The sequence below is a fragment of the Patagioenas fasciata genome, chromosome 2 (genome assembly GCF_037038585.1).
Source record: "Patagioenas fasciata isolate bPatFas1 chromosome 2, bPatFas1.hap1, whole genome shotgun sequence".
In the NCBI taxonomy this organism is placed as follows: domain Eukaryota; kingdom Metazoa; phylum Chordata; class Aves; order Columbiformes; family Columbidae; genus Patagioenas; species Patagioenas fasciata.
This window is the reverse complement of record NC_092521.1, coordinates 153,664,605-153,777,479: the sequence shown is the minus strand read 5'-3', so window position 1 is coordinate 153,777,479 and position 112,875 is coordinate 153,664,605. Positions and strand designations below refer to the sequence as shown.

General features: G+C 40.5%; 1 protein-coding gene across 12 annotated transcripts; it reads left to right on the top strand.

Annotated features, from left to right (window-relative positions):
• The first annotated feature begins 27,909 nt into the window (after nucleotides 1-27,909).
• ARHGAP12 (Rho GTPase activating protein 12) lies at nucleotides 27,910-106,633 on the top strand. 12 transcript variants are annotated; one of them, XM_071805295.1, is made up of 19 exons: nucleotides 27,910-28,057; nucleotides 34,720-35,473; nucleotides 63,558-63,836; nucleotides 69,732-69,872; nucleotides 71,492-71,572; nucleotides 79,599-79,724; nucleotides 83,267-83,338; nucleotides 86,050-86,111; nucleotides 87,729-87,810; nucleotides 89,645-89,767; nucleotides 94,509-94,613; nucleotides 94,961-95,047; nucleotides 96,474-96,591; nucleotides 97,609-97,725; nucleotides 100,575-100,673; nucleotides 102,297-102,374; nucleotides 103,221-103,355; nucleotides 103,618-103,720; nucleotides 104,150-106,633. In XM_071805295.1, exons 2-19 carry the CDS (start codon nucleotides 34,805-34,807, stop codon nucleotides 104,322-104,324), a joined length of 2,652 nt encoding a protein of 883 aa, XP_071661396.1. In that variant the 5' UTR covers nucleotides 27,910-28,057; nucleotides 34,720-34,804; the 3' UTR covers nucleotides 104,325-106,633. The 12 variants fall into 12 exon arrangements, with proteins under 12 accessions (XP_071661396.1, XP_071661395.1, XP_065686568.1 ...); XM_071805294.1 differs by having other exon boundaries at nucleotides 27,912-28,057; nucleotides 94,512-94,613; nucleotides 97,606-97,725; XM_065830488.2 differs by having other exon boundaries at nucleotides 27,913-28,057; nucleotides 97,606-97,725.
• Nucleotides 106,634-112,875: the final 6,242 nt, after the last annotated feature.

Genomic DNA, 112,875 nt, shown 5'->3' with positions numbered 1-112,875 from the left:
ATAATGAGCTAATCTGATACTATAAAATATTTCATCATACATCTTATTAACAGAAAATGGTTCTGTCACACTGGTGAAGTGCTCTCTTGAGTAGATCTGTGTCTCTGCTAGGGGATGACCAACTCAAAACAAATTGCAGAGAAGAACTAAGGGTTGCTCAAAAAGGAAAGTAAGTCTTTCATTCTGTAGTTTCTTATGAGCAATGGCATGACCTGAAATTAAGAAAAAAATATTAGTACATCTCTGACAAGGGAAAATCTGCAGTTACCCGCACTGATAACTCAGAAACTCCTAAAAGAATTCATTGACAGAACAAGTTTGTCCTGTTGGCTGCCTTGGTGTGGCTTCCCTCTTGAAAGGATGGAGAAGCTGTAACGCCAATTTACGAAGTGTCAAAATGCATCACTATATTTAACGTGTGCTATGTGCAAAACCGTCTCGAGTCACTTAAGTACATAACAACATGTCTGGAAGATGATTAGTGGAGACTGCTGGGTCCATCAGAATTTCTGCCTGTGGAGTTTTGAGCTGATGAATCTTTCTGAACTACCTACAGTTCATCATTTTACACTTAACCAGTCCTTGCTACGGGGAGTGACAAGTGAAGCAGGACTGGGCAGAGAGAGTAATTTGAGCTGCTAACTCCCTTTAGTGTTTCATTATGAAGGCTGAAGGTGCAGAGGGTATCACCTGGGCTATCCAGTGTATTGGGGAGAGGAAGAGTTACCTGAAGAAGAAAAATAAAATGCAAAAGAAAAGCAGAAGAAAAATACATGCAAATGAGACCATTGTAATAGAGCATATATAGTCTATTTAACTTTGAAAAGGAAGATAAGAGGCTAATGACTATAAAGGGGAAAGAGAGGGGTGTTGCATAGCATGGTGTGGCATACCTGCCCCCCGATGCCTTGCAGGTGTACGTTTCAGGAGAATAGTCCCTGCAGGGTCCATGGTGCTCCGCACAGTGTAGGCGCGACAGTATTGTGGGATGGAGCTAAATCCACCAGTTGTCTTCACCTAGGGTACCAAGGAAACTGTTCATACGTAACTCCAGCAAGTAAGGAGAGCAGCGTTACCCACATTCTCCACATTCCTAAATCTACAAAACTAGGTATGGAAAAGACTCAGAGGTGCCCCCAGGTGTGTGTTGCAAAGAGCTATTTCCACAGCCTCTGTTGTAACAAATACCTGGGAGCCCGTGTCCTGTTCTGAAAGTCAGCTCACATTGTCTCCTGCAGTTGGAGACAAACACACTTCACACCTGATAACACCATATTGAAGACACCTGCAAAGCTGCTTGCTATTCCAGTGGATGCTTGATCTGGCTTTTGTCAGCAGCATTAAGAAGTGTGTTAAAAAGCAAATTAGCTCAGCAAAGCCTAAATGTCCATGTTCTGCTGTTTGCTTATTGTCTCCATCAACAGGTCCAGTTCTGATCAGCCTGGGGGGGTGTTGTACTGCCATGACAGTTGTTTTACATGATCACTCAGCATCCTATTAACAAGCAGGTATTTGCAGAGTATTTTGTGCTGGTCTTTCCCTGAGAGGGTGTAAATGATTCTTTAAAACACTGCAAGAAATACCCTTCAGCAGAAACCATGACAGATCTTAGTCTGCTGCCCAGGAAAACTCCTTTCAACCGGTTTAACTGTGAGGCCTTTCTGTTTCTGGTACCGGTGGCGTGTAGCAGCCTGGTGACAGTCTGTGGTTTCCAAGGCCTGGTTCACAGTGAGGACTGCAACGGGGTGATGATGGGAGAGGGAAGCTCTTTTGGCAAAGGTTTTCCTCTCACATGCGTTCACAGAGCTGTGCCTTGACAGGTTCCCTGTCCTCGTGAGTGGTTCTGCAGAGATAGCTTGCTTTGCTCCTGAGTGGTCAGACATGAGTTCTGGTGCTGCTGCTGCCAACCTCAGCCCCCGCTGCCGCCATCCTCAGCCCCTGCTGCCTTTCTCCTTGGGACCGGAGGGAGGGCTTCCCCCTGCCCACCTTTGGACCCTGGCATGAGGGATTTGTAACTGTGCCGGTGGACAGGAGGAGCTGACTGCTTGTCCTGGAAGAAATCTGTATTCCTTCTCCTGTGGGTCTGTTTTCCGCACTGTGAAGCCACAGGGCCACATAACAGGAGAGAAGCTGGAACACAGGTCCTGGAGCAGAACAAATACAGTCCAGCCTGTGGAGTAACAAAAGTTCCAAGTTTGGTGTGGGGGACTTGCTAGGTCTAGTCATCTTTCAATAAAAAAATGGAGAGTTCTTCCTCTGTCACCGCTGGGGTCTTCCCAGCTGCCCAGGCCAGGACCAGTGTGTTGATGAGCCTACGAGGTCATGATGAAGCGTGAGCCATGCTTGTCATGCCACTACTTGGGGCAGTAAAACCAGAACTGCCCGGCTGGGGCTAAAATTTCAGCTATGCAGAGCTAGTGATTAATAACCAGAAACTAACATGCAAGCCCCTTCTGTGGACATATGTGTGAGAGAGGAGAGGGTTGCTCCGGGGGAGAGGAAGCTTGTACACCGGGAACCGCCGGTCCAGGGATCCATTTGTTAAAATCGACAGATTATCAAATCCCCGCTCTCTCCCTCGCCTTAGGTTTCCTTTCTGCCTTTAGTTTGAACCCGCATTGGGCACCTCGGCCCGAAGCCCGTGTAGAGGCTGCACCCGGCGCCAAGGGCACCAGAGGGCGCCAAGGGCACCAGAGGGCGCCAAGGGCACCAGAGGGCGCCAAGGGCACTAGAGGGCGCCAAGGGCACTAGAGGGCGCCAAGGGCCGGCGGGCCCGGGCGCGGCCCGAGGGGAGCTCGTTGTTCATAAAGGGCTGTTCGTTTGGGCTTCCAGGCGTTAATAACCGCAAATGGCTGCTCAGATGGTTGGTGTTTAGCAGCCCGGGGCTCCTGTGCGTTACTGCTCGCCCGCCTGTGTTTCTGTGTCCCTCTCACCCCCTCAGTTCGCCGGGCAGCTGTTCCTCAGGGTGCTGAAGCTTTACTAGCGCTCTGCAACCTGCTGGGTGTTTTTCTTCCTTTAAACGTGTTTATATTTTGTACAAGTCCTTCCCAACCCACAAACCTCTTCCCCATCCCTGATTCCAGAGGGGACGCTTCCTCAGGTGGCAGAAAAACTGTCTCTGGCCTCCTGGGTGCCGCGTACACAGAACATGGGCTCCGGCAGGCCTGGCAGCCCCGTCCTGAGGGAGCTGAGCAGCTCAGTGCTTCGCCTTCTCCACACGTTGTTGGCTCACACAGAGTTCACACTTCATGTCCCCCAGAACTCCGATCTCTTCCACTCAGCACCTTGGTTCCCAGCCCGTCCTGGGACACCCGCCTGTGGGGAGAAATCCTGTGGGCTTCCCGCAGGTGTAGGAACCACTGCGGGCTGCCCTCATGCGTGACCCTTATAAAGTCATCTAAATAAAACCTGAAAAATTCGTACTTATGCTAAATGCCCAAGTAGCTTTACTGCCGTCATGCAGAGCAAGTGCAATTTGTCACAAAGAAATGTCCTGTGCGTCTTTGTATGTTGTGATATATAAAGCTCTTCTGTCCTACAGAGCTGCATGCGATTGAATCTCAACATTAAAATATTGTGAAAAGCTACATATTTCCAAATAAGTATGAGAATTTTCTTCTAGACATTTTCCACTGTTTATTTAATTTTTTTTTTTTTCAGGAAGATACTTGGAAATATCACAAAATTTGGTATCTGTATTTGAACTGCAAAACAGTGATGTAAGATGGAGAAAGTCAGACCTGTGCAGTGGATATATCATTATCAAATCCAGACATAGGTGAAGCTTTGAATAATTTTTATACTTTCCTCTCATTTCCAGCTGACTTGTCTCTGTTGATCTACAGATACATGAGCAGCAGCACAAGATGCAGGAAGAGTCATTCCTGATGAGAAATGGATTTTTCCCCCACGCTCATTATTGTAGAGGACTGTCAGTTTCCCTTGGCAGCCCATACAGTGGGCTTGCTCTCTAATAAATGCAGATAGCATTAAATTAATATTTCATTCCCATGGTGACAAACAGTGGCATCTAGTTCCAGCGCAGGATAATTCAATGGCAATATGGCAGCAAACAAGTACCTCACGAGTTATGGGCTAATCAGAGATATGGAGTGTTCAAATTGGACTCAAAGCACCTACATAGCTTGGAGTAAGTTTATTAACCTGGAGGCACACTAGTGAAAATGAGCCAGGAACCCGGAAATGAGAGAATACGCATTAAAAAAAAAAAAAAAAGCCAAGGTGCGTAAAAATAAGCATTAAAGCATGGTCAATTTTAATAAACATTCCTTGTACTCTTCCTCAAGCTCTAACTGGAACCTCTGCAGGAGCTGTCAGGGAAGGAGAACTGTATCCACACCCGAGTGCAGGAGTATAAGTATGCGTGGAGATGAAGAAGAGGATCGTTGGTTCATATGCTTGGTTGATGAAGCTGGTAGAAATCGGGCTGCCAGCCTGACAAATGGTGGAGTTTGTCATGTTCTTTGGTCAGGGTTTGGCAACCTAGGGTAAGGCAGAGCTATAGAGAACCAGAGCCAGAGGTGTTTGGAAACTCTTGCATGAAGGAGCTCCAGCAGCCAAGAGCAGATATCCACAGCGGAGACACTCCAAGAGCAGTAGAAGCCTGATGGGTGACAGGAGCCCTTCAGCACCCTGCTGTACTGCTGGGAAGGGAGCTGCTGGCCCTCTGCCAGCCCTGGATCTGAGGCTTCTCTCTCTGCTTCTCCTCTGCTGCTTTTGTCTGCTCCCGCTGGATGCGTATCTGGTGGCCGTTTATTAGGCCCAACGGTGAGTGCATCTTTCTTTTCAATTTATAATATGCATGGGTAAACACTCTAGAGGGAACAAGATACTGAGATCTTGAGACAACTTGCAAAGAAGGAGAGATTTTGCAAGGACAGGGAATTCAGCCTTCATTATTAGACTTGCCCCAGGGTTTTGTTCTGCACATCAGCAGTTCTGCAGGAGGAGGAGGACCAGCTGCAGGCTCTTACAACAGAGGGTTCCCCTTTCACTTGTGCTCAGCTGTATGTGCTGCATGTTTCTGAGAGGCTATTTCCTGCATATATTCTCAGTGAGACCAAAGCTTCAGTTAGTGCTTGGGATAACATCTTATGGGTAGTAGTTGCTTTTTTCTTTTCATCATATTAGTTATTTAAAAGCATCTCATTCATGTCCCGTAAAATTATCCTAAATATTCTCATCACACTTGTTTTTTTTATTAATGAAAGCTCTGGGAGCCACATCTGGCATGTTTTATTGATCATAATCTCATGGCTGGAAGCTCATCTTGGTAGCTATAGCAACAGAACTTTTTTTTTTTTCCAAATGTCAACATAATGCCGCAAAGAGTGGAGTAAGAGGGAGCAGATAATTTAAATTACTGAGCAGCTAATAACTCTTTTTTTTCCTATAACCAATTCTGAGTTTTCTAATTTGACACAGTAAATAATGGATAGGAACAAAATCTTTTGACAGCTACATCTGGTGTGGAAGCTCATTAAAGAGAATAACATGGATGCACGTGGTGTCTTGAGAGTCCTTTTTGCTGGCCATCCTTGCTCCTGTCCTCTGCTGGGCTGCAGACATCACAGACAAGGCTGAGAGCACAGACCCTAGAGCAGCAGCACCACGGAGCACGTATTCGCAGCCCTCTCTCCCTAACCCAACCAGGCAGAGGTCTCAAACACTGCCCATGTCAGTAGGGCTTGCTCCAGCTCCCAGAGGCAAGAGGTGCTCCCAAAATGTGCCAAAGAAATGGTACAGACTGAAATTATTGCTTTCTGTAAGTGCACTCTGATGCCTAAAGATCCCTGTGAGGACGGCACCATCAATTTGTTTTTATCAGAGATTTTCTCAGGTTTGTCTAAACACCTCTAAACACATTGTGTCCACACACAAGTCACCTCTGAACCAGGGAGCCTACAGGTAATCTGGTCCGCGGTGCAGGATAGCTCTTCCCTCTGCTTCCAGCTCTCATGTTTGGCTCTGAGAGCATTTGGAGCAGTGTTTCTTCATCCTGCCTAACAACGGCATCCTGCTAGCACTTGAAAATCATGATGCTGGGACAGTCAAATGAAGTGGTGGGTGGATGCTGTTGCCTCCCCTGTTTCCCTCAGGGCTTTCCAGCAAGGCAAGTGGAGAACCGCCCTCAGCCTCCAGCCAGAGCAGAAAGTCATATCCAGCTGTGGCTGCCTGCTTTTTTCAGGTCTGCAAGAAACTACATATGGGTATAAAAAAATTCTAGAGATTCAACCCTTGAAATAATCTTTTCAGCAGCTGAATAAAATGGCCCTTTGGAAGTGCTGGGGAGCACAGCTCTGAGAAAATTGCCCAGGGCAAAGGGCAGGTTCCTCTGCTGTGGCCCCCCACCACTCCCCAGATAGGGCCTGGAAACTGTTCCCATCAACTCCCCAGCTGGTGATCAGTGCAAAATGCTTTGGTGGCCTTGACATGTTCCCCCAGTTGGCACTTGTGTTCCCCAAGTCCCACTCCTGGTGTGGGAGGTCTACCTGGGGCGTGCAGCCTCAGGCAGGGCTGAGGTTCTTGGCAGCACTCCACAAAGGGCGTCTACTATTGTTACCAAAATCCAGCTAGCAGCTGGAGGGCAAGTCATCTGAGGGGTTCTGCTGCTCTAAATATCATCTATTTGAGCCCCACTTCTGTGCAGTCCTCTTCCCCGCAGACCTGCTGGCAAGGTGGCACAAGGCCTTCCCTGCAGATGCCCTTTCTATCCAAGAAATACATAGATCAACTTCTTCTCATCCTGCTCAAAAACCAGGCTGGGCTGAGGGTGTTTTCTGACACGCCTTTCCTGCATTACGTTGAATCTCCATCCATCCCAGCAGATGGCTGTGGCCAGGGCAAAGGCGGCTGCCACTTCCGCCCGACCACAGCCCCAGCGTTTTTTCCCTGTGCAGATGATGCAGCCGCTCATGCGTGTTAATCCCAGCACCAGGTCATTGAGCGGGAACAAGGCAGGGATTGTTCCTCTGGAGCCCAGGGAAAGCAGGAACACAAGGCATGGGGAAGAGAGAGAAAAGACACACCGCCTTATCCCAGAAAGTGGCAGAGGGTGAATTGTGTCTCCATTTCGCTTTGGGTAATACCAAGGGCTGGTTGCTGGAAGAGATGCTGGAAGAGATGCTAAGACCTTGTTGCTGCTGAATAAAAGAGTTGGCACGCGTTGGCGCTGACGTGGTGAAACACGTTTCCCCTGCACTGCACCCACAGAGCACCCCGGGGAAGGAGATAACCATCAGGAAAATATGTAGCGACGGCGCTGCCAGGGATTTGACACAGCAAAATACTTCTGCTGTTATCGGTTTCTGCTGGTTGAAGCGCTCCTCCCTGCTGGGGCAGGTTCCTCGCTGCATTAACACTTAGAAATTTGGGGAGGTGAGGTGGTGGGTACAACATCAGCGAAAAGGACCAGTCTGCCCCGTGGTTATGGTTGAGCTCTGTGATACTTTGCTTCCAGTTCAGCTGGTCAAGTGCATCGCTGTGAAGAGTTTGCAATTTTATATGGTGAGAGCAGAAATGGAATAATAAAGTATGTCCCTAAGATCAGACAGAACCAGTGTGCCTGGAGAGAATTTCAAAGACAAAACAGCTCATGTGGTTGAGGGATTGTCAGGGGGGCTTCTTCAGAGAAGTAGGTGTTGTGTTGGGCTAGAAAGGACTAAAGGTATATAGAACTTTTCTTTCCTCAATTTCCTTTCTTCCCCTGCCCCTGTATTTCCTGAAAAAGGAAAAGCCTTTCACCTTAAGCAAGTATTTTATTGCATTAGCATAGCTTAAAGCCGCTAACAGAGCAGCACTGGAAGAGTTTGCCTGGTGCTGCTACTTGCAAGGGGCAGCGTCATTGGCAGGATCATGAACAGAAAATTCAGTGTCCACTGGGAACTTTTGGACTTACATAGATCTCGTATTTTAGAAAAGTTTAATGAGACCACCATTTTGATTCCCATTGTATCTTCACAGCAGTGCAGATTACATTCCACCACACACATCTAAGAGGAGCCTCAGACAACACCACAACCCGACATTTGGTTGTACTCACAGCAGCCTGCCCTGACCTTGTAAGGATCCAGTTCTGTTACCTCCTGCTTTTCCACACCTGCAGTCATCAAAGTCCCTACATGTCTGTCACCTCCCAGGCGACCACAGCCAGGAAGAGGGGAGGTGCTGACACCCTCTTATATCCAGATTAGGAAGTCTTGGTGGCAGGGGATGTGCTGCAGGGAACTTTTCAGTATTTTATATTCAATAATTATAGGAACGAGTATGGGAAAGGGCTTTTCTACCTCTGCTGATGAGTGGTGTGACCTCTAGGCCAGAGACTCACACTGAATTGACCCAATGAATATTTATGGACTTTGTACAAAAAAGGCAAAGCTTCCACAGGTAGAGCTGAGAGCAGAGAGGCTGCAACTGCCCTTGGGCAAAAGAAAGGGCTGGACTGGGGTTTCTCACATCTCGGTTGACTGTTTTAACCACTAAACCAGTGGGTGAGAGTCACAGCAATGAAAACCAAGCCCAGCACCTAAATGAACCAAAACAGAAAGTCATGATTCATGCATGGGTCTACAGAGAGGATTCCCTGCTCTCACTTTCTATGTACCTTCAAAGAGCTGAAAAACACCCCGGTTTTATTTTATTTTATTTTATTTTATTTTATTTTATTTTATTTTATTTTATTTTATTTTATTTTATTTTATTTTATTTTATTTTATGTTTTAAATATAAGATTAGAAAGACAATTTGCAAGAAGTGTATAATCCCTCGTGGGGAGCACGGCTGGGCTCTGCCCTCCCTGGCAGCTATTCCAGTGGCTGCCTGGGGCTCGCTGTGCTCCCTGCACTGGCTTTTCATCTTGCGAGATGTATCTATCTCTTCTGTGTCCTCTGTGTGATTGGGGTGTCAGAAATGCTAGCTGAAAAGTTAAATGTCACAAGGTGCTTTTGCAGCCTGAATCATCCCTGTGGCTCTAGTCCATATTTGTAGCTAATCATGTGTGATGATTGTAGCAGGATTGTTTTCTAGGCTTAGAGCCTGAAAATGCCAGATAGAGGAGGACGGCAGGGCAATGCATTTAGCTGAGGAGTTAGCTTTACCCTCTGTATGTATTACTGATAAGATCATTTGTATTTGACTCAGTCAGTATTCATTTATTACACATGCATTAACAAATACTCATTAAAGTCAGCTAGAAGCTGCCTAATGTCTAATACATCAAAACCCTCAGGCTACTCACAGCACTACATGATGTATGCAATATTTATTCAGGTATATATATACAAAAATGTGTATGTATGTACACGTACATGTGTGTGAATGCATGCATGTATATGTATGTTTGGATTTCTTATTCCTCAAGCGAGTCTTGTTCTGCTGATCCTTTGATACAGAGACAGCGTGTGGATTCTCTCTGGTTGAAATGACCTAATTCAGTTTGCGGTCTGAGTGTGGGGTTGGGCAGAGCTGTTCTCCACTGTGCATGGAGCTGCAACCCAAACAGCCCAAAGTCAGTGGCAGCCACACGGGTGCCCTGGGGGGCTGCGGCTGGAGATCCCCCTGCTCTAGGGAGCAGAGCGGCTGCGGGCAAGCGTCCCTCTGGCCTGCAGAAGGGGAGCAGCCACCCTGCCCCAGCACAGCATTAGCTGCATAAGCTACCTCAACGCACACTGGGCCTGGCGCCAAGTGTGAGAAAAACTTGCATTTTATTTAATACAGCTGCTTCCAAGGCAGAGCCTGTGTTGGCAGCATTCCTGTGTGGTGGGCTCCCTGCTGTGAACTTGCTGCCCACTCCACGGAGTGCACTGAGTGTTTGCTAGGGAGCACAGAGCAAATGCAGTATGTCATCCTAACGCCGTGGTTCCTTGTGCCGGTCAGGCCAAGGGGCAGCCGACAATTTGGGCACCTCACCGTCAGGGAGCATCGGTGACTGCTGCTACTTCTGCAACAGAGAGGATGGTGGAAGGAAGCTGCTTGCTGCCACCTCAATGTCTGCACAAGCATCCCCAGAGCATCAGTAAAAGGGAAGATCTTGTCCTGTATTCTGATTTAACCGGAAAAAGATATGTCACTAAATATTAACTCACTCCACAGTGAGACTAATACTTTCCAAACAGCTGCAGGTCTCTCCTACTCTCTGAAATATTCTTGTGGGGGAGTGACGTGGAATATGTTCCCATTTAAAATGTTGTTTTCATTTGATGTGTGTGCTAATGCGTGTGCAACATTGTCACTGAGATTACCCCAGAGTGTCACATGTTGGAGACTCTGTACAGTTTGTTTCTATAATGGCACTTCTTATTGCTAAACATTTAAAACTATTTTTAAAAAATGAAAAGTAGACAAACTAATATTGGGAAAGTCTTGCTTGAGACAGGGAAAACATCTCCTGGGGGAAAACCATTTTTATTGCACTTAGTTTATGAAACACTTCACAGAGGTCAGCCTTTTCTGTGTAAAGATCACACATGGAGATATAGAATGATCTTCTGAAAGTCTTGTAGTATGTTAGTAGTAGAGGTAGAATATCTGTTATTCATTAGGCATTAAATAATTAATGTTAATAACCAAGCTGCTGACAGAGGGCATGGGGTGGTAGGGCTGTGTTCTGACTAAAGCACCTTGCTCTTGGTCTGCCTCTTAGACAAGTTTACACAGAATCTTGCCTCTGCCTAAACTGGGTCCTGGCCCTCCCAACCTCCCCTTGCAAAGGAGAGCAGGCCTTTGCCCACAGGAAAGGGAATATTAAATAAAAAAAAAACAACTCCCCAACCCCAGGAAAGGGCACTGTGCTTTGAAAGCAGCCAGCCTGCTCGCTTGCTCGTGGTGACTCACGTCCTTTGTGGCTGTGAGCAGCAGCCACGGCACGAACCCGAATCAGGGTGTTGATGGATGCCACAGGCAGCCTGGGCACGTTGGGATGGAATGGGAGGTTTGGATAGCAGGGCTCTGGCACACATCACCATTCCTGTCGCAGAACAGGCATGTACCAGGCTCGACACAGGCACTTAGGGACGCTGCATTTGCTTTGCAGGCACTTTTTGAGCACTCCTGGCTGTGTGTGACAGTGTCCATAGTGTCAGCTGTGTGAGAGCCATAACCTTAACTCTTGGTGGTTCAGTGGCTCTGGAGGTGCATGAGGAGGTGTGTGTGGGGGCAAGTGTGTGAGGGAAGGTGTGCAGGAGGAGGAGCTGGAGCACTGGGTGCTAGCGGAGCAGTGAGTCAGCAAAGGGAGCGGTGAGTCAGCAAAGGGAGCGGTGACTCAGCGAAGGGAGCGTGGCCTAGGCTCCCGCCACCACCCAGCTGCCCCGTGGCTGGCGTGGGCACCCGCCACACTCCTTCCTGGAAAAAGTCCCCGCCACCGTTCCTCTTTAAAAATGATGAAAACACGTTGTTCGGGGGAGTATTATCCGTAGTCATATTTTACCAGATAAGCTTCCAGGTTGGGTGTGATGCCAGGCAAGTCACAAGGTTAACAAGTCAGGGTGTTGAAATCTGCTCTTCCTACTTGATTAACGTGTGTATGAATTTCACTCTCACACCATGAAATGGGCATGTACCTCCATCTGGCCCTTGGCTTTTTGCTGGCACTACTTGTCTAATATGCATTATAATTTTATACTTCTTGAATGCCTGGCTTGGATAGATCAAATCTTTGATGTAGTCCTACCAGCCCTGTGTGTGTGAACAGGAGGAAGTGTAGAAGCACTCATCAGGACAACACTAATTAGCTGCATCTTCCAAACGGAAATGCACAATTAATGCTGTCTGACGTGCTGAGTTTCAGTCATACAATAAGAGGGTTTTGATGGCAATTAGGAATTCCAGAATTTTAGGGCAATTTCTGCGCTCAAAGTCCCTCTCAGCTTACACGGATTGTCCTGGGCAGTATTAATCTATTGCGCAGCATCAGCCAAAGGGGCTATTTGCATCTCGCAATAACTCTCTTGCAACCTGATCTCCAGAGAGATGGCAGTTCTTCTGTGCTGCGGCACATCTCTGGGTAATAAAGTAACCCTGAGCCCAGATGAGAGCCAGATCTCTTCCTGCAAAAAATTCAGTGAATAAGGAAGGTCCTCCTGCTCAGCTTTCCATGCTTGAAATCTCCTGTGTAACCTCCAAGAGTCCCCTCCCTCTCTCTCAATCTTCTCCCCTTCCATGGAAAGCAGAGAATGGACATGCAACAGGAGGCCCAGGGGTCTAACCCACCAACCTTTCAAAGAACAGGGGGACAGCGATGGCAGCACCTGAGCAGCGCTTCCCTCCATCGCAGTCACCACGAGGCCATGTGAGTACCGCACACAGTGATGGTGAGTCTCTCTCCCTGACTGCACCTGGGAAGAGATCTCCTCACCTGTCCTACAAACATGGAGCATGTGGAGTCCTGCAGGTCCTGTGTGCTGCTGTGCTGGAGGGACTCAAAGCCTGAGAGCTTCACAAAATCATGTTTTCTTGCTCTAGGAGTCAAACACGCCACGTTTACAAACACCAGCAGCCCTTACCTGCCATCTACCAGTCCGAGGCCCAGATCTCAGACTGTCCATGCCGTCAGAGATGTGTGAACAAAACTGACCTGTGCCTGCCTCAGTGTCTATGGCTCAGCACTAGTGTTCACTGAAACCACCGAATTCCACCATCTGTCCACGGGTATCATACCTTCATTATTGCATATGCAAAATACCTGTCCCGGATCTGGGGCACCTTTGCAATGACTAAGTTCGTGAGTCACCTACCAATAATATTTGCCACTGCAAATGACATCCCAAAGGACAGCACTGCCTGGTTGATGCCACCACATTCATACTCTGGTCCTGTCAAAGGTTTCTGGCATGATTGGGCACTGCCAGAAATGTTTGGTTTGGGAACCCAATCTGGGATTTCCTGGTGTTTGGGTTTTCTCAGTAATGGTGACTGTTGGGGCATTATCATTGTCACCCCAAATGCACGGAAAGGCCAGACTAGCTGCCTACTGACCAAGGGGGGGCAAACAAGTAGTGACCCCTTTGAAGCTGAAGTCTAAAATCCTGTCTCTTTTAATATGCTGAAGCACTGAATAGAAGAGGGAGCTTGGTGCTGGTGCAGACAGTGCAGTGCTGCATGCCTGTCAGAGCAAGGACAGCAAGACAGATGAAGAACTCCTCTGATTCCCCATTAGCACTACTCTTTCTTTTTGATTTTCAAGAAAGCAAACTTGTTTTTTTCCCAAATGCCTCCCACCTCTGTGCCCCAAACTCCTCCTGGCCCGTTACAGTTTTTCCAAAGCATTTTGAACAAAATGCTGCTGTCAAACTTGTGCCCAAGCGCTGCTGGTACTGCTGGATCAGCTTATTTAACCTTCCACCACTTAATGGTCCTTGTACAATACTTACTGTTCTCACTTTGAATAATGGGAGATTAATTTAATTATGCATCTTTTTCACATAGCAATTATTATTAAATCTCTGAATCCTGATGCAGTATTATCAAGCAGCTTCTACCAGCTACTACAGCAGTAGGGTCTGATCCACAGACCACTGATTGGTTTTGTGGAAGTCATACAGGACTCAAGAAGAACCAAATACTACAAATATTATTTTCACTGCAGACTTTCCACTAAACCAACACCAGCAAGTGCCATTATTATTTTGGACAGGGAGGCAACCTCAGTGAACCAAAATGTTAGTAAAAGAAACAAAGACCAGAGTGAACAGTATGTAAAATTTGCAGGTGTTTCTTTTAGGACAAAAAAAGCTTTGTCCACATAAACCAACCCACCTAACCCAAAGCAAAACATTTTTGTTCCTTGCATTTGTAAAAACAAAAATAAGGAGAGGCTCCATGCACTGACCTGTTCCTCCACACCGAAATTTGTCCCCTACCAATAGTACCTCACACAGCAGGAAGAAAAAATGGGAAAAGAAGAAAAATTTTAAAGCCATATCTGACCTTTAATGTCAGTGGAGACTTCCCTGGCATGGGCTGGCCCAGGCGGGTTGGGGACAGCCAGATATATTTGGAGGCCAAATGCCTTGGGAGATACAGTTGTTTCTCCAGCTCTCCTTCTCCCTCCCAGAAGGTGTCCAGGAAATAATGTGAATCAAAGCCTTTGTAAAGAGAAAGGAGAGGGGGTCATGGAGACAAGCTGGAGACGACGATGCCAGCCAGCGCCATGCTGACAAGTCCTCCCTCAGAAAGCAGCTGTGTCCCCATTGTGCTGGGTGAGTGACAAGGCTCTGCCAGGATGTCACGCTGACCCAAAACATTGTCGCTGTGTCTGGTTGACCAATAAATCATGTCTTGTTCAGGGATGCTCTCCTGAATAGCTGGGTAATCGCTGCTCATTGGCTAAATGCTCCATAATGGGTGAGGTTTCATTTGGAGTAGAAGTGAGTCTCTGATGCCACTGGTGAGTGGTTTTCAGTGCTGCAAACTGGAAGTGCCTCTGAGGGAGCAGGGCCAAGAGCATCCTGCAGCATCCCCCCTCTGTGCTGGGGACAATTGTCACCAACAAATAATCATGATTTTATCTGGTTTTGGTGGTGGTTTTGGTTTTGTGTGATGGTGTGGGTTTATTGTTTTGTTCCCCCCTTTTTTTTTCCTTCTCCTAGAAATAACTATTTGGGTCAAATTTATGAACAATTTTGGCATGAATGAGTTACTTTTGGGGGAGAATTTGCAATTTCCTTCTAAGAAACTGCTGAAATATACCTGTCAATTACTATCAGCTCTGAGGATCTGTGGAGCAGGTGGACACCATGTAGAAGAGACAGAAGTGAGACAGAACATTTTCCAAGCAAAGATATAATTAGGGATTAGAGAGACTGATCCTACTGCATAGTATAATTAGGAGATTATGGCGTGGTATTGGCCTGGATTAGGCTTGACAGAAAAATCCCTATCCGGCTATAAAAAACCTTCCACGTTTTGAAATGGAAACCTGTAAACAAAAGGTCTTCACTGTCTTAAACCCATGTCCTACAGCAGCCTCCAGCTGCTAAGACTGGTGTGTTGAGGAGTGAATAGTAATTTGTGTGGTCTCGTGGGTCAGAGGCAGAGAAACCCCTGACGGGAGGTGACTACCGCTTCCCCTCCCCTGCAGGGACACTGGTTCCCGCTGAGCCTCCTCGGGAGCACTGTGCTCAGAGTTTCTTTGTCAGGCACTGTGGTTCCAGCAGCAAGGTTCCTCACTTCCCACAGCAGCTTCCTTTCTCCCGGCACCACTTTTGTCTTTTATCTAGTATTAACTCTTCAGCAGAGAAGCCACCTTTTTACTGTGTTATATTTACACTTGTTCACAGCAGAATAGATTGCAAATGTACTTCTCTTCCCTTATTATATGGTCTCCAGCACACAGGTGGATAATAAAATAATAATCTGCATTTTATGGTCAATTAACAGGAATAAATCCATGGGTAAAATACATGTGACAAAAGCCCAGCGTGAGAAGGCCCTGCAGCCTCTGCAGGTCCATTTTCTGTTTCTCCTGCTGATGCTTGAAAATCAACGTATAGTAAAGTTTGAGCAGCCTTCACATGTAGGTGCCAGATAATAAGCCAAATCTTGGCCAAATCAAAGGCTTCTTTTACTTTGGGGAGCTTTGATTTTTACAGGGTCATTTGTCTTTCTCTTGCTGTGCAATCACAGAATGGAAAATTGCAGAATTTACAGAAAATAGACAGTCATCAGCACATCATTTTGTCAGACTATGATTTGTCTGGAGACAAATTACTGTCAAATTTCTTCAGCCTGGAAAACTAATGTGAACACTGTCTAGTAATTTTGCTAAACTTCCTAGCATGTACACCAAGCCAAATATTCAGGACACTAAAATGAAGATATTTAAACATGTGATTTTAATTAAAAATTATTCCACAGCAATTACTTGGATGCTCAGATTCATCCTCTTTTATGGTATTTTTTGGAATTGTTTTGTGTAATGGTTAATTTTAATTTTATCTATAATATGAACTCAATCTTTTTGACACACCATAGGCTTGTCTAGTAAATGTAACTGTCTCCCCTCTACATTGTATTTTCCTTGGTCAAGATTATTACCCCCCTGAGTACTTCACTTAGCCTTTTGCTATCTGACAAGCCAATTAAAAGTTATTTGAAATGGTAAGTAAAGAAGTAAAAGAAGATTTAGAACTATAAAAAATAAGCTGTGTACTTCTACAAAAGCACCTGTCTGGGGGATATTAAATGACTGCAATGTACAGTCAAGAATAAAAGGTAACACAGCAAATTGGAGCTGTCATTTCATCTCCCATGAAGAGATTAATTAATTTTCCCTTGACAGTGATAGCAGTTGAGCTTCAACAGAATGGCACATGATACGACAGCATAAAAGCTTCTTTTGAAAGTGCATATTGATAGTCATCTGCCTGGGACCCTATAAAGTACAGCAGATTTTCTTTTTCCCAGATTTGGCCCAGCAGGACCATTAGGTGGTTTGTCAGAGGCCGCAGAAAGGCTTGGGAGTTCCTGGAATGGGAGCACATCCCTATTCCAGAGCAGGTTTGCGGTTTTATTTTGGTTTTTTGGTTGTTGCTTGCCTTTTTTTTTTCTTTTTTTTTTCCCCTTTTCTCTTTTTTATAAAATATTGGAAATCTTACTGTTTCTAAAGTATCTGGTTGTTTAGGGAAATTTTATATGTGCATCTTCTCCCTTGTGTTTGGGATTAATTAACCCTTGGGAGAAAAGGTCTTCCTTTATATCTAACAAAATGGCCTGAAAAGATCTGTATTTAAGGGAAAGCCCACCAGCTGCGTGACAGCCTAGTTCTGCGTAATGACCCAGTCGTCACTGCACGGCGGTTGCTTTGGGGTTCACCCGGAGCCCCGGGGGGAACTTGTTCCCACAAGACCCCCCAAGATGCCAGTTGTGCTGCAGCGAGCCCCAGCTCATGGCTCAGCCACCCAAGATAAGGAGCTTGACTTGACTTCCAGGAACGGGGATGAGTGTCCCCGGCAGCCCAGCCTGGTTTTCCAGCAGATGGCAACAACCCATAATGGGTGAGCGGGAGGAGCGTGGAGGGGTTTGCGCAGTGGTGGGGCAGGACCCTCCCCAGCAACCCCACGAAATCCCAGTCCTGGTGATGAGGAGAAGGGGGAAAAGCAGGGAAGAGAGAGCAAGGCAATGAATAATAGATTACTAAAATCTAGCCAGCTAGAAAGTGCATACACAGGAGAGGGGAAGAGTGCATAATTCATCTATAATTGCTTGAGGGGGGATTTTAAATAAAGAAGAGAGATGGGTTGCACATTCCCTTTGCTTCTTTTTTAAGTCTTCCAGTGGTGAAAATGTGTTTTTGTTCACCCATCAGGGCCTTAGGACCCAAAGGTGATCCAGCTGCTGTCCTGGCATCTGTGAGGTGATGTGGCTGGTCACACATGAAATGCTGTGGTGTGACTGAAGTGTGACCTAAAAACGACCGTTGCCTGCAATAGTGCAGGCAAAAAGTGGTGAGTGTAGAGGATGCATCTTTAAAAAAACATGGACAAAATCCTGGAACTATCTTGATGATGGTTATTTTACAGGTCCTGAAAATACTCTGGAGGAATCTCTACCTTGTGATTCACTGCTAATCATTCTGCTCACTTTGCAAACCATTGAATTTATGTGAGGTTGGCTTTTGTCACAGTAAATAAAAACCTGTTTAACTTTCTTGTGTTTCTCCAGAATAAACAAAGGAACAGGAGAGAACAACACAGGTTGGCTAACCTGGAGTCTATAAGGATGTTTCCTTGGGAATCAAGCATGTTCATGTCCAGAAGTGATGATTTTATGTGATAAACTTACACTCTGCATTTGTTGAGATTAAACACCTCAGAAAGCAACATAAATACAGATCCATGCTGTCAGCTCAGAAGTCTGTTTGTGCCAAAATCCTGTCTCTGAAAGTGTAAAAAATCAAGCTCTTCTGGAGAAACAGCGGATGAGACAACATGCCCTGGTTTCCCATTCATTGGGGCAGGTACAACAGGCTGGTCTGTGCTGTAGAACCGGAGCGCTCATAACGCTGCTGTTCAGGGCTGCCTACATCTTGTCTTCTCATCTTGCTGCGCTCTTGGCCTCAGTGAAAGACTTTGGCAGCAAGTTCCATGTTCTAGTTTGTGTGAAAACCTTTCTCAGTTTCTACTTCGTAACATTTCAGTATCACTGAATGTTCCTTTTTTGTTGTTTTTGTTTTCCCCTTTTCTTTTTACAAAAGAGTGCGCTTAGAAACTTTTGATCTGGTTTCTCCTCACCAGGATGTTTTTTCTTATCCTGTTTCCTTGTACTGATCTCTTCCAAAGGTAAAATATTTCAGTTTCCTAAAGAAAGGCATAAAAAGAATGGAGAATGGGTAATGCCCACTCATAAAGCATGCAGAAAAATACTGAGCTACTTTTATAAGAAAAAGCAGTTCTTCCATGTTTATGTCTGTCTTGCCCTCTTCCAAGCAGTAAATTTAGAGGGCTCAGGAAAACAATTGTTTTGATTGGGTATGTGATTGAGATCTTAACAATAATGTAGTTGCAAGTACAATAGTTGAAGACCTACATATGTCTGTTAAAACTTAGTAACCATTTATTATTTACCCACCACTCTATCAGTGGACTTGTTTTAACTCCTGCTGGCATGACAGCTTCTCAGCCTCCACAGCAACAACCTGTTTTGTGCTTATTTTTGAATTATTGTGTGGTCAGCACCTAATGAGACATGGTTTGTGACATGCATGGAGTATGTGGTCCAGATTACCAGCTCTGCATTTATTTTACTATCCTGTTATGATGAAGCTGATGCCGGGAGGTGAGCACTAGCATATCATTCAGTGCTAGATGGACTGGCACAGAAAACTGCAGTTGGAGAGACCTGTTCAGAAGTTACCATCTTGCTCTTTGTTTTCTGACCACGAGACAAGATCCAGTGTTTCTTTTAGTGATAAATTGTGGTAATTAATGTACTAAACAATTTCCATTAAACAAGAGTAGGAATGGATGATGTATTTCCTGGCAAAGAGTAAAATCACAACAAATGTGGTCTCATTCATTCAGAAACTTCATAGATTTGATCTGAAGTAATGTGAAGGGTGCTGCCTAGGGAGAGCAAAGTAAAAGTAATGCCACCGTATTCCCATCACGAAGCGGGGGGAGGGGATGCTTCTCTTTGAACATTCACTTTCAGCATGGAAGACGCAGGTTCAGTGTCTCGGTGGATGGATTTAAGCCCCCTCCACCACCTCTTTTTTAGTCCTTCACCACTAACCGCCATGCTATTAAATATTCTGGGGTGCTTGCAATCCTGTTGCTGCTGTTCCACTTAGCATTAATAATTAAATCTTCACCAGCAGAGGGACTGAGCTTCAGATATCTTCCACCCTCGAGGAGCGCTCCAGGCTGAGAAGCGTTCACGTCCTTTGTTGAAATGACTGCTCATGTATTTTCCACACCCCGAACTGTGCCAGCCAGAGGGACTGAATGTGCCCCACTTTAGAGTGACTGTCTCATCGTCAGGATGCTAATCTGGAAGAGATCGTAAACATGACTTTAAATCCAGTTTCTGCTTCATTTGAGCTAAATGACAAGGTCTTTGTTTTGCTATAAAACCTCTCACATTTAAATTTATTTTGACTCAAGTCAGGGCCTGTTTTTTATTTTGTTCCCCCCCCCTTGCTTTTTTTGTCTCTGCAAGATGCCTGAGAACTCTCCCTCCCTTTTCATTAATTGCAAGCATAATGGTAACAAAACTCCCAGCCAGTGAACACCTCTCACTTGGCTTTGGAGTTTATTCATCCCTAAGGTATAGCTATTATTTCGTAATTGGTAGCACCTTCTAGGTACTCTTTTATCAGTAGTATAATAAGTATAATAGATACTTACAGCTGTGCTACTACTTCTGTGTAAACCTGCCTTGGTGTTAACAGCTTTAATCCTGGCTCAGCTGTTTACAACAGCTCTGGGGCTCCTCCCTTCCAGGACATAGTTTCATCCTGACTGAAACCAGCATCCCACACAGCATCACTCATCACGAGGGCAGACAGGTGCTGCACCAGGTTCTTCCCACTCTGCAGGAAGAGATCATGGCCTCAGTGATGTAAAACAATGGACAGAGCACGCGTATCATGTACTGCCAAAGCTATGACCAAGTATGCACCAGGCGTCTAGATGTCCTAATTAGGGACTGAGCTAATTAGAACTGGCCAAAATATCCATATATTGGACATGTTTCTATTTCACAGGCCTCAAAAGAGATTTAAGCCTCTTTCCCTTCCAAAAATCTTTATATTTGCCATCAATAGTTGCACTGAAAGGTTTAGAATTTATTAAATTGAAACCTGACTTTTCAAATGAAAGCTATAATTACACGGATCAATGGTTTTGATGAAAATAAGAGAGTTTGGGGTTTCGCTTCATGACAGCGGTACGGGTAAGAAGTTTCCATGAACGCTTTAGGAAGCATCAGCACAGTGAAAGGCTGAGCCTAGGGGAAAAGGCATTAGACAACAGCTGTGGTGAAGAGGTGCAATGCAGTGTCACAGATAACACGGTCTTTCTTTCCCCTCTTCCTTTATCACAGAGCATTGTGAAGTCACGCTATGATCTACCCAAAATGTTCCAGGGGATCTTTCACGTCAGCTTGGAGTGTAAACCTGTGCTGGTCTGGCCAAAATACAACAAATTTCCTTTCTTTCTAATGACACATCAATTTTTACTATTTAAAAACCACATACAAATAATAAATACCCAGCCAATCCCTTTAGATGAGTTTCTCCCATGGTTTGCTCTCTAATGAAAAACTTGCATGACTCATTTCTGGCCAGAAGCAGCTGAGACAACAGAACTACTGGCAGCATTGACTCTGTCACCTGCAGCATTATTGCTACCCCAGCCTCAGGGCAATGAAATACTTCGTAAGGGTTTCTTTTCCCTTTTCAATGGAAAACAACTGATCAAACAGAAAGAGCAAGGAAATCCAGCAGAGAAACTTCCAGTAAAGAAAACATAAGACAAAATGAGGACTTGCTTTCCTGAAGATATCTCTATTTGAAGAAGGAGCGACAGGGTTGGAAAGGGTTTGTTTGGTCCCTGAACTCCAGTGACTTCTTGGGAATGGGTATGATATGCTGAAACTACTAAGAACTCTGAGCCAGCACATAGTTTCCTTCATACCAGCCCACTCAGGGCCTTGAAATAACTTTTTTGTCAGAGGCAAAACACAGAACTGAAAGAAAGAAACACAGCATGTGAAGGAAATGTCATAACCTTCTACCTGACTCCTTCTGCAGTAGCTATCACTACAAAAAGTTTGTTTTCTCTTTTATGAAGCAGAATTAAATAGAGAAGAGTTGGTGCAGGGGCTATAAATGAACAGAGCAACTGGAGAAAGAAGAATTAAAGGTGGCACCTGCACTAGTAAATTAAACATAGTCACAGGCACTGGAACTTGATCATCTGTACTGTGAAATTGTTAGAACAGTCCTTCCCACGGTTTTGGTCAGAGGCTAGCTTGCTGTCTCCCACACATGTCCTGCAATGAGACCTTTCCCAATAGGTAGTTCACATGTGAACAGCAGATTTCAAAAAGTAAGAGCTCTGTGGCTGTGGGCCCTTTTGGGCCAGCTGGCCGCGCTGGGAGATGCTCAGGCCTGGCTGACTCACCAGTACAGGCACAGCCATGGGGACCTTCACATTCCTTCTTCCTTTTACATAAGCAACCAAGTCATGACTTTTCTCTAAATGTATCTAACAGCATTTTGAAATGAGTTTAGATTTTTCCCGATTCTAGTGCTCTCTCTGAAGCCATTCAAAAACTCCACCCTCCTGATGGCAAGGAGCTTAAAAAAAAAAAAAAGAAAAAAAGCAGCCAATTTCCATCCTTTCTGTTTAGACAAAAAAGCTTCTGATGATGTTTTCCCCTGACGTATTTACAGAGAGGAATCAAAATCCCTCTTCACCTTTGTTGTGTACAACTAACTACAAGAGTATGGAAATGGTTAGGGACCTCGCAGGTGATGGAGTACACTACTCACATATTTCAAATAGTCTCTTCCATGCTGAATGATTAAAAAAAAAAGTATTTTTTACCCTTGCTACTACTGGTTATTCCAGTTCTTATTTCTATCCTGGGTAGAAAGCACTTCCTAATTTCCAGCTTGCATCTATTCACAGCTCGAACAGGATTGCTGCCCTGCACATGCAGTGTTTCAGCAGCCTGCCCAGACCCAGCCAGCCCTGGGCACTAAGGCTGGGCCTGTACTAGAACATCACACAGGCCCAGGCTGTCCTCTGGCCCCGGTGAACCGGCAACATCCATCAGCTGAACTCTTCCACCCTCAAAACCAGAGTGCATGTACCCAAAGTGCCTAATAGGAACAGCCTCTAGTCCGTGCTAGTTCTCCAACTGCCTGAACATGGAGAGGTCAAGTTTAGCCAAAACCACACGCCAAAACCACGCCAGGGAACACGCTAACAATTCAACAGGATGGGTGGCCCCGTTTGTTTACCAGCACAGCCACAGCCTTAGACTGCGATTTGCAAGAACGTTTACTGAGTTGAATATCACAGTTACCAGATGATGTATTTTTCTGAATGACTGGGATCCACACAGTGAAACCTCTTCCTTCAGGATTACTCTCTAGCTCTGTTCTCTTCAAGACCAACCCCATGGTGACCAAGTAAAATCTTTTAAGTGAAAATATCATGCTTATGGAACAAAATATTTCAGAGAAAAACTGAAATATAGCACAGGGATGTCTATTTTTCTGAGGATATATAGGATCTAATTCACTTTAGGCAGCTGAAAATTGAAATTTTAAGTCATCCAATTTTTATAATGAATTTGACTAATTCTTTTCTGAACATGAAAATTTTTGGCATTCACCAATTCCAGCAGCAATGATTTCCACTCTTTAACTACGTCAACAGACTCTATAGTGCAACTGATCTGATCACAGGTGCCTACTTTAAGATGAGATAAATTATACTCCAGGCTCCTTTGTAACTCCACTGAGTATCAAGGGAGCTTAGACATCTCCCTTAGATGAAGATACATACTAATAGACATCCAAAAAACTTGGGCAGGATGAATTTTTTCCCTGACTTTTAGCTATGCCTGTTAAGCAGAGATTAATCCCAACTGGTCTATCAATTTCTGCTGTTCTTCAGAAATAGGATTCAATATAACTGGACAGCATCATATATCTTGACTCTGACCATCTGCTGGGAACTTTATTGGATGTTGAGAAGCCCCTGTGGCTGCACGGGGCAGGATGAGTTTGACCTTGCAGCATCAGAGTGCCCAGAGGGGAGCACGTCACTCACTGAGCCACCTTGGGGCCATGTACTGGAGCAATCTGTGTGATTTGGGGAACCAGAAACTCCCTCGTGTATCCTCTTTAAGTCTGAATTTTGTACAGTATAACAAAATGAACTTCAACACAAATAAAAGACTTAACATACAAGGTTTTATTTAATTATTTTTGCACAGCTATGTAATATCTTTATATATCAGTTCTGCATATCAGTGTTTCATAAACACAATTCTTTCCTTTTCATTAGACAAAAAATAAGCTACTTAAAATTTGAAGATACTGGTGCAGGACCCTCCTTGATTCTCCAAGGCATAAATGGACATTTACATTGTTCTTTTGAATATCAGTAGATTTCATTATAAGTTTATGGATTTTCTTATTTAAAGGATTAATCGTGCCTTTTAAATGTTTTGTCTGTTAGCTCAAACCATGGCTAGATGAGGGTACAACTAGTTGTGAAGAGCTGACTAAGATTTAGTCAAAGGTTTTAAGTCAAGGTAGCACAGAGAAAGGTCCTTCACCCACTGTCTGCTTTAGCGGTTCTGTCGGAAAATTATGCTGTACCTTCCTCTGCTGTTAATTCGTGCTGTGACTCAGAGGCATCTCCTTGTGCTCAACACAGAAGTGAGACCATCCGGAATACTACAGTCACGGGAAAAGCAATAAACAGTTTAACTTTGCAGGTAACTAGTGAGCCCGGTCTTGGGAAGAGAAGAATTAAAGGATCTGTTTGACCAAAACAAAGTGTTACTTTGTTCTTCAGTAATGCTGACAATCAGATAGTTGTGAAAAATCGTTCTTTACTTGCAAACTGAGACTGCTAATACAAACAATAGGCACATTTGAATTTTTGTGGCAGCTTCCATTGGATGATCGCAGAGATACAAATACCGAGCACCACAATGACCATGTGGCCAATTAACAGAACAAAACAAAAAAGCAGGCTTTGACCACAGTCCCTTCTGGCTAATACAATTTACAAAAATAATATGCTGGCAAGACAGAAAAATCTTACAAATTCCTCCCCGATTTTGCACAGTAAAACAAATTCTCTTCTCTGAACAGTGGATAAAAGTTCCTCCTTAAGGCAGAGAACATTCCTTTGTAGTGCCATGGTGAAAGAAGCTCTTCGCTGAACTTCTGGGAAATCTGGGTTCCTTTTTCTATACTCTTTACTTTCTTTGTTCCCTTTTCAATTGATTTTCCTTATAATGCGCAGTTATATAAATAAAATGGCTCATCTGTTAGCTGAGACAGGAGATAGGGAGTAAATTGACAAATCTATGCAAAAAGCCCACAAGATCTGCACTTTGTTAAAAAGTGCTTTTGTAGAAGTGAGAAAAAACAGAAAGGATGAATTGATTGTATATCTGTAGGAGGTAAAAGTATTTTTAGATAGAGGTGAGAGGCTAGAAGCTGCCAAAAAAATGAGAGTAGGAGCAGAGTAGATAGGAGGTGCCCAAGGCGATATGCTTCATATCAGGCAAGTTGAACCATTTTATAAAATACACTTGCAAGTGGTATTTGAAGTAAAATAAAAATATTTTCTATTTCTATCAGAACTGTTTGCTTAATTAAGTGTATTTCTTTGCCTAAATTCAGAATGGTTTATCTGGTGCATATCACTACTGAGGTTATAATATCAACCACAGACAAAATGTCTGTGAAAAAAAGAGTGAAAACCAAGGGGACAGCAAGAGGAGCAAGGTGGATATTTGCAGTATCTGCCTGTTAGATGTGAGAAAGCTTTTTGTGTTTGCTTTCTCAGTCATTTCCGAAAGAAAGAATCAACACAGTTTATAATATGATTAGTCTGTTTGGCAAAGGGGGGGTGGCAAACAATGAATGAACAACGCAGATTTAATACCGACCATGTTTTAAGCAGCACATTTCTGCTCGTTACCTAACATCAGTCCTGGCATTATGAGTAACAGGGCAGCAATGTTCAATCTCAGATATGCATTTCAAATTAATTAAAACATGACATGCATCTAGAATTACTGCAACTGGGGCATAAAATAATGGACAGCTGAACTTGTAGAGATTTGAAATAGAGGACTCTGGAGAAAAAAAAAAAAGAGTAAAAAAGTAAAATAGGATTTTGCCCTCCAAATTTAATAGGATCAGATCCCGGTATTTCAAAACTTTGAATCTAAGGAGAGAAAGCATTCTTTCTTTGTCTAATCAAACACCAAAAATGGATTTTTCCAAGACCGGATTTCCACAACAACTAAACTTTTTCTCTGTGGATTTGTGTTTTATGATAGGTTGTAAGTCCTGAGTCAACTTACTCACAATTGTGGCATTTGTAAGGTCATTTTCTTACGCAGTTTCTCCTGCCCCTTATGCAGCTGCCTGCTTCTCCACAACTTCTGGGAGCTTAATTTACCTTTGAGACCACTCCCTTTTGGCAAACATGGTTAAATGTGGACAAAGGTTTTGAAGGACATCATAGCATTAACAGGACAGACAGACACAGTTCTAACACTGGCTTTTCATAAGGAATCAGTTTACAGAGATTGAGGTCTTTGTGTGTGAGTTACGATAGAAAACATTCAGAACGCAATAGGTAAATGAATTAAGAGTCCTGTAGTTTCTACTACAGCTCACATATACTCCATTAAACAATTGTAGTTGGCAATTCTTTCAATCTGAGATTCACGAGGTCACTATGTGTACCTTTCCACCCAACATATCCATATAGTCCCATTGGAGGTATCAGTGTGACAGCGATCCTTCATCTTCAGAAAAACAACTCACAGTGACAAAGGTCGTGAACTCGGGTTCTTTGCACTCCGGTGAAATGGCAGAGAAATCCTTCACAGGCCAAACAAGGAAGAGATGCTAAAATTGGAACTTTGGCTGGACGGTTTATTTGTAATGTGGAATCTTTCACGACAGTACTTGGGCAGGGACTCAAAATTACATATCTTCTGGCACCTGCATCTCTATTATGCATGCTGATATTATGTGGGACCATTGGTTCAACACTGACTCAGAGGGAAGAGTGCCTCAGACTGAATCACTAATGCTGTATCCTGCAGCACGCAAGTGAAGCCTTGGCAGCAAGGAAGGATAATTACAATGTGGTTACTATGACTGATTTTTTAGATGCTTTTATGTACACCTCAGGCTTGTCAGCACATAAAATGCAGTCAGCTCACTCAGGAATATAAAAAAGTATGAATACAAAGCCACTTTCCTTTTACATGTTTATTTTGCCTTTCAATGACAAATAATGGACATATATATAATATGTTTTTCCCTTACAATGGAAATACTAGTCTCTAGTTGGCTTCTTCCAGACTGGGAATAACTATTGAAGGAGTAGGTATGGCAGTGGTATCAGCCTTACAACACCAACGGAATTTTAATAATGATGTTCTGTGGACAGACAGCGCGAAGTCAAATGATCTTTGGTGTCAAGGGGACATTTTCACAAGTATTCAGGCTAAGATACCCAGAGGCAAAGCTTTAAGGCATTTGCACGGTTTACCACTTGTCACATACCACCTGAAAGAAACATGAAAGAAATATTCAATATGAAAATGTGTCCGCATGTTTAGTTACAACTATTCATGCCATCTTTATATTTTCCTCAAATAGAGTTTCTGTTTCTCTCTTTCAGTTGCTTGCACTGCTCAGGTCTCTTCCCATTGCCTTTCCCTTCAGCAAACATGTTCTTTCCACCTTTTGAGGATTTTACTGTTCCTTTTCTTCTTCCGTGTGTTAAAATAATCAAATAAAAAGTCAGGACAAACATTAGTCTTGATTAGATTAACAGATCGCAGACAGTTCACAGATCTCTGTGCCATTGTTTCAGGATGTTTGCAGATTCATTCGGATACCACTGTATCAATTACAGTCAGTTCATGCTTTCAAGGTTATCCTTGCAACCAGGGGGACTAGATACTATTTTTATTTAAAGAGAAAGATAGGATTACTTACAATTTGAAATTGCCGTGAAGACCACATAAATGTGCCCAAACTGGACGCTTGACAAGTGTTACTAATACAGTAAGACATACCAAGCACTGAATGGGACTGTTTCTTCTTTCTTTTTGATCAGACAAAATAAAATTTGTGGTTTCATCAGCTACCAACTATTGAACACTCAGACCCCTGGTTGCAGCAAGGAAGGGGTGTAGTTTTTGTTTTCCATCTGTTCTGTTAGGGACAGAAAGGCCTAGATATTTCACATTACCATATGAATTAGAACACGATGTTATCGCTCTGGCAGTTGCACCGGGTGGCTTCAGACTAGTGAGGGTGGACTGCGGGACGGACGGACTAACCGGGACCTTCACCGATTTCCAGTTACGAGCAACAGCCCCGTCCGGGAGCCGGGCCGCGGGGCAAACCCGCCCGTGCGGACCCAGCCCGCAGCGGCACCGCCCACCGCGGGTCCCCGGGCGGGCAGGGCTCTGCCCACCCCGTCAGGCTCGGCTTCGAGCCTGGGCGCGTCGCCCACCGAAACCCGGCCCGCACCGCACGGCCACCGCAGCGCCCCCCGAGTGAAGAGCTGCGGCTGCCCGGACTGGCGGGACAGAACCGGACCCGACCGGACCGGAGCGGCGGGAACCGGGTCCGCCACACCCCCACCTCTATGGCCCCGCCCCTGCGCCCCGCCCCCGGCACGTGACGGGAGCGGTGACGCCGCCGTGCCCCGGAGCTGACACTCGGCTGGCGGGAGGGGGAGCGGTGAGCGGGAGCGGCTGCAACTGCAACCGCCAGCGGAGTGGGACCAGCGCTCGGCCGCGCCGGCAGGTAGGTGAGGGCCCGCGCCGCTCGGCCTGGCGGGGTAGAGGGAGACAAGGAAGAACAGGAGGGCGGGGAGGAGCGCGGCGCCGCCGCCGCCCCCGGGACAATCGGGCAGGGCAGGGTCCTCTGTGGCGGCTGGAGGGCACGGCCGCGCCCGGGCCGGCTCACGGCGACGGCCCCGGCCCCCCGGCGCCGCCCTCTCTCTCTCTCCTGGGGCGCCACCGGGAAACGCCTCCCGTGCCAGGCGGCCGGCGGGGGGTCTGGGCGGCGCCACCCCGCGGTGCCCGTGGTGGCGGCGGCGGCGGCGGCTTCGTTCCCTGAGCGCCGCCGGGAGTGCCGAGTTGGCGGCGGCGCCGGGAGGCAGGTCCGCACCTGGTGCTGCCGGTGGGCCCGCGGTGCCGGGGGTGGCGCGGAGGCCGGGCAGCGCCGCCCGACCTGCCTGGTGCAGCCGCGGCTCACCTGCCGGGGCCGGCGGGAAACAAAGGGAGGCGGCGGGCAGCGGCGGCCTTGCCCGGGCCGCCCCGGACCGGGGGGTGTTTGACGCCCTTGTATTTACTCGAGCGCCGCAACTTGGGGTGGCTCGGCCGGGGCGAGGCGGTGCGGGTGTGCTGCACTATTTATAGCCGGTCGTTGGAGTCAACAACTTAACAAAAGCCCGAACGAGGAGCGAGTGGGCTGGTGATGCGCTGGAAGCTCGTCCAGGTGCGGGGTGCTGCAGCACGGCTTGAAAAGTTGTCCTGACAGTTGTTTAAAATGCATCGCTTATTCAGTACTATGAGTCACGGGCAATTATTAAATGGTTACTTATTATGCCTTTAATTTTTAAGGAAGTGTACGCTCTGGGAAGCTAGTTCACTTGGGAGGAGTGCTCCATTTCTAACCTGTGTTAGTAATCTGTGAGGAAACTGTAAAGGATTAAGTTTGTGTTCATGAAGTTTATAAGTTGTCTTTGTCTATATTTGTTGTTTACATTTGCATCTTTGCATCTATTTTTATACATCTTTTGCATGCTCTAGGTGCACACTTTGCAGATGCTGTTTTTTACAGGTACTGGTGAGGGCTGGTTGTCTGTGTGAAAGTATCAGCTGAGGAGGTAGTTGTGTTGGATAAAGAGTGCTGCCCATTGGGGAGAAAGGTATGAACGGGGTTAAGTTCTGGTAAGGTTATTGTGGGACTGCTCTCCCAAGCAGTGGCTGTGCAGTACAGCTTGAACCCCTGTGAAAACTGCCCAAGGAGGAGCAGAATCATAGAATCGAGTGAGCTGTAGCCAGGGTATCTCATCTGGCCTGAACTGATAGGAATTTATCCTAATTTAGTTTCAGTAATTGAGTTTATTTCTGTATCAGCACAGTGAAAGGGTTCATTTCAGTAGTGGGTGAAGTTTGATGCTGAAAATGGAAAAAGATTACACAAGTCAACTGCTACTGCTTTGTAGGACACTGTGAACAAGGTCACACGAAGAATTTTAAGGCGATTGGTTAATATCCTTGGTGGCATTTTTCGTAACTTATCATCTGTTTGTATTATAAAGTAAGTAATGATTCTGTAGCCATGGTAAGGTTTCTTCCAAGAGGAAAAGTAATAGCAAAAAGTCTTTTTGGTATATCTCAAGTCCCACTGAATTACCTGGTTCTTGAAGATGAGAGGAAAGTACTCTGTGCCTAGTAATTTCAAAAGGAGAGTATGAAACACCTATTGTGTACCTCCTGAATTGGATTTTTTTGGTCTTTAGTTCTAGGATAATGCTGAAGTTAGTGATAATCATATCTAATATGATATATGATTGTATTATGTCCACATTGTATGTAGATACCTATCTGTGTGTGTTAGGACCATGTTTCTTTCAAGACCACTTGTGTGTGCTTCAAGATCAATCTAGTGAGTATTGCTGTGCAGATAAGGTTGAGTGCTGTCAGGAGATGACTGTCGCTGTAGGGTTTAAGTTACACTAGGAAAGGCCAACTGAGCAAACCTAAAGCTCTCCAAACCCAGCCTGCCTAAGGGGGGCTGAAGCTGTCACTGCAGTTACTCGGCTCTGGTTAAAAAAGGTCCCAATTTGTGTAGATGTACATGAAATCTACCAAGAGGCAAATGTTTGTGTGATGCACACCCCTGGTGCTCTGTTTGTGTCCCCCAGTGGACAGAAGCTGCAGCAGGGAAGGAAGCAGCCGACCTCCACAAACGTGGAGGGTGGTAGGAGATGGAATGGTTCCCATGGGAAATTCGAGCATGAGAAGATCCACGGAAGGGTACAGAGTGATGGAGTGAAAGGTCCCCTCACCACAGGTTGCTGGGCTGCCCAAGGTCTCGCACCCAGAGCTGTGTGTGTGATTATGAGTGTCCTCTCTCTTTAGGCTAGTATGAAAGTGCTGTGAAAGGATGGACTGTATTACCACATGGGGATGTGGCCCACCATGAATTGGTTACCTGTAGCATTTGGGTTTTATTTGGTTGGAAGAAAAGTACAACCTGAGTCTGTTTTTTGGTGTTCATGAATAAGTTTTTTTAGGTCTTTGTTGTCAGTGAGGCAAGTCATTGTTACTAATCTCTTAATCAGGTATTGAAACTTTATTTAATGAAGTATTAAAGCTTACAGATGTTGTTTCTGGAAGTAAATAATTTTTCATGCTTTTTATCCTCTAATTATGTTCCTTCATTGAAGTGGGTGCCATCCAGCATTAGAGGTAATGGTACAGAAAAAAAATATACAGTGAGGTTACAAGGTCTGACCTGCTGTATTGCGTCAGTTCGCTGTGAATTGTTGACTGACAATGAAGTCAGTACTCCAAATGTCAACATTGTGCATTCACATCTGAATTATTCTAAGCCCCTTAGAGTAGAGGTTTGGCCAAGATTTCCATGCCTCTTTAACCCAAGATCCTTTGGGGAGATACATGGACCATTGAAAGGACTTCACAATCTGTGCATAGGGCTGTGCATAGGGTGCAGGCAGTCAGCCTTCTCTGGCACAAAGAGCTGCTTTAACAAAATTCAAACAAGATCAAGCTTAATGCATTTGGATCTGTGAAATCAAGGCCATGGTAGTTGTTTGCAGACCTGCAGGGTTGGTGTTGATATTTGTTAAATTTACTGAGAAAGGTTTCCCACCTATAGCATAGGTATGCTATATATCTCGAGGGCAGAGAGGCCCTACAGAGGGATTTGAACAAATTGGAGAACTGGACAATCACCAACCGCATGAATTTCAACAGGGGCAAGTGCTGGATTTTGCACCTGGGACACGGCAACCCTGGCTGTATGTACAGACTGGAAAGCAGCTATTCAGAGAGGGCTCTGGGGGTTCTGGTCAGTGGCAAGTTGAACATGAACCAACAGTGACCCTGGCAACCAAGGGGGCAACCGTGTCCTGGGTGCATCCAGCACAGCATGGACAGCTGGGCAGGGAGGGGATTGTCCCGCTCTGCTCCGCACTGGTGCGGCCTCACCTGGAGCACTGTGTGCAGGTCTGGGTGACACAGGAGAAAAAGCTACTAGAGAGTGTCCAAAAGAGACTACAAAGTTGGTGAAGGGTTTGGAGAGGAAGCCGTATGAGGAGAAGCTGAAGTCACTTGGTTTGTTCAGCCTGGAGAAGAGGAGACTGAGTGGAGATCTCATCATGGCTACAGCTTCCTCACAAGGGGAGGAGGAGGAGCAGGCAATGAACTCTTCTTTTTAGTGAACAGTTACAGAACCCGAGGGAATGGCAGGGAAATGTGCCAGGGGAGGTTTAGGTTGGACATTAGGAAAAGGTTCTTCACCCAGAGGGTGCTGGAGCACTGGAACAGGCTCCCCAGGGAGGTGTCACAGCCCCAAGCCTGACAGTGTTTGAGAAGAGACTGGACAACACCCTCAGACACACAGTGTGAACTGTGGGGTTGTCATATGCAGGGACAGGAGTTGAACTCGATGATCCTTGTGAGTCCCTTCCAACTCAGGACATTCTATGTTTCGAGGTATCTCTTACTTCTTTCTGTTGAGGTAAAGAACTGGAGCCTTGCTTCATCCTGATGATGTGATCTGTTTATAATACTGTTGTAGGGCTCTGGCCAAGCACAGAACACAGCCTGTCTCTTTTTGATCATATGCTCAAATTACCAAATGTTTGCTATTGACTTGGTAATTTTGCAGCTTGGATGAAAGAAAAAAATATTGTACCGCTTTTTTTTTTTTTTTTTTTGAAAAGGGGTTAGACTACAAAACTGACTGCAAAAATGGATAGAGCTATTTTTGTAGCCGCTCGATTTTATTTATCTTGTATTTCTCAGAATTGTCTTACTTATTTTAGGCATAAAATGCAACTTATTGAACCTGTCTTGAACAAATGTTAAGCATGCGTTCTCAATAAATAGTTATATGGAATTGGCAAAAGAGAAATTAAACATCAAAGCTTTGAAACACTTGGTAGCCCTGTAGGAGGCCATAGACTTGTGTTCTCTTTGGTTTCTGTATGGGAGAAGGAAAAAGAGTGTGAATGGATCTTCTAACATTTCAGCTTCCAAAGTGGCAGACCTTAGAAGTAAAGTGTGACTGGGAAACACTTGAATTTTTCTGGTATATGACCTTGAAGCTGTGAAAGGGCTTGGTAGCAGCTTTGGAGAAGTGTTTGGAGGAGTCAGGTTTAGTAACAAAGAAAAAATTTGTATGACAGAGCTTCCAAAACTAGAGTGGGAATGGCTGCAGTGTGTTCATGTTCACCTAATGCTACAGTTGCTTAACAACTGCAGAGCTGCTTTTAAAAACACCTATTTAGGTAGAACAGCAGGTAAGCAAGTTGTTTTGTACAGAACCTGTAAATAGACTGTAATGCTGTGAATTTCAGCGTGCCATTTTATGGTAGAGGGAGTAAACGCCAGAATGCTAACATTGTTTTCTACTGCTTTATGTTCCTGCTGTCAGTTGTTGAATGTGGTACCATCATTCCAATGAAATTCTATATCTGATCTTGTGATTCCATTGGAGTTTTGTAAATGATGGTAGCTTTCAAGTTACCTATAGCAAGTATAAGAAGATGGACAGTGGGAGGAAGACACAGAGGCACAGTATAAAGATGGGCACTTCTGTCTTGGCATCATACTTTCGCTTTTTTCCTTCTTTTTCTACTGAGTTATGTGGGATATACTTCCCCCCCCGCCACGCCCCGAGGCTCAAACCAAATAGAAATGGTGAAAGAAAATCTGAATAGGTGTTAGGGGTTTCTGCTTCAGCTCTCCCCAGAAGGTCCTTTTCTTGGTTGTTGTTTCTGTCCTTACTCCTGCGCTGTGTAGCGGAGCTCCCTCTGCATGTGTGTGCCTGCATGGAATTGCATTAGTTCTGCTCTCTGGCAGAGAAAACACTACAAATCTCATCACAAATTCCTAACTTGCAGAGCTGCAAGTTTCTACATATTTTTTCTTGTTCATGAAACATGCATTTAAAAAAAAAAATTGTTAATCTTTATAAGATTTAATGTGGTGACATTTTACTTGAATTCTCTTACGTTCTATTTGAATGCTAGAGATCTTTCCCTTTACTTACATGCTTTGACTTTTCAGGATTAAAAAATCAGATCTTTCATGTCAGTTTACTATGTTGTGTTCAGTGTAAGTTGCAAGACTGATGCTTGTCCACTCATGAATTGTGACATTGAAGCTACATGATTAAACAGAGACACCTTGTTTGTTTTCATGGGTGTAGATACAGTGGTGGTTGTCTGGATAATAGGATGCTAAAAGTCCTTATCAAAATTTTCATGTATTACTCTTTGATTTTTTTTTTTTTTGTTTTGATTCATAATTTTGTTTCATTATTTTTGTGTTTTCTGGTTTAGCCCTTAAAATTTTGGTTAGGTCAGGTTTTCTGTAAGGTAAATACCACTAATAGCTCTTTTAAGAGCACAGTAAATACACGGAATTTAAACCACTGAAACCAAAGTATCTTGGAAATGTTAAATACTTTTATTTAATACTACCATGGTTACAGATGAAATTCTACGTTGCAGTTCTACTGACAATTTAAAGCAATAAATAAAAGAGTGATTATACCATGTGTTCAATAGCCCACAGCTGTCTGCAGCGGCAGCATGATCTGCAGCCGGTGTGGGCTGTGTAGCTCCCTCCTCGTCCTCTGCTCCATGATGTGAGGCTGGCGGGTCTGTGGGACCTGCAGTGTGTGGGACTGTGATTGCTGGCCCGTGCTGGACCTGATGACAGGAGGGAGCGCTGGAGGAAGATTTAAGGGATTTTGCAAGGAATTCTAGGCACTCTGAAGGAAATATTGAACTGAAAGAAGAATCAAAATAAGCAAAGAATAATATTCACCTTTTGCATATTTTGGTTGAAACCAGTGTAGTTACACAGTTCCATAAAGCAATTAAGCCTGTGTATAAGCAAGAGGTTGACTCTGACTAGTCCCCCCAACAAGCCCCTGGTGATCCACACTGTGTAGTAACAGAAGTAACAGGCATCGTGAGCAGCTTGCTAGTAGGAGGCTTGTGTGAGTAGGAGAGTTAAATTGGTGAGTAAGTTGCTCTACTGACTTTGTTTTATCACTGAGAAAGGTATCTGAACATCTTGCATTTTTCCATCAATTTATTAGTCTGAGGTTGACATAACTTCAACAATAACCTGCCTATTCAATTTGTTTTCCTCTGAAGTGCTCTTAGACAATTACTGTATTATTTTTTCTTGCAGCTCTGATTATTACAGGAAAATAACACTTTTGGAACAGAATGCGGCTTACCTTTTGCCTGAAAAGGTGAAATCTTTTCAAACAGAAATGGCTGATAAAGGTGGGAAGATCCTTCCAGGACACCTGTACATTGAAGTGGAATACGACTATGAGTATGAGGCCAAGGACAAGAAAATAGTAATTAAGCAAGGGGAGAAATACATCTTGGTGAAAAAGACTAACGATGATTGGTGGCAAGTCAAAAGAGATGAAAATTCCAAACCCTTTTACGTGCCAGCACAGTACGTGAAGGAAATACCACGAAAAGCGCTCATGCCACCTGTTAAGCAAGCGAGCATGCTGCAAAATAACACTGTGAAGTTGGTGCACGGACTACAGAGATCAACTGAAAATGTGAATAAGTCACCAGAACTTTCTAGTTTTGGAAAATCTTCTCCTGTTCAAGTGTCTTGCTTAGTTCGAGATGCCAATCAAAATCTGGGACCAAACAATAGCCCTGGTCAAACTCTTGGTTTGAGTCTGGACCTTACCCAAAACAATGGAAAACTTAACAACGAGTTGCAGTCTCCTAAGGTTTCAAATCAGTATAGAACCGTCTCCATGGGTCATTTCCCATGTCCAGAGTTCTTGGAAATAGAGAAGACCAGCTTTTTGCATGAACAATCTTGTGATTCAGCAGGAGAGGGATCAGAAAAAATTCACCAAGATTCTGAGTCTGGAGATGAGCTCAGTAGTAGCTCCACAGAACAAGTGCAGGTAAGCTGAATACTGGTCCCTGGAGATTCGTGTGTTGTGTGTGTTATAGTGTGAGTTTTTTAGAATTTTTTTTATTTTTTTTTTTACAGGATTTCTTGGTACTCTTTTCAGTTTTATTCCTAACAAAATCAGATTGTTGAAGTAAAAAATGTATTGTCTATGCCTTGCAGAAATACTTTGCTTTGGGGGTTAATTCTACTCACATTACTCTGTGATTGAATGTTACAGAAATGCTTTTGTTCTTCCTTTCTTAAGATTGTTTTGAGATGCCACTGAATTTGGTTTGTACTTTCTTCTAGAGGATAGGAGCCTACTGCACTAACTCCTCACTTCTTGACTTGTTGAAATAATAGTGCTAGTTACTGTCAGCTTTTCTGGGAGTGTGTGTATAGATAGCTAATGAGCTGTAGATTGATGTACTCGTGGGTTTAATAGTTTAAAAAATGATATATTTAGAATTTGTATGGTGTTTAATTTCTCATTTGATTATTTTATTTGTATTGTTGTGAGTCACCCTTGTCAATTCTGCTTCTCACAACTTTATTCTGGATTAAAACTCAAAACATTTGTTAATTAGCATGGAAGAATCTCAGGAATTATATACTCCCACTTCAGGCTAAGACTGAGCATTGATGGCCTTTTTTCCTTAGTGAAGTAGTTTCTCCCACTTTTTAATTTTTTTAACAGGCCTCTCCCGCCCCCAGCAAAATATTAACTCTCTGATTTAGATAATCAGGTCACTTATGGTAGCCAAGTTAATTAGTCTGTTGTAATTCCAGGTTTGCTCTTGAACCAATGATATATGTGTACATACACATATTTTTGTGTGTATATAGATAATTCCTCCACCTCACCCCTCATCTTTCTGTACGAAGATATGAAACTATTTGAATTTTTAAGGTTAAAAGCTCCCTGTTTTTGAACTTTAATCTTACTCTGTAACATGAAACTGTTGTTTGGGTACAAATACTAAATCCCACTAGTCAGCATGTATTCAAAGTACCAAGGGAACTCGCTCAAGTGCGGTATTCAAATAAAAGTTGATGCTAACATTAGAAATAAAAGTCGTATCATGGAGGGCTGTGAGTCCATACTTTGCTCATAAGACACAGTTAAGACAAAACTACTTAGTTAATGAGTGTGGGAAGATCTTAAAGATACAAGACTGATTGGGTGGTTTATGTAGTCTCGATCTGTATGAGTTTATATCTATATATATATAGATATAAATACTTGGAATCAGTAGTTTTTCAAGATCCTACTCTACTCTTGGCTTCATTATGAGTCTTGGAGTTTCTCTGCTTATGGGGCTTCATGTCTCTAATATTTGTATTTTTTAGGACAATTTTAAGGTGTTTTTTTTTTCCTCTGCAAATAATCAGGAACAAAGAGGATCACTTTTTTTTTAGTAATTTCTCACTAATGTAATGTGAAAATTGGTCAGTTTTCTTGTATTTTCTTTACAGCAGTGTCCTAGCTCATTGTAGTTGATATGAGACACTTAGAACTTGGAAGGATAAAGTAAATATTACATATTTATTTTAGAAGCATGTGTAGTTGCCCATCTACTGCTGTAGTAGCCAATTGCCAAACAAATTGAAAATCGTAAGGGATGTTTAGAAAGTGTATCCTACTTTAAATAGTTTGCCACACTAAAGTTTATATTGTATGTTAAGATAGTTCCGTCTTCTATGTTGACTGTAGTTAGATGCATCTCTGTCTCTAGATGAAGTTAATGTTATGTGAGTGTCTTTTGTCAAACTATAAGAAATATATGGCCTGCTGCTTCTTCCTCTCCACTCCCCAATATACTTAACTCAATGCTACAGCCTATTTCTAAGTCTGGATTTGAGTGAGGCAGGTATGTACTTCTTTTTAGACTTCACTGGGTTATGAAAGGTTTGAAGATTGGAGTATCCACAGTGCTTAAAAATGACAAACCTTAAAAATGCACCATTTCGGCTGTGGAAAGAGCGAGGCTGTTTGACTGATGTTACTGAAGAACTTGTCATTACCGTGGTCTTTGGTGCCAAGAGTGTGGGTGCTCACCGTGCTTTGCAGTTGTCTTGTTTTAAAACTGTGAAGTAACTTAATCTCGTCGTGCGCAATCACAAGCTCCTTAAAGACAATGAAAATATTTGACATTTAGTTGCCGTAGGGATTAACGCAGTAGTAGCACTGATGTCACCGTTAGCTCAGTGTAGAGATTCAGAGTGCCAGCCTTCTCGCTGGAACAACCCCGCATTTTTTTTAGAATTCTTTCAATAATGAGCATTGTTTAGTAGAAATCAGCTGTGCAGAAATTAATGGCTCAGAAAGCTGTTTTTATTGCTCTTAGTCTGCAGTGAGAACATCAAGTTCCCGGCTTTCACGCACAAACAGGATTTCACTTCTCAAGGCTGGCTGTGGTTCTCCCTCCCCTGCCTGCTCTGCGGTTCAGCTTGATGCCGTCTGCATTATAATAGACTCTAAGCTACAGGTGTTTTTTTTCCAGAATTTTTAAGATTAATAATCATACCTTTGTATTGGTGATTTTTTTGGGGACTGAGGTGATAGTGTTCAGCCCTTGCCCAGCCTGCAGTGTGTGTTTTAGTATCCTGAATACAAATGTATGAGACACAGAGGAATGCTTCTACTGTGAGATTCTTCTAAGGGGTGGTTGTGTTATTCTCTGAAGATTATCCTCCATCTCTTTTACAGCAATGAAGTGCAGGTTTTGCAGCTGTACATTCTCAAAGCTCATAGGCTTGATGACCGTGGAAATACTGGAAAATCCAGAGTCTTCAAAGTGCATGAAGGAAGGATTTTTTAGCAGCTGAAATGAAGGATAGAGAGGTGACAGTGTGAGCAGAAGAATTTGCTAATAAAGATGTAAGCAAATGGTCTGGTCAAGAGAAAGATCAGGACTGGCTAATGAGTAGCCTTGACATTTTATGCAAAGAAATTCCAACTATTGGGTGCAACTCTGGTGCATAAGGCATTGTGAGAATCAGATGTTAGTTTATGAACTCGAACTGCAGGAAGGCTGGAGGTAATTAGAGGAAATCGGACTTGAGAGGAAACAAGCTCCAATTTAACCAGATTTAAATCTCTGGTGGAGATTGTGACTGCAGGTTGAGTTTGGAATGGAATGAAATGGTTCAGGAGTGCACGGCTGGGTACAAGAATCACTGACACGGTGGTGGCATTTGGAGCTGTAAGAATCAATGAAATTCAATAAAATTTTAGGAAAGTTGTGTCAGATGCCATGTCTAGATTCCACAGGAAGGGCAGAAAATGCTCCTCAAAGAGGCTGGGGATAAGGGGAAAAGGAAAACTTTGAAAGAGAATTCTGTAGCAGAAGATAGACAGTACTTGTAAGAGGCAGATGGGAGATCCCAACAGTATGCAGTAGAGCCCCGAGTCATTGTTCTGAAGAACAAAATGACATGTTTAGGCATGCCTGAACAGGAAAGAAAAGTCAAAGCAAAAGTGGAAGACATTAACATTGGTCTTGAGAAGGAGCTTTGGGCAGTTTTTGCAGATAAGATCTATTAACCAGTTTTGAGAGAGATGGCGTGCAGACAGGGAAAGGGTTGGAACTTGTGTTCAGAGATCGTGTCAAGAATACATAGGTGTTATCTTTGTGAGGATGGTACTTTGGAATAGAATCATTACAGACAAAAATTAAAGTCTGCTTTCAGCAATGCAAATACATAACCTAGGTGAAATAACTTTGTTTCTGGTGAGTGTTACCTCCTGTCATAGGAGACAGAATATACTTCAGAGTAAAATAAATGCTCTGTCTTAATGTTACTTATTATGCTTATTAAAAGTTAGTTTTGGTAGCAGGTTGGTTTTAATCATTATAAATATAGACAGTGACCTATTTGCAAAGATTGTTTTGTCTTTCATCCTCTTTAGTAATTGACTATTGCATAAACTGTGAAGCACTAAAGGGGATTATCACTAGGGTGGCTGTTTTACTTTGGTTAATTCTGAGCAGTAAAGATCTTGTAAAGAGATCTTTCTGTCTTACCTCTACAACTTCTTTGGAATTGCTGTATCTTTTTTAATTGAGAAAACAAAGTTTTCTGTGTTTCTGTAGAAGATCTGAGAGCAGATCTTCTAGAAATCTTGGCATTCTTTATCCGTTAGTTGAAAGACTGGTGGCAAATGATTAGTGTTAGACTGCCTTGTTAATTAAACATTAAATCTTTGAGATAAATGACAACTACTGGTTTTGTGGGGCCCAGATATAATTTGGTTCCATTGTAAGAAATTCCATGCTATTTTTGATTTCATTCATTTGCTCAAGGAGTAAATAAGTTGACAGCATGAAAGAAGCATGCTGTATACAAAGTGTCTTTTCTTAATGAAATTGAGCATGTTTGCAGATTCATATTGGTATGTATAATATGATGTAATATTTTGCATTATGTTTTAAGTACTATCTTTTTAATCTCTTAACTTCTTAAAATCAACATTTGTTATTCTAATGACATTAAATGCTGAAATATGCCCATTGTAATGAGATAAAGAATAACTTTCAATGACAAGGAACTAAAAGCTTTATAATTTAAGCAATTTTGTAAAACATTGAAACAATTTTTTAAAAAATTTTCGGTAATTACAGTAACTGCTGCTAGAACTTTGTAAACAGCTTGAAATGTTTTTTAAGTTGCGGCAGTAACTCTGGATGTTCTTCCCAGAACCTTTAAGGAATACTTTCTATGGCTTTTTTTCCCTACACAGTGACAACAGGTCTGGATAGTTTTGTTTCACAGTGGTGCTGTTTGTCATCAGCTCTGTCTCAGTATTTTTAATACTTAACTCAGCTAGCAGCTAGTTGTCCCTCTTGGTCTCAGTAATTCTGGATTTAGGTGCCCTAGAATGAGAAGGTGCTGTGTCCCACTGACACTGCTGCAGCACATATGTGCCTTTGAACTTGCCTGCTGCAAATCAGATTGAGCTTTTTGTAATTTAAAAGAAATAGAGAACAACGAACAACAACAAACGAGAAGATCCCAAACACGAGTATTATCTCTGGGACAATTGCTGAAAAATAGTAACCTGAGAGCCAAGTAGGTTGTATTTGACTGACTTGTTCGAATACTGGTGTCAAAGCTCAGCTGAGTGAGCTATGGATCTACCTGGGACATGTGGTTTTGTGTTGTGATTTTGAAAAAAGCATCTAGAGCACTGTAAAAATTCTGAAAGTACTAACACAGTCTGACTTTTTACCCCTATTTACCTTAATTTAATGTGGAAAATGATACAGTGGAACTTCCAAGGCATCAACTTTAATTAATAAACCTGTGCCTTTCATCCTGTAGCTCAGATGAAGCTCAAGCTGCAGTGCTTTGGGGATAGCAGTCATAATATGGAATTGATTTATCTTTTTTCATCTAGAAAGGTCTAATCTCTAGTGCGCAATATGAGTTTTGGTGCCTGCTGTCCCCACCTGCCTTTTCTTTTGAAGCAGTGCAAACCACCACCCTTGGCAGGGTGATGCTGGGTCTGTATGGATGGTGGAGTAAATGCCTGAACAGCAAAGCAGGGGGAGGAAAGGGTGTTTGTGTGACCACTGCCTAAACCGGACACAGCCAGAGATGCTGGGGACTCGCTTGTTCTTCCTTGGCAATGCTGTCAGTTTTAAGTCAGGAACCTCCAGATATAGAACAAACTCAAATTGCTTTGTAATAAACAAAAAACCCTTTTGAGACTATTTGATCATATCTTGTTCTTGCACATAACTCTGAATGTGAACAGTTGTGTTTGGTATGTCTTTACCTAGTTGCTATCTAGGGGCTTGTTTAATATTGCAATGCTTACCTATGGAATAAATGTGCTGTTATTTTGTGGAATTCTAAAGAAAGTATTGTTTGTTTTGCAACAGTGTGACAAAATGGTAGGGAACGTATGACTCGGTAGAATAAAATGCAGAACACTTCTTTTCTTTTTTTTATTTTTTCAGGCAGCTCTCTCTGGAATAGTAGACATTTGTGCTTAAAAAAAGGAAAGTAAAATCTATGCATATCTAGTACCCAAACAGCTGATATTTCTCTGACGTGCCTTGCCACGTATGTTTGATTTAAAAACAGTAGAGAGAAACGGGTTTTACCGTCATGTGGAGTTTGTTCTTATGCTGAAGGGCAGTACTTTCGGGGGAAAAAAACAGGCTTTCAGGACAGTAAGAACTGAAGAGTTTTAAATGACTTCTGTGATGGTGAGTAATTGGGCAACATAGTGTGAGATTACCTTTATCAATTTTGAATTTAGGCTCTCTTAATATAGCTTCTGAGCTAGTTCTTGGGAAATAAAGTAACTTTTTGGTAGATTTTTTGTAATGAAAATGCTAAGTTCATGCAGGCAAGCAATTGAACAAGCATGCCCAATGTCCGTAGTAGGAAATGGAGCAAAACAAAAATGCAGAAGTCTAATTCCGTGGTATTTCTATATTTTTAAACAGTGCATGGTTGCTGGCCCCTGTCATCTTGAAAAGGAGATACTGGTGCTGAAAATAGCATAGAAGAGGTGAAAAGTATGAGCAGAGATGAGAAATAGTCCTTGTGTGAAGGCTTTGCAAAAAACATTGCATGCTAGTGGGTGCACATTTAGTACTGCATACACAGGTCTCCTGATTTTTAATTTGGTATTTTAATTATTGATGCTGAAATGGTTGAGAGATTGTTGAGAAGTAAAGCAACCTTAATTTTTTTTTCTCTCTTTCAACTTGTATCTGCTTGTTCTGTGTGGTTTTTTGTTGTCAACTTTTTTGACAGGGTGTGCAATGTTTTGACATTGTGTGCAATGACGCTCTGAAGACTGGTATAGGTGTTTGGAGTCCATGTTTCAATTAATTCTAATGCTCTGTCTGATAAAAGTTTTGTAAATGAAGGCTAAAAGTTGAGCTGTCTGAGTGGATTGAGCCTACTGCTTGTGTTGGGTTTTGATGTTACATTATCTGGCTTCAACTTCTGTTTGTAATCAAATTCATGATTAGAACTTACTGGTTCCTCACTTAAATCTGAAATTACATATTATGTTTTGAATTTAATTAACATAGTTTTAATTGTTCCCTTTTTAAATGGTTTGCCTTGGACTTCTGGATGATCCTCAGATCATCCAGTTAAATTAAGTAGCTTCCCTGTGTTCTGTTTAAAAGCAGTGCTGAAGACCAGAGTTCCATGTGTGTTTTCTGGTGATGTGCAGGATATGTAGCTGCTGCCTTTCTCTTGCTTTTATGGATTATTGTTCAGCTGAATCACTTTGCTGCTCTAGTCACCACCTGGCTCTACAAATATTTGTTGCCAATACAGCACTGAGATGGAGCGGTACTGTGATCAGTATGTCAATAGCCCCTACATACTCCTTTGTTGCAGATTGAGTAGTTGTAAATAGTCTAGTGTCAAGTCCACAAACCTGATGGATTGGAGGACATACTTGCCTTTTCTGTGTCATCGATGTGATGGGAGTTCTGCAACAAATGTGCTAATGTAAATAAATATTCTACTAGAGTATTATGTCTAATAAAAACAAAAATACTGTTAAACTTCTGAACTCTCAACTGGTTGTTCCACATATCTAATAGTGTTGTATACACATGTACTTTCTAGGCAGCTTGATGGATTGCAAGGATATTGTTTAGAAATGATTCATGCTGAAACATAAACTTTATACCATATTGCACATAACCACTGTTTGTTCTTTAAGTATTTAGTAGAAGCTTTGTCCTGCGGTAAAGTGTTGTAACACTAAATATGAAGTTATGAAGTTCTTCAGTGACTTTGATTTGGCTGCTTTTCCTGTTGAAATTGGAAAGGTGATTCTCCCCCTGCCCCCCCCTCCAATGTTCTATGATCATACTTGGCACTGTCCATATCAGTTCTGGTTATCTGCATCCAATTCAAAGCACTAATAGATGGCTGTTGTGCATAACTGCATTGTGTTTTAGATGCAGGGCACTGTATGTGTATATGCGTATACATAAATCTATATATTTATGTAAAGATAAAAAATCAGGGGGCACTGTTCTGTTTCTTCATAGCACTTTGGCCTTGATTTACACGCCATATAGTGCAACTGTTAACTTTAAACTCCTCCATAAAAACTTCATTAGTTATACTCAAAGTGTTTTTTTCTTGTGTTTTTTTGTTTTTTTTGTGTGTGTGTGTGTTTTCTTTTTTTTCCAAATCCTCCAAAGATTTCCATTTGTCCATACTGTGACTTTGTCCTGATCCTCCTCGCAGATGCTGCACTCTACCTTTTAATGGCATCTCCCTGCTCCCCAGGGCTCTGTACTTTTCATACTGTAACCCGTGTTACTCCTGGGTGCTTGCACACTCAAGCCGTGCCCGAGGAGTTAGTTCACCGCTTCCCCCAGATGTGCTTTTGGGTGTCGGCAGGAAGCTGGAGCCCCAGCTCTGGAGCAGAGGAGCTGTGGCCATGCTGGTGGCCCAGCTCTCACACCCTTTGCTCCATCCCCCCTTTGTCGCTCATTCACTCCCTGGGCTTGGCCGCTCCTGCCGGTGCCCGTGGCAGGTTGTGGTCAGTTGTCACCCGCAGCCTTCAGCTTCGTTTGCTTTCCTTCTTGCCTTTGCCACCTCAAAGGGCTCTGTTCTTCACGTGACTGCCTGAGAATGAGATGTTTAGGGTGAGGGAAGTAAAATGTAAATTTTATTTTTCTTGGTGTTCTTCCATGCTCTTCTTCCCAGAAAGAGACCTGTCTCAGCTCCTTCTCATCCCAAGTTTGAGAACTTACCCCTATAGCAGGTTGTGGTTTGTGATACACCAAGATGTAAATTTTCCTTTAAGTTTTATTTACTTTTCAGTTAACTGTATATGTAGAAACTGTGTTACATCCCTTTTTACTTTTTCCTGATTTAGAAGTTGCTATTGCAACCATGAGTTGAGCAAAACTTAGATATGTGCTTGTGCTCCATTTTTTCTAATTAAAACCAATAATTTTTTCTGTAATTAAAAACCTGAAAACTCCAAATCCAAAATTCTTTGCTAAGAGACAGCTCTAAACTCTTTTATTCTTCTTTTCTTGCTTTGTAAAGCATTGGAGCCTTAGCAGATTTTGTCCAAACTTCCCTGTCGTACTGTTCCATGCAGCGTTTCTGAGGGCTGTGAGGCAGGGCTTTCTGTCTGCTGCATGTCTTTGGCATGTTGTTCATTAAAACATGTAAAGAGAATGTTATGGGGTAAGAGAGATTACACTGACCATTTATTTCTCTGCAATTGATTTTTGAGGAAAGTTTTTTGACTGTAGCTTTAGGAGTTGCGTTTAAATACTGTGTCCATTGGTGGTCTCAGGAGTTCCATATTCTTATCCTTCTCTCCCTTCACCTTCTCTCAGCGCTTCCTTACCGTCTGTCCAGAAACTGCTGCTTTGCTTCACCATGTATTATGTTAAACTGTGATTTGATTGCTGAGAACCAGGCTTCTGTGTTCTTGGAATGGATGGGTCTGGGCTTTAGTGCAGCCTTAGAATTGTTTTAAATAGAATTCTACAAATATTGAATATTTTCTATCTTATTAACCGTCATCGAGGAAAAAATAGCAATGGTTCAATGACTAATTTTATTGAAGTGGTAGTTGCAGGCTTATTTTAACATCTGTTTTAATACTGAAACACAAAATTAAGTGACAAAAGTATCCTTATTTAGTCTGCATACTGAATTGCAGAAATAGCTGTTCTTAAAAGTGAAAGAATTTCTTGCTAGTGCAAGGAAAATAAAAGGGAAGAAAGAGTTCAGAAACACATGGCTGAGTGTTTAATGCTTTCTGCCCTGAAACTGGATGCCAACAAACTGTCTTCAAGTAGGGAGAAACAGGCTAAGAAATACAGTCAGAGGATAAATATGTATATTTTCAGTTGTTGTAGGGGAAAAAAAGGGTGCAACCTGCTTGAGATTCCTATGAGAATTTTATTGCTTTACTTAGTTCTGCTGTAAGCAAAACAATATAGCCTGTTGCTGAGTATTTCTGGGATTTTGAGATGGTTTTTAACATCACAATTGTGTACTTGCCTTTAGCATTTAAAAAAATCCTCAAAAATGATCTTAAAAAAATCTGTAACTTCTTGATGTGTCATGCATGAAGGGTTGCATGCATTGCTAAAAGTATTCATTCTACTATTCGGTACTCTTTCGCAAAATGGAATCTTGATGTTAAGATTAACATGAATGTTGAGAATTGAAAAATAGTGTAGAATCACCATGGCATAATTACTTACAGGCTTTTTTATGTGATCTTAAACAGCTACTAAAGGAAACATTCCTACTCAAATTTTGAAATAAGTCTTCTGTAAATGTGCCAACTACTAACACTTATTTTGTTCATCCTGTTATGTCTTTTAAGGACAACATTTAAACTGAAGTCTTGAGTTAAGCTGTTGCATGTGTGTCTTGTCTGGCATGAGACTTTATGCTTCTTTATCCTTCATTACCAGAAGAAAATATAATGTGTGATGTGATAGTAGATGTTCTTTGTCACTAGATCTGCTAATCGTGCTAATAGTGGGGATCGAGTCACTAAAATACATGGGCTTGAACGTGAGTTCCAGCAGCCCTAACAAAAGTTGAAAGTTTTGATTGTGTGCTGGAGCACATATATTGTAGAGGCAACATTTTCTGAATTTAGAGAGACTTGTGACATTTTGTCTTAATTCTTCAGATCTCGCTCTTCTGCCCCCCAAATATAAATGATGGATCTTAATATATGTAGGATTTTTATGGTTTATTTGGAAACTTTAACATGGAAACAGAACAGCTGAGTAGGTATGTATGCTGGAGATGACAATACATGAACAGCCAGCTTCTGGTCATGTTAAGAGCCCAGCTTGTAATGGAAATTGAATTTTAAAATGCTTTTCCAGTGAATCTGCAAACTTCATTTCAATAAGTGCCAAAATCAGAAGTATTTTTCTTGGTCAGAGGGGTTTTAAGCACAAAACTCATCTAAATATTGGAAAAACAAGAAATGTACTCATTTTAACGCCAAACATTTTTTACGTCCTTTTTTCAGGCAGGCTAGTGAATGTCCCCTTCCAAGGTACTGGGAGACAGTAAGGATGTCAAAGACATGCAGTATCCTAAAATACCAGATTCCTTTGAAAATTAAGTTGCAATCTCTGCTCTAAGTTGTTGTTCACTGTCTTGCACCTTGTGCAAAACCTTGCTGTCTGTCATGTAATGCACTAATTTTATTCAGTGTTACATAGTACACATGTGAGAGAATACTGGATCTGAATGCAGATTTAGTGAAGCATAATCCAACACAGGGACCTTGTGGTTTTTAAAGACAGGGAAGTCTGATCTGTTCATTGTTAGTTGAAACCTGCCAGGTGAAAATGAGTTTTGATGTTAAAATAATGAAATTTTAGATAATCTGTTTTAATAATGAGCTAAATGAATAAGTGGGACCTTGACATCTAATTGTAATTTGACCATTTAGAAGATTACTTGTTAGTTGAAATTATGTTTACATATGTGAAAAATGAAGTGTATAAATAGGTTTTTTTTGTCATCCGTAAGCTTCAGTGATGCTCGGGGGAAGGTTGATGTGGAAAAAGAAGCCTATGGAAACAAGCTGTCAAAACCATATCGAACAGCTTCTTGTTCCAAATTCTTTTCAGTTTCGGGGATCTTTTAATGTTAATTTGTTATGCTAAGAGTCTCAATAAAGGCATGCTTTATGATGAGCAATGTTTTTCTTTTTTAAAATGATATTTGTAACTTCCTGCTGCTACTAGATCCATTTTGTTATGGTATACCAGCATGGCCACAAGCTCTGTACTGTCTTGACAAAAAGTGCCATAAAACTTCAGTGTCTGCTCAATATAGATGATTCTATATGCTGAAATGTGAAGTATAGACATGTATTGGTTTAGCAATTTAACATCTCAAAAGCATTTGGAGTAATGTTAGCCTAAAGCCTCTTCAGGTATTTAAAGTTTCGTGATAAGCTTTATATTTTTAATATAGCAGTTGTACTAGATGTGACTGATCAGCAGAGTCTGGAGTCAGGGAGCAGAACAAGCTGGACTGATGGCCAGTGGTGCTGCAGGGAGCTCTGGGCAGCCGGTGACCAGCCCGCGGCACTGGGACCTCACCGACCTCCTGGGACATGAGACCTGAAGCTCCTGCAGTGCCTGCAGTTGCCCATAATTCACCTTTTTAGAGAATCGCAGAATGGTTGGGGTTGGAAGGGACCTCTGGAGATCATCCAGTCCAACCACCTGCTAAAGCAGGTTCACCAGAGCAGATCACACAGGAATGTGTTCAGGTGGGCTTTGAATGTCTCCAGAGGAGGAGACTCCACAACCTCTCTGGGCAGCCTGCTCCAGTGCTCTGGCACCCTCAAAGTAAAGAAGTTTCTCCTCATATTCAGATGGAACCTCCTGTGTTTCAGTCTGTGCCCGTTGCCCCTCATCCTATCATTGGGCACCTGCAAGGAGTCTGATCCTATCCTCTTGACATCCACCCTTGAGATATTTATAAACATTGATGAGATCAAGAAGGTCAATGGAAATGTCTCTAGAAAGCAGCATAGAAATCAACAGCAAAGTATTCTTGTGAAAACTTGTATACAGGAATTTAAAATGCATTGAAAGACTTGTTTTTCTGTCTCTTTTGTTCATGGCAAATAATTGTTTTCCCAGAAGTAATAATGCTTTAGATGTCACTTGTTCGTGATACTTCACTTTAGCTGTATCAAACAAATGTGTATCAAACAAATACAAGAGATGCCTAAAGGTCCATCATTTGCTGATGACCATACTAGGAAAATAACACACCATTTACCCTCATATATTTTTCTGGGAGAATCCTAGAAAGTTCAGCTTCCATTCAGCCTCTGTTTGCTGCAGCTGAATAGCTGCTTTCCATCAGCTTTACATGCTGAGCTTTTCTATATACTTTAGAGGTTTGGTTTTTTTTTTTTTTAATACGTACATGTCCTTAAAACTATTTTATTTCCAATAGCTTGTCAGATAGTGCTGCAATACTTTATTATACTTGAGGTTTCAATGCGAATGTTCTCTAAAGGCTGGTGGCTGCAGCTGATCCGCTGAGTGCTGAGCACGGAATTATAATTCAGCAGCGTGGGGGGGCCGTGTTTGCCATGGCAAGCAGCAGGGCACCGCTCGCTGCTTCTTGCTTAATCAGCACAAAACTATTAGCAAATTCTTGCTATCTCAGCTATAATGTACTGCTAATAGGTTTGCTTTATTGCATAGCATAGTCAAAAAAGCCTGGAATGTTTTAGTAATTTTAAGTAGCATAACATTCCTCTTAATGAAGTTTGACAGCATTTTCTGAACTCCCTCACGTTGTATAACGACAGTACTGTAAATGCATTCCTGTGTGCTAAGTGCTGGTAACTTACTTGTGTCTTTTCCCAATGAAAGTTTTCTTATGTGAAAGCTTTTGGCATAATTTCATTTTCTCATATATTATGTAAAATAGATTCATGGCAGCAAAACCATCTATATAATTAGTCCGTTTTAGCATACTGTCTTAATTTTGTCAAGGTATTATGTTTGTCAGAAGACTTTGAAAGTCAAAAAACCCTCAACTTTTGTGAGGTCCTGTGGGGTTTTTTTGTTTGTTTGTTTTGTTTTCAAATTACCTCTCACCCCCAGTATTTCAGGACATGTTTCATTATCTGGGGTATGCAATACACAGGGGTTTGTTTGGCCTGTTTCACTCAGACCCTCAGCAGTAATTTTCAGTGAGGGCTAGTACCAGATATCTGAATCTGACTTATTCTTCTTTCTCTCTGCCTTTTTCTTTAAAGGCACTATTTTTGTTTCTGGCAGTTTAATATTGTCTTAATTTTACTGTAAAATCAGACTATAACTCTGACACCCGGGGATTGGGACGATTTTAATTTTTAGTTGTCAGCAGTGAAAAATTGTGTTGCATGGTAGAAAGTGAATTCAGTTATCTCAGTTTATCTTAGTACTTTTAGTAATTTGTGAATTTGTCTTACAGGAGAAGTGGGAAGGGTCACAGTGTTTCCCTGCTGCCCACCTTGGTACCAGCCGGGCTGCCGGGGACGTGCCATAGAACACGGCTTTGTGTTTTTATTGCAGGGTCTGGTTCACTTACAGGGGCGTGTTCACTCATTTCTGTCTTAGATCTGAGAGTCTTATCTCAGTCCTGGAGCCAGACTTGGAGAGAGGTTTTTACAGTCTTAATCCAGCAGTGCTGCTCACAGGCAGAACGGCTCTAGTTTGAATGCGGTGCCATGCGTGGGAAGACCAGATGCCATCTTGAGCAGACCCTGTTTGGATTGATCCAACTGTGACAGCAGGCCTTTGGAGACAGCGCCTTTATGTGAAATATCAAAATACTTGATTTCCTCCCCCCTTTTTTCTGGCAGGCTGCACCTCTTTGTGTCGGCTCTTCAGAAGAGGTCTCTCGTCCTATGAAAACTTTGTTTGAGGAGGACCTGCAAACAAGCAGGGGGATTTCTGTTTGACATTTAACTACGATTAGTTGTTGATACATGTTTGGAGGAATGAAGTCAGCACAGAATGCCAGAATAAGATTATTTTAGTTATTTTTTAAAATTTTTACTTTTGTGTCCTGTTACTTACACAGTTGGCTTCTACAGCAAATGCAGCATTTTATGTTGAACAGATAGTTCCAAGCCTTTAAGTGAGAAATTTTGACTTAGGATGTCAAATATTAGGTAGCGAGCTAATTTTTTTTCTTTTTGAGTTATCAGTGAACTTAATGATATCACAGTCAGGGATTGTTGTAATGACTTTGTAATCTGATTTATACTGAAAGTTGTAGCGAGAGTTAGTGAAACAGTGGAAATATTTCTGTTGATCGTGTTAATTATCGGTCCAATCTGCAAATGCTCACACCTCAATATGCCCTCAAAATGGATGCTTTAAAAAAAAAAAATCTATCTATCTATCTATCTATCTATCTATCTATCTATCTATCTATCTATCTATCTATCTATCTATCTATCTAATGTGAAGTCTGTTGTGGGGAGCCCAGCTGGCGTGCTGTGCCAGTGTGAGCATGAAGTGAACCCTCCCATGTTTCAGTTTTGTACCGGTTACAGTTGGAAGTACTAAAGTCGAGCTGATGCCTATCAGGTAGATCTGAGGAGTCAGAAAATAAAATATGTATTTTAATTTGATTACAGAAAGCTTGATGAGATGCTAATTCTCGAAGCACCTAAGTTCTTATTTAAAATCGGGTAGTTTTTGTATGGAGTGGGCCTGTAACCTCTTGATTCTCACGGTGCTTGATCACTACTCTGTGTGGCTGCCTGTTCCACAGCAGCCATGTACCCCTGGCAGAGCAGATACTTTCAGTGGTTTGTGTTTTTTCCCTTTGTCATAATTTTTAGTTGAATATTAAGGTTTGATTTTTTTTGTTTTCTTTTAACATGAGTTGTTCCGTAGTTGATGTAGGATATAAGGAACCATTGGAACCTGTTTCGACACCTCTTTTGTAACACATACCAGCAAACATCATACAGTAATTTTCTGTGTGAAGGCTGTAACTGGTATGTTTAAAGAAGGTTGTTGGAGGAGGGGAGATACTCATATATAGTTTTGGCTTTTGAGAATGGATAGCTGTGCTGAGCTTCTAGGGATAGGCTTAGTCAGTTGTTGAGCAACACGTTCCTTATTATTCTTTGAATATTCACACATATATTTTATTGTTTTTAAAGTATATTTCTAGACCATGTGACACTGCCTTAGTGCCTTCACCAACTCTTATTTAAGATAGGATAGACATACTATAGGCTGTATGCACTGATGTTATTTTGTGGTTCTTTCTCAATTACCGTAGCATACAATCCATGTATTTTTTTTTTTTTATTCAAATGGCCACATTGAAATTATAATTGAACTGCAAAAAATACAGCTAACTGCTTCTGAACGGATAAATATTGAAGTCTAGATTGCACTGTAGTTACTCAGAAGCTTAAAAAAGCGAAGCAAAAGCCCATTTCACTTAGTTTGCAAGACCTCTGTTCTGTATTACAAAATGCAACTTGTTTCATCATTCGCTTATTTGCAGCTTCTCAGGAAAGACAAGTGACTTGAAGTTTCCTGTCAATGCTGCATTGTGGAAGCGAACCAGGGCAAATGGCCACAGGTCTCAGTAAAACTGCTCTTCATTAGACATGTGAGGTTTGCTGTCTAACTCAGAACATCTGGGGATTTTTATTTTGCAAATTGTACCTGGGAATTAACTTACCAGCTCTGTTTCTGAGGGCTGTGAAGTGGTAATTTGTAGTCAAGGAAGGAGAATTGAAACACAAGCATTTCCAGTTGTCTGCCACATTTTCAGGATCTTACTTCGGGTGACTTAAATTCTGTGCTGGAAAGCTTTTTAGTATAGAGGTGATTTCACTGCCTTTGTGATCATCTCCAAACAGAAAAGTGGGTTTGTCCATTGCTGAGCTTAGCTGCTCTGAAAAATCTGTGTGTTAATCCCACAAAGTATAACGTTGTGCATGTTTTCCTGTCTGATTTGTTTTGCTGCCATCCTCCTTAATTTTTTGGGTTAACCACCTCCTGAACAGGACAGGAGCCACTATGGGGTTGATGTGACTGAGTGAATTGGAGCATGTCCTTATTTTCCTGATATCTGAGAAGTTTGATTTCTCCGAAACTCATCTCTTGGATCTGTGGGGATGTCTGAAATCAGAAGCATAATTAGATCTGGTGGAAACTTCTTGCTGTATCTATGTCAGTTTTGCTACAGGTTGAAGAAAATGGTCCTCAGCCTTTTTTGGGAAAATTATAGATAAAGGTGTATATCTCCTCTTTCTTCACTGGTATGTCTGTGAATGTTTTAGAACTCTTCTGGGTTGTAGTTTATTAATTATTAATAAACCCTGGAGGTTTGCAGAGGAGAGGAAAATATAGCATCTTTTCTTGCTTAAATTGATTAAGATATTCCCACCATGCCTGACCCAGGTTTTTCTACTAAAAATTAATATTAGTTGTGTGGGGGGCTTTTTTTAATTTTGCAAGAAGTGACTATAAGCACACTGAACAATGTACTCATTCCTATTTTTCTTATAGAAAAATAGAATAAAAATTGGCAGACACAGCAGTCCAGCATAGCTAAGACTATATATTAGTCCTTTGACTCACTACACTTCCCATTCCATCTCATTTGATGACACTGTGGTGATGATATCCTTTTTCTTTCCAATTCTGTAAGGTAAAATTATTAGATGCAGAGTGACAGGCATTATTTGTGCTGTCCAAGCAGACTGGTAGAAAACCTTCAGCATGGCCTGGGTGGTGAAGGCCGCACTGGTAAGCGGGCAGCTCGCACCCTGAATCTGCAACAGCCAAGTTCCTAGAGGTGCTTATTTTGCAGTTCCCTTGGTTTATCTGTTGACCAGGATAATTGTCATGAGTATGGCTTATCATCAAGTTTTATCTCGTAGGTGCATCGGACATCAGTATGATACCCTTTTTCGTGTGGTTGGAAGGGCCTGGGTGGCTGTGAGGAAAATGTTTCATTATATATTGCATGTGTAGAGTATTGTGTATATTTTATTTTCTGTTAAAGTAGTTTTGCTCAAAATGCTAACAAAAATACTTTCTTCAGAGATGAGTTTTTTCACTCCAAGTGCATGACTTAAGCTAGTGAGCAAAACTGTATCTCTGTCTTCACACTCTTGTCATTTATACTATGAGCGTTATGTACTCAGAGGTGGTGGGATGATCTGTATTTATTCAGCTTAAAAATCTTTGTTATTCTCTGTTTGATCTACTTGGGGTACTTCTTTCTTTCTTTGATACCATGCGGCCTCTTCTACTTCAGGCATGCTCTTTAATGCTCCAGTCACTATGGTATTATATTGCTTGTTCTCATAGGCTGTTGATTTTTCTTATGAAAAACAAGGACTTGAGCCCAACATTTCAGTTGTGCATCCTTGTACAATAAAACAGCTTTTTACTATACATTTTTAATAGCTTACTCCATTTGTTTCTAATTTCAGATGTGAACATGCTGTCTTTCAGGATGGGGGTTACTTTGTGTGAAGCTGTATAAAGCCTTGTGACAATAATAAAAATAGAGAAGAACCCCAATGTGGTTCTTTCTCACTGCACAGGGATACCAAAAGTGCTATTGAAAGTTGTTGACTAACCTGCGTTAAACCTTCAAGGGAAGTTCCCTGTTTTCCTGATCAGACTGTTGGGAGGTTTCATTCCTAGTACCTTGTTTCTCTCCATACATAAGTAACTTTAAAAAAAAATTTAGACACGGCTGTGTTAGTGTTTTTTTATTTTTTCCTTCCTGTCCCTGGCAGAAATAGACAACTCTTTACTTATTATTGTCTCTATAATTGATTCCATTTTAGATACTTGAACACAGTTCCTTCTCCCAGCCACCTTTGGGGTTTAATGATGCAGCTGAACCTCCCTAAGAGTGAACAGGTTCTCAAAGAGAAGGTCCCGCTCTCCTGTCTCCTAAGTCAGATACTACAAAGGCACCTCTGACTGACCTTGCAATGACCTGCAAACACCTGAAGGGTCTAAACCTTTTTGTTTGTTTTTGAAGTCTTGATGGGGCTAATTTACTGCAGTTCTAGTTTCTTGTATCAGCTTGCTGCAGGATCACATCAGCATCCTGTGGATGGAGGGGATGGGAGATGGGACAGGTGGCCAGCAGGCCAGTTTAGCTATATCTTAAAAACGTATCAGTAGTCTTTTATTTTCTGAAATAGATTTGTGGTTTTTCTAATTTTCTAAACATTGAGTTGTTGGCTGAACCCTTTGAACTGTGTGCTTTATTAATTTGGTGATGTGAAATGAATTAGCAAAAGCGTTTGCTGAACTACTGGTATAAGCAGAAGTGTCAGTGTGACTTCTGCCTTCCTGCACAAAGGAAATTCTTAGCTTGTGTGCATGGGGAATTATGGTAACTTACTCACTTCAAATGGCAAATTCCTTTTCTCTTGGCTTCCCTTTCTGCTAAGATGGTCAGTTTTTCCAAAAGGAAAGAGAGAATTTTTATTTTTTAATATAGTAGATATTCTGGTGTGTTAAAAGGGACAGTTATTGAAAAAATTGCCTGAAATCAGAAGTATGGAAATAATCAGGGCTTTGCATATACAGACTTAAGAACAATTATATCCTGAGGTCCATATTACCCTAGCCTAGGTCTGTTTTATGTTGAAGTATGAATAAATTACTTGATCAACAGGTTTTGTCATAATTGCTCTAGACTTGGCTATATAATTTGATTTTTGGTTTGTGGAGGTGTAGAGCTAGTATGACAGTATGTGAAATGCGGTTCTTCAAATCACATGTTTTGAAATTGTGTCACCGGTCGGGATCCCTGGAACAGACTTTTCAGATGTTGCTCTCAGTTTATAAATCGAGTGGTACTGAAACTTGTTTCTCAGGTTTTCAATATAATGTTTATGGAGGTTAATGTGAATAGCTACCCTAGCTGTTTTCTGAAGGGGTTGCCTGTTTATTCCCAAGTGGGACATTGCGATGAAGGAAACTGCCCACTGGGGACCTGGGGCACGTGAGTAGCCACAGGACCTTGGGAGCAGTGGTTGCAAGTAATGAACGTGGGCAAATCTCTGAGCATCCTGACATCAGGTATCCTCGTTAACACATTAGCAAGGCAAGCCAACATAAATCATTCTAGTATCTGATTTCTGTACTATACCATGGTCGCTTCCTAGGCCAGTTAGCTGTGTTATTCACTGGGCGTGGCCACTTTAATTTATTTCCATAACATATTTCCAATATACCAATAAGTGTAAGATACATTAGTGTTCCTCATATTGTTTGAATACTGGTGATGTTCTGCAGCTGCATATGTTATTAAAAACTCTTAAATGTTGCAGATCATCAGCTCAAGAAGATATTTTGAAATGATTCTAACATCTAACAGAGAAATACTAGCATAACAAATGTTTGCAGAATTTGCTGCCACAAGCAACACTTAGTGAAGCCAAGTTTCACACAAGTGAAATCTGCTTTTACAGCAGAGTAAAAGGACAACAGCTGTAAATTGTGTGGGAGTTGTGCATTTTCTTGTCAAGTGTTTGGAATTAAATACCCTCTCTGACAGAACACAGATTTGATGACTGCTCTGGTTTAGAGCTGTCTTTTGCAATTTTTTTTTTCTCTATTTAAAAGAAAACCCAACAAACCTAATATTTGGGAAGTGAGATATTAATATACATGTATATAGTTTTTAAGTTCTCCATGGCTCTGGCTTTTTTCTTCTCCTTAAAATATAAAATATTAAAGTTTTTGTTCTACTGAGTCATGGGTTTTTGGTAACTTGCATGGCAGTAGTTAGATTTTATCCTGTTTGATCAAATAGTACTCAAGCTATCTTTTAGGCTTTTGAGCTTGCCCAGTAATACAACTTCAGTAACTTCTGAGTAACTTGGGAATCATATCAGAGGTGATGTTTACTTTCCCATCTGCACTTTCCATGAGTGCTCAGCTTTACGCTGGGTTGTGTAAGCACTGGACCCTCAAAAGTACACATGAATGCTATGGGATCTGTACTTTGGCAAATGTAAAGTGTAGAAAAAAATTGCTATTCAGTTTAAAGTGACTTAAACTAATGGAGACTTCTTATGGAGCTTTAAGCTATTATGAGCTCAAATAACACCATTCCAACCCCTAAATCATATTTCATAGGAGCTAACCTTTTAGATGTACTATGGTACTGTCATGATGACAACATAGAAGTATTTCATGCAGATATTAATAATCTGTCTTAAAAACTACTTTGACATCTCTGAGGCAAATGAGATGTACAGCTTTAAATTAAATCAGTTAAAACCTTAAGCGGTTTGTTAAGGGAGGGCTCTCCAGTACCCCTGAAACTTCAAGAGATGATTCTGCTGTAACCCTCCTGAAACAACTGAAGAACTTGTTGGGTTCTTCTGATGCTGCCCTTCTGAAAAGCAGTAGCTGTGGGCATATTACAGGACATTTTTCCACTGGAGAAGGCAAGTTAGGTTTTTCTGGTGTTTTCTTTGCGTACTATTTTAGTTTTTATAGAAAATAATCCTTGAGAGACATCACAAATGATTCCCAACATCTTTATTCATGGTAAATCTCCATTCAAACGTGTGCTGTGGGTTCTCCGGAGGTCAAGAATTGACAGCAGTTGAACTAAAATGCAAAATACATTTGGTGTTTCTGGTAGTATTGTTGAAACATCCTTCTTACAGAACCAATTTGAAACCGCTTCCATGAAGGCAGAAAAAATGAATGTGTTCTTTACTTCTGTGTGACATGTCCAGATTGTTCAAGATGCTAACTAAATTCCTGAAATACGTTACAGATACTCCATTATGTCTATTGAAAGTATTTTAGATGCTGAAGTGGACAGGGTAAAGAAGGAGTGCAGGTAATTTACTGGCTGACTTTTCAACATGACTTTTTCACTCTTTCCTTCTTGGCAAAAGTTTGCTGTGTAAGCATGTTTGAAGTGAAGTGTTTCATATGGTATTTAAATTTCCTGCTATAGGAAAAGCAGCTTTGTCTGTATCCTTGGACAAAAGCTTTTTTATGGAAGGGAGAAGCTAGATTGTGCAAGTGGCAAAGTACAACTAGGGTAAACACTGTCATCTTTGTGTGTGTTTTACAAAAGATCCCATTGTAAGATCTTATTTCCGTTTTTTAAAATATTTTACATCACTGTTGCAAATCCTTCCATCAATTATATATTTTCTTGTATTGCTATAAACTTCCTAAGTTCATATGTAACCGTTTTGCTCGCTGAGATGGTCGTGAGCACTATGGAAACGTGAATGGGAGATGTGTCAAGTGTACAGCAAAAAAGAGTTTTCCATCAGTTTTCCTTGATGGGTCAGTTAGGATGGAGATGTGGGAGCGTTGTCTCTGGCACCGGGGGCCGCTGCCAGCGGCTCCCCCAGCAGCGGTCACTGTGTCCCTCTGCTCTGCGGCATCGCCTGACAGAAGCAGCTGCCTCTTGCCTTTCCGGGTGAAGGGTTTCTGCGGTACAATTTAATGAATCATTGTCTTAATGAGTATGAAAATAATTGAAGTACACACCTACTTTTTTCTTTAAATTGATAAGGCATTATAATATCGCCAGATAAAGATTTATATAGTCGGCAACTTTGGGAATGTGTGTGGGGGTTTATTTTGTGTGCTATGGGTGAGCTAAAGCAGAAGGCAACTTAAATGGCTCAAATAACACGAGCGCTTTCTGGCAGAACACAATGTTCTATGTACTAAGACTCTTTGTTTCACAGTTTAGTTTCATAAACCAAAATATTAATAGGTGTATTTATATTAAAATGAATTGTATGTAAATAGCGCCAGAAATAGAAGCAATAGCTCAGCCTGTAATTCAGAGCAGGTAAAATGAACTGTACGCAAATATGTGCAGAATTTGAAGAAAGTAATAGCTCAGCCTGTAATTCAGTGCAAAGAAGATGCAAAATTGACCAAAAGGTAGAATTAATGAAAGTAAATCAGATGCTCAATTTTACTCTTTTCAATCGGATGGAGTTATCAGCCATTATAAAAAATTACTTTGAGTGTATCTGCTTAATTTTTAAATGGGTCATTTTAAACCTGTAGCTGTTGAATGGACTTTGCTAGGCAAATAAATTTGAATCATTGATATGGGATGATTTTTGATTCTGCATTGCTTTGCAAGATGATTTTGTTGTCACTTTATAATGGCAAATCAACTAAATGTGAGAACTTCTGTGCATTTAAATATTTACTATAGCTTGTCTGAAATTCATAGCCAACTATTAACAGGCTTATAATATTTACTGTCTTCTTTTTATGTGTTCCTTAGACTTACAGATTGAATTATCCAGTCAAGTATTAGGCTGGAGAAGATTACTGTACAAATAACTATTTGGGTTATCTTTTCAACCTGGCTTTTAAAATTGGTTTGTTTTCGCTCTGAGGTAACAGAGGACTTGCTGAAAAATCTCCTTCATGGATTTTGTGGTATTACAGTAAGTTTTAAATGTGCCTGAATATGTTAGAAAGGAAGTAGGATCCAGAACATGTTTGTAAAAACATGAGCCAAGAGCAGAAAGAGGAAGGAGGAGATGAGCTAATTATTCCAGTTGAAGCTGTCACTTTGTGAAAACGAAACTGTAGAGTTTTTGAGATTTCTTTTATATTATTCTTGTTGAATAAAGCTGGTATTGAAGTCCCAGGGCTTCTTAAAACGACAGTGGCGATTCCTTGGCAAGCAGCGGGGTTATTGAGGGAACTGGGATGCTGCTTCGCTCCCTGTCTGGGGATGCTCTGGGATGTGCCTGTTCTCCTTTCTTCAGCTTGCTGCTGCAAAGAGCTGCTGTTCCCTCGTTTTCCTTCAGTGCAGTACTGTTCTTTCACATGAGTATAGACGATCTGTTGCTTGTAACTTTGTAAACAGTATTAAGATGAGATTTGCATATTTTTTTCCCTTGATTTTTAGTAGCTGGTTTCAGCAATCTCAATGCTGCTACTGAAATGGAAGCTCTTAATTTCAAGTCTGTAGCACTAAGAAAGGCTGCGAACAGAGGCACAACAACTGAAGTGATTTATTTGTAAAGGAGGGAAAATCATGTGTGGAAGGTCATGTTTTGCAGGCTGGTGCTGCAGTTGTTCTTTAAGCAGTTTTTTTCTAGAAGTTTTTGTCTTGGATTTAAGTGCTGTAAAGGAAAAAGGTGATTGCCAGTTTAAAGGGAATTTTGTTTTCTGTCTTTTAATTGCTGGCATCCTCGGTGCAGTATGTTCTCATTGCATGGAAGTAAATCATAAGCCTTAAAGGTGGTGGATAAGGAAGAGATCCATAGTATTTTTTTTTCTCCCAGAACTGCAGTCTTACACTATTGGAGTGCACTGAAGCTTTTTTTTTTAAATCTTGCTTTAATTTTGAATGCTTAAACAAATATGTATAATACGTATAATGTATAATATAACATTAAAAGTTAAGGTATCCTCTAAGAAGCGGATATGCATTTTGATAATGAAAAGTACCTTGTGAAGTAAAGTAAGTTTGCTTTTCATTGCAGGAAGTTCAAGTGTTCAGAGGCCTGGTTGTTGCCTTTGACTGTTCATTCATGAATGATTAACAGATTGTTTTATTTAAAGGCACGTATCTGCTCCCTACTGTGTCAGTGTAAAAACTGTGCTCTGAAAAAGCTGTGTGTACAGTCTGAACAGTGTTTTGTGTTGATCCTGGAAACTTTGTCCTGTCTGCATGAAACTCTCTTCCTTATCAGTTTGCAAGGATTTACTGCTAGCAGATTTTTCTGTGAAACTGAGTTGAAATATGTCATATTGGTAAAGTATTAAAACACATAGAATTACTGAACTCAGGGAGAGGTCATTATATTCATAAGGCTGTCATAGTGCTTAATGAGCTGTACAACTTGCATTCAAGTTGTAGGATCTTAAGTATTTCTGATTTTTGATTTTTTTTTTTTTCTCTCCCAAGAGTCCTTCACTCTTCTTAGCTGGAGAAAGCAGCGTGAACAAGTCTGAAATCCATATCAAATAGCAGATGAACGTTGAAATGTTTTGAGTTGAAGGCATTTTGTGTGTGCGTGCATGGGCATGTTGAAGGACATGTTCCTGTGATTCTGATAGTGCAAGGACAAGGAGTCTCTTTTGGTAGATTAAATTCTATGTTTATGAGTATTTGAAGCTTGTTAGTGCAAAAATGAAGCTCAGGGAGTGAAATGCTGACTGGAAGTCCTCGTGTGTGTGCAGAAATGTTTAGTGTTTAGCATACATTTAAGTTTTCCTTAACTGTGTATGTCTGGTTTTGGGAAAACAGCCATAGAAGTGGTCGGAAACTATTTTGATCTAGGTAATGCTTTATCTATTCAAATTTATACATTGATGATGAGTAATGGATTTGGTAAATGAAAGGAATATAGTTAAATTAATCTGCTTTTTGGCTTGAAACTATTGAAGTTTTTTTGCAGAACACAGTCTTGAACTCAAACAGTCACCTTAAAAGCAATGGTGTGGGGTCTGGGGCCTGCTTGTCTGCAGGACTCTCCTTCCCATGTTGCGGGGGGCAGGGCTGACCTGCCAACATTAATGTAGAAAGTACACTCAATTTTAGGTAATTTTGATCTTTCTAAAAGCTGCTTTTCTCATAAATGAAAAATTCTTCACAGAATTCACCTTGATAAGGTTGGGTGCTGTTGAACTGAGCATTACTGTAGATGCAACATACCTCATTGTGTGGCTTGATGTATGAGGAAGTAATATTATATGCTACGTAGTTATTTAAATAGTTCTTGATAAGAAAGTTGTATCCCTCAAAGACGTGTGTATGAGCTAAACTGTGTGTTGTAGTTAGATTGATGGATTTGCATTTTTTTATGGTTCACTGAAAGCAGTAACTTAAAGAACCTTTCAAAAATCTTGCAGTTCTCCCTGAGAAAAAAACTTTGAGAAGTGAGAGCAACAGGGAGTGAGAGTAGCTGAGGGCTTGGTTGGCAGGACAGTTCACTGTCTCGTTGTTTGTTCAGGTCACAAGTTCTGGCTTCCTCTTGAAAACCAGAAATCAGTATTTTGAGTTTGGAAGTACTAAGCATTCAGAAAACAAACTCCCCATTGCACTTTCATTTCATGTTACTGTTTTAAACTCAACTAGTATGCTGCCCGAGTTATGTGGCAGTATGTTTGCTCTGAGCTTCCAGCATAGGCTTAGCACAGTTTGTGTCCTGCAGTTTCATCTGGAGTTGTCCTGGTTGTAATACTGGAACCTTTGAAAACGTTGGTGTGAAACCTCTGAGCCATATTCTTTGGTGTTGCTTGAGAAAATGTTTTAAAAACCTTTACCAAGCACACCGTGTCATAGACTTTATATTTGGAAAATCTACACAGAACATTATTTTACTAATGACATTTCACTGCCTTAAAGCAAGTTGCAAATGCAGGCCAGCCAGCAAAGCTGCCTGTCTTGTATGGAAGAGCAGCTTTAGGAGGACGTGCATGTTGTGCGAACCACTGGCCTCAGCAGCCGGGGCCCTCATGGTGCTGCTCTTGCCACATCCTTGAAAGAGAGGAAGAACCTGAAGGTTTGTGTGTTCCCCTGGTGCAGGTGTATGCTGTTGCTTCAAATGACAAACCTGGTGGTTTGATGGCAGGATGATTTACGTGGGAAACATCGTTCTGTGGGCCAATTGGGAAATGAATGCAGAAACTGAGCTCCTGAATGAGGAGACCACAGAGAGGCTTTGAGCAGCACCTGAAGCTGATCAAGTTTGCGCTTCCAGCATCCTGGGGAATTGACGTTTATCCCTGAAGACATTGGGGTGATGGTTTGTTCACAGCAGCATTCTTTAGGCAGTTAGTGTTCTCAAGACCAAGTTTACCAAAGGCAGATGTTGTACCCCTCTCAAAAAAAATAAAGAAGGTAGGAGGGAAGACTTGGATACTAGAAAAGTAGTCTTTTACTGTTCATCAAGTTTTGTAACAGATATTTTTTTCTTTTGAATTAGAAGAGGATACTAATTGGTTTTGGCTCTGTGATTTTGCCAGTCCTGCTGTTCCTCCCTCCGCTCCCCCCCCCCCTTGTGGTTTACCTTAAACATACCGTACTTGCTCTATCTAGTAGGCTGTGTTTTCTCTTTTAAAGGCATACAAAACAAGTCTGTGCCTGTTTTAATCTTGTGAAGTTCCTCTCTAGCTGTTTCCCCTTTTGGTTGTGGATATTGCCCATATTTGGGTCTCACTGTGGTGCAATCAGTTTACATCTGATTGTGTGGTACGATACGTTGTCTTGCCTGAGCAAACCCTGGTAATTTATTATTAGATGTGGGCTAGATTAGCAGCTTATGACTTTAATGTTTGAAAGTACATTATAAAAGATCTTTTATGTAATGCAATATATTATTTTTTTCCTGTGAAAGATGCTACAAGAGGCAGAAGGACTTGCCTCCAGCAAAGCTGCTGAATTAAAACCAAGCAGGAGGAAGGGATGGTATAAATTATATAGTTCCTTTCTTTAGAGTGCCTAAATGTGCCCTAAAATACAGAGATGGCAGTGCATTACCAGGAAACTATTCAATTTGATTTAATAACAAGCTGCTTTCACAATCTCATAATCATAGCTCTCATGAAAAAATGTGCTTTTATATTCTGTGTGGTGTATTTTATATACTTGTGTTATACTTTAAAAATCGAACACCTAGGAGTATATATATCCTAAATGCTTCTGTGAAAGTACTCATGGTTTCAGTGAGTGCCATGGACTTCTAACGGTGCTTTCTGCTGGCCGTCATGTTAGCAAACAATATATTAATGAGAAATTGTCATTAGTGTTTTGTTTGTGTTTTTTTTTTGTTGTTGTTGTTTTTTTTTTTTTTTTTTTTTTTTTGTATTTGTTGTTCTGCTTGTGTGCATGTCTCTGAATTAAATTAGGTGGATAAGAATATCCACTTAATTTCTGTGAGAGTGGTAATCAGAACACTCATTGATATTGCCTAAAATATTTTTAGGTAAGCATCTTAATGGAATGGCATACAGGTAAACCATCCAGGTTTTTTCCAGAGTATCTTAGTCATAATGTTGTGCTCGTCTTTCCACCTGAACTGTCTGTTTAGATCTTGCTGAGAAGGTAAAAGTGCCGCTTCACATTCACTATCACTGTATTTGCGATGAGGTGGATAGATTGGGGAACCATCCTTGCCTAGCAAGTGGCATCTCTGAAATGCCAGGTTTTGTCTTGAACAAGATCCCATTACTTACAGTTCCTGAGCAACAGCTGAACTGTAAAGCTGAAGTTTTTCAAGAAGGCAAACATAAAAATATTTTGATGATGATTCCAGTATATTTCAAATCCACTGTCCACGTAATTATCGGCTGGCATCTAGAGAAATGCTGACTTTTTTTTCAGTATTAAATAAATACAGCTTGTGATATTTACATTATAATTAACAAACTAATATTTTCACGCCCCATTGTCTTGTGGCTGTCCTTTGTGCTTTTCTACTTAACAACAAAAAAGGGAGTTTGTTGGTTTGTTTTACTGCTGTAATATATTCTGATTTGCAAGGGAGCATTCTAAAACTCATCTGCTCTTTAACAATACATTTCTTCTCTCGATAGCCAACTACTCCACCAAGCCAAGGGAGGCCTGATTCACCCGTTTATGCTAATTTACAAGAACTGAAAATATCCCAGTCTGCACTTCCACCACTACCCACAAGTGCTCCGGTCCAAATAAATGGGGAATGGGAAACCCATAAGGATACGACAGGACGCTGTTATTACTACAACAGAGGATCACAGGAGCGAACCTGGAAACCTCCACGGTGGGCCCGAGATGCCAGCGTTAATAAAGGGGATTCCCAGAGCCATGCAGATCATGAGGTAGTTCCTTCTGAGGTCAGAAGCAATGAGATTGTATGATGCTGTTTTGCTGCAGAATTTGGTATCTCTGAGTTTCCAAGTGTCAAGTAGTGTCTTCATGTCTTTTTTTGTCATGTGTCTTGGTATGAAGTCGTAAACAGTTCAGCTCTTTAATTGCTTGTGTGTAGAAGAATGTGTACATGGACTGTGTGCACGAGTAGTAAGTTATACAAATGCCTTACAATCCTGCAGCAGGTATTGTAGCTTTTCTTTTAAAGGTAAACTGAGATATTTTGAAACTAATATGACTACAAATGACAACAGAATAAGGCAACCACTGTAACTTCTCTGACATGCAGTGCGTTCTCCTTCCCAGTGTATTGGGCACATCTTCTGGGGCGGAGGGGGAGAGGAGGGCACGTGTGACAGTGCCTCTAGAAGCAGAATTTGTGGGGATGCATAGAAAAAGGCAAGGGGAATTATGTATTTCTATGAATATCAGTTAAATACACAGTAAAGCAAAAGTAGGCAATATACAGGTGTTTGCTACTGTTTGGTTGATGCTGTGGCAGTAAATTTAGATATGTGGGTTTTTATAGAGGAAAATATTTTCGTAAAGAGGAATTAAGATAATTCTAAATTTTAAGATGCATGTAGAGAAATCCAGTGTTCTGGAGTAAAAACCAGACTTAATGGAGTTCCACAGCACTTTCCACCTGCGTCAAAAATACTGACATAAATAAAGTTTCTATCAAATTAAAATGTATTGATTTTTATTTTTGTAATTAGATTTATACATACTATTAACAATTCTCTATATTCTATGATGACTTAAAAATACTGGGTTTTTTAAAGGGTTGTATGTGACCGTTCAAATGAAAATCTTATTTAATTGATAAATTCTTAAAGAGGTGGAAAAATCATAGTGAATATAAAAAACAAGTTTACCTGGATAACTTGTCACAGCATTTTAACCATTTGTGAAGGAGATTTGAATTTACATGCTTGTCAATGATTTCTGCCTTGGATAGCTGGAGAAGAAAGTAGGAGAAAGGACAGTTAAAGGAGCAATATTTTGTAATCAAATTGTGTTCACTTTGAGAAAATCGTTTCCTTCATTCTGCGAATGATATCCTAGAGAACAGAAGATGTGAACATTAAAATTACTATGCTAGAAGCGCTGCCTAAACCAGCTGTCTAGGTCCAAGGGCAGCAAATGTTGATGGGGGTGGAAATCCACCCCAGCTTCTGGCAATTGGCCATAGGAGTTTTTGACTAGGGTACATTCAGACCATAAACATGTTCTTTAGATATATCAGTGATTTTTTTTGTTGTTGTTGTTGTTTTTTTCATTATGCAGACCTTTTGCTTTTGCAAAACCTTTTGGCAAAGCTTTGCTGCACACCTTGCTTAAGAGAGTTGAAGCTTACCCTGAAGTTATTTATGTTAAAAGATCGCTTGTGCTAGCATTTGAGGTGCAGATAGATTCTGTGCAACCAGTCACTAGGGAGAGCCAGACAGTGGTGTGTGTTTATTTGAACTGCAGTGGTTCAGATAAAGCAAAGGAATAGTTGGGAGATGGATATTACTATTTAAATATGCTTAAAATAGTGCTCTTGTTTTCAAACAGTACTTAGGCTAATCAGTTTCCTGATAGAAAGAAAAAGCAAACATTAATCAAGAAATCTTCTACATATTTCACTTTTCTATGTCCTTTTCAAGTATGTATGGTTTAGGTGGATTTCCTCCTGAACCTATTACAATGTTTCGTTTTAAAATTTAGTTGTGGACTGCTCACGATTTTGATTGCTGGAAGCTCTGTTGTAGAAGTTTACCTCTGGGACAGTTAGTGCCAGAAACAGGAGAGAAAGGAAAAAGGGACCTTTCATTGCCTTTGGCAGTGGCCTTCACAGCAGCTGTGTCAGCCGCAAGCATTTGAACAGCCAAATTTTCTTGCCACAAGCCAGTGGCAGCAACAGGTAAACTGGTGAAAAGTTTGTGGCTGCCACTTTGATATCTCTGCTCATGGCCTGTTAATTTCTCACTGGCTCTTCTTTTGTTGGAGAAGACTCTGTTTTTCATCTGGTTAAGATGATTGCTTTTTTGAGTAGTAATGCTTCTTGTATGTAGTAAGTGTAGCTAGTTTTCTGTCATCGTTCTTCCTTGTTTTCGTGGAAGGACTTCCAATAACTCTTTCTCCCTCCCCACATGCAAATGATCCCTCTGACTCTTACCGATACCTCGGTACCATGACTTCACCACATGGCTGCATGTTCAGAAAGCTTGATTTTATTTATTTATTTTTCGTTACCTATGACTTATTTCAGCTCAGTTCTTCTGTTTATTTGTGATGCTTGAGGTATCATAGATTGGTCTTTCAGACAGTCATACCTGTTTTCAGTCTTTGTAAGACCAGTGAATCATGCATGTTTTAATTTTTAACTAGCCACAAGTTTATATCTCCAGTAGCACAGGTTCCTTTAGTAACTTGTGTCTTCTCTGACTGGCTGGTCAAGGTTTGAGGCTAGAGAGATACATGTTGCAAGGTCCTGTCAATCCACTTTCCAGCAGTTGTGTTGATTTTGAAGCTTTTTATTCCCTTTTCTGTTCTGCATTCAAGAGTATACTTCACACTCCTGCTCATGTTCACCTTTTTGTATATGAGTATTTAAACCAAATTACTTAAAGGTTGAAATCCAAGTCTAAGCTACCATAAAATATAGGGAATCCGTAATTTTGTTTGATTATGAACAAATATGTCTTAATAATTAGTAAAAACTGATTTAATTTACTATAACGAAGTTAAGTTGGCCTTTGCACACTAGTCTGAGTCATGCTCATTCCTTTCAGATTTAGTAATAGAAGAACATGTACAGGAAGATTAAATACTAATTGTATCTCTAGAGATTTGTCCTCAGAGGAGCTTGTGTTGTATTGGGTAGCAAAACGTCAAGGTGACGTAAAAATGAGAACTGTGAATGATCATATATTCTAATACATGTTTAATATATTAGGATTTGAAATAGCTTATAGTTGGTCTTAGAACTTTGTGATTAGGAAATTGAATTTTATTGGATAATTAAGAAAGGGCAAAATTGTACTCAATTTGTCAAAAAAAAAGTTGGTAACAGCTATGGCACAGAGAAAACACTTGTAGGTTTGGTAGTTATTCGGATGGGGTGGGGTAAAGCAGGGAAGTCCTATCAACAGGACCTCTAGGGAAAGTGTGTAAGGTTTTGGATTACAGATAAATTCATTGGAGGTAGTGACTTGTTAATGTATTTCAGGAAAGAGTGCTTAACAATAACTGGGAGAAATTTGTCGTTAAAGTGATTTAATCAGGGCGGACTATTAGAGGAATGGGGTGTCGTCATATCAGAGAAAGGCAAACCTCTGATACCTAGATAGGAGACCTTAATGGGAAGTAGAGACCAACAAATTAGCCAGCAAGCTGTAGAAAAGCAACAGGATTTCATTTCAATTGAAAACTACATTTAAAACATATGGCCACGATGCAATTTCATTCCCTGTATTTTTGTTTCAAAATGAACAAAAAGTAATAAAGAGATGCTAGTTTCTTTAATTAGTCAGTATTCTTTCTTGTTATTTTGATTTTTAGAAGTAGTAGTAACTTTCTTAACTGCATGGTGGTGAACTCGTGTCTGCCCTCAAGAATTTTCCGTGTAAATGGAAAGAAGCCAAGGAAGACAGTAGAAGTGATGATGTGGGGGACCATTTCTGTAAGTCCCTTTAGTGTCACAGCAGAGTTCTTAAAAGGTATAAGGTTGGTTAGCTTTCTGCTTAAGATGACTTTATTTAAATGTGACATAGTATAATTGAGGATGTGACTCCAAGAGGAAGCATGGAGGAGATGTAAAAAGCACATACACAGTTAATACTGAAAAAGTGTTGAAAGTTAGATGGAAAGGTGCTGACTGTGGTTTGGCCAGTGTTCTCTAGCCCCAGCTGATGCAGCTTCAGCAGTTGCTCCTGCTGGCCGAGGGACAGGGAGGGCCTTGGCTTGGGAAACCTTGGACCAACTCAGGAATGTGGTTCAAGTTTAGGTCTGCAAAGCCTAAATTCCCCCATTGTATTGTACATGAGATTAGTTAAGCCCTGAAAGCATCAAAACTTCCATTGTATGGGTGCCTTACAGATAGACGCATTAACAGTTGTTCTTACTGAACAACAGTGGTCTTTCTAGGATAATTTTAATTTTTAAATCTTCTGTTTAATTTTACATGTGTATGGTGCTTCCTCAGTTTCAGGAATGGCTTGTGAGAGGCAAATACAAATACATTGTGTTATTCAGTCATAATTCCTGTTAATAGCAATAATAAAAATGTCCAAGGTCTTACTACTTTAAACAAATGTCAATGCACTTAATATTTAATCATTAAAACATAATGAAAACTTAAATATGTGTAAACAACATAGCTATCTTATAAAACAGTAGTTGAAATGAGGCCAAATAGCACTCTTATCAACTCCTCAGGCTTCATTCTTCAAGTGTAAGAATGGGACTGAAGACTCCTTTTTTTCCCAAATGATTAGAAGTTACCACTTCAGAATTTTGTGTTACTACACGTACAAAAGAAGCGGCATTTAGACGCTCGCATTCTGTGGGCTGTAGAGGACACTTAGATTTTTTTGTTTATTTTTTTCATGTTACTTTATTGATGACACGAAGTTTCCCATGGGTTTTGCTGTGCTTGGTAAGCTGGCTCATGTCAGCGTACTCAGAAAGGCAACACCAAAGCCCTTTGTAGTAATAATTTGGAAATGTCACTGAACATTTAATCTCTAAAAACACTGACTTTTAAGAACTGCTTAGTTTCTGATACCTGGATGTTTTTTGGTAATACTTAAGCTTTTCAGAAAATGAGTTTTTTTCTACTTGAAAATAGAAATTCTGCCTTTCTCCTGCTTTACTGATTTCCTCAAAACCCTTGTGTTACTGAACCTTAGTCAATATTTAACTGTCATCATTTCTGAATAACAGAATGTGTTCCCTCTTACTTGCTGAGGATCCAAGACAGTGTGAAAGGAAATTTGCATTGGATTCCTCAGGAGACTGCAGCATAGAGATCTTGTGGGAGATGAATGCAGAGAGGCGACTTCTTTTTTTTTTAGACTCTTTTTTTTGTGCATGGAATGGATGCTTTGAATAACACTACAGTATTTTAGGAAGGAGGTGAACAAGGTGTACAAGGGAACAGAAATAGTTTATTGTGTGTGCAAAATCTTTTTTTTTTTTCTGTTCTACAAATCAAACTTGTTTCTTATGTTGTAATTCACTTCTGCCTTCAGAAAATGATCTTACACCTCAGCCAGCTGTGCCTGCTAGAAAGCCTGGCTTTTTGCATTGCTCATTGTCACATGCATCAGAGTTGGAAGGAGGAGAGTGGAAATTCCTAATATTTTAGGATGCATTGCACAAGTACTGTAAAGTGCTGGGACCTGCCAAGGTGTAACTGGAGACTCAAGTTGTCCTTAATGATTGTTGTCTTTTCTTCTCCTTCCCAAATAGCTATGAAAATTGGGATGTTGCCAGAAAATCAAGGTAGCGGGTCTCCCAGGTTTTTTGAGGCAATGCAGATTACTGAAGTTAACTCTATCATTAAGTAATGTAAATCTGTAGGAATAAAATTTAGGTTGGCAAAAAAATTCTGAGTTTGAGTAGCTGAAATCTGGTGTAGTAGAACCTAAAATTCTATCAGTATAAAGCAGCTGTTCTGAAAGTAGGTTGAATTGCCTAGCATTGATCCAATATTTCTGTACTGTAAAAATGCTTCTCTTGTTCTCTGACATAAAAATGTGAACTCCCTGAATTTATTACTATTCTCTTTCTAGTCAAATAATCTTTGATCTTTCAGATTTTAAAGCACTTTCATTCTCAAAACTGCCTTGTGTGTTTCTGACTACTTGTAGCATCTTTCATCAGAAGAAAACGACCACAGTTCTTGTTACAGCCAGTCAGATAGTCAGTATGGTTCTCCTCCAAAGGGTTGGTCAGAAGAGTTGGATGAACATGGTCAGACCTTATATACCAATGACTATACTAATGAAAAGGTACTTTTTCCTTCTTCTCATCGCGTGTTCTAAATCTTTTCCACTAATTCACTGTTAGAAATGCAGATTTCATTTCTAGGAGTGAAAAGCATCCATCAGCAGTATCTCCTTTTGGTTTTTAAATATGCATGAAACTGAACAGTTTTTTTTTTTCTTATGTATGTTCTTCACTATTTAGAAAAAGTTTTCTTATTTCCATTTGGGTATCAGATTATATTAGATGAATGTATCATGTATATTTTTTTTTAGTTTGTGCCCTCTCCCATCCTCTTGTTTACACTTCAGGAATGAACTTCATACCAATATGATGTTTTTCTTACTGTCTTTTAAGACCCCTTCTTGTCTGTGGGGACCTTGCAGTTAGGATGATTTCAAACCGAAAATAATGCTGTGTTATCAGTTTCATCCTTTATCAGAGATTTTTGGTACTGCTTTCAGATGTAGACAAACTTCGTAATTGAACTACAGCTGTATCAGCAGATTTATGTTCTATTCTAATTATCTAATTGCTACTGACAACTTACTGTGATTCTGGGCATATAAAAAGTTGTCCCATGTAGGATAAATGACAATATTTGTTTATATTTGTAAAGCAGTCAATTTTTCTCATTGTTTCCTAAAGTTCAGGTTTTTTGTTTGTTTGTTTTAACTTCAAGAAGTGTTCATTGAAACAGTAATTTATTGTATTATAGTCCCACCTTTTCTCCAGTTGATATATGCAAGGTTTTCTGAAGGAAGGTTCTAAATAGAGTTTTATGTCAGTTTTGAAATTTCATCATGCTTAATCTATTTCTGCTAAACATCTGTAGAGCACATACCTTGTTTGGCAAATATGCAAACTTTTTTTTTTCTTTAAATTGTACATTGGAATTAAATTGTAAATTGGAATCGATAGAAAACAGCATTTCCTGTCACAAGTGGTTTATTGGGAGGCAATCTTGTGAAACCTGCTTGACCCAAGTGCCTTGCTGTGCGTGTTTCTGTGCATATTTTTGTGTAATCTTGTAGAATTCTGCTCATTACAATTCCTTCCTTTATGCACAACTGGTCACAGTTGCCATAGTTTTACCTCTCTGATTGTTGGAGTTGCTTGTAGAGGTTGCAGAAATTATACCGTCTTCTTCATGTTTCATATAGGAATGGCATCTCATGTTCCTGTCAATGTTTTAAAAAGAGAGTTGTTCAACAAGTGCAATTATCTCTTCAATGATCAGCAGTTGCTGGCTGAGCTTCTTGTGATTATGTAATTTTACATATAAAATCCTTACATAGATGTGATGTGAAGGTTGTGCCTCCTTGAACTGACTCTCTACTGTTGGCAAGAGTGAGATAGGCCATCTTCGAAAATACCTGCTTATCACTCTTGTGTGATATTGCAAGACTATTTTCTGAGGGTTTACAGAAGGAAATAATAATAGCGAACCCAGTTCAGGAAGCTGGAAACTCTGTTGCTCTCATTGCTAACCAACCTTGGTTAGTTAACAGGGGTTGTGCACTAGACACTACTGGAATGGATGGCATAAAGTTAAAAATTAACTTTAAATCCCAAGTATAAGAGATTTACTATGTTACGGCTGTCACTCTGATTACATTTGCTATCATTGCATTTCTTTCTGCAGTGGATAAAACACGCAGATGAACAAGGCAGACCATATTACTACAGTGCCGATGGTTCCCGATCGGAATGGGAGTTACCAAGGGTGAGTGACCTAAAAAAGAAACTTCTACAATTTGGGGCTTTCCCCTCTTCCTCAATTAATGTTCTATGGGGCCTTTAATGGGAGTTATTCACAGCCAGAGGGCTTGCATACTACACTTGGTCATTTCTTGGATTTTTGTGGCATTTCTGATTGTGAAGAGAAAAAAATATACTTAAGGATGTGAAAAATGGATGTATGTAATTATTCAGATGTCAGAGAAGATCCTGTAGCTTTGCTGAACTGAGCTTTTCATGCAAGGCTGCAGAATAATGTTTGTGGTTTTACTGTGAAAACCTCTGCAGGAAAAAATAATTTTTTTTAATTACAAAATGTTCTGGAGAGACTGTTGTCTATTTTCAGTACCCTCCAAAATGCTTATACAGACAAGTGTCAAAACACAAAAGTTTCAGCAGAGTTTTGTGATATCTTCAAGGATGACAAAGTTTCACTAAAGTGTTTTCTGGTATTTATTAACTTTTTAATTGAAACAGGAATGTGTAGGAAGGTGACAGAGCTTGCGTCACTTGGTTATCTGAGGATGTTCCTAATACTTTTAATTTTCATTTTCACTTTGAAAAACTATAGGACACTTGTCATAATGATGTAGTTGTGCGTGACTTTCCTGCTATTAGGATGTTTGTTCAGTCCTAGATAGTAAGGTGATTGTAAAAAACAAAAACAAAAAGCCAAAACCAACCAACCAAAAAAACAACAAACAAAAAAAACCCCAACAACAACAACAAAGTTTCACACAATATTGTGTGTGCAAGTATACGAAAGAGTATGTTTCTCAATTATTGTTTCATCAGTCCAAAAATTGGTGTCCTAAGTCACTTCCACTTAGAAAGGAGCAACCTTAATAGATGGTGCTTTCATATTTGTGAGAAAATATTTGCACTGAAATGTGAGTGAAGTTATATAGCAGACACTTTCGTTATGTCGGTAAAAGAATTTGTACCTGAGTCACTGAAGAGCTGAGTTAGCTCTGGGAATTCTCCTTGTTGGTCTAATGTGTTAGATGACTTAAATTTTGTAACATATGTAAACCTAACAAGATAATCTGTAACTATTGGTTTTAAGAACTACTTAGCTGTTGATTATCTACTAGGTTAATTAGTCTGAAAAACATCTAAACCAGATTTTACAAGAAGCAATTTTTAGTTCAATATGTATAATTGAAGTTAATTTGGGGGAATAATGTCTTGGGTACTTCATTCTGTGACTTCTGCAATGCAGAAAGTTCTGACAGTGAAGAAGTTGCTTTCTACTAAAATAGAATTGATTTGGATTTGAAATAAATAGCAAATTAAGTTGGCTTTAACACAACTACAATGGCACAAAGATTATCCAGAACTATTGCCTGAGGTGTATTAGTATAAAGGGGTGGATGGGGTCAAAAATTTGTGTGTTAGTGCATGATGTTCTAGTGGTTCTATACAAACACCTGAGCTCCGTTGTATCAGTAGCCACCTATGGAGTGCAACAGCCCCTGTTGTGGAGTTTGCGATCTGTTATGCTTTAGTTCCTGTTTATATGAAAATCATCACATACTACTGCTACAAATTTTTCCTTGAAAATTACTTCTGTTGAGCCATTTGGACAGGATGTACACTTTAATTCCTTCTTGAAACTAGTACATCTTGGGTGGCAGCAAATGCATGGTTAACAGAAGTAAATGAGCAATTGACTCTCAGATTCGTGATTCAAGAGTGTATGTATTTCCAGAAATCCTTAGCTTTTAACTTTGAATACTGTGGAAGAGATTAAATATTTCAGCACAAGATTTAGCTAACTTATGTGACTGTACATCTGAAGAACATACAGCAGAGATGTTACACTTGGGAAAAGTTGAAGTGTGATTGAAGATTATTCTCTTGAATCTTACTGAAAGTGGTTCCAAAAGTGCTTAGGGACAAATGAATAGGAAAGACAATGTAGACCACAGAACTGCTTTGAAGAATAATAGTCTATGGTGAAAACGCTCATGAGTGGTGAGAGAAAACCATAGAAAGACTTCAGCATTTTAACTCTTGCTTCAATGAAAATTGTTACCAAGAAAAACCCTCTTGGTCATTTTTTTCCCCAGTGTATGTACTTCAAATATTACCTTCCAAAATTTGTTGTGAAGTGATGGAATGGCATGGCCATGTAGTGCTGTTAAACCACAGAAAGAAGAGCATCCTTTTGTTAGATGTTTCTTAATAATCTGCACTTCATTAGAACTAAAAGTTGTCCCATGGTTTCTGGAAATAGCACATTAGCTGAGCAAATACTATAACATAAAAAATCTTCACTGTTATAACTAACATGCTTAGAAATAACGCTTCTAGTATTCTTGTGTGTGTGTTAAATTGCGAGGGTATATGTTGGGGAGGGGAGGCAGTTACGAAACAAATTACTTCAGACAGTCTCATAGAAAACCCTCCAGTTATGTATATTTAAATAACATCTAGGAATAGCTGAATGCCTCTGGCTAAAAATGATGTCTCAGAGTAGCTTTGACAACTGCTGAAAAGTGTGTTAAGGCTCCTGATGAGTGTGACCCAGCTTTTTGCAGTGAAAAAGAACAACATACCGAATTATTCTTTACAATGAATAATCTTTAACCATAATTTGAACCACATCTTGTGAAAGACTGAGTTTTCTCCTATGTCTATGCATTCTACTGTATCCATTTGTTTGGTCTTGCCAATTATTAAAAAAAGAGAAATAAACCAGCAGACAAAAGTTCATTCCTGTGTAGATCACTATGATAAAATAAGTTTATCTCCTATGTAGTGAATGAGTAGTATCTAAATCGTGTTGAGAAAGGCTACAACCCTATTTCAGAATTACAGTTTTCTAATATGAGTTTTGTACTTTAGGCAAATGAGAAATCTGTATTAAGGGGGGGAAAACAGTTAAACTGATCTCAGAAACGAGAACTCTCTAATTCTGAAGTTTAAAAAAGGTAATCTGTCAAAATGACAAAACCAAAAAAAATGTGGCTAACCATGTAATAGCTGTTGAGTAAGTAGCTCAAAGGAGAGGTAGAGAGGACATCTAATAAAAATTAGAGATTAATGGCCTCTTATGTTTTCAAAATGCGTTCCTAGGCTGATATGTGGCATAACAACATGATACATGGCCATCCTCTGACGAGGCTCTCTGATCCAAGAACAGACTTTGAAAGAAAATCCCTAAACTCTAAGCCTCTGGAGTGAAGTCACCGTTTGGTGTTAATATTTGCAGACGGTGATATTGCCATTACAGCCTGTTCCGGAAGTTCCTGCAGCGTTATCTCCCCTCGCTGTGTGCACAGAGGAGTCGGCAGGTGGAGCAGCAGCAGTTTGGGCAGCGTTAGGAGCCCAGCAGTATCCTAATTCACTCGTGTGCTGTGTGAGCTCAGGCCTCAACTCTGCAACTCAGGTGGATGATTTTCCTGCTGGAGACCCGAATGCTGTTGAACAGCACATACTATCTGAAAAAACACAGTAAAACATGATGCAGGTAGCATCAGGCAGATATCCTGGAGATATAAACATGTAAACAGGGCCTGGTTGTCTTACGGTAAATTTGTCTTGTTCTGAGCTGTGTTCCTTGATTTGAGGTAACGTACTGTGTGTGTTGGCATTTCTATGCCAATGCGCTAAACAGTATCATTAGCAATAGTGAATTATCTTCACATTCTTGTCATAAAATCGGGGATTGCTTGGCGAAAGCTGAGGCTGTCTCAGCTGATGTGAGGATCTAGACAGTTTTTAAGGACAAAAGTACAAGTGATATGACAAACCAGAGATGAGTATGGGAAGGCAGTCAGATTATTTTTTTTTTTTTTCCTCTTTAATGTGGATGTTCGTACTCAAGAGGCCTGGTCTGGTCTTCCTTATTTATCCTGATTTTTGGTAGTTCCCGCCCTTCTCCCAGATAAGATGGGGGAAAAGTGAGATAGAGCTGCTTGATGTCCTGTGGCAGAGAATGAGGAATCTTCTTTCCCTAGATAAATTGAGGTAATGAAATCCTTACAAGGACAAAAATGATTCTTTTTTTTCCTTTATGTAGGTTTAAGAAAAATACGTGATCGATTTATTCTAAAAGAAAAGTAGAAGCTATAAGTCTTATGTCCGTTGGAACACCATGAAAGTTTATTCAAAGCCAGTGACAGTAGTAGCACTCCAGAGTGGTTTTGTTCTGAGACAATATTTAAATTTAAAAAAAAAATGTATTTGATTTCAGGTAGTCTACTGGGGCAAGTGCAAATAAGACGGTAGAATATATAAGGTGCTAAAGGGTAGGACAGCAGAATATTTTAAAGCGCTGCTGTTTTGATCTCTGATTACAAGAAGGTGGAGTAAAATGCTTAACTTTGGGTCTTTACTAACTTACATTGTCTGTTGCTTCCCACTGTTTTCTCCCTTCAACCACCCGGTTCCTTTCATCTGACTGAGGACGTTGTTAACGCAAACCAAGAAGAATCTTTTTTCTGTTTCTTAAAACTGACAGATCTGTGTCATCTCTATAAGAATGGGGACAACTGCTACAAATAACTCACAAGGTGTTATGTTTATTTCAGGCACAATTAGGCTAGGACAGAGACTTGAGCCATGCCACATCTCAGGATAAAATGAAATATAAATCACTCGGCCAGTTGAGAGGGTTAGAAAATTTTATACTGAGGTAAGAAAGCTTTGAAGCAGCTGGTAAAGGCATTGAACAGATTCAGCAATGAAAATAACCCTGTGTGACCTAAATTTACACCACTGGTGTCCCTACCCTATGCCAGTGTTCTAACCAGAAGTCTGTGTTACCTCATTCCTGCAGTCAGAGTATGACCAACTTGCTCATGTCTTCCCTTCCTGGTAGGAGATGTTCCCAATGAACTGGGGAACAAACTGAGGTGATGTGCTGGGTGATTAATGCCATAACACAGATATGAGTTTGTGGATGATTTTTCAAGGAGCAGTACTATGTATATTTGGAATTGTGTGGTACATTATCAAAAGCTTTAGTATTAAGAAAATAACATCATACCCTTAAGAAGATGCTGTTAAGGCATATGGTGTAGCAGAGATTGTCCTACCAGGCAATGCATAGTCTTGAATAAGTTTTAGTGCAGTATATGGCCCTTGCCTGATCTGTCTTTGAGGTTACACCAAGGCTTAGGCAGAGAAAGCTTCTTTAGAGTTATGCAAAAATAAGATTTTGCATGAGGGAAGGAGAGCCCAACCTAGTTGCTCATTGTTGCCGATAGAACAGTGGGAAATATTGTAAACGCCTGTAGGAGAGGCAGCAGCGTGGCAGGTAGAAGTCCTACAGAGTGTCAGTAAGTGAACCTGACCTGAAACTGTTCTGCAAGGCTTTCTGAGCTGAGGAGGTGGGGTGGGGGCAGGCCCAGGAGCAGCAGGGGTGGCGGGACCCGGCCTGGCCTACTGCTCTCTGTTCAGTGGGCTCTGCCTGAGCTAGTTCGGTTGGATAATGCAGACTCTGAAACAGTGTCTGTCTGCGTCTCAGCGTGATTCTCTTTGGAGATCAGAGATCAGCCCCTTTATTTTCAAGGTGGAGGAATAAAATAAACAAAAACCAGAAAAACCCCACAAACACCTGAGCACAAAATGTTTACTTGACACCTCTATTATGAGAAAATGGGGCAAAAATGTCAAATGTTCCCTTTAAAGACTTGTCAGTTTACTAACACAGTTTGTATCACCAATGCAAATTATATAACCTGCTAAGATGTGTGTAACTCAGTGTTCCTGAGTTGTTGGCAGTGCTTTGTTAATAAACTCCATATACTGTTGCTTGACTTTCTCATTAAACTCCTTCTTTAAACTAGAATTTTTTATTACTTTGTAAGTCCTTTCTTCTTCAAGACAGGGTTGTCAGTTAGATAAGTTAACTCCTGATGGCTTGTGATGGTATCAAAGGCACCTTTTAAATATAGATCACCTGTAACTAGGCTTGTGCCCATATCTTAATCCTTTAACATGGGCTTAAATTCAAGATAAATTACTTTAAAATAAGTCTTTGACTGTTTAAACTTGTATTTCTTGAGTTACTCAAATGGAAAGTGCATGGAGGGTTTTCATAAATAATATTCACCGGTGTCACTGAAGTGTAAATCTATTTCTGAAATAAATGATTCTGTTTCATAGCAAGAAATATGCTTGAATTCAATACGTTCTTCTCTTCCACTGTAAAAAGCTGGGCCACGCTCATTGTGAGCCTTAAGAGACTTTTCAGCAGTTGTCAAAACTCCTCCAAGATGTCATTTTTAGATTTTAGTTGTAATACGAGTGGGCAATTTTGCTGCAGGTTGCTTACCTTGCTCCCACAGTTTGAGTTGTAGGAGCATCTGCAGAGTGGATATTTCCATAACAAGCAAGTAAACTAGTATTAGATTCCTTGCAGCACAAATGATGGTTCAGCTTTTTATATAACAAGGGCACAAACTGAGTGTTGCTTTAACCCCTCACCATTGTAAGGAAGTCGTTGTGAAGTGAGTACAAATGTGCTGAACCTGATACAGTGCAAACTCAGAAGTGAATTTCTGCAAGGACAACCAATACGTCTCTGTCTGCACATGAACAACCAAACTGTATTCTCAAAGCTGCAAGACCCATTCAACTGGTAATATTTTCTTGCTATTGTGTGTATTGAAATAATTTAAGGAAACACTGAAGTTATTTACATTTTAAGCATCTATTGGCTTATTGGAGCATTGACTCTGCTCATAGTAAAATACAGAGCTAACACAAGCGTAGTGTCTGCAATGGCAGTAGTAAAGCTAGGTCTTTATTTGAACAATAAATATAACTGTGTTGTGGAATTTATCTTAAATTTGGCATTTGTTATTTAGGCTAAACCTTGCCATGCTTCATTGGTGTGTGTAGGTGTAGATTTTCCTGTCCTTGAAGACCTGGGGCTCTGAGCTTGCAGTAGGAATTGGTAGCAAAACCGTAGAATTCAGTGTACTTGCAAAGATTATTGCTCAGCCTTTTCAAATAAAAGGGGCACTTGATTTTGTTACTTCTTACCCAGTAGACTCTAGTCCTTTACATGACTCCTGAAATGCTGCTGTATGATTCTTTTTATGTACAGATTTTAGTCTTCTGATGCTGAATAGAAAGAATGAGATTTTTAGTTACTTAAAAAAAACCCCAACATACATTAATTTTGTCTTTTCTTGTTTGTATTTTCAGTATTAAACTTTGTTTGAAGTTTTTTAATAATTCTTTATAATGCTACCTCAGTGGTGATTGTGATGATTAAAAATGGCAATGCTACTGATGATGTGTGCTGCAATGCTGAGATCTAATTAAATTCTGTGTCCTTCTCATGACCCTCACATTTTCTCAGCCTGTATATTTTTGTATGCTATTGAATTAGTAGAAAACCTGTTTTATGATAAAACCATTCTCTCCTCTGTCAAGTCTTAAAATTATTTACTGCTAAATATTTATTTTCTGTGGTGATGGACTTTTCACACCAATAAATCCTTTTATAAGTAATTTTATGTGCCTATTCTGAAAGAGTAAGTCCTCAGCCTTGTGTCTCCTCTCCAAGGCATCCCAGACCTTTGGGTCAAAGGGAATCATATCCAGGCAATCACAACTCAATCTGAATCCCTCACTGCAGGATAATCGGGTTTTTCTTTTCTTACATAAGAGCTGGACAGGTGTTACAGTTCTGTCAGGGCAATAAGAAGAGGGGATGTTCAAATCTTGTATTTATTGTGATTCCATGGTGGTTTTCAATATTGTGGTTGATCGCGAAACTGGCAGTAAGCTGTTGCACAAGAAATCAAACATCTCTCTGCCAATGGAGAGTATTATGCCAACAGGCCAGTCCTACTTAGTGCCTTGGAGAGGACTATGGCAGAAAGGACTGTGCTGAAGGTTAAATGCAAAATAAAACTGAAGCTATGTTCACACCTTTGGGGGACTTCAGCAATCTGAAAGCTTGCACTGTTAAGATGTATGAATGGTATGTCCAGGCCTTGGTTACATGAATTAGATTCTACTTATAGTTTGATTTTTCTCTTCTTTAGTATAATGCTTCACCACAGCAGCAGAGAGATATAATAAAGAGTAGGAGTCTGGACAGGAGGATACAAGAACCAATAGTTTTAACAAAATGGAGGCACAGCACGATTGTGTTGGACACCAACGATAAGGTAGGAGCAGGTTAAACAGCATGCTGGAATACCAACTGTTTCTGATGTGTGAAGTACTTAATCTAACAGAAATGAGTATGCATGAATTTCTGAAATCTCATTTTTCTGTTGTGTCACTGTGTATAACATTCAGTGAAACCAAGGACTTTTTGGTAACCTTATTACTGTTACTTTGTGAGTAGTAGCTCTTTTCTTGTTGTCCCTGAAGTATTTTAATGGGTGTTAGTTCAGGTTTTGGCGTGTACAATCATTTTAATTAAAATTGGGAATCTCCCAATTCAGTTCAGGCTATGGAGTATCATTATCATTAGGCTTTGAATTTAAGAATAATGAATGTGGGTGAGATTCTCATGTAAGGTATAGTGGCATTTCACACCTGAATGTGTTTATTGTAGGCAACACTTGAAAGATTGCAGATAAATAACTGAAATATTCATAGCACTGAAATAAAAATTGCACTTGCTAAAGCAACAACTGTGCCTTAAAGATGTAAATAGTAATATTTATCCCTTTAATGACTGTTCCATTAATCTCCACTGTAATATTTCAAGGAAAGAAGAAAAGCTGTGTGGTTAGAGCAGGGCTGTAATATTGTTGTGGAAGGGCAGAGGACAGAGCTGGGCACACTGAAACACTTGGCTCTGACCCTGGCCAGAGCTGAGCTGGGTGTTGGGCCTGAAAAGAGCTACAGGTCAGGAACAACAACAGCTGTTTTCTGCCCCTTCTTAGGGCTTGTTCTTGATACTCCGTTTTGGGCTGTACAAAGAAACTGTCTAGGCCAGCAAGGAGATGGAGCTTCTCTCTCCCTTGCTGTCCCCTCTGCCTGTCCCTCTCTGGTTTGACTTTTTTGTCCCAAACGTTTCAGCTTGTGCTGGGACGTTCTGCCTGTGGCTGAGCTGAGTGGGGAGGAACTGGAGGAGGTGTGGGAGTCTGGTGACTTGCTGGTTTTCGTAACTTTGCAGCTGCCCATCCCAAGATTAATGGAAATGGAAATACTTTGTAATGCTGAAATCTTAGCACAGACTACTCAGAATGAGATACCAGGAAACGGCATGGTAAACTCCCTTTTTCTAAAGGTACAGGGAGAAATGAATGTGTATTTGGGAGTACGGAGAAAAGCCTATATGTGGGCTTGTGTAATCTCAGATGCCAAAGACAAACTTATGTAGACAAAACAAAGGAGTTGTAATGAAAATGGATCTGCTACCCAGAATGTTATTTACTTGACCTGTTGGTTTTGGTGCGTTTTAATAGCTTTCCTTGTTTAAATTGGGTACAGAAGAGTGGGTTGTCATGAGTTGACTTAGTTCCTCAGGATTTATTGGATTTGATCTTAAGCTTTTGAGCTGTCAGTTTAGAATGCATCATCCGTGGCGCTGAGGAGGCGATGGACCGTGCCTGGCTGGAGACGGTGCATGTGTGCACGTTGGATCAGCTTGCGCGATCCCGGGCTCCCTCCGCAGCTCCTCCAGCCGTCCCTCTGTACCCTGCGTGTCTCGTGTCACTGCACGAGGGACACCTGGACAGAGCCCTGAGAAACCAGAGCTGAGGGGGCACTTCCAGCCTCATGTGCAGTTGGCGCTTCACAGGTGTGAACGATTCTGTTGGGAGACAGCTTGGAGTTTTAGCCTCACTTTTAAAGGAAGACTTCTCTTTCTGTGTTTAGGGGTAAGAATTACTTCTATTTTGGAACAACCTTTATGTAGTGTTGCACTGAATGAAGAAGCTCTTGAAAAATATTGAATTAGTGGAGTTGTCCACTTCAAGACCCATTGTCTTCAAGACCGTAAACCTAGTGAAGCAAACATGAAAGTGTACAAATGCCTAGTGTAATAACCAAAAGAAACTGTATATATGAGCCACATTTGAAAGGCTAAGTCAGTAGCTTAAAGTTCCTTTCACAATTTCAAACTATGCAAGCATCATGCATTTTTTAGTGGCAAAGACACTATATAGTTCATATAAAGGACAATATTAATGCTTTGAGGAAATTAAAAAATGTGTAGTGGAGCAATAAACTAGTGTTTTGTGGAAGGACAAAATTTTTTAGTGCATTGATGCACCTGTTTTATTACCGCTGGCAGGCACGCTGTTACATACTCTGCTTTAAATTAGTATGTGGAAAGGGAATAGTTCCTGACCACAAATACTGGATTTCTTGTTCCAAAGTTGTGTAGTGTATGAAAGCTATCTCAAATTCAGAATGAAATAGAAAGAAAAACAACTGGCATTTGGCTGGATAGGCACATCAATCCCAAGTTTGCTTTTTAACTGATTCTTAGGGAAGCTATTTTATTTTTATTTCCCTTATTTGTTTTTCCTGGAAAAACAACACAACTCTGTTCTATGAAAATAGACCAGTCAAAAGAGTGCTTGAGATGTGTCAGAGTGGAAGTGTGGGTTGCCATGGCTGATGAGAATTTAATTATATCAAATGTACTTAAGTGTCTATTAGCTGTGGCACATATCTGTATATAGCCATCAGCTAAAAAATTGGTAAGGAGAGGAAAAATATGTTCCTGAGAGGAACAACTTTGATTTCCTTAATTTGAACATATTTCCACCCCCCCACGCCGCCCCCCCCGCCGCCCCGCAACATCTGAAAATATGGAACATGTAGGCTGTCCTTAGGGTTGCTAATCTTCTCTGTTATTATACCACTAAGTAACTAGGGGGGCATTTCTGTAGGCAAATCTACAACTGAATTTTAGAGCATGGGTGTGCAGAGTGTTAGGTAATGTTAAAAAAGCAAACTGAATTTGGGAGAGCTATCAAGGGAATTAATAAGAGGGAGGAGGAGAAGTGCAGTACACAGTAATGGAGAACAAGAACTTCTGTTTGAAGTTCTTTACCAGACTTTCAAGTGGTGTATTTGTGCAAAGCAATCATTACCTCAGAGGAAATGCACATACATTTTTTTGTTCCACATGGGCAATTTTTCCTAGTTTCCAGAGATTTAATACTTTCTATTAGTCTATAGTTGATGTCTAGTTTAAAATAAAAGCCTAAATCTCTAGAAGTTTTCAGTGCTTGATTATAAGGACATTAATGTTCATGACTTACATAAATTAATCAAGCTGGTATCTGCTTTTCTACATGTATAACCAGTTATTGTACTAATCTTATATTTACTGACTACACAGAGACATAACCTATTCTTTGAAATCTTGGTATTTATTATATGGTGTCGTGTAATAACTTAATATTATAGAGGTGGTTCATAATATGATAGCAATGTCATTAAAAGAATCTGCCTCTTAACAAGAATGAAAGCTTTGCTAATACAGTATGTATTAACATTTTTTCAAAAGAACATGTGCTAATTAACTCAGTTTGAGTGTTGTCTGTAAATCTTGTAAGAACACTGTTTACTAAGCGGGTTTATAATACAACTGTCTGAGAATATAATGAATGTTCAAAAAAAATACATTCTTTGTGATGTATGAGTCTGTATAAAGAGCAAAAGTATCTCTGGAGTTGAAAAAAAATTAAAGGAATTGTAAGAAAGATAATAACTTACGTTGCCTAATTGAATTTTACAGGAATCATCAACTGCTTCTAAGGCCAGTTTTCCTGAAAATGAGTCCTCTCCTTCACCAAAGCATCAAGCCACAGTCAGTATGCAAAGTGTTTAAATAGATAAGTAGATGTTGTAGAAACTGGGCTATTCATGATTAGAGAACTGAGGGTAAGCCTGCTTGTTATTGAGAAAAATAATGGGATAAAAGTATTTGAAGGCTTTACATTTTAAAAGGAATGCATTGCCTCCAAGTGTGCTTTCAAAAAACCATGTAGATGTCTTTGGTTTAAATACAGCTTGGCGATAGGAGATTAACTTAAAAATTCACTGTAGAATAAAATTATTTCAAATTATGTAGAACTCAGTTTACTTCCTCCAACAGTCAAGTCTTCTCACATAGCAAGCTGGAAGGTAAAGGCAGAAACAAACGCCACCTCTTCACAGAATCTGTCAGTAATAGTTTGTAGTATCTGATATCTTTATTTTTCACTTGTGTTTCAGTCTCCTTGAAAAGAGCTGGAGGACCTGGCATAAATGGACTATGTCTTTATGATTTAGTAGAATAACTGCTGGGAGGAAAACTTAAGCTTGTTAAACTCCTTATGGACGTTTAACAGATTTTTTTTTTTTGCTTTTATTTTAAACAGTGGGAGGTAATTCAGGAAATGAAGTGTTCTAATTTTGCAGCTGTCCTACAGTAGCATTGAAATATGTGCCTTGATCAATTTTAGCAGCCCTTTAATAAGTAGCTCAGGGCATGAAAGGTGCAACTTGTGTTCGGTTCTTACTCTGGACACAGAAGAATGTTTCTCTGGCTTATTCATGCTGATCCATTCTTAGAACTCTTCAAACAGTTTTCCACAGTAAAATAAACATTGTTTATTAAGCAAGCATAGTTGATAGCCTTACACACAGGCAATTATTGCTGCATGTATTCTAATTTATTTAAATATGGCTCAGACCTTGAATTATTAAAATTGTATTTTGCAGAAGAATGCACTGCTGCTTCAGATAATAGAAAAAAATAATCTGTATTTTCTTTAGCTGTCCCCCTGGGATAGAAGTATTACAAAGAAAGCTGATGAATTTTGTTGTGTTTTGATCCTTAACTTGCTTTCTACTTCCTCTTCCCCGATTACAGTCATTTTCCCGTTAGCACCCCCTAGTGTTGCTGCTGAGTAGGGCATTATGGTACTTTTTCTGAATAATTCTCCTCTGGAGCATTTCCAGTGGTTTCACCATGAGTAATTTTTTAAAACCCTCATTTATTTGAGAAAGTGGGGCTTGGTTGCTCAGCCACAGTGACAGAGGGTGACAGGCCTCACAGGCCGCTCTGCTGACCAAGGCCAAGGGGCTGTGGGAAGGTGCGACGTGTTGGACTCTTAGTGGTGGTTGACATGGATCGCACATACAGGGATCTACACAACAAGCTTTTTTTTTTGTGGAGGACAGAATTGCCTCTTCTCTTGAAAATATCAGTTTGGGAAAATAATGTACACATCACGGAGTTAGGAAAAAATTCCAGCCCAGTGGAGATTTTTAGATTGAGTTAAAAGCAGCAGTTACCGTTGGGCAGAAATAACATCTGAAACACCAGCTAAAAGCTATTGTCATTGAAAACATGTCTTTTTATTTTTTGTGCTTGTAGCTAAATTTTTTAAGCTTCATGAAAAACAGATCTATGTCTTTAAGAATGTTGTTACAGTATTCCATTTAAAAAAAATCGGTTTGATATTGTATTCTACAGTTATGGCCCACTTAAATTTGAGATTTAGAGGAGAAAGCTGAAGAGAATATATCTTCTGTTTTCATTGAGTCTGGAATTGAGGACATTTTTGTTAAGATAAAGCTAATTTGGATCCTTTCCCTAGTTGATTGTTTCAACTAATAGCTTAGTTCTTAAATTAGGAGCTGTTACAAGCTGTTACTGAAAAGGAATTGATTAAAAAAGAATTTAACATTCATTTAGCAGTATTCACTAGTAGGGCAATGCTGGACTGACAGGAGAAAATGACAGAATTTGTTACCTCATCTTGAGTGTCACAAATGGTGTAAATCAATGGTTTTCTTTTTTATCCTACAATATTTTTTCAAAGATTGCTTTATATTATTTTTGCATAGAAACTACAAATACCCACTCCGTATATTTGCAACTTGCAAATACCCTTCTTGTTCAGCGGTGTTCTTTTTCTGCCATTCACTGACTGATCTCCAAATTTGTACAGACACATACCAATAGAAATGATTTTCATCAACAAGACATAATTAAGTAGTTTAAAATTCTAATATTTTGCTTGGAGATATGAAAAAATAGGACATCAAAGAAATGTTTCACTCATCTGTTTTTGAAATGAATATATTAATATTTTTATGCATTTCAACCGTGTTTTTTTAAAATATGCAATTATGTTAAAACTTGGAATAATTTTGTCAGAGGATTTAGGCTGTTTGTTTGTCAGTCATCTCCTTTTTAAACAAAAGACACAAACACAAATGTGCAATTGTACCAGTCATTATAAATTATGTTTAAAATTTCCAGTGTCTAGTACCACAAGTAATGAAGTTTAGCTTATACAAAAAAGGAGGAAAACTTTTTTACCCTCTGAATGGTAATGAGTACTCTCCCAAAGGAATTTCGGTTTTGCTGATCTCTGCATATTTAAATACACATAAAACAAGTTTCTTGAAGTTATAACATTGGCTAAGATGGCCCGTTGCCAGAAATTGATTATTTGGGGGATTGAATTCCATGGGAATAGAAGCAGATTTTCTTTTATGTTACTTGTGGCTTACTCTATCTTACAGGGTCAAGAGAAGTATGGGTTACTGAATGTGACAAAAATTACAGAAAATGGCAAGAAAGTTCGGTAAGTCTTGGACTTCTGGAAGTACCTGTGCATAAGAGTTTGTGTAAGGTATCTGACTTTTATTATATATTAGGACAGCATACTGGGGTTTACAATTTATTACTTTTTGTCTGAATTTGCCATAGAGGTTTTCCTGTAGGACACAGCATTTCCTTATCCCAAAGTGTGTGTTTCTCCCAGTGAGCTGAAGACAGTGAACCTGGGAGAGCCAGAGGCTCACAGATGCCAGGGCTCCACACGGGGCAGTGATTTAGTGAAGGTGCACTGATAAGACACAGCTTTTTAAAAGGGGATCCATTTATTTATCTATTTAAGAGAAAATCTGTATAGGTTAAACCTGTCTTGTTCCTGGGACAGAATTGGTGTAAGAGGGGCTTTCAGACTTTCACTTCAGCTCCTTTAATTTCTAAGGAGTGTTCATGTCTTGTGCTCCTCAGTTCCTCTACTTGGGAAGGGTTTGAAGCAGAATGTGTTGCCCAGCTTTGCTCTCCCTGTGGGTGATGAATGACCTAATTTCTAACTTCCTTTCTCTGCCTCACAGGCAGACATTTACATTATAAAGCATAAAGTATAATCAAGTAATGCCATCTAACATACATATCTGGTGTCTTGCAAAGAGTGTTAAATGCAGTGTTAAATACTGCATAAGTGTGGCACATTCTCAGATTTAATTTAGGTTTACTTCTTACTTTTTTTACTTGTTTTTATTTTAATTTAATCTTTTATGTCTAGAACTGTGGTGTATCCAGTTCAGTGTTTCCTAGACTTAAGTTACATGGAACATGCTTTTCCTGATGCTTAAGTAGCTCAGCACCCAGCTGATCTTCCAGTGCCACCCTGGCCCAGTCCAGCACAGCTGGGCAACACGTCTGGCCCCCAGTTTGGTTCCTCAGAGCTTGGTGGGACAGGGTGAACGGTGCCTCATGGAAGCTGCGGCTGATACAGTACACTGTCACCACTTATGTCTAGTGGAATCATTGGTTTGGGCTGCTGCACAGAAGGATGCATCGTGGCCATCCCATCACTTTGAGAGCTCCTGAGTAATAGTTCATGTGTGGGCAATGCGAATAGATTGTCAGGGCTTGTCAAGACTTTTATTTTTTTTAACCTCAGGAGAACAGGTACTAGGAGATAAAAGCACATAGACAGCTGGAACAACTAGCTTGTTCTTTTTCTGCATTTTTAGATGCGTAGCAAATGTTTTATTGCCAATGTAAATGAGCTTATTACATAAACACGGCACACTTGCACCCCAGTTAGATGTGATCAATCAGTTTCAGAATTATGCAGTACTTTGGCATTATCTACTAAGTACACAGTAGGCTAAGTGTTCCATATTAACTGCCTGGAAATTATAATTGTATGGTGTTTCTCCTGGTAAACTGCTTCCACTACTAATTAGCTTTGTTTGATTTAGACTTTGATGGTCAGGCTGGGACTGTTAACATATGTTCCCTTCTACAAATATGATGGCAATTAAGACTTAGTGATGGCACTAATGACTGTATGTATGGTTAAGTATATTAACATGCAGGTCAGCTGGACAACAATGATTGACAATTTAAATATCTACTTTCAAAGTCAATTTATCTTATGTTTATTTACAAATATTTACAGAAAGAACTGGATGTCATCCTGGGCAGTGTTACAGGGTTCATCACTGCTGTTCACTAAAACCCAAGGAAGTGGAACTGGCTGGGTAAGCTCAGGAACAACCCCCACCCTCATTTAAGTGTTAATCGCATAATGCACAATTAATTAAAGCCCTCTTATTTGTAGGCATGCACAATTTAGAAAAAATAAGTGTGTGTAGGTTATCAGGAAAATAGTTTAATGTAACAGTTATGATGTAGAATGAGAATAAAACAAGTTGTACTTTATTATATTTCAGAAACATTTTTATATTTGATGAGTAAGAAACTGATAAAGAGGTATTCACATGCCATGTGAGCTTGATGTTTTTGCTCTAAGGCCAAATATTTTTGTGTTCCTTACTAATGTGTTTGTCTAAACAGTTTGTTTTACTGTTCTTTGATATTTTTTTCATAAACTCCAGATAATTTTGAATGTGATACATGTAATAAAGAAGATAGTCTGACACTTGGCTTATGGTGTTGTACTATTTGAATAATGTATTATTGTTGTCATATCATTCAGTCTTTGGTTTGCTGGATTCCATATTTTGTTTCATATCTGCATCGTGCATGACAAGTATTTGTATCTGTTTTGATGCCTGATGAAGACCTAAATAGAAACATCACACTGAAGATGATGATCATTCAATTTTTGTGTCATCTCTAGTTTAATAGTACTATAATTAAATTGGCTATATTTATCCTGCTGCATTTCTACGTTAATAAGTGTAGAGATTTTTTTTATCTACGGCTTACTTACCTACTTCTGGAGGTCTGACATTAAACTGTGTGGATCTCCCGTAATAACTAAAGAGGTCGAATTCGGTATTTGTTATTCCAGCGTACTATCATGTGAGTTCCATCAAAATTGCATCTTATAGATATAAGCTGTCTTGCTGTGCTTTGCTGATCTTTCTCCTTGGCTCACTTTCTCCTGCTGTGCTTCTTTTTGGGTAGTGAATTCATATTGACAATTCTTTTCTAAAGCATTGAGTTCATTTCAGAGCTATAAACATCATTTTTTTGCCCTTCTGTTGCTGTAGAAAGGTTTGGAAAAAAGAGTGATGATGAATAAATAACAAAATTTGGGGTAGAAAAGAATGGAAAGAGTAAACATGGTCAGGCAGAAAGAAAAGAGAAGGAAAAAGAATAAAGGCATAAAATAAGGTAAATTACATTGTCAGGTAGGAAGTGGACTGGGTGAAATGAGGAGGTCCACCCACACCTGGTGTAGGGAGGGCAAGAGAACGTGATGCACATCAGATACAAAGCACAGAAGAAGACACAGAAATGTGTATGTCTGAAAGTTACTGACACTCCTACCTGTAAACATTGGGACACTCAGTAAATAAAATTACAGTTATTAATTAGTGAGAAAAATATTGCCAATAGGAGAATTTGTTGGGGAAAAAAAAAGCATAAATTCTTTTGATAATTTAAGTGGAGCAAAAGTGCCACAATAGTTCTGTGTGACAGTGTCAGGTTTGGGTACTGTCAAGGATTTGAGTAGGATCAGCAAAATAATCAGCAGTATGAAGATAATAAAGCGAAACTGGAAATACTAAGGGAGAGTCTCTTTCAAGGACTTTGTGTTGTATACCTACATACTTGCAGGTGGATTTTTAAATATGTAATTAAGTATTTAGCACACACACTTTTTTTCTCTCTGATTTTTTTGAGGGTGTTAAATTCCACCTCACCCCTCAAACTTTGATCTGTGTCAGTATTTTAATAAGGTGAAGTCAAGTCAAACTGTTTGACATATGATAAGAATGAATGTTCCTTCTTCATCTTACAAGAAGAATATTTGTGTAGCATTCATCTAGTGATTGATATAGCCACATCTTTTTTGTGCATTGTTTTGTGACTTCATCACTTTTCTTCCTTTTTCTCATCAAGTCATTTTGCCAAGGGAGCTCAATTCCTGAGCTCTTGCTCTCGCTGCTTTCTTCTTGGAAAAATGCTCTCAGTCGCCGACCTGCTGTCACCTATGTAAACTCTGACCAAGTTTCAGCTGTCACTGTATGTTTCTTGTTGCATGCCTCTTGTCACTGTAAGGATATTTGCCACTAATCTTGAAAGTAAATTTGAATTTTTCCAAGGTTTAAGTTTTGGTGCTTCATATAACATCTTTTGTATCTTGTTTGCTGTTTTCTGAAAGTCATCCAAGGTGCAAATTAATGCAAGTGTGGTGCAGTAATCCTGTAATTCTTCTGATGGAACAAAAATAGAAAGATACCTGTTCCATCAGTGGCAGAATTATAATCCCAAATTTGCTTACAATTTGAACCACTGGTCTCTTGACTAATAAATAGCATGATATGGTCAGTTTTTAACAGATATCTTATGTCTAATTCTTTCTAACACAACTAATTTAGGGTGTTTGTAAGATGCCTATGATGCCTTTTGATACAATAATGTACCTTGTTGTGGGTTAATTGTAGCTATAATTGGATTACTCAAAAATGTAAATGTTGTGCATAAAAAGCTGAAAGGAAAAGAGCTCAAGAACGTTCTGTCTATATGCCATGTATAGAAAGCTGATAGAAATTTGTAGGACTTTCTCTAATTTGAACATCTGTAGTTACTCATGTTTTGAAGTGTAGATGTGAGGCATAGAAGTGTGGTTTATCAGAAACTGATAAAATGTTGATAGCTAATATGATAGCTTGTTGCTCAGGGTGGATGAGGAGGAGTTCAGACCATGATGCCAGTGTTAGAAGAAACAAAAGGCTTGACTGATTGTATGTGGGTTTCAATATCAGTTTGTAAACACTTATCAGAATTGAACTAAAACTTTCTTGGAAAAAAGTAATATGCTGAAGACACTGAAAGTAACATTTCAGTAGTTTGGCTTCTTGAGGATTTTAAAGTGTTGATGATATTTAAAACTATTTTGGTATCTTGGCTTGTATTTCGTGAAGAGAGAGAGAGATATCTTTGGAGTTTAGTTAAGATTTCCGAGACTTCTAGAAGGACCATTTTGTTGACTACTACCTTAGCGTTGTTTTGTGGTGGTTGGTTGGGGTTTCTTTTTTTTGTGTTTTTTATGTTTTGTGTTGGTTGGTTGGTTTTGGTTTTATTTTTCTGTAATGAGGGAGTAACTGTAGGCTTATTCAGTTAACCTTGTGCTAAAAATGATGGAACTGCCTCTTCTTTGTGTGTCAAATTCACTGCTATGCATGTGGAAGGCTGGAACAGATAATTTGTACATTGGTATACTTTAAAATGCTACTTTCTGTAAGGAAATTTCTGCATTTTTTTTATTATGTGTTTTCACAGAAATTTTAAGTTTTCGACTGTTGAAAGAAGGTGTCTCTCAATTTTTGGTGTGAATGAGTTGTAATAGCTATTGCCAAGTTTTAGCAATGGGGCTTCATAAAACACAGCAAACAGTAACTGCTTAGCAGGATGCATCTGTCAGCCTCTGTAATAGGTGCATGTCCTCAGTGTCAGGTACAGTGGTAGTTAAACAAAAGTGGGTAAACTTCCCAGACATCAAGGAAATAAATGCTTTTCAAGGTTCAGCTGGGCAAATTCTCATTTACTGTGCCACACCACTATAGGCAAGAATGATATATGTACATAACTGCAGTTCATCAGTGTTGCACAGCTGATTATACAAGAGCTGTAGATTATTGTTACGAAAACTATTTGGAATGCAAATACTCCTATCAGAGTCTGGTTTCAGAAAAACTTCCATCATTTTGCTATGACAATAAAGAATATATTTCTCTTTTTTTTTTGTTTAAGCTTCGAGTTCTGAAGCTTCCTTGCCAGGCACAAAGGAGCATCTGTCTCCTCATTTCTGTTTCTGCAGTCCATCCGTGAGCCAGGAGGATTTGGAATTAAAACGTTCTACCAAACTTTACATCTGCAGTCTTGTAATACTAATTAATTTGTATGTCCAAAGTCTTCCCAAAATAAGATCCAGTTTTGTTTCCAGAGAATGCTGGAATATATCACAATACAGACTGCATGGCTTGTCCTGTGGAGGCTTCCAGGACTTGGAGAAAACTCCCGAAAAGATTAGAAAAGGCTTTTCATTGATTGATGCGAGCACACATCTTCAAGGCAATCCTTGAACGCTACAGTATCTACTATGTCTAGAGCAAAAAAAAAAAAAATCAACCCACCCTGTTCTTTCCAAAGAGTAAAAGTTATCCCTGTCATATAACTAGCGCAAGCACATCCCATGGCTATTGCTTCTTTTCTAGAAAAAGCTATCTGAAGTGACTCTAGGACAGCTTCCTACCCAGGACAGCTGGCAGCACCGTGGATGGACCTCCCCAAACTCCCTTTTCTCCCACTGCTGCCCTTTCTAAACCTCCCAGGCAGCTCAAAAGAAAAATGCAGTAAGAATAAGGTGTCTGTGCAGTAAGAGCCCAGCTAGTACTGACTCGGTAGCACACTCTAGTGAGAAAGAAGACTTTCTGTCTAGGTGGCAGCAGCTGCTAAAGGGAGGGGTTTTCTTTTCAGTGCTCCCAACAAAACATGCTTGCTTCAGGGGGTTTGGCTCCTTTAGCTATCATACGTGTGCACAGCACCTGAGCAGCCCTGGGCAGGACTTGCTGCTGGAAGCTCGCAGGGAGGGAAGTGGCTGCTGGCATCTTGTTTTCATACACTCAGGAGCAGAAAAGAATCATGTCAGGAAAGCTCAAAGGAGAGTCTGCATGCTAAACTCAAAATTTCCATGCATAAAGGAGTCAAGTTTTTGATGAGTCTATAACATAGTGACGTATCAGAGAAGCTTTGCAGAGTGGCTGGGTTGTTTGCATGGGTTTCCCCATCCTTGGATTACACGGGGTGGTTTGGGCACTGCTTGTAGGAAGGAGCAGAGCAGGCTTCTTCCCCCCCACGCCCCCGAGAAATTTAGTTTCTAGTTTTTGGTTGGTTCTGTGCTTTTCTGAAATACCAAAGGGATTCAGGCCAAAAAGATGGGTAGAGAGTGAAGAAGTTTGAGGCAGTCCTGCCATCTGCCAGGTGGGCAGTTCAGCAAGCTGATGTGTTGGAGGGCTCTCCTTTTGGTCAAAACAGCAGTGACTGTTACATTTTTTTTGTTATTTGTTGGTGTCACCCATAGCAAGTCACCTCCTGTGCCTCTCCACGTCCTCTGGTTGGTGTTTTTAAGGAATCCCCCATGATCCTGTAGAGGACTTAGGCACTAGTCTCCTGCTCCCTACAGTGCCAAACTCTATAACTTGATTTTTCTTTCCGCCACCCCCAAATGCACAGAAGGGTTGTTCTGGGCTGTCAGAAGTGCGTGGCTGGCCACTTTGGTCATATGTGAAGCAATTACGTGAGTGTTTTGTACATGGGCAGCTGCTGCACGGTCACCCACTACTGCTGGAGCCCGAGTGGGCCAGAGGTGGGCTGCTCTGTGGGCTCTGTGGCTGGGCCGGGCCTCTCTCAAAAGCTCTCCTATAATTAATAGGATGTGTTATCTGAGAATTAAGTTAGCGGAAGGTGAAGGTTGCTTGCCATCCCCCCCCCCTTTTTTTTTTTTTTTTTTGTGTCAAGCACTAGCTGGCATTTAGCAATTAGAAATATTCCCCAATTCTGGTATTTCATGGATAAAATAAACAAGATACTACTTTCCATTCAATGCTTAATTGCCCTTAGGACTCAAAGTAGGGAGATTTTCCAGTGGTAAACAGCCTTTCTAAAACACAATTAGCATTAATTAACATCCATGCTGGGAATTTAATCAGAAGCAGCAGATTAATTCTGTTTTCTGAACGATTTTTTTTCTCACCTTGGATACGGCTGTTGTTGTACAGGCTGGAAGCCTCGTGTTCGCAGCAAGGAGCTTGTCCCGGGGCTTACGTCCCCCAGAACTGTCACACGAACAGCATTTGAATCAAAGACTTTTTAAAGAAATAGAAAAGAACCTTTCTGATGGATCAGAAGCTACAAGCTTCCCTGCAAGTACAGCATTAAATTGCTGTGTTACAACCAAGAGACTTTCAGCTTTTCACATTTAACTCACAATTAGAGCTTTTTGTGTGCAGGGGTCACTGAGGGATGATATTTCAAAGTTATCTGGTATAGGTTCAAACCTAGTAAAAGTACTTTAGCTTAAAAATGTGGGATACCTAGTATAAATATAAAAGTAGTGAGTAGAAGTATCTCCCTGATGTTTTCCTCTAAACTGTTTGAAGGGTTACTTGTGGGTTAAATGTTTTGTATCACTTCGGTTATTTGCTGGTCTTTTTAGTATCTAGACAGTGAAATTGAGTTCTGGAAAAGGTAAAATCCTCCAGTGTTCTTTCAGTGCGGGAGGAATGTGATTCCTGTCTAGCAAAGCCGCTATTTCTGGTTTGATTTTTATTGTGTTTTTTTTTATACAACCATGGATTAAGTGACAGTTACTTGTTAGCCAGTTTTCTTTGAATCTTGGGACTATCTTGACTGAAATTGAGCTACAATTAAATGCTGTATGGACTTCTACCATTTGTGATAGGAAAAAAAAGTCTCCTGGAATCTGTTTGGCATTTTAAATGTTGGAATTTTAAGGGCCTTAGGCTGAGCAGCTTTTAATAGGCGTGCTTGAAATGTGTTGTGTGTGGTTTTGTTTGGTTTTTGTTTTCCTGGTATCATGCCTATTGATCTGTGTCAAAGTATCGTGTTTAGGTTAAGTTGTATAGACGAGAAATAACTTAGAGGGCTGTATTATGTTATACTTAGAGGACTTCAAGGCTGTGTACCTGTTAGGAGTTTTTGTTTGTTTTAAAGTTTGTCATCATTGTTCTTTTTTTTCCAGAAGTTTGGTGTCAATCAGTCTAAGCCAGAATTTACAGTGGATCTCAAAGGGGCATCGATTGAATGGGCCTCAAAGGACAAATCCAGCAAGAAGAATGTTATTGAGGTGAATTATTTTGTTTTAATACGGAATTATATGTACTTTAATGACTTAAGAAAATTTTCTCTAAACTTACAACCAAAAACGTCAAGTTTTCTACATTTCTTCTCTCTCAAATGTACATGTATCTTAGTATCAGCAAGAAATGTCAACTTTTAATATACCTGTGTGGGTTATGCTTTTAAATTTTAAGCAGACTGGTATTTACTGTTTTCCCTGGTAAGTGTTCTTGAGGGGATGTATATTATGTAAAAGTTATGCCAAGGAGAAGTTTATTTTGATTTAGGTAATTTCACTTTTGAATTTGGTGTGTTTATCAAATTCTGATGATACCTGTTTTTATTTCCGTAAAGCTAAAAACCCGACAAGGAACTGAGCTCTTAATTCAGTCCGATAATGACACCTTTATAAATGAATGGTATACAGTTCTTAACAATCAGGTATGTGTTTGAATTGTGAAGGCTCTATTTTCAAGGTAATGTTACTTAGTAAAATAATTGATATAATGACTGCTAGTGCTTCATATACATCTTTATTTCCTGATTTTCTTGAGCGTGGGCAGGAGGCTGAGGGTGTGGCAGTTCCTGGTGGTGACAAGTGAAATATCATTAATAGTGCAAAGGAACAAGGATGGTCCACTGGATTAAGGACAAGGAGTTATTAGATTAGTCTTGTTCCATAGTACAAACTAGATTCCAGATGATTTTTTTTTTCAAAACAGTTAATGGTTTTCAAGTGTTTCAATCCTGAAAAACTTTGAGGCCTCATGAAGAGAGCACTGTCTAAACGATCTCAGTGGCAGAGGGATCCTTAGTGGGGACATTAATTAGACAGTTGAATATGTTGATCTTTGATATGTGAAAAGGTGACCTGAAGCTTTTGGAAAGCAACAGAACGAGGGTGTTCCAAGCTCACATCTCCCCTTCAAGTAAAAGTGCACCTTAGTTGATGAACTTGTGCTTCCAGTCATTTTGTGCTCTGGAGTACGCAACTTTGCCTTGGTTTTAAAGTGTCCTTCCTTGTAACAAAAGACACTGTACGGCCAGATTTTTGTAACTGCTTGGAAGTCAGGTTCACTTTAGTAGAAGTGAAGTAAGACCTGCACAGTTTTGGAAGGGCATGTGTTGCGCTGAGACCAGGGGCAGTTTCTTGTTTTCTGATGTGTCTGCAGTCACGCGTGTGGCACAGGTGGGCAATTTTAAAACAGGCTCTGGCATCTGCTTCTGCGCTACAGTGTAATCTACATTTGTACTTCACTGTGTTTAATGAGAATATGCTGAGAGAGCAATAACACAGGGTGAAAATTTTAGGTGCTGGTATATTTAGTTTTTCAGAGTGAATTCGGTGTATGCTTTTAACAACGGTGCAATTTTACAACTAGTGGTTCTGTTTTCTGTTAAGATAATTTTAATTACAGATATCTGAAATGTGATAAATGCTTTAGCAATATTTTTTAGACTATCAATCAGGTGCTTCTGCAGCAGACCATGAAATAGCTGATGTTTGTCTACTGGATTTGGAAAGAAAAAAACCAAAACCAAACACCACAAATTCATTATTTATTGGTTGATGTAATGAAGTGTTACGATGAAGGGCTGGTTGTACTTTGAGTGTCCAGCAAAACTTTCTTATTGGATCTTAACTTTGAGAAACACTACTTCATCTTATTTGCTCTGCCAGTGAGAATGGTGTCATCTCTGAAGGTATTTTTAAGCATCTAGAGTTCAGGAAAGAACCAACTGAATATCATTACAGGGAAAGAAATGTATATTGTAGAACTGTCTAAAGGAAATGTGGATGTTGTGTGTGTTAATGCTATATTCTATGAATTGACAAACTGATCAGTGTATATCTTCTTGAATCTAGCCGGTAGTAGAGTCTGATGAAGCACTGGAAGATGAGGTACCAGATTCCCCTGGGGTGGAAAAACAAGACAAGGAAAAAGACAAAGAGAAAGAGAATAAAGACTCTAAGAAGCTTCGTTGTGAGTTGAACATTTTCCACTTATTGCTTTTAGCAATGCCAGTTTTTATTTTCTGCATCTTCAGTATTATGTGTGGATAGAGAAGAATTAAAAAGGACAGATAGAAATGAAACTACTTAAGTTTGAAAAACAGGTTTTGATGTAGTTCATTCTACATCTTGGGGCCAGTTAGTAGATTTTCTTCCATGTTTTATAAATCATATTTTAAAAAAGTACTAAATGTCTTTAGCTTCTGCTGAATGCACATGAAAAATAGGAGAAAATAGGCGGTGGTGAAATGAATTATTTTAAGGGTGCTGTCGAATGCATAGAAGAAATTAGACATTTGTGTTATCTGACTTTTATAAATGAGTTTGAATAAGAATTATTTTGTCCTTTTACATGTTTACCATGTTTTACTTGATTTTTGTCTGTGGTTCACCATCGTAAATATTCGCACCATTAACTTAAACTGCAGTTTCACTAAGTTGCTAGTGGTGTTATATTGCCTTATTTAGAGGAACTAAACGTTTTTAATTAGACATTCACAACTTCAGAGCGAAGTTTCTTTTAGCCACAGAAATATCTTTCTCTGCACAGAAATACATTAATCAGGCAGACTATTTTCTCTCTTTACTTCTTTGTGTAATTTGCAAGAAAGTATTTATTTCTTTCAAAATAGTTGACTTAATGAAGGACAGGACCAGTTTCGAAACATAGCTTTGTTTTTAAAATTCTGCATCAAGCCCATATGTAAGCTGCTATTTATTTAGTTTCGCAGACAGCAGTTGGTTTTACAGGGTGGGGGTTTTTTTGTGACAGGATTGTCTCTTGGCGGTTTGAAAAAAAGGTGCTATTTACACGGAGTTCCAAAATTTAAGGGGAAAAAATGTGGATGCATTGCAAATTTGAATAGGTTTTTTTATGTGGTGGGTTATTTTAATTTAATTTTTTTTCTTTTAATGTTGCTTCCTTGGCAGATAAATGTAGTGTTCATCCTGTGGATATTCATATTAAATGCATCTCTCTTTGCAGCAGTGAAAGCACCTAGCAATATAGATTCCACAGAACAGAAAAAGACCAAAACAAAGCTCAAGAAGTTTCTTACACGGCGCCCTACATTACAAGCTGTCCGTGAAAAAGGCTACATTAAGGGTAAATGAACCTTTGTAACAAAGGAGATAATTTGAAAAGCTGAATTTAGTAGTTCATGTGTAAGATGGGGTTAAAAAGGTCTAGTTTTAGAGTAAAACACACGTATATAACTGGCTTAACAGAAGTCTTGAATGTGGTGGTGGATTGTCATTCTTCTGAGCGCTGGCACCAGGCACTGACCTGCGCGGGGTGTCCTCTCCTTCAGCTCGGTACTGGCAAAACTGCAGTGGAAATTGAGGGGCTGGGAGCCTGTTTGGATTTGAAGTGCCTCTTAGTCTATGTGCTCTGCTGTTCTGAGCTGGGAATGTCAGGTGGGTGATCGTGGTTTGGGCAAACAAAGGAAAGAAGAGTCCTCTGGGTACCGAGCTGAATGTGAATGCTCATCTCTTTCACAAGGGTGCTTTAGTCTTAGTGGAACCAGACAATCATGTGCTATCTCATAAGAAATGAAATATTTAGGCAAACCAGCATGAGGCTAAAGGAATCTGAATTTAAATCTCTGTTTTGCCTGACCTTTTTTGAATGTATACATTTTGAAATTGTTTCACAAGCAATGTGTCTTAGTGATATTCTTGAAACAAACAGAGGAATTGATGTCCATTTGTCACACTTTGAGAGAACAGTATTTGCACAGGTTAAAGTTAGTGTTTGTGTAAATTATTGACTTGGTACTCACTGTAAGACTTTATTTATTTATTTGTATGCTTTAGCAGGACTTGTAGGTGGCACTTTACCAGGGTCAAAATAGCATATGAGTAGGCAAATACCAGACCAGATCCTACTGTGATTTGCCTAACTACATGCTTTAGCAAGTGTGCTTCTGTTGCATGTGGTGTTTTATATATTTGTGTATCTGCAAATATAATATAACTGTAAATTATGGAATTTATGTCTGGGATAACGAGGCATTATTCCCAGGCTTTGACTTTTTGCTCTGCTTTACAGCTTAGTATTCATGTCGTGGCTCAGTGACGTAACGTTAGCAACAGTGAACGCTAAGCCAAGTTCAATTTGTACATGTGCGTGCTGATGATGGAATTTTTAATAAAGATGTTAAGGAAATAAGAGTTTGTTTTTATTTAAAGCATGATGTAATTTTAAAAGTTGGATCTGCTCTGTACAGTTTTAGTGTATGAATGAAAAATACAGAAGCCTTTATTGAAAAGCACATTGTACTTTTGTGGCTGCTACAGAACAAGCTTAGTAAATGGAAAACTTGGCAAACCCAGTATGAGCAGAAAAAATAATGAAAAGTTCTAAGAAAAAAACCCACTTCAAGCAGCATGTGCTAAGCAGAGAAGTAACTGCTGAAGTTTTGTTACATGGAAAAACAAAATTACAAAAATTACTTTAAGATGAGAGGGAAAAAAAAATATGATTCCTGTGTATGTGGAAATTATTAAAATGAGAGGCAATTGTAGCGATTCAATTTGTTGTGTGCCTGTGTTTTCTTGTGCTCCCTAACGTGCCTTGCTTCACCTGCCACAGCTGCATGCCAGCCTGGCTTTCTGCTGCGCGGGCTTTCGCAATCCCTTGCTACTGATTCTGCTTCTGCGGCTGGTTGTGTGAGTGGCAGCAGCAGGACTGGGTCACTGGCATTAGTTATACACGTACAGCTAATATTGCCATTATACACCAGTTTTCGTACTGTATAATTGGTTTGCTGTGCTGTTTGGATTTCCCAAAGCAATAGTCAGATGCAAGTGGTGTTAATGAATCTGCTTACACTACTAGAGGTGAAAAATGGGTTAGATACTGTGCATGATGCAAATGCAAGTGCGGTTTCCCTCTTGCAGAAGCTCTGAAGTTAAATCTGCCAGATACTGTGAAGACAGCCATTACATACCTTATTTAACAGATCAAAACAGAACCAACCAACCAGACCCCCAGACTTTCTTCCTTAAGAGTGTGAGCTTTGCCTCTCTATCTCAAGACCCTGTTTCAGCCTCATGCTTCTGAACGGGGGAGGCCATCTATTATTTGGGTATCTTTAATAAAAAACATAGAAATGGGTCTGAGAAAGATTCTGGTGATAACTCCTCTTGTTCAGATTATGTTAATATGTTGCTGAAATACAGTGTGGCATTGCAAGAATCTGTTGTTCTCTGCCCAAGCTCATTTTCATTTTTGCTCCAGTTTATGATAGCAAACACTCCCCTGGGTTGTGTAGATTTATAAACAAGACTCAAAATTACCTTTGCCCATAAATAGCTGTATTTAGATTCCAGCCTTCTAGCCAGGTTGCCTATGCATAGTCATCCTTGCATCCACTCAGAGCTCTGTCATTTCTGAACCCATGTCAGAACTTAAAAATGTTGGAAGTTAAAGACTGTGCGTTAAAGTAAATTAATATGTAATGCTGGGTTTGACAGGAGGTGCACTGAAAGATGAAATTTTACAGGGTTTTTCCCCAAGCAATGCCAAAAGCTTTTACTTTGGTTGAAGTTTATTATCTCTGTTCAGATTTTTAACAAAGATGACAGCAAATGTGTTTTGAACTCAGAACAGGAATAGAGGGTGACAGGACACTTGGGTCCATTAAATTTCTCATTACAGTAATGACTATATGACTCTTACAAGTATCTCCTGATGGAGTAATGTAATTTCAGTACCAAAAGTTCCTTATTCAGTGACTCAGGTTGTGGGAGCTGCTGACACTCTTTCTTACCAGGAGCTTTTTCTTGCTGGGAGCTGCCGAGAGGTCTTTTCAACCCTTGCCTGCTTTCACTCTAATAGTGGGACAATTGTATCCAGTAGTCTCTGCCCTTTGTAGAGGTTTGTTTAACCTGAACTAGTTCTGTCACTTGAGTCCTGTTCCACTGTAAATCAGTCTCTTTACTTGGTTCCAGATCAAGTGTTTGGTTCCAATCTCACCAGCTTGTGTCAAAGAGAAAACAGCACGGTGCCAAAGTTCGTGAAGCTGTGCATTGAGCATGTTGAGGAACATGGTACGGTGACTTTTTTTGTTTCCAAATCTCTTTCTTACCATGCTATCCGATTTTAAATATTTTAATCCTTATAATGCTGCAGGTTTCTTCGGGGAGAATGATCTGAAACCTGTAAATGTAAACAGCACTGTGTATTCAGGAGTGGGGACATAGGTGGGATCCAAAATGGGGAGAGGGAAAGAAGTTTTATCTGAGAAAAGGATCTGCGTCAGTATCTTTCAGGCCAAGGAGAAGGCAGGACAGTGTTTTTTGTTGAAAATATGTTGGGTTTGACTCCTGCATTGGCCGTAGTCTGTGCTGGTTTTCTTGCTGTTGCCATTACCCTATCTCTTGGAAAAAATGACTGGAAGGGGATTATGGAATTTCCGTAATCGTCATTGAAATATACACCAACCTGTTAATCTTGAGAATCAGGCTGTTACAGGGGAATACTATGTGTTAATTTGCATCTTCCAATGGAACTTCATTTAGGATTTTATTGCAGCCTGTAGCCCTTTCTCAATGCTACCATCTTATGGCCTGGGAGGGGTAAAAATAACTGTTTCTGTTACCTGACTCCCGTTCAACAAACTGCCACGGTGCTTGTAACAGCAGACTTTGTTCCATTTGTGATCTGCAGCTTGTGAGAAAGAGGTTATTTTGCCTTTTTTTTTTTTTTTTTTTTTTTAAAGATAGGACTGCAGTGAAGATAATGGTGTGAAGTTTTCCTTTTTTAAATACCTGAGGGAAAGCTGACAAAAATGAACAGCTTTTTTCCCCCCACTTCTTCAGCTCTGCTTCCAACTGCCAGTACACTTGAAATCAGTTCTTTCTGTAAAGGAATGACTAGTGGATTATGGGGCAAAGGGGAATGTCAGCTGGTGCTGGTAACTGTGCTTGTTGCGTCAGACAACTCCTTGAGGAGCTCCAGGGACTGCAGGTATTCTGGCAGCGCTCACCCCTCAGTGGCACTCACTCACATGATGCATTCAAGTGGCATTTCAGTTGAATTCTTTACCTCCTAATCGCTTCTGAGTAACTGCAGTAGCAACCACAGAGACGCAGTTTTCTTCTTTTCCGGTTGAGCGTGCAACACTGCCACGACAAGGGCCACCCTTGTAGTTTTGTAGGCTGCTGGGTAGTGAGTGCGCATGCACATTATTCCTTCTCCATGTAAACCTGGTCACTTGACAACTTTGAGATGCTCTATGTGCATGATGTGATTTGATTTTTATCTTAACCATACGTTAAAAAATTGAACATCCACAAAGCACTTGGTTCTTGCATGTTGGACTCCCGTATACCCCCTGACTGCCCACCAAGAGTATCTTAAACGAGACACCCATCTCATTGGGGAAACTTGGAGCTGTTGCCTTATTGCTGCTGTTCTACTGTGTAAGAAGTTCTAGAGATTGAGCCTGACACTACCAAACCAGTGCCAGCAAACTAAACCTCCTCTGATATGCCCTGCCCATCAAAAAAGTTAGTTTAACTTTGTCGTTGCTGTTGAACAAATGGTTCTTTGTTACAAGGTGGGTTTCTTTTGTTCTGATTTTGCTAAGTAGACCTATAAAGAAGCAGCCTAATGATTTCCAAATTCATACATATGTAAGGCGTTAAAATGGATTTATCCCTTTGTTTTAGGATTAGATATTGATGGCTTATACCGAGTTAGTGGCAATCTTGCAGTGATACAGAAGCTAAGATTTGCAGTCAATCATGGTGAGTTTCCTTCGGCCGTGTTACAATTGTGTATATTTTCAGATTGTTTTAAGTTCATAGAAAGCTCAGAAAAAAATTTCTAAATGTATAGTTGCAGTCTTTCATTATAAATGGTTGTTAACTTCAGAGGAAAATTACTTGCAAAATTGCAGAATTTTGTGTATAATATACATCATTTGAAACCCCTAGCATCCTGGAGGCCTGGTCTTATGTGTAGTATTGAGGTATTGCTAGAACATAATTCTAAAGAAAGGTGGTAATAGAACTTGAGGTGGGGGGGACATTATGTCAAACAATATAGCTTCATACCATATGGAAAATCAGCAAGCATGTTAAGCTTCCAATAGAATTAAAACTCCTAAGTTAATACTTTGAAGCAATATTTGTTACTGCCCTTTTAGTTATGGGGATGCTTAACTCCTAATTGCCACAATCTGTGTATAAAACCCTTTATGTGGTTGTATCTTAGTGGGAATCAATAGGCAGCTCGCAACTGAGGACAGTAACCCATCTACAGTCTGACCTCTCATTTCCTGATTGACAGGGTCTGACAGTGAATTTTCTGTTATTTTGGCAGCTCCTGTTCCTTTTAGAAAATGCCCTTGGCGTAGGGGAGTTGCATGCAGTGCAGTGGGCAAAGTTTGGCCACCTCTGTTCTGGTTGATTTTCTTGTATCCCCTTTTACGTGGCTGCAGCTCCGTGTCCCTGCACAGAATGATCTGAAGTGTGGAGCAGGAGTCTTCACTGTTTTAAAAGCAATAAGTGCAGAAGAGTGGTTAAGTTTATTAAGAAGAAAAGGTTTTATGGTTGAATTATTAACATTAATTATTCATTTTTCTCTCTCAGATGAGAAACTAGACTTGAATGACAGTAAATGGGAAGATATACATGTCATCACAGGTGCACTGAAGATGTTTTTCAGAGAATTGCCAGAGCCGCTGTTCACTTATAATCACTTCAATGACTTCGTCAATGCAATAAGTAAGTCTGGAAAACACACGGGTGTTGCTTGTATAAGTCGTCCTCAGTATGTACAATTCATTTAATTCTTGTGGATAGTAAAAATAATATTTTAGTTATGAATGTCTGTAAGGCTTACCTAAAATCGCCTGTCAGTAATGCACGATCTGGTCAGGAGGTGGCAGTATTTTATCTAATATTAGCACTGCAAAATGATTGCTTTTCTTCCCGGTCTGTTAAACTTTATGCTGAATTTTTATTTCTACACCTCATCCTTTTGCAGAACAAGAACCAAGGCACCGTGTCCACGCTGTTAAAGATTTAATCAAACAGTTGCCAAAACCAAATCAGGACACTATGCAGGTTCTCTTCAGACACCTGAAGAGGTAAGTAGCAGATGGAAGGAAAAGCTTTGTGTTGAAGATCCTCCCTTAAAATGAAATAATCAAATAAAAAGTACGAGGTGACTATTCCCATGGTGGTTTTCTTGCATATATTGACTTGCTGAAAACAATATATTGATCTGTATTTATACAAACTTGCAGAGCACCAAATGGACTTTACACAGTATGTGTCATACTTGTAACATTTTTACTGCCAAGTCCTCGTGTTCAAGGGATTGTGAGAGAATCAGGAATAGCATTTTGAAAAAAGAACTTCTGTAGAGAAAGGAGTCACAACAGCTGTGTGTCCTAGTAACAAGACTACTCATTAAATATTGTGAATAATCATTTGCTTTGGACTGTATCTTTTTCCTGTCATTCCATTACTGTAATACTGATAAGTCTCTTCTTCTGTGTTTTTTTCTCTTTCAGAGTTGTAGAAAATGGAGAAAAGAACCGAATGACCTATCAAAGTGTAGCAATAGTTTTTGGTCCAACCTTATTAAAACCGGAGAAAGAGACTGGTAACATAGCAGTCCACACAGTGTACCAGAATCAGATTGTAGAATTAATTCTACTGGAATTGAATTCCATCTTTGGACGCTGACATTTTTCTTGGAGCAGAAACTGGAAGTGATGGGTTGGCAGCAGGACTCCATCAGAAGGAAAATCTCTCACTGTACATGATGTGTATTATGTTTGTGGACCAAGAAGCAACTTGTTTTTTGCACTTTTGGGGAGGGGAGAAACAGGAGAAATGTTTGACCACTTTAATGCAAATTAAAGACAACACTCTGGATTTTTTTGAAAAGTTCAATGTAAAAAGTGAATTGAAAAGTTCATAGTTTCCCTTTTTTTTTAAGTAGCATCGGAAAAAATGTAATATAGGTTCATACACTGGATTTCTTGGAGAGTAAAGCTATTAATCTCAAACTGGGTAATCTGGAATTTAATCTGAAATGTTTCCATCTTGATAGGGAGAAGTCCCACCAACTTGGGTTGAAAAATTCAGTGACGTTACATCTTCAACTTGTGTGTTACAACCTACTCAGATCTGTATGACACTTTTTGAAGGGGTTTCTGCATGCAGTGACTGTCTTAAACTTGTGCTAACAATTTGGTTTAGTTATTCAAATCTAATTCCTCACTTGCTATCTGCTGACCTTTTTCCTTTTTTCTCCCCTTTTTTTTTCTTGTCTGTCTTTCCTTTTTCCCCCAACAAGCTTTATGGAACTTTTCAGTTGCATTGTAGAACAGCACACTATTTCAAACACTCATCTTGTAAGAATATCCAGCAACGGATATTTGTCTCGTGGCATAATAGAAGCTCTATTTAATAAACATGTTCATTTTTTTTTTTCAGGGTATTTCCTGAGCTAAGTTTTGTGTTATACTGATTTAAAGCTAAAATCTGAAGTAAATACCAACTTGTAACACTGTGTTGAGTTCTTGGTATAATGCTGTGATAGTGGAAGTTTGATGTAAATACAGGCTGTCCTTTTGATTCTTGTATATAATTCCATTCCTGTATAGTTTAAGACCGTTTTAGTCACACATTTCTGATCATGGGTAGATTGGCTACAGTAGCGTAATGTTTCCAGTGGACGTCTGGGTTTGAGCAGGGAACAGGTTCTGGGGAGGGAGGGGGGATCTAACTGTGTGCACTTTTAGATGTTAATGACATTTGCGGGCAAATAACTGTAATGCAAATGGTACTGGAGAAATACCGAGTGTGCTTGCTAAATCGTTAATGCACTACAAGAGGAGCCTTTTAGGTTATTTAATATGTACAGGATACGTTAGAAAAAAAATGTACTATGAGTTCTAACATCTACCAATAGTGAAACTCATGTTTTAATAGATAGGTGTTTGATGGAATCCATGATGCTAAACTTAAGAATTTCTTTTTACATTAATGTAGAATAATTTGTAAAACTGGTTTTGAAAGATTTTGTTACAGGGAACATGGTCTGCTGAAGATTTTTTTAAATGTATTTTTCTAGACTAACTGCTGTATCTGACATATTTGTTATGTCTAACCCGAATAAAGAAAACCGTTAGTTTTTTTTCTGGAGTTTGCCGTTCCCACTTCAGACAACATGAACCCCCTTTAAACAGTAAGGACTGACTGTATCTTACTGCTTAGCATGGATACTACTTGTGGCGAAGAGTTGTCATGCTGGATTAAAAGACGAACGCTTCCTTTATAACCTGACAATTTGAGGAACTTCCCTGTCCCTTTCTTTAACAACTTAAATTCTAACATAAGCTTCAGACAAGGCAGAAGTAATTTATGGATATAAATTTGTCACCTTTGAAGCATATCTCAGATTACTTGGAACCTGCTGTACAGAAAGCAGATACATTGGGGAAATGATTATATTTTGCCTTTGTTATACACCTTTCGCAATGCGGTTCTGGCTCACAGCAGAGGGGATGTGCGGTGAAGTACGGAGATGTAATCAGATGAACGGTGTGAGAACTTCATGATTGCATGGAAAGTCTTCAGAGATAAAAGAGAAGATGAGTTACCTTGTGGCTTTCTCACTGTCGTCTTGTGGTAATGGTGAAGTTTTGTGGTTTGTTGCGAAGCGACCTGGGTGAGAATTGCGATAGCTCTGTCTCGGCATGACGCTGTCAAACCGAGCGGTGCCGAGAGGCGCGTGTGCCCCAGCCTGCTAGAAAATACCAACCAAGTTGAAATCTGTTGCTGTAGATTATTCAAATGCCAACTTCAACTGTAAAATAAAAAAGAATTCTCACTGCTAAATGAGAGGGCTTATCTACAGGTCACCTTTTCTGTACGGGTGTTACATTTTTCAAAGAATGAATGCCTTTTTAAAGCAACTTGATAATGAAGATGTCACACTTTTTCTTGTATTCCCCCCAAATAAAGCGTTTTGTTATTACAATATATATAGTATAGTTTGGTGCGGTGAAGTTGTCATAATTTTAATGTGCTCATTTTTAGTCTGGGGAGGGGAGAGTATTCTTTTTAATTGAAAGAACTGCTAATTACTTTAAACACCCAGTAGCAGGAGGGTGTCTAAGCTGACATTAGGCTTGGTATGACCAAGTTGAAACTGTATGTCAGCACATTGGGCTTCTTCACTACTTGAAATACCTTGTCTTGTTCCTGCAGTTAGCTTGCTTGTAAAAAAAACAAAACACAAACAACAAGAAGAAAACAAACCCCAGATTTTTGCACAAACACAGTAAAGCTATTTCTATTAAACATAATTAAATTTGTATATTCCTCAGTTTGGGCTTCAGATTGGTTTTAAACCAGAAGCAAATCTAATTTAAAGACCGAATATGAATTTTTGCAACCATAACTACTCAAAGATACTGAAGATCCAATATAATGTACCAATGCCAGTTCAAATTTTATTCCACCACCAGAGCTCTGCTCAGCTTTATAGTTCAGCTACACCGTGTTAGTACCAACCAACTCTCAGATGTGTTTGTTATATACTAATTACAGGTTTCTTCAATTTAAAACTGGAGAGAGAAGCAGTCACAAAGAAGGCAAGGGAAATACACATGGCCATTTTGTGTAAACTGATTTTTGTGCATCAGAATTCCACGTAAAAAAAAAAAGCCTCTTGCATGCATGGGGATAGGTCACGCTTAATGCTCAGGCCCAGACTTCAGTTCCCGCTTCACAGAAAGCCACAATAAATTCCCTTTGTGCTGAACCCATTGTCTCCTGGTGAGTAAATCCTCACGTCAGAGAGAAGGGAGTTTGTAGGTAATACAGTATTAAGTTATTCCTACGTGGAGCGCTGACTTTTTTCCCCCAACAGGAACAGCTTGCTTTAGCCCCAAAGTAACGGCATTTTCAGAATCAATTGGTTAATTCATAAGCCATAACGTGGGGCATTCTGCGGGGCGTGGGGAGCTGCAGCATGTCTGATGAGGCTGCCCGCCGCCAGAGGAGAGGAGAGAGCAGAGCTCCTCCCCAGAATCTTAATTAGCCTCCACAATTGCGAAGTTCTGTGGGCAAGCAGCTGGTAGGACTGGATCAGACTTTACAAAAGTGGCCCTATGTGCCTGTGGGACTTGAATGAACATTTCCCCCTGCCTTCCCCCCAGCGCTCTTGTAAACAGAGCACTTGTAAAACAAGATCACACTGTGTAACAAACCAAGATGAAAGACATTCAGAGGCAACTTGTCCTCTTGGTCCTTTTTATTGCCTTGAGAATGAAATGGCAGCTCTGATAGTCGAGTTTCCTGCAACTTTCCCAAATGGATTTGAGTTTGTTAAGGTACTTGCTACTACTCTCTTTCAAAAGAAGAAATCTGTGTTGCGTTCAGCAAACTCAGAACTACAAAGTGGAAGGTGCAGGTCTATTTCTCAGAACTTTGCCTTGCAGCTCATTGCGCTACGATGTGGTTGGCTGGGGAAGGGGAGAGCGGATCTGCAGTGTGGGAACACGTGAGCACAAGACACTGAGGGCACCCAGACAAAGCAGGTGTGATAAAGAAACAGTCACTTAGAAAATCCTCAGGAATTCAGGCCAGAGACCTGGAAGAAAGCCATGCTATCAAGAATTATTTTATTTTATTTTATTTTATTTTATTTTATTTTATTTTATTTTATTTTATTATTTTATTTTATTTTATTTTTTATTTTTGCTCTGTTTTCTCCTTTTTTTATGTTTTTATTTATTTATTTTCCACTTCACACAGTACAGATGAAGGCCTGGCTATGTTTTGTAGGAGTGAGTTGCTCTGTAAACAGGTGCAGTTCAAGTAACATTGCAAGGTGGCAGTGCCCACCTTTCTCCAGACATCTCCAGAGCGGCTTCTGTAGCTTGTCAGCTCCTCAGTGATGAGCTAGTAGCCGGGTTCAGTTGACACAAACACCTGGGTATTACTGGGAGTGAACTCCTTCAGTGTAATCGTGAACGCACAGCCTGCATCTATGCAATCCAAACACTTGTTCTCAATTTGGCAGCATTATTCCGGTGGCACTGAGTGCCCCATCTGAGATCTGAACCTTGTGCCACCAGATGCTGAAGGGCATGGGAGCCTTGGTTCTTACAGTCTCAGCACACCAGAAGACAGAAATATTTGAAGCTGTAAAGTGGTAGTATGCCAAAAAAAAAAAAAAAAGCCAAACCCAAAGCTAAACTATCTCCACAACCAGTTTGGATTTGCATGTATGGTACAAATCTGCCCAGAATAGTTTAATTCAGAGGGTGAAAGGAACAGCTGTTCTCAAAATAAATACTGTAATTAAAAGCTGTCATTTTTTACGTCAGCCATTGGGAGATAGATGTTAAACATTGATCAGCTTGTCTAGTTCACCATGTGCTGCAGCCAAACGGCTGGAATGAAAGCGCTGGCGGTGTGTTCCCTGGCCGCCCTGTGCCGCGGCTCTCTGCCTTCTCCTTACCAACGTGGTGACTGATGCTCAGCTGGTGGTGGCTTCTCAACTTTCTGCATGTGAGTGTCCTGCTTAGATATTTGTTCTGGTGAAAGGAGGTACCTAACCTAGAAACACAACTGAAAACTGCCTTTTTCTGAGAAGAACTTTCCCATCAGCCTGGGCTGGGCAGAGCTTTATCTACTAGGCACTTCTGCACAGTGCTGCTCTGGGGCTCACCTGCCTGCTGCAGGGACACTCGCTGCAGAGGTACTCCCACCTGGGACCGATCGAGAGCATCTTCTGTGGGTGCTGGCCTGAGCAAGGCCCCTGCCAACATACCCGTGTGACCTACTCAACTTCACAGCTTTCTTCTGTGAAGAAAAGCTGAGATGTGGTTGTGCAAGAGGTAGAGTCTCTCCTCTGGCCCTCCCTGAAAGCACTAGGTACAAGGAAGGATGTCACTGTATTTTCCACTGTGAGATAGCTGTTTCATAGCTGAAGTGCTGTTCTTGCCGACATACTACTGCTGCCCTAAGTTTTCTCTTTGAAGTTCTAAAGATAAGACTTCTTTTCCTATTAGTCTCTCCTTTTCCTGCATCCGCCCACCTGCTGTTCCTGCTGCACTGAAGGTCAGTCCGACTCGGACCGTTTGCTTCCTTATTTGTACAACAGCCCAGAGCTCGTGGGCTGGAATGCGCTGGGCTCTGCCCAGGGCGCTGCTTCGCCTGCGGAGGTTGAGGTGCGGGCTGCTCAGCCACAGACACTTCATTAAAAAGCTGCCATCAGGGTTAACGCTAAACGGTAACATAAATGGAGAAAAAAAAAAAAAAGCCCCAGACTAGAAAAATGAAAAAATGGTCCTTTCCAGGTAACAGTTAAAGCAGGCTGCGTCCTGCTTTCCTGTTTGCCAGAGTGCCTGTTCTTTTCCTGTATTGCAAAAATGTACATAAGTGAAGCAATTAGGTATTATATTTGGCTCAAGACTGAGACAAAGCAATGTAATTCCATGCAACCTTTAAATCCACATCCATATCACTTGCGTAGGCTGAGTTGTGAGCCAGCTGTCAAGAGGACTGCACAATCTTCAGGTTTGTATTAAAACATTGCAGCTATATGCCTGGATTGTACTTGTCCCCTTCTTCTGCCTGGGCTTCCCAGGCTGCCCCATTTAAATACATCAAACTAAATAACTTTCTGTCCACCTTTCCTTTTCATAGATCACAGCAGCCCCATGCAGCAAGCAAAGTGCTCGTGCTGTCCATGGGTACAGCTTCTTCCCTATATGTACACAATTTAGTTAAGAGTGGGACAAGACAGTTTATTATAAACATTGAACAGTGGGTGGCATCATTAGCTCATAAAAATCATAACTAACTCCCCAGGTGGCTGTCCTAATGTGTTCCGAGCTTTCTTTGCATCTCTGAGATAAAAAGAAAGCTTGAGCACTGAAGGATGCAGTGCAATACAAATGCCAAGTGCCATTGCTGCTTCACAAGGCAAACTCCATTCTGCCAGGATCAGCTTGGGATGGCAGAAGCGATGCCCATGCTGTGTGAGCCAGAGGTGAGGAGTGGCGTCTTTCCTTCCTTCCTGCTGCCCTTTTGATTTGCTGGGCCATGAGCTAAGGCTTGCAGCATGTTGCAGGCTAGACAGCGCGACTGCAATGGTCCTCTCTGGTTTTAACAAATCAATGAATGAAGCTGGCATACAGCCTTCCATTCAGCCATTGCCTTCCTTGTTCCTACTTTGTCATTCATGCTCTATAGCAGATGAAAGCGCTTTTCCTGGGCAAAGCTTCGTTCTCATTTCTCCCCTAAAGTAACACTGCTCAATGGAGCAAACCCGTCCCATCACCCACGGTGGCACCTGCAGCTCCACTGTGCTGGGGACTGGGATGGTTGTGGCAGTGCCATGTACTGCCACTGTCCCCACTAGTGACCACGAGTTCAATGAAGTCCTGACGAAGTTTTCTTTCTGTGTTTTCATCCACAAAGGCTTCCCTCTTACAAATCCTTTGCACCAGATAAGGAGAAATCCTCAAAGCCGTGAGCCGCTGCCAGGTGGTATAAACACTCGGTTACTGCTGCTTGGCCACCGTGCAGCACAGCCAGGCACCAACAGGCCCCAGCGGCCCCCACCAGCCTGGTCCTGCAGCGGGACACGGCACCCAGCACCACAGCCCCTCTGCCAGCCCAGCAAAGAAACCTCTCAGCAAAAAACAGGCAAGAGGCAGGAGCAGGGAGCCTGCAGAGCTCCCCACGCTCCTCCTGCCCACCCGTGCCCAGCACAGCCAGCACGCCCTGGCTCAGCCAGCGGCACCGAAGGCAACTGCAGACACACAAGCCAGGGCTGGGAGACACAGAGCTGTGTCTCTCCCAGGCACAGCAGCAGTTTGGGCTGCTGTTAAAGACCTCCACTGATGGAGACAGCACAGTCTCCCAAGCAGTCTTATCTAGCATGTAACTCTCTTCCAACTCAGAAAGTTTTTCTTTTTGCACATCTAAGTAGCCCTTGCTGCAGTTTGCTTTCATCTTTTCCCTTACTCTGTCCTTATCCATTGCTTTTATCCTATTCTGCAATGCAGAGTTATTTTTTCCTGCATCTCTACACACGCAATAGCAATCCATGAAACTCCAGGAAGTTACTGTGTCTCCGTTTTCCCTTCTCTAGACTAAGCAAACTCAATCCTCTTAATCTTTCCTTGGATGTCACACAACTGGCTGATTCAAGCATGGGACAGGGAAGCGTGAGTTCACATCCCCCTCAAGGAGATGACTTCAGCACTCGCCTGTGAAATAAAAGCAAGTTGCAGAATATCCTTCACATCCTCTTAACTCTTTGATACCCCCCTCCAGACCACGCCCAGCCTTTGCTTTATAGACTTGCTCAATCCCACTGGTGTGCCCTGGAAACTCCTGCTGGCAGCTGCTGCAGAAACTCTATCTAGGAGTCCCAGAATCCATTTCCAAATCCCTGATTTCCAGCCACTTCTGGAACTAGAGAGCTTACAAGCCCTGGAGCTATGCAGCAATCAAGGCACGTTTCTTCCTGAAGCAATCAGCCAGCACTTAGGCACCTATGCCCTGTTCCAGACACAGTAGAGGGGCTTAAGGTCAAGTGCTATAGCTACCATGCACTCCCCACATGCTGGAGGTCCGTGCCTGCCTTGATAAGGTTTTGAGGAAGAAGGCGTGCAAATCAGTCTGCTTCACAGCTGTAGGGACATGTACTTGGAAGGCACAAAAACTCAGATTAAGAGCTGATACAGCAAAGTGCTCCAAAATTTACACATCTGCTCAGGAGTGTTGGCAAAGCAAGCTGGCGTTAATTAACAGGGAGGAAAGTGAAAACCATCCTGGGCAGCTGCACTAGCACTGTGCAGCTGAGGTGTTTACACTTATTGCTTTCCAGAGCGACAGGTTTGGGTGATATCAACACCCAGGCAGCTGCGAATCCTGCTGTCATGCAAACAAAAGTTTTGCTGAAGCACCAGGGACCAGCGCACTGGTACAAAGTGCTGGTCCAAGGGCTGGGCTGAGGGTGACAGCGATGCAGCCTGAAGCGGCACTTGCAACCTGCCTCCCTGCTCAAAGGGAACACACCAACAGACTTTGGAGAGGGAAGAGGAAGAATTGCTTTCAGAAGCTGTTACCAAAAGCAGCAGCCCCTGACCAAACTGCTGCTGCTTCCCTAGCGCATGTAGCAAAGCCTTACAAACATCCCGGGCAGGGCCAGTGCCACAAATTTGGCAAACCCCAGTGTTCCCCTCCCTTGCTATCCCTC

Coding starts and splice junctions, on each gene's coding strand:
- ARHGAP12 (XM_065830488.2), top strand. CDS start 34,805: ATGGCTGATAAAGGTGGGAAGATCCTTCCAGGACACCTGTACATTGAA. Junction 96,592..97,605: donor AGACTCTAAGAAGCTTCGTT/GTGAGTTGAACA, acceptor CTCTCTTTGCAG/CAGTGAAAGCACCTAGCAAT. Junction 102,375..103,220: donor AAGATTTGCAGTCAATCATG/GTGAGTTTCCTT, acceptor TTTCTCTCTCAG/ATGAGAAACTAGACTTGAAT.